General features: G+C 43.4%; 1 protein-coding gene and 1 non-coding gene across 2 annotated transcripts; both read right to left on the bottom strand.

Moving 5' to 3' along the window:
* Nucleotides 1-3,537: 3,537 nt before the first annotated feature.
* On the bottom strand, nt 3,538-3,610 carry TRNAR-CCG. Its single transcript has one exon. It is a non-coding gene; the product is annotated as a tRNA-Arg (tRNA).
* Nucleotides 3,611-63,958: 60,348 nt separating this feature from the next.
* GASK1B (golgi associated kinase 1B) lies at nt 63,959-138,604 on the bottom strand. Its single transcript, XM_030191607.1, has 5 exons — nt 138,394-138,604; nt 133,325-134,561; nt 78,043-78,257; nt 67,106-67,332; nt 63,959-64,597 (listed from the first exon to the last, which is right to left on the bottom strand). The coding sequence occupies exons 2-5, from the start codon at nt 134,238-134,240 to the stop codon at nt 64,390-64,392; spliced, it is 1,566 nt and encodes a 521-aa protein (XP_030047467.1). The 5' UTR covers nt 134,241-134,561; nt 138,394-138,604; the 3' UTR covers nt 63,959-64,389.
* Between the last annotated feature and the right edge of the window lie 5,575 nt (nt 138,605-144,179).

The raw sequence follows: 144,179 nt of genomic DNA, 5'->3' as shown, positions 1-144,179 counted from the left end.
AGTGGGAATGAGAGATAGGTGATGGTTAGGAATTGAAAGCAGGCATCTAGCCCTCCTGTCCTGTGAATTGCTGTGTTGGGGGTGGGGGTAGAAAGGGGTGGGTCAGGTGCAGCACTAAACAGCAGTCTCTGACAAAACAAGGGTCCAGGCTCTGCTGTGCTGTCTCTGTCTGAGCCCTCTCCGGGCAGAGGACAGAGGTTAGCTGAGCTCCCACAAGTTATTTCAGAGCCAGATTCAGTTGGAGCAGTGACTGTCCTCTGACAAACACAAGGAAGATATTTCTCTGCTTGGGAGGGGGGAAGGGGACAGGACAGAGAGCTGACAGCTTTGGAGCCAGACTGAGATGAGCAGCAGAGATTAGATACTCAGCAGAGCTTGATTGCTTGCAAAGTGACGCCCTTGAAGGCATGCGCCCCCCTGCAATGCTTACCGGGTTTGACCGGCCCTGTGTGCAGAGCAATCACACTTAACAAATGGCTCCCCTGCGCATGCACAGCTTAATGATTGTCTTGCTCCCTACTGAGCAGCTGGATCTTTTTGTGAGTAGCTCATTTGCATGAGATTTTTGTTGTGCATTTGTTGTGATTGAATATTTTAACACCCAACAGAAAGGACTTAACAAGGATCTGGGGTTCCTAGCCCATTATAAACCATAAAGCTGTATGTCTCTGTTGATCACCCTCCCCTCACCTATCCACACCCATCCTGTTAGAATATCAATGATATGCTTTGATGTCCCCATGCATACTTCCTACCCACCCCCCTCCTCCCACCCTGTCAGACTGTCAAAGTAATGCTTTGATGTTTCTCTTACTGTATATATACTATCTGCTACCACATTTGCTTATTTCCGATCTGACGAAGAAGGGCAACCTTCGAAAGCTAATCAAGAAATGTATTAAGTTATGTCCAATAAAAAAGGTATCATCTTATTTTCTTTTCCATGTTTTATTTTGTTTGATTTCTATTGATAACCTTAAGCGTGGACTAACACGGCTACCACACTCCTCTACTTAAAAAATATTTTAAAATTTTCTGATGTCTGTGATCACAATGGGACATTTTCTTTTAACTCTCTATAGCTCAAATTTAATCTTCATGTTTCACAATACTTCAAACATCTTCAGTTAAAGGCTACATTATCAAAATTTGTAAAATCACACCACTTAAATTCTAGTAAACCTGAATTGATTACTATCCTTCATGCACTCACAAAACCAAAAAAATATGGCCTCAAAAATTTATAGTTTACTGCTGCTCTTACAGAATAATAGAATTACCGCATTACAAAGTATTTGCAGCCACTGAACACTGAGCCGAAAAATTTAACATATTGTCCACCATAACAGCTAGATCTTTTTCCTGGGTGGTGAACCCTAATCTGGAATCTAGCATTATGTAACTGTATTTGGGGTTATTTCCACATTGAATGGTGAATCGATTTTTCACTCAAAAAGTACAAAGACTAGGAGACACTCATTGAAGTTACATGAAAATACTTTTGAAACAAATAGGAGGAAATATTTTAACTCTACAAACAGTGCAGCTCTAGAACTGATTGCCAGAAGATGTGATTACAGCAGTTAGCATATCTGGATTTAAAAAAGGTTTGGATAAGTTCCTGGAGGAAAAGTCCACAATCTGCTATTGAGATAGACATGGGGGCAACCACTGCTTGCCCTGGGATTTGTAGCATGGAATCCTGCTACTATTTGGGATTCTGCCAGGTACTTGTGACCTGGATTGGCACTGTTGGAAGCAGGATGCTGGGCTTGATGGTCTGACCCAATATGACTATTCTTATGCAACTTTGCTTCCAAGAAACTTCTTGTCAGCATGATCCCCCAGAGCCTGACTCACTGAATTCCATGATGAACTGTTTCCGGAGTTAGAGAAAAAGCTGCAAGATGCATTTAGTCCAGAGCCACATAGCTGAATATGCCTCTAAGACATTTAAATAAACAAGGCACTCCAGCTTGTTCTGGTTTCTGGCAGCAATTCACTAACTGTGCCCCAACAGTTGATGTCACAGCCCTCCCTGTTTTGTTTTTCTTTTTCATAAAAGGCTGTTCCACTCAATGTCTTCATTGACACTATTTGGTGCTTGTGAGAATATTTCACATATCCAAAATTGTACACATCTTGCTAATTGTAGATCACAGTTAATCTTCTGGGCAATGATGAACTGAGATACTGTAAATCTTGAAAAGTATAATTATTCTGATGACAGTGATCTGTAAATGTTGTAGTTAGCTCTTGTGGTCAGATCTAACCTTCATTGTTCATTTAGTATGACCAACATACAGTTTTTGGCAAGAGCAGTGAATGATGTAAATGCATATAATGAAGTACAAACGGTAGAAAAGCAAAACTATCTTTTGGTAGTTACTGGATTTGACAAATTGTCACACTCTACTGTTAAAGCACAATGAGTGCAGGCTTTACATGCACAATGAGCCACCCATAGCAACTTATGGAGGAGTGGCCTAGTGGTTAGGGTGGTGGACTTTGGTCCTGAGGAACTGAGTTCAATTCCCACTTTAGGCACAGGCAGCTCCTTGTGACTCTGGGCAAATCACTTAATCTTGCATTGAGCCTGCCATGAGTGGGAAAGTGCAGGGTACAAATGTAACAAAAAAAAAATCAATCTGCTCTTTAAATTAGCACCTCTTATATATAGTAAATGACAGCAGATAAAGATCTGAACTGTCCATCCAGTCTGCCCAACAAGAAAAACACATTTTACATGCATGTGATATTTTATATGTATACCCGAGTTTGATTTGTCCCTGCCTTTCTCAGGGCACAGACCGTAAAAGTCTGCCCAGCACTGTTCCTGTACTAAAAGTTCTGAAGTTAACGTCACCCGTTTCTCCTTTCCTCCAAGGTATACATGTTCAGGTTGGCAAGTCTCTCCTCGTACGGTTTGCAACGCAAATCCCATACCATTTTTGTAGTTTTTCTTTGCATTGCTTCCAGTCTTTTTACATCTTTAGCAAGATACGGCCTCCAAAACTGAACACAATACTCCAAGGGAGGCCTCACCAATTACTTGTAGAGGGGCATCAGCACCTCCTTACTTCTGCTGGTTATACCCCCTCTCTATACAGCCTAGCATCCTTCTGGCCACGGCCGTTGCCTTGTCACATTGTTTCTTCACCTTCAGATCCTCGGACACCAACACCCCAAGGTCTCTCTCCTGAGTCGAGCTTACTAATCTATCCCCTCCTATTCGGTATCTTTCTTTTGGATTTCTGCACCCCAAGTGCATCACTCTGCACTTCTTGGCATTACATTTTAACTGCCAGACCCTCAACCATTCTTCTAACGTTTGGAGATCCCTTCTCATCATTTCTACTCCCTCCAGAGTATCCACTCTATTGGCTATTTTTGTGTCATCTGCAAAAAGACACATCTTTCCTTCCAACCCTTCAGCAATATCTCTCACAAATATGTTGAGCAGAATAGGCCCAGCACTGACCCCTGAGGAGCTCCACTGCTCACCTTCCTTTCCTCTGAGTGGATTAACTTGGCTTACAACCCAGATGGGACTTGAACCCACAATCCCCAGCTCCGGAGGCTGATGCCTTATCCATTAGGCCACTGGGTCTCCTCTAAAGCGTTTAAAAGGTTTGCCAGAGGAGCATCTAGAACTTCCCTAAGTTCTTTCCGTACCCTCGAATGTATACCATCCAGCCCTATCACTTTGTCCACCTTTAGTTTAGCCAGCTCCTCACCAACAGAGTTCTCTGAAAATAGTTCAGGGACTTCCACCCCTCTGTTTCTATTTGTGTTTGTCTTCTGTGGTCCTGCTCCCAGCCCTCCAGCTGTGAACAGAGAACAGAAATACTTGATAAGCAGGTCTGCCTTATCTTTATCAGCTTCTCCATATTCCTTCCCTTCACCTTTGAGTCTATGCTGTATAAGGTCCAGATCTAAACATTGCATCAATAAGTAAAACATGCTGGTGCTTTTGTAAAATGTGGGCTATCTGAGGAACAAACTACACATACAGTTTGTCCATAGTTTCCTGAAATGTTTCTTGCATTGTAATAAGAGACCTCTGAGCAAAATGTGCTCTCAAAAATGCTTGATGGATCATGTTGCGTAAGTGTGCATAATGAAAAAAAAACAAAAAACAAAACTGTGGAACACAGACAATGGATCCTTAAAAATTGGCCAATTGGCAGTGCCCTATTTAAGGGACCAGAGCTGAGAGAGGGGAAAGGAAGGCTCCTGAAGCGCCGAGCAGCTGAGCTTGCACACTTTTCACTCCTGCCACTGCCTGTAACCCACGAGGTAACTTTTAAAATTCAGAGGGAGGGAGGCCTCGGAAGGTGGGGAGCCTTGGAGCTGGGAGGGGGGCCTTGGAGCTGGCAGGGAGGGAGGGAGGGAGGCCTTGGAGCTGGCAGGGAGGGAGGGAGGGAGGGAGGCCTTGGAGCTGGCAGGGAGGCCTTGGAGCTGGCAGGAAGGGAGGGAGGCCTTGGAGCTCGGAGGGGGGCCAGGCCCTAGAGCTCGGAGGGAGGGGGATGGTCCTGGAGCTCGGAGGGGATGGCAGGCCCTGGAGCTAGGGTGGGGGTGGAGCTAGGGTGGGGAGGGAACTTGGGTGGAGCTAGGGTGGGGGTGGAGCTGGGGTGGGGCCCCATCAAATTGGTCTGCACAGGGCCCCGCACTTGCTAAGACCGGCCCTGACCACAAAGGTAGAAAAAAGCAATTTATTTTGAATGTTTTAAATGGAATATGTTGGCTTTGGGAAATCTGCATAGCAAATGCATTTGTATTGTGTTCAGTAGAAAGGAAATGCATTTCTATTTTTATTGCACCAGAGTTGCAGTACATGCTAAGTTCAACTTTTTGGGGTTCCCAGTTCAATTTTTTTCTAAATATTTTTATTTCTGATTTCTGATCCCTTGTTCTGTATTTGGTGAGGGTCTGTCGGTGTGAAAGTAATGGCAGGTGGGGAAATTGGAGGGAAGGCAGGGAGGAGAGAGAATCGGGGATGGGGACCCTTGCATGTCTAACACCAGTTCTGACCCTTGATGTATAGCTGGTAGGGATCCCAAGCCTCCCCAGCTGAGGATCTCCTCCAAAGACGGCCAGAACTTCCTTATACCAAGCTCTACAGTTGGCGACAGCATCCTTGAGTCACCAACATCTAACTATGGATAGGGTGCTGGCATCAGTAGCTTAGGAACATTGCTGCTGCCTGCCAAGCTTGGTAAAAGGGAGTTCTGGCCACCTTCAGAGAAAGTCTTCAGCTGACAGAGCTTGAGGATCCTTATTAGCTAATGTATTTATATTTTGCAGTCGGCGTAGGGCAGGGCAGAGAAAATATTGTGCCCATCCACTTTGGGCTCAGGCCCATCCAAAATTGGCTGTCTGGCTACGCCACTGGGAAGTTTTGCCATTTTTCTGCTTTGTACAAGTTGATTGGGCTGGGTGGGGAGTGGACCTTTAAGCACCAGTACAGGGCTTTGGAGTAAAAGAAAAAATGGAAAGAAAGTAAAATATTCAGATTTGGAAGTCACAGGCAAAGGAAAGTAACTAAGAATGTTGAAATTGAGTAAAGTGTTTCAGGAAACTAATCTTTGAGCAAGGACATTGAGAGTGTGGGGTAAAGAGCCAACCTGAATTCTCCTGGGTTCAGGAAATGTATAATAGGGTATGAATACATGGTACCTGGAAGTATTTTCAGGATTCACAGAAGGTGCTCTCCATAGAGTGGGATAAGCAGCCTGGAACTACTACTACTACTACTACTATTCATTTCCATGTAACAGGACCCAGCAAATATCCAGAAGAAGTGAGAAGTCCTGCATTAGGATCAAGAGTGACAGAAGAAGAAAACCATCAGTATCATTATCTATTTATAATTATAGCTTTGGTTTTGCCTAATGCTTGAGAATAAGAGATGGTTTTACATTGTTTTATTAAATTGCCTTTTGACTGTGCTTGGAGAAAAAGTGTGATAAAAGGGATGGAACTCCTCACATATGAGAAATGCTAAAGAGGTTAAAGCTCTACAGCTTGGTAAAGAGATGGCTGAGGGGAGATATGATTGAGATCTACAAAATCATGAGTGGTATAGAATGGGTAGAAGTGAATTTATTTTTCACTCTCAAAAAATACAAAGACCAGGGGACACGCAATGAAATTACATAGAAATACTTTTTAAACAAATAGAAGGAAATATTTTTTCACTCAAAGAATAGTTAAGTTCTGGAACTCATTGGCGGAGGATGTGGTAACAGCAGTTAGCGTATCTGGGTTTTTAAAAGGTTTGGACAAATTCCTGGAGGAAAAGTCTATACTCTGTTGTTGAGATGGACATGGGAGAAACCACTGCTTGCCCTGGGATTGGTAGCATGGAATGTTGGTGTTATTTGGGTTTCTGCCAGGTACTTGTGACCTGGATTGGTCACTGTTGGAAGCAGGATATTGGGCTACATAGACCATTGGCCTGACCCAGTGTGGCTATTCTTACATTCTTATGTTCTTAAACATGGTGAGAATGGAATTGCGCTCAGCAAGTTAGGGCCCTGAAGAGAAATGTTCCCATCATCCTTCAGGAACCAACATCTGAATTAAAGATAAGGGCTCTTTTTCTCTCCTAAACATAATCCAATGATTATATATATATATATATATATATATATATATATATATATATATATATATATATAGTGATTTATCTCTGTTGTACACTATCCAGAGCTGTATAGAAGCAGTACTAATTTTGGGCAGTGGAAGTGATGAGGTCAGTGTAATATGGTAATTGACAAACCAATGTAAGCCGTAGACTGGTTGCTTTAGAGATGCTGGGAAAAGGCATATATTCTCGATGCAACCTTTTGACTGTTTTAGTATTTAGGGTGTGACCTATATTTACTGTTCCTTCTGTGGTGTATTGGTTAGAACAGTAAATCCCACATTAAGGAAAATATCCTGGGATATTAGATCAAATTCTTTCTAATTTCAGTTCTCTATAAACCTGGCCTAGTCCCTTTCTTTACTGGAACCCTCCTTAGTCAGCTGTGGTTGGGAGTTAACAGTATTACAGTAATGAGCAGAGCTTAGAGTTTCCCACGGATTTCTGTGTAAGACATTTTAAAATGGATAGACCTGGTGTTTTGACCTTAATGTTTTCCTTGGCAAAAAAAAGTACACAGTATGCTTAAAATAGGATCTTTCCTACAAACTTGGAAGTGCATTTGGATCCATTCTAATTAAATTTAAAAGGAAATGGCCTATGCCATCGCCTGTCCATTGCTTTCACCACAAAAATCATTTCAGACATATTCCTGCTGCCAAATCCCTTCTGGCATTTTTAGGCACTGTTCTGTCTCCCAAATTGTTGTGCATGCCACTGGTCTTATGTCTTTTCTTTTCATGTGTACGCATCAACCAAGCCTGATAATAATTTACCCTCTCTATATATTTATTTCTAAAACTATGCATTAGATTTATGAATAAAAAATAAATCAATAGCATCTTTTTCAAAGTTAAAAACATGCTGTAATTGATTCATTCCTTTGCAAAAAAATAGGTTTTATCTAATATCGAGGTTGGATCATATAGAGCAGTGTGGACCTTTTTGAGACAAATGGCAGCTGAATATTGGATATTTTTCTCATAACTATTAGGGCCCTGTTTCCTACGGTGCACTAGCTTTTATAGCACGTGCTGAATATTGGTGCACTATGTGCAGACACCCCTAGGAATATTATGGGCATCTACACGGTTAGCGTGCTGATGCTTAACACACACTAAAAATGCTAACGCACCTCTAGCATGGCTTAGTAAACAGGGTCCTTAGTATGAAACAGTGGCAAAAGCCAGGACAGAGGTTTTGATGGAGCTAGAGAGGTAAATATAAATATAAAACAACCCCTGCTTCTAGCTTCTCATACCTAAGCGCACAACTATGGAATGCACTTCCAAAAGCTGTGAAAACAATCCATGACCACCTAAACTTCAGGAAATCATTAAAAACCAACCTCTTCAAAAAGACTTACCCCGCTGATCCAACGTAAAATCCCCACACCTGGCAACACAACACAACCAATGACCGTACTGGACAATTTACAATCTTCCCTCCCTTCAACCTTCATGGGGCCTGAAACGCACCTACCTTATTCGACTACAACATAACCTTGTATTTGTTCTCAACCGGACTTAGTGTATGCCTTTACGGTACTGTGTAAGCTACATTGAGCCTGGAAATAGGTGGGAAAATGTGGGGTACAAATGTAACAAATAAATAAATATGTAGTGCGCATTGGGGGGAATTCTGTATAGGTCAACCAAAGTTATGCACCGGGATGATCCATGCTAAATTAGTATTCTTTAAAGGTTGTTCTGCATGGAATGACCATCTATTTGTCAAAGCCTTTTTGACTACATAAAAACTATTACAGGATTTTGTTCATTTTTTTCCCCCTCGCTTTGCCTTTTGTATGTTTGTTGTATGCTAGGACCAGGCTGATGATCTTGTCTTAGCTTAATTAACTTAAGATACCTAGTGACTGTTATACGTTCACGATTATGTACATGGATGCTGCTAATATACTTGTCGATTGTTATGTGCTCAAGACTATGTATGTGGATACTATGACCCGCCTTGGATAAAGGCGGGATATAAATGTAATAAATAAACAGAGTACTAGCTTAGTGCACATTTATGTGCCTGTGAGATAAGAACTTAAGAGTAGCCATACTGAGCCAGACCAATGGCTGCTTCTTCTTACAACAATACTCTATCATCTGCCTTAGACACTCTTGCACCTTTGATGACCCGCCCTGTAAGGCGTACAAAACCCCAACCTTGGCTGACTTCTAATATCCGCTACCTACGTTCCTGTACCCGCTCCGCCGAACGCCTCTGGCGGAAATCTCGGGCCCTTGCTGATTTCTTACACTTTAAGTTCATGCTGACCTCCTTCCAATCTGCTCTTTTACGTGCCAAACAGGATTATTATATCCAACTGACCAACTCTCTTGGCTCTAATCCTCGACTTCTCTTCACCACATTGAACTCTCTCCTCAAGGTGCCCCTCCCCCAACCCCCCCTTCATTATCTCCTCAGACCCTTGCTGAATTCTTTCACAACAAGATTGAAAAGATAAACCTTGCTTTCTCTACCTCACCACCTCTCCCTCCACTAGTCCGTTTCCCTCTCTCTCCTTCCTCTCATTCCCTTTCCTCCTTTCCTGAAGTTACTATTGAGGAAACTACACTTCTCCTTTCTTCCTCAAAATGTACCACCTGTTCCTCTGATCCCATTCCCACCCACCTTCTTAATGCCATCTCTCCTGCTCTTATTCCTTTTATCTGTCACATTCTCAACCTCTCACTTTCCACTGCGACTGTCCCTGCTGCCTTTAAACATGCTGTGGTCACACCTCTCCTTAAGAAGCCTTCACTCGACCCTACTTGTCCCTCTAATTACCGACCCATCTCCCTCCTTCCTTTTCTCTCCAAATTACTTGAGCGTGCTGTTCACCGCCGCTGCCTTGATTTTCTCTCCTCACATGCTATTCTTGACCCACTACAATCTGGTTTTCGCCCTCTCCACTCAACCGAAACTGCGCTTACTAAAGTCTCCAATGACCTATTACTGGCTAAATCCAGAGGTCAATATTCCATCCTCATTCTTCTTGATCTTTCCGCTGCTTTTGACACTGTCGATCACAGCATACTTCTCGATACCCTGTCCTCACTTGGATTCCAGGGCTCTGTCCTTTCCTGGTTCTCTTCCTACCTCTCCCTCCGCACCTTTAGTGTTCACTCTGGTAGATCCTCTTCTACTTCTATCCCTCTGCCTGTCGGCGTACCTCAGGGTTCTGTTCTTGGTCCCCTCCTCTTTTCTATCTACACTTCTTCCCTTGGTTCATTAATCTCATCCCATGGCTTTTCCTACCATCTCTATGCTGATGACTCCCAAATCAACCTTTCTACCCCTGATATCTCACCTTGCATCCAAACCACAGTTTCAGCGTGCTTGTCTGACATTGCTGTCTGGATGTCTCAACGCCACCTGAAATTAAATATGACCAAAACCGAGCTTCTCATTTCCCCCCCCCCCCCAAACCCACCTCCCCGCTCCCCCCGTTTTCTATTTCTGTTGATGGCTCTCTCATTCTCCCTGTCTCCTCAGCTCGAAACCTTGGGTCATCTTTGACTCTTCTCTCTCCTTCTCTGCTCATATCCAGCAGATTGCCAAGACCTGTCGTTTCTTTCTTTACAACATCCGTAAAATCCGCCCCTTTCTTTCCGAGCACTCTACCAAAACCCTCATCCACACCCTTGTCACCTCTCGTTTAGACTACTGCAATCTGCTTCTTGCTGGCCTCCCACTTAGTCACCTCTCCCCTCTCCAGTCGGTTCAAAACTCTGCTGCCCGTCTCGTCTTCCGCCAGGGTCGCTTTACTCATACTACCCCTCTCCTCAAGACCCTTCACTGGCTCCCTATCCGTTTTTGCATCCTGTTCAAACTTCTTCTACTAACCTATAAATGTACTCACTCTGCTGCTCCCCAGTATCTCTCCACACTCGTCCATCCCTACACCCCTTCCAGTGTACTCCGCTCCATGGATAAATCCTTCTTATCTGTTCCCTTCTCCACTACTGCCAACTCCAGACTTCGCGCCTTCTGTCTCGCTGCACCCTACGCCTGGAATAAACTTCCTGAGCCCCTATGTCTTGCCCCATCCTTGGCCACCTTTAAATCTAGACTGAAAGCCCACCTCTTTAACATTGCTTTTGACTCGTAACCACTTGTAACCACTCGCCTCCACCTACCCTCCTCTCTTCCTTTCCGTTCACATTAATTGTTTTCATTTGCTTACTTTATTTATTTTTTGTCTATTAGATTGTAAGCTCTTTGAGCAGGGACTATCTTTCTTCTATGTTTGTGCAGCGCTGCGTATGCCTTGTAGCGCTATAGAAATGCTAAATAGTAATAGTAGTAGTAGTAGTCCATCTAGCCCAGTATTCTGTTTTCCTGGCAGAAAACCAACTAATAGCAAAATTCCATGCCACCAATCCTGGGGCAAGCAGTTGCTTCCCCATGTCTGTCTGAATAGCAGGCTATGGACTTTTCCTCCAGGAATTTGTCTAAACCTTTTTTAAACCCAGATATGCTAATTGCTTTTACTACATCCTCCGGCAAAGAGTTCCAGAGCTTAACTATTCATTGAGTGAAAAAATATTTCCTCCTATTTGTTTTTAAAGTATTTCCATGTAACTTCTTCGAATGTCCCCTAGTCTTTGTACTTTTGGAATAAGTAAAAAATTAATTTACTTTTGCTCATTCTACAACACTCAGGAGTTTGTGGACCTCAATTATATCCCCCCCCCCCCCCCCAATCTCTTTTCCAAGCTAAAGAGCCCTAACCTCTTTAGCCTTTCCTCATACAAGAGGAGTTCCATCTCCTTTATCATTTTGGTTGATCTTCATGAACCTTTTTTAATTTTGCTAAATCTTTTTTGAGATATGGTGAGCAGAACTAAGTGCAATACTCAAGGTGTGGTTGTACCATAGAGCGATACAAAGACATTATATCATTTTCATTTATATTCACCATCCCTTTCCTAATTATTCCTAGCATCCTGTTTTTTGGCCACCGCCGCATACTGAGCAGATTTCAGCATATTATCTACAACGACACCTAGATCTTTTTCTTGAGTGCTGACCCCCAAGGTGGGTCCTAGCATCAGGTAACTTTGATGTGGCTGTCCCGTTCCGGGCCCTTACCTGCCGGTCCGCGGGCCGGGGCAGGAGGTTGGGGTTTCCGTGGGGTGCGGGGCGACGAGGGAAGGCTGCCGCCGGGAGGGCCGCGACCACAAGTTGCTCCGAGGCCGGCGATCCTGAAGAACTAACGCCGGCCTCGGAGAAGGAGACCCGCCGGCCAAGATGGCGGCGCCGGCGTCGGCGTCCTCCTCGCTGCAGCAGGACCAGCGAGGAGGCTCCGCCCACTTGCGCCGGATTGGCGCATCCACGAAGGAACTCTGCCCCTCAGACGGGAGAACCAATCCGGGGCCCACTGCCGGCTGGGACAGAGAGGATTGGTCTCAGCTGTTCTTCGGCCAGGACGAGCGGGGGATTTAAACGGAAGCACCGAAAGGATCCAGTGCTTCCGTTTTGTTGTTTGAAGCCATCCTGCTAGTCCCTGTCAGACTGTGCTGGTTCCTTGTTTCAGCTAGCCGTCCTGCTAGCTCCTTCCAAGCCTGTGTGTGTTCCTCGTAACAGCTAGCCGTCCTGCTAGCTTCTTCCAAGCCTGTGTGTGTTCCTCGTAACAGCTAGCCGTCCTGCTAGCTCCATCCAAGCCTGTGTTTGTTCCTCGTGACAGCTAGCCGTCCTGCTAGCTTCTTCCAAGCCTGTGTTTGTTCCTCGTAACAGCTAGCCGTCCTGCTAGCTCCTTCCAAGCCTGTGTGTGTTCCTCGTAACAGCTAGCCGTCCTGCTAGCTCCATCCAAGCCTGTGTTTGTTCCTCGTAACAGCTAGCCGTCCTGCTAGCTCCATCCAAGCCTGTGTTTGTTCCTCGTGACAGCTAGCCGTCCTGCTAGCTCCATCCAAGACTGTGTTTTGTTCCTCGTAACAGCTAGCCGTCCTGCTAGCTCCTTCCAAGCCTGTGTGTGTTCCTCGTAACAGCTAGCCGTCCTGCTAGCTCCATCCAAGACTGTGTTTTGTTCCTCGTGCCAGCTAGCCGTCCTGCTAGCTCCATCCAAGACTGTGTTTTGTTCCTCGTAACAGCTAGCCGTCCTGCTAGCTCCTTCCAAGCCTGTGTGTGTTCCTCGTAACAGCTAGCCGTCCTGCTAGCTCCATCCAAGACTGTGTTTTGTTCCTCGTGACAGCTAGCCGTCCTGCTAGCTCCTTCCAAGCCTGTGTTTGTTCCTCGTGACAGCTAGCCGTCCTGCTAGCTCCATCCAAGACTGTGTTTTGTTCCTCGTGCCAGCTAGCCGTCCTGCTAGTTCCTTCCAAGACTGTGTTTGCTCCTCGTGGCAGCTAGGCGCCCTGCTAGCTATTTCCAAGACTGTGTTTGTTACTGCTCAGCTAGCCGCCCGGCTAGGTACGCTCACCAAGGACTCTGTATCCACAGCCAGCCAGGTCATCCATCACCCCGTGGTTCCAGCAGTCCTGCTGGCCGCCCGCAGCTGGGGGCTCAACCCTCGGTGAACGGCGGTCGCCGCGGGTGAAGATTCGGGGTGCTCGGCTATTTCCTGGGCCTAGTGGAGCTCGGGAAAACTCGAGAGCTCACCAACACCAGAGTGACATCAGAGCCGCGACAGTGGCGCACAGCTTAAAGAATAAGGAAATAGGACAGATCTACACATAACTACTAATGACTGCCACTTAGCGCTTTCTATTGTGAATAATTGATTATCTAATTAACCAATTAGTTCATGCACAATCTGTGCACCCAAGTTTGGGCAACCTATACAGAATCAGGTGAATCATGTGGAAATAGGGAGTATTATTTCAGAAGTAGTGCAGCACCCTTTTCCAATAGTAGAACCACCACTCATGCAGATACCATTGTGCATGTGCAATGTCAAGACAAGAGGCACCCTCTTTTTGAAATAGTGTGCATTATTTCCAAAGAGTGTGCACTATTATCAGAATCTGAGAGCACAACAAAATGGTCAGAAAAATCCAAATAAAATGAAAATTCTTATAAATGACAAATTATCTGGCTGCCCATCCCTAATATTCAGCACCTATTCAATGTGTTTTGCACCTTACAGAAGATATAGAATTCTCAAGGTCCTAAATAAAGATATTCAGAACATGCAGTGCATTTTTCTAGCGAAAAAGGTGCCGGTACTCAAATGCCAGGTCACCCTTCAGGGGTGGGGTGATCACTGAGGGACCCACCCCACAACAGCCAGGCCCCCTACAGCCAGTCACAGAATCTATAACAAGGCAGAATTGGTGTGTAGAGCCTGAGCTCTTTCAATAAAACTTAAGGACCATGGGTCAATTTTAGCAGACAATGGAAAAGGTGCTGGTACTCAGTACCCCTAAGTACCCCCTCAAAAAAAGCACTGAGAACATGCAGTAGGAGGAACCCACATAAAATCTCTACTATAGGCCTTCTCTCTGCCTCCGACCCTACTCCCAATGTTTTTCACCCTCCTAAATTTTTACATTTCATATTTCAGCTTTATTTAATACTAGTAAAAAAGCCCCGTTTCTGATGCAAATGAAACGGGGACTAGCAATGTTTTCTTCTGTGTGCATGTGGGATTGTTTGTGTCCCTGCTCTCTGGCCTCTCTCCCCTCCCCCCTCTGAGTCCTTCACTGTTACAGAGCCAGCGATTTGATTTCGTGCTTTGCTGTCCCCTCCCCCCTCTGAATCCTTCACTGTTACAGAGCCAGTGATTTGATTTCGTGCTCTGCTGTTTTCCTTCACTGACTGTGTTACAGATAGGGCGGGGCAGACACTCATAGGGAAACCGGATATCTCACCCCCTTCACACTTCCGGCTGGAGGCTTCATAGAACGTTGGTGTTGCCTTTTATATAGAGAGATACCACAAATAAGTAAAAATATCTAAGTGTTTTTTTACAATAAATTTAAATAAGTAGGTTATGAAGAGAATACTGCATAAGGAACCTAGGTTACTATCCAATTTCAATTAAATAGTAGATACTCTGGGCAATGGATAAAATAACATCGTCACATGGGGTTTCATGTACTTTTTCTAAGGATCCTACCTCAAATACATTTACCCCAACTGACAGCAGGAGTAACACTGGCCAGCCTCACTTTGCTAAGAAAGGGCCCATCAATCCCTGTGGCTTGGCATTTGCTATAGAGGTTACTGGATGTTGGGTGAGGATCAGGAAGAGCGTTGCAATACTTTTTGAGCTGAGGAAGGGATATAGATGGGTGGGATCATTATTGTGGTTTTTTTTTTTAGTTAGTTATTTTGCATTAGGTGTTAGCTATCGGAAGGAAGGAGAGGGTTCAGAAGTAACTTGATTTTTTTATGATGGATTTTGGAGGGAGGATACTTGATTTTGTAAATCACATGAGGGAGAGAGGGAAAGAGGCCTAGGAAACACTTGAAGAAGGAATGACAGACTGGAGCAGGTTTTCAAAGGACTTAGGGGTCCTTTTACTAAGCTGTGGGAGAAAGGCCCCTGCGGTAGCATTGAGGACGTTTTTCCCCTTGCACCAGGGCCCTTTATACCGCAGTGGGGAAAAAGTCCCCCAAAAATGGCCATGCTGAAAGATAACAACCTTGCTAGGCAAAACAAATTTCCAGGAAGCGACGGAAATGGTGCACACTTAACCCGGAACTACCGCCGGTGGCCAAGTTACCTCAGTGGTAGCCCAGTTTTAGAATGTGGTAAGCCCATGTTGGGCTTACCGCTGCTTTATTAAAGAATCCCTTGGGCCCCTTAGCCAGTAAGCACTGATTTTCAATATTAAACACCTCCCCCCCACCACCACCACCCCAATATTCAGCACTATTTAACCAGCTAAGAATGGCTCCTGGCCGGTTAAATAGCACTTAACTGGCTAACCATGAATATTTAGCAGGAGATAGCCAGTTATCTCCGCTGAATATTCCCAGTCAGCGTATACCCCCGGATTCTATATAGTGCGCCTGGAGATGCACCAAAATCCAAGAATATTCCATAACAATGCACATAGTTTAATTGGCTTAACAAGCTAATCAGCATTGATAACAGCTCTTAACAAGCAATAATGAGCACTAATTGGCACTAATTAGAATTTACACACATAACTCGTTAAGCACATTCTGTAATGCAGTGTGCCTAACTTCTAATGTGCACAGGCATAAAGGGGCTTGATTATGGGCAGAATAATGGGCGTTACAAAATTTACAGTGCGCCTAAATCTACGCGTCGGGATTTCTGCCACCTTTTTGTTGGTGTAAATGGATGTGCATTGTTTTAGGCGCTAGGATGCCAACTAAGCGTATTCTATATACCGCGCCTAACTCTAGGCACCACTTATAGAGTACACTTAGTCAGCACTGATTTCTACGCCGATTTATTAGGCGCCATATATAGAATCTCCCCCTTGGCGGCTAACCGGTTATATCATCTTATATAACCGGCTATCCGTGAATATGCAGCACATCGCTAGCTAAGTTTGGCAGCCAAATTGGACTGTCCAAATAGCAGGCCTATCTTTGGCTGCTATAAACTTAACCAGCCAGTGCTGAATATTGGCTTGGCCGGTTAAGTTTAAACAGGCCAAAAATAAGCCAGATATTCAATGCTGGTCACTGGAAATGGCCCAGCACTGAATATCTGGCCTCACCGCCGACCACAGGAGTTAGTCAGGTTGTGTCCTGTGGTCTGAATATTGGCCGACTTAGTTTTAAGCAGGGAAGTAAACCACATAAAATTTAGCTGGTTACATTTTGACAAGCTGGATTTAGGCAAATTTTCTGCTGAAGACTTGGCTTTTTAGGTTCATCTGAAAATTCACCTAAAACATAATTTGATAAATTTCCATGGTAATCCCAATTGTTCAGTTACTGTCTGGCTCTCTACATTACACCCATATGAAAACTGTTTTCACTAAGAATTCAAGAAACTATTTACCAAAACTAGATGCATTATTGTGGTCTGAATATGGATTTAATTGCCCTTCTAAATCCAAGCATGTTTTATTCAGGTACAGTAGGTACAGAGAGAGAGCGCTGACAATCTAAAGTTCTTGCTTGCTAAGCTACATTATGATAATGTTGTCAGGGTATATATAGGAAGTTACTGGTCCTCCTTAATAACACTCCCTCATAGAGCAACATTAAATCCTGCAATACAGAGCAGAGAGGGTATAGCTCAGTAAGCATAAAGCAGGTAACATGTGGTCCAGGGAAGATAAAACTCGTGAGCATTGCTAATCCAGAGAGGCCCTGGGAAGACAAAAACAGCACCCAGCATAAGCCTTTAGCACATATGTGTAAACTGCAGAAACTTGATTCAGGTAGGCCAAGTTTTATCTTAGAACCTTGTAGAAACATTTATCTTAGAGGCCAGGCCAGAGCTACGCATTGTTTTGATTTATCTTAATGAGAAAGGCTAGTGCACACTGTGACCCTGTAAAAGACAGGCCATGGGGAGATTATCCTTGAATCCAAAAGACTGTTTTTGTTCTCATTTCATCATTCCTGTGAAATGAACAGGCTGGAACCTTCTTTTGAAAATTAATAAAGTGTTTTGCTTCACTTTCAACACTCTAAGTGGCTGTGTCTGTTAAGCCTCCATGTCCAACCCTCATTCACACTGCTACACATATTTTATTTGTCAATTAAAATGAGTTAATTGGCAGTAATGTGTGTTGCAAGGCAATAACTCAGCTTAACAAATGTTTTTACTGCAATACATATTAGATAATAATGGGCTATCAATCACGTAAATGCATGCAAAATGGCTTATTATTTTGCAGAATGAATAACACAGCTAGCAAACTGCTTTATTCATTGAAAGTTGATACCTCAAGAGGTAATGCACAGCTCTCCTCACTAACGCACAAGTTGATGCTTTCAGGAATGCTATCAAATGGGTAAAAAAAAAAAACACCCCTGATCTCCTGGTCCTTAAGAAGAGTTCAAAGTCTACACTTATCACTCAATTCTTAAGAAAAGTTCAAAATCCCACCCATGATCTCCCACCCTCCCCCTAGCATCTATATCGGCCTTCCTGGTGGATCACAGAGGGAGAGAGTGAACTCCAGTTGCACTTGCTCCCAAAGTTATTTCTTTACAAATGATGGCTCCTGACCTCTAGTAGTAGACTTATAGTCCTACCACTAGGGGGTCAACTGCCAAATAAGAATCAAGGGATCAAGGGGTAAGACTGTTCTTAAGAATCAGGAATCAGGTATAGAGATGATGATTAGGGGGTTGGGACTGTGAACTCTTAATATAAATTAGGAGTAGGAAGGTGGGTTTGTGAACTTTTTGTTAAAAGAGGAGAGGGTAGCTGAAAATTGGTAATTGTTTCTATCACAGCCTGCCTCTTTAAAAGTAGGCCTGACCTGCTGCCTGCTAACTCTATATTATTGTGGCTGGAAACATATGATTCCCAGCTGCAGCAACAGAAAAACACATTTTATCAATTTATAACTCGCCATATATCCATACTCCAAAGTGAGGTACAGTAAACATATACAAGATATTCATATATCCATAGGCATAGAAATAGACAAGTCACATATACTGACAAAACAGCTTTCTAATATCACAGCATACAATGGATTACCTATGTATGGTAACACAAATTTATCTTAATATCTCCCAAGGAGGAGACAATCTTACGTTTAATGAAGCAGTAAGCCCTACATACACCATGTTTCAAAATAATAGGGCTTCTTTTTATTTTTCTATATAAAAAATAAATGGTTGGGTAAGCAATTATAAAACATGGCTCCCAAAAAGGCATTTCATACAGATATAAAATTTGTTGCATGATATTTTTTTGATCATGCAACAAATAAATAGTGTGATAAATATTCTTTGCAAGTCATGATGTAATTATGACATCATTACTTACAGTTGAACAACGTTTGATTTTTTTTTTTTTCTGAGACTAACAAAACATTATGGAGCAAATATGTTTTTTAAAATGTTACCTGAAAAACAATGGTCACACTTTAGTAAGAGGGCCCCTCGGTGTGTGAGGTGAGAGATTCAAAAGCTGCAGCCAACGGGCAATTTTTAAACATTTCCCAGGAAATGTCATCAATATCAAGATAGGAGTTATGTGGTTTTGAGCTTTCTTAGTTAGTGTTTGCAAAATTATGAACATCTTGGACTAGAAAGAGCTTGAAGAAATCTACCTTGAGTGTCCTTAAGACTGATTGCTATAAAGGGACTTCAGTATTGGCCTATATAAAAGATTTATTTTTGCCGCAACAATTCCTGTTTAATTTATTTTTCTTTACGTGAGTGCTCTCCTCCCTGTATAGTGAGATTAGGGGCACAGCTGAGGATTGTTATGTTCATTTTTGTCTTACTTATCAATACTTATGGAACCCCTTGTCCTGGACTATGCTATCATAACAGTGTGCAGGGTTCAGCTTAGCAGGAGAAGAAAGAGAGTATGTCAAAACCACAAGGTATGAAAGGCTGAGATCTCTGACCTGTGATCTCACCATCCACAAAACAGCCCCAAATAGACAAGGTGCTGTGTGGTTTAATCACAACGCGATATGCTGCCTTCACACCTCTGTAACCATATCTCATAGTCACTTGACACATTCTGAATTTTTAATTGACTCCCAAAATATATAATTTGAGTTTATTCACCCTCATTGTGACCTAATATCGAGTTCAGTCAAATATCTCCTGTTATAAAAGAGTTCACTCTTGGGGCATTCAGCACTCTCCGAGGCTGACTAAAATGTTTTAGGAACTCTCAGAAAATAGAAATTTGGGACACTCTGGGGGTGGAGCTACCACAGACACTTCACTAATGTCCTCTGCTCTGCCCCTGACCTGACCTGATATATTTTACTTACATGGTACTTACCTTGGATCCCAATATGATAGGGATGTCAGAAATGTGTTTCTAAACAGTTTGGTTTTAGAGTCCTTTCTCACCAATTTTAACAAGGCAGTGCCATAATTACATCACAACACACTTTAAACTGCTTTGTCAATGCCTACAGACTGTGAAAGATCACACTCATTAAACACAAGCACCCGTTCTCCTATCATTCACTATCAGTTGACAACCAGAGAGATCTGGCCTACCCAGCTCACATAACCACAGTGGCACATTGTAGTCTGGCCTTGGCAGCAGTACAGCCTGAGCCCAACATCGACCCACTGAATGGTTCAGACCTAGATTCGATTGAGTCAGAGATTGCTGCTGTGACTGTTGAAGGCGAGCAGAGCCAACTTATTTTCTTTCTCTTGCTACTCTGTCTTATCTATCTATATGTTGCATCTTTGCTTATACCTAATGCTGTCTATTAAAATGTTTTATTGTGTATTGTGTTGGCATTATAATATAGCATACTATACCATACTTTGTATTGTTGTTTGAATATTTTTACTGCTGTAATTGTCTGTTGCTTATGTTTGACTTATCCTTGCTGTACAAGGCCTTGAGTGAATTCCTTCAAAAAGGCAGTAAATAAATCTTAATCCTAATATTGTTAAATGTTGCTTTTTTCATTCTTTTATTGACTATATTCCATAAAATATTTAATGGTTAAAAAATTCTCTACAGCCTTTTGTCTATTCTATTTATACTTGTTACAGGAGGTTATGGGGGAAAAAAATCATGTTTCAATAATTCAGGATACTTGAGTTTTCTTTGAAGGTCTTGCATAAAGAGCTTTATCAGCACTGACTCAACTGATAAGGCAAGTCATACAAGAGTAGGGTTGACATCTGCAAAGGTCAAGGTACAAAATGATTAGAAATCCCACTTCATTCAACTTTGTGTGCTGGTTTGTCCAAACTTAAACTTGAAATATGAGTTTGCAGCCAGATACAATGTGTAGATAGGGGCTTTTGTCAAGTTGTTGAAAATTGCGTTCTGAAGCAAGAGATCAGAGGGGCAAAGAACAACACATTAAAGCTTGTGCAAATTCAGCGCCAATGTGGGAAAGAATCCTTACCTTTCATCAGCTCCTTATCTGGCAGCTGATCTGACGGCTCAGATACATGTTGCATTATTATTGCTTTAGTAAAATAATTTGGCTTTCCCTAAACTCAGTGGTGTTGATTTAACTCTACTCACAAGGGGAAAAGTTGGAATGAAACTGAAGCCATTTTGGAACCAGTACTCGGAAACGCTGAGTAACATTTTGATAAATCTTTATAGGGAAAGTATCTGTATTATTTCTATATATAAAGGTTAAGATAACTTTTTATTGGACTAACAATGTATTTTTTGACTAGCTTTTGGGAAATTGTGAGAAATGAGGTTAGTCCAATAAAAAGGTCTCACCTTATATTAATTTTTGTTTGCTAACTGTTCTTTCTGTACATTCAAGTGTTCTAACACACTACTTAAATCTAAGAGTAACAGTAGGTAATTTTAACTTTAAAAGAATGGCTATGAATAGCAATCAGGTTAATATATTCTTTAAATATAGACCTCTTATTGTATAAGGGGAAGCCTTGCACAAACTTGAGGAAGAAGAATTCAAGTTTAACAAGGCACAATGGGGGTCTTTAACTTAGGTGTGCTGGCATTTTTAGCGCGCGCTAAAAATAGACACACGCTAAACGCTAAAGACGCCCATAAGAATACATTGGCATCTTTAGCATTTAGTGTGCACCTGTTTTTAGAATGCACTAAAAACGCCAACGTGCCTTCGTAAAAGACCGCCCCCATGAGAGTTTTTTTTCAGCTCACTTTGGAGCCCCTGGCAATACTGATTAGAATGTTTAACACAATTCAAGGGATTTCGGTAGGTGGGGAGATGCACAAGATATCATTATATGCTGATGACACTACAATATTTCTGAAAAATCCTGAACAGCTCACTACCTGCTCTATTGTCTGTTATTAAGAAATTTGGCTCAATTTCTGGATACTCAATTACTTTACAGAAATCCACTATTATGCCATGTAACCCTTGTTTCCGACTATCAGAAGTCTTATATAAGCTTTCTGGCTTACCTATTCTGAGTCTCTAACCACCTAGACTGTTTATATTCTCTTAATCGTATAAAACTGTTATACATACTTAGATCTGACGATCTGAAACTCTGTTCTCAAGGAAAAAGGATCCGAATTAAGAAAATAAGAAGCAACACAAACACTGTCAAGCCAGATGCAAAGCATTGATAAAGAAAACTAAAAGAGAATATGAAGAAAAACTTTCTCAGAGGTGAAAATTCATAGGGGCCAATATTCAGAGTAATTTAAGCGGGCTGGAGAGGCTCTGGCCCACTTAAATCACCTGTCCCCGTCTAAATGATGATATTCAGCTGCACTAAACCGGGCAGAGCTACTGAGTATCACCTCTAACTGGCCCACAAAAAGTGGGGAGGAGCCATGGCTTATGCAGATGCTGGCAATATTCAGCTGATGCCTACATAAGCTTAAGTGGGTGAATTTAGGACAGCTCAAAAGCTATCCTAAATTCACCCGCTTAAGCTTATACGGGCCCCGACTGAATATCAGACTGGGACCCGCATAAATAAGTAGTTTTTTTAAAATTGAAGTCCCCCCCCTGAGCCCCCAACACATCTCCCAACCCACAGCCACAAGCCACTGCCCCTTGCAAATGCCACCCGCCCCCCCCCCCACCCCTCTCCCAGAGTCCATGCAAGGCTCCCCCTCCAGGCCTACCCTAATCCCTAGTGGTCCAGTGATGGTCTTTGGGGGCAGGAGCAGAGCTCCCTCACTCCTGCCCCTTGCGGCACCTTTGCAAAATGGCGGCAGTGACCTCTCACGGCAGCTCGCGGTATAAAGCAGAAAGTAGGCAGAAATACGTCTCACCTCTGTCACACTTGGCATGGAAAGGAAGTAGCTATCACCAAGTCATTTCCAGTACAGGTCATTTCGGTACAGCCTACCATGTATTATCGAGTATCACGCATTATTATTATGATTTTGAGAGGCAGGTTATTACCACGAATAAATTGATCAGGCACTTTAATGGTGTGCATACTAATGGTGCTCCACTGTAGGTCTGTACCTATTGATCAACTTGTCCACCCATTAAAATCATTTGAAGAAAATTGTTTGCCTCTCTCTTAAAGGTCTGATATCCTGCCTTTTCAAAAGCATTTTCACACTCTCCCTAAGTCATTTAAGCTATATAACTAAATGGGATCAACTTTTGGGTGAACAATCACTAGATGTTTTTTGGCTAAAGTATGGGATTACAATTTTAATTTATTTATTTATGTGATTTCAATAATACAAACAAAGAACCATTTGTAAGGTAATACAGAGAAATTATATAAACAAAAAGATACATCTTAGGTTAATGAAACATTTGTATTTACTCTTCCTCAGACCACCATAAGTGGGGGGAGAGTGGTTTTATAAGTACAACTCAGGGAGTATGTAACACAGAAGCAAACTTTTATCTCTAAGGCTAATCCTGATCTTCATCCCTATACATCATCGCTGAGAATTATTGTATCGTTCAACTAGAAGGTCTTTTAGAGTCCAGAAACGTCTTTAATTGAAGTGGATCAAAAAAGATATATTTGATTCCAGATAGGCGAATTAAACATTTACAGGGATAGGCCAGCATAAAAGTTGCTCCCAATCCCTTAACATCATTCCTCAAAAGTAAAAACTGTTTCCTCCTTTGTTGTGTAATCTTTGCAACATCTGGAAACATCCAGACTCTCTGGCCACAAAATAATTTTGAGGAATATTTAAAATAAAGTTTCATCAACAAATTTATATCTTGTTCAAAGACTAAAGTTATAATTAAAGTTCCTCTTGTTGTAACATCTCCCATAGAGTCTTCCAAGATAGCAGTTAAGTTCTGAGTATCAATATCCAAAGTAACCTTCGCTGACTCTGAGACATCTCTCTCTTTTGAAACATTTGGCAGGTAATACACTCTATTGCAAGGGGGAATATCTGTTGAAGAAAAATTCAATATTTCTAGAAGATACTTCTTAAGGAAATCACGAGGTGTCATAGTTGGTAGCATTGGGAAATTCAGCAATCTCAAAGTTAGTCTTCGATTATAATTTTCTAACTGCTCTAACTTTCGAGCCGAAATTATTTTATCTTTAACCAGAGTGTCCATAACACTTTTGACGGAGTTAACATCCGTTTCTAATTGCCCAATCTGTTTAGTATGTTCTTGCTTTATATTATCTAAGGAATCTGACATAGCCGTCAGTTTACTCACAACTGTAGACATTTGCTTAGTAGAGTTTGCCACCTCAACCGTCAGCCTCTGGACTGCTTGCCAAATAACTTCCAATGACGCCTCCTTGAGCATTTCCTGCTCCTTGGTGTTTCCCACCGCTCCTCCAGAAAAAGAACCGCCAAGCAAGCTCAGACTCGACACGTCGGACGTTGTCTGCTCTGCTTCTTCAAGTCTGGAAGCGGCTGGGCAGGGAGGCGGTCTCAGCATAGGCGGCGATAGAGTAGTATCCAACCCCTGAGTCGATGCCGCTCCCTCGACATCGCTCAAAGCGGGGCACGCCGGTCCTTGTTCGGGAGGTAAGCACCTTACATACCGATCGAGCGTTAGCTGGGCAGGAGACGATGTTAAAGGAAGCGACGGTTGCCCCCTTGTTGTCCCCTTTCTCTTTGTATGCGGCATATCAGCTTGAGGATAAAAAAAGCAGAATCATGAAAACACCCGCTAACACAGGAAATGCTGTAGGTCTAGCTAGGACGCCATCTTGCCACGCCCCCCGGGATTACAATTTTAAATGCTCCTTTCTTTGTCTGATTAATACACAATCAAAGCATCTTTTTGGCACTTTTTTCACCCCTGAATGCATTAATAAATGGAAAACCCAAATCAGAGACAGTCTTAGGCAGGGATGGCTGCACAGGGCCTCATGCTCCCAGGGACCCATGGTGGTGGCACTGGTATGTCTCTCTCTCTCTCTCTTGAATCCAATGTTGGAGGGAGTTGGAGATGTGCTGGACCAGGGGGGCAGGGGGCAGAGGGAGAGGGAGGTGGAGATGTTCTGGACCTGCTGGGAAGGTGAGCACAACAGGGGAGACAGAAAGAGAGACCAGACTGGGAGACAGAACAGACAGAGACTGGATCGGGAGTGGGGAGGGGAACAGAGGAGGACAGATGCTGCACCCACAGACAGAGAGAAGGAGTTATGCCAGACCATGAATGTGCGGCAGGGGATGCAGGGGGAGAAATGCTGGACCTGGGGTGTGGGAGAAAGAAAAGAAGAGAGGGGAGGGTTCTCACACTTGCATTGGGAGTTTGGAGGGCAAGAAAGGCAGACCACGTTGGGCCAGGTTAAAGCCAGCCCAATTCAGGAAGCTGGGCCACTTTTAGGGGGTGCAGGTTCTGAGATTCCAAGAATCGATGGAGAAAGCTTTGATGGGCTTTCCTGAAGATTTTTGTCTTGGAAGCAGTGTGAGTCCAGGACTGCTGCATGTGTATGCTCACTTGAATAGGAACTGCCAGCTTGTGAGCAGAGCTGTGCAGCGGAAGGTGACAGTGTAGGGGAAAAAAATTGAAATTGTTGCAGCAGAAGACCCAACAAGGTAAGGAAAAGGGGGTAATGTGACCTCAATGTGGGTTTTGCCCACATTTGCCAGAACCTTCTGCTTGGGTTTTGTCAGGGAATGGTGTTTCTGGGCAGGATGTAGTGTGTAGAATGCATTGTGTTCCGTATGCTGACAGAATCCAGGAACAAAATTTTAAACTGCCATGTCTGGCAGTTGAGTGGGTAACATTGTGTGAAAAGGGGGTATGTCTGTGTGCTGTGCATGTGAGATAAGATTTTAATTAATTTGGAAGTAATTTTGATTCTGGAGGCGAGGCTAAAGCTTGCTTGTTGGCTTGATTTAGTTAATACTTTGAAGCCAGCGGGTGTTTTTGGCTTCAGGGAATAGTGTCTGTGCCGTGATATATGGTGACAAAGAAAAATTAAGAAGAAACATTTCACTGACACTTGCTCACCAAGAGAAAACATAATTTTAAACCTAAAAGTTGCTGCATTTACTGTGTGTTGATTCAAACCTGACATGGCTTGGTATCTGTTAACATTTACTGAAAGTGAATGGACGTTTGTGCAGTGATCTCTTTGCTAGACATAAATAAACTTTTGTCAGAGTTGGCAGTAAGTGTCAACTCCAAGTTGATAATTGATATACAGCATTTATTAAGTTCAGTCCCTCTGAATGTTGAAAGCTATATTATTTTCTGGGGTCACACAGTTTCTGTAAAATTCAAGAAGTTGTATTGGCAGTTACTGAAAAAGATTAAATTGATTTAACAAAAGAAGAGAAACGTCAGTCAGGTTGTAACATAAAGAAAGTAATGTAAGATTAGACAGTTATCATTAAAGCTGCTGAAAGGAAGAAACAAATAGAAATTCATATGAATGACTCTTCTCTCTCCTTCTCTGCTCATATCCAGCAGATTGCCAAGACCTGTCGTTTCTTTCTTTACAACATCTGTAAAATCCGCCCCTTTCTTTCCGAGCACTCTACCAAAACCCTCATCCACACCCTTGTCACCTCTCGTTTAGACTACTGCAATCTGCTTTTTGCTGGCCTCCCACTTAGTCACCTCTCCCCTCTCCAGTCGGTTCAAAACTCTGCTGCCCGTCTCATCTTCCGCCAGGGTCGCTTTACTCATACTACCCCTCTCCTCAAGACCCTTCACTGGCTCCCTATCCGTTTTCGCATCCTGTTCAAACTTCTTCTACTAACCTATAAATGTACTCACTCTGCTGCTCCCCAGTATCTCTCCACACTCGTCCTTCCCTACACCCCTTCCCGTGCACTCCGCTCCATGGATAAATCCTTCTTATCTGTTCCCTTCTCCACTACTGCCAACTCCAGACTTCGCGCCTTCTGTCTTGCTGCACCCTACGCCTGGAATAAACTTCCTGAGCCCCTACATCTTGCCCCATCCTTGGCCACCTTTAAATCTAAACTGAAAGCCCACCTCTTTAACATTGCTTTTGACTCGTAACCACTTGTAACCACTCGCCTCCACCTACCCTCCTCTCTTCCTTCCCGTCCACATTAATTGATTTGATTTGCTTACTTTATTTATTTTTTGTCTATTAGATTATAAGCTCTTTCTTCTATGTTTGTGCAGCGCTGCGTATGCCTTGTAGCGCTATAGAAATGCTAAATAGTAGTAGTAGTAGTAGTAATGGGGTAAAGTTTTCTTTATGGGAGGGTTTCTACAGGTTTTCTGAAAATAGCTATGAAGAACAATACCATAGGATAGTTTAGGGGTTTTCTTCTATTGATTTTGTAAAGTCAGAGAGTAGGCGTCTACAGTGAGAGAAGAACACGGAAGGCAAGATCTCCAACAATACAAGAATGGAGAAGGCACAAGAATAAAAAAAAAGGCTGATGAATCATGTTAAAAAGAAGAAAGACAGACAACATATAGATACAATAAAGAAAATTATAGAGTGAGTCAGTTACCTGAAGGTCTGCTTTTGCCAAAACTGTAGTTCCTGCAAAAATTTAAAAAAGAAAAAAAGAAAGAAACAGTTGTATACAAAATACTTTTTTTTGCTTCTCCAAGCTAATGTTATTAGTAAATTAAAATTCATTAATAATTATCTGAGCGAGGAGACATGATAAAAACATTTACATATCTCAAGGGCATTTATGTACAGGAAGAGAGCCTTTTTCAAATGAAGGAGAGCTCTGGAATGAGGGGTATACAACAAAGTTAAGAGGGAATAGGTTTAGGAGTAACCTAAGGAAGTATTATTTCACAGAGAGGGTGGTGGAGGCATGGAATGGCCTCCCGGTGGAGGTGGTGGAGTTGAGGACTGTTCCAGAATTTAAAAAGGCATGGGATAAGCATGTGGGATCACTTAGGAACAGGAAGAATTAGGGGTTACAAAGGATGTGCAGACTGGATGGGTCATATGGCCTTTATCTGCCATCATGTTTCTATGTTACTATGTTTGATCTCCTAAGTGGGATCTCTTCTTAATTTTGAATAAAAAGTGTTATCTTCAAGTTGTCTGAAAATTTCTTGTTTTTAGTCTGTAATGTTCACAACCACCACAGCTCAACCTTTATCAGCTTGTTTGATGACAATGGAATGATCTTGTGCAAGCCTCTGAAATTCTTAATTCTGTGATTTGGTGGTGTTGAAAAACATCTTCATTTTCTTGTTTTCTTACTAACTTTTGTATTAGCTTTTATCCATCATGACTTCTAACTCCTTGTATCATCCATTATCCTTTCCTTAATGTTTTTAGTCTTATGCATCAATCCAATGGTCTCTAATGTTTCTCAAACCTCACATTAACACTGTTTGCTTTTGTCTCACCTAGAACCCACTGAACCCTGGAAAGGGGATATTAGCGGCATACAAGAATTGATTTGAATTGAATTGAATAGGTCTAAATCAATCAACTCATCCTCCACACTGTCAGACTGAGCGGCCTATTTTAACATGCAGCACCACAGGATACCTATCTTATTTTGGAACAACAGAGCCAAATCAGACTACTAGCCAGAGAGTTAATCAATTAGAGGGGCCCTTTTACTAAGCTGCATGGTACATATAAGTAAATAAGTATTGACAGACTGGGACAGACCGAAAGTCCATCAAGCATAGCATCCTGTTTCCAACAGTGGCCAATCCAGGTCACAAGTACTTGGCAAGATCCCAAAAAAGTACAATACATTTTTATGCTGCTTATCCTAGAAATAAGCAGTGGATTTTCCCCAAGTCATTTTAATAATGGCTTATGGACTTTTCTTTTAGGAATCTATCCAAACCTTTTTAAAAACCCTGCTAAGCTAGCTGATTTTACTGCATTCTCTGGCAATGAATTCCATAGTTTAATTACAGGTAGAGTGAAGCAGCTAGGGCTCTTCAGCTTGGAGAAGAGACAGCTGAGGGGAGATATGATAGCGGTCTATAAAATAATGAATGGAATGGAACAGGTGGACGTGAATCACTTGTTTACTCTTTCCCAAAATACTAGGACTAGGAGCCCACACAATGAAACTACAAAGTAGTAAATTTAAAATGAATCAGCTTTGCGATCTCGACCGACGTATGCAAGGATTTTATAAAAAAATTATACCAGTTGCAATTGTCAGTCACGCAGTGTGAACGACTATACAGATTTTTATTAAGAACATATATGCTACCTAAGAGGGCTGCACGTGTGATGGACTCCTGTGATGGGACCTGCCCCAGATGTGGTGGTGGGGAGGCTAGTTTAGGTCACATGTTTTGGTTGTGCCCCTTAGTAATGGAGTTCTGGGGGGAGATCACTCAAGCATTACAGCAAATGTGGGGGTGCACCTTGGTCCGTGACCCCCTCATGTTGTTCCACAAGTACATATTCTCGGGATCACCACCTAAGGGGTTCAAGCGTTTTGTGTGTTTGGCGACATTATATGGGATCTCCACCATTTTAAAGTTCTGGCTGTCTGACTTGAAACCTCCATTAACCTATTGGAGAGCGCAGTTACTTCACCAAATGAAACTTGAAAGATGTAGCGTTCACTCTCTAGATAGTGTAGCGGGAGAGAAGTTTCGCATACAATGGGAGCCTCTGTGGCTGACCTTGCCTTCCAGAGGCCGCAGTTATATTTTGAACATCTGAACAGCTCATTGGTGGGGAGGGGGGATGGGGGGGTGGGATAGTTACTTGGGAATGTGTGTTATATTGAGTTATTGACATTTGGGTTGGGTCTGGATGTTATTGTGCCGAGATTGAGACTGGACAAGGTTATAGACCTTCAGAGAATTTGCATTATCTAAATGACAATGAGGATTTCACTCTGGAAGTGAACCACAAATTTAAATAATAAGGATATAAAAGGGATAAAAGGTTATGTTTGATGTGGTTGGTCTGTAGCATTTTGTTTGTAGGCGCTACTGCTTCTAGATCCTCTTAATTTTTTTTTGTATAAATTTTATGGTTAGATGTATTCCTCAATAAAGTTATCAATACAATGTTAAATTTTAGTTGGGGAAGGGGTGGGAGAGGGGAAGATGGGTAAAATTGTTAAACTGGATGACGCAAAGATATGTGCAGGCTTGCTAAGTGTACTGTTATTGGTATCTACATGGTACATGGTTGGAAGATTGTATTGTTTCTTGCTGGTGTGATGTCACCAATAAAAATCGTTGAATATAAAATGAATCAGCAGGCAGAATAAAAGGATAATGACCCTCTCCCTCTGCTCACAGAATTGACCAGGGACCACACCAGCTGGGGGTCCATGCCAGACTCATACAGACCAATTTTCAGTAAAGGCTAGAGCAGTATTTATTTGTGCTCATCATATCTTATTCTATCCTCCACGCTTACTTTCCCCCATCTCTACCCAGCACACCTTACCCCTCCCACCCAACATCCGCAGCACACACCCCATCCCTTCCCCTCAACACCCCACCCCTCCCCAACACACCCCCTCTCCCCAGCACATACCATCACAGCATGTTAAGTATTTGCTTCATTGCCCTACCTCATTCTCTCACTCCCATTTCCCATCCCCTCTGGGGTCCACTTCTTCCACTTCTCTCTATAACTGCTAGAGATGGTCCAGGCCTTACAGGAGCAAACACAGTGCTGCCACTGCCCTTAGAAGCATCAGGAAATGCAGCTGCTTCTGCTGCCCCATGGAAATTGGGCCACCTGGTTGGTCCTGTGGCTGAGTTACTGCTGGGCCCAGCACTCAGCAAGACAGTGTGTGCTGCCCCAGAAGGACCTAGCTGCAAGGTAGACCCACTGTCCAGGGGTCCTGTGAGTCCTAACCATACCCACTTGGATGCTGGTTGCTTGACCAGAGCTGAGGAGGTTGCTGTAAAGCTGGGTTAGGTGGTGTGGGCACTGGTACCACTTGCTGCTGGTGTGGAGGGTGCTGCTGCTGGAATGCTGGCCTCATCAGTTCCCCCTGAGAGGGTCAGGTGCCTGCTGGATGGGCAATGTGCTGGACAAGACCTCTGTGTAATCATGCAGATCTTGCCACATTCCTCGAAGCTGCAGCCATATATTGTGTCTAGCATCCCTGTTCTCCTACTGCATGGTATGCAGCACCTGCAAGCAGTCCTCTTGGACTTGGAGCCTTTGCTGGTGAACCTGAACCCCCTTATGCAGCAGCTGTAGGCTCTGGTGCTGGTAGTCAGCCAGCTGCATATTTTGGGCCATTATGTAATCCACATTGAGCCTCCTAATGGGTGGGAAAATGTGGGATATAAATTTTACAAATAAATAAATAAATAAACCTGTGGTGGGGTGGGCACCAGTCGGCCAGCTATGGCTCCTCAGCCTCTACAGGAGCATCTGGTATATCTGGGTGGGGGGTGGGGTGGTGTTCAACCAGTAATTGGTCCTCCTTTTTATCCCCTGCATACAGAAGTATTAAGTAAAGGCTTATCCTTTGTCCCCACCCCTGCCTACAACGCTTTCAATACATGAGTAGATTTATACAAATTCACTAGAAGATTGAAAATCATGGATTTTTTTTGCAAACAGCATTGCTAGTGGTATGGACAGATCGATTGTCAGGAAATCCAACAAGTGAACTCACCTGGGACTTACAAATCCACTCATACATACCTATGAGAAGTTAGTCCTGAAGGATATTGCATGATGATGGATGTCATGATGGATAAAAGCTAATACAAAAGTTAGTAAGAAAATTTGCTAAAAGTCATTATGAATTGAATCCAAGTCCAATTTCTTTCTTTGCAGATATTACAATGGTTGATGCTCAGAGCATTATGACTGGAATTTTTTCCTCATAATGTTGGCATAATCATATTAATACCTATAGAAAAAGTAACTTGAGGAGATGTAAGTTTTCCATCTAACTACTACTACTACTACTACTACTACTTAACATTTCTAGAGCGCTACTAGGGTTACGCAGCGCTGTACAATTTAACAAAGAGAGACAGTCCCTGCTCAAAGAGCTTACAATCTAATAGACAAGTGAACGGTCGGTCCGATAGGGGCAGTCAAATTGGGGCATTCTGGATTCACTGAACGGTAAGGGTTAGGTGCCGAACGCAGCATTGAAGAGGTGGGCTTTAAGCAAAGACTTGAAGACGGGCAGGGAGGGGGCTTGGCGTAAGGGTTCAGGAAGGTTGTTCCAAGCATAGGGTGAGGCGAGGCAGAATGAGCGGAGCCTGGAGTTGGCGATAGCCACTGACCCTGTTGTGACTAAATTATTGGAAAGTGTAATAGCATCTCAATTGCAATATTATTTAGATGCTCATGACTTATTATATCTGCTTCAGTTAGGCTTTTGAAGCCTGTATAATACTGACATTCTGTTGGCATTCCTTGTTTTTCAGAGTTGCCTGTTACTAGATAAGGGAAGACAGGCAAAATAAAGCAGATGGATTTATCAGCTGCTTTTTAAGTACTCCTTCAGCAGATGAATATGTATGTATTAAATTTCAGTAGTGAGTTTCTAACTAACAGATATGAAGCCCATTTTAGATAGGAGGTGAAGAGAGGAATTAAGATGCCTAGGTTAGGATATGGAAAATTCCCACTGTATTTTACAAGATTCTACTAAATGCAGACCCTCTTGTAAAATATATGTAAGGATGTTGACTTTTGCATGTCAATCTCTCTCTCCACATCCGGCAGGAGCAATTATTTTAAAAAGCTGCATTTGGGGAAAAAGCAAGCAGCTCCACCTCAGATTTGGCAGCAGATTTTTAAAGTCACTGCTCCTGATATATTGCATCTCACAATCTCTCCAAAATTAACTGAACCCCTGACCTCCTTGACATCAACTGAACCCCCAATCCTCCCTCTTATATCACCACTACCACCACTAGATGACACCCCCAAAAGGATTCCCCCATTATAGATCCCCCCTCTGAATTTCACAATCAACTTTATTAGATACCCTCTTCCTTATGGTGGTAGGTGCTGGTAATAAGAAATTGGGGGGCTCTTTCTCTGAGGAAATGGGTGCAGAAGATGGGACAACCTCTGAAGATATAGACTCTTTCTGACTACGCACTACTCTTTCCAGCAGCCCTCTTTTGATGCCATGGTAGTGATCCATCATACCTTCCTCTTAAATGCACAAAGGTTCATAATCGAGGCACTGACAAATTAAATCAGGGCCTGGACCCTGTATGCCACTGCCTAATGGCACCTCAGCTGTAGCCTTTTTGTAATTAAAAATCTTTTGAGTTTATTCCTTGTTCTCTTGAATTCTGATAACATTATCTTTCCACCATCTCCCCTGAAAGGCTGTTTCTTGTGTCTACTACCATTTCTATGAAGAAATATTTACTTATGTTGTTCCATATATCATGTTCTATAATATAATTTCCTATTTAAAATACTGATTTTTTTTTTTTTTTAATAATTTGAGGTCTCACATTTTACTCTTTCACAGATTGAAAATTCCACTTGATAAACGCCTTATGCCTTCTGCATTCTACCTCAAATCTCTTGCTCTAATAGCATAGAAATTAAGCAGTGCCTAATGGTTTCCTTTGAATTGCCACCTTCAATTCAAGACATTTTGGTGGTTGCAAGGAACTCTTCCACATTTATTTATTTATTTGTATTTATTAGGATTTATTTACCGCCTTTTTGAAAGAATTGACTCAAGGTGGTATACAGTAAGAATAAATCAAACATGAGCAATAGACAATTACAGCAGTAAAAATATTCAAATAATAATACAAAGTATGGTGTGGAGGAGCATAATCAAATGGGGCGCCCGAGTTGTCATGAGGACGTCCTCGCAGGACGGCCCCGTAAAGGGGCGAGGCAACCAGTATTATCGAAACAAGATGGGCGTCCATCTTTCGTTTCGATAATACGGTCGGGGACGCCCAAATCATGAAATTTATGTTGACCTTAGAGATGGTCGTCCATAGGTCGTTTTTAAGATGGTTATCCCCGGTTTTTGGCGATAATGGAAACCAAGGACAGCCATCTCAAAAACGACCAAATCCAAGCTATTTGGTCGTGGGAGGAGCCAGCATTCGTAGTGCACTGGTCCCCTTCACATGCCAGGACACCAACTGGACACCCTAGGGGGCAATGCAGTGGACTTCACAAATTGCTCCCAGCTGCATAGCTCCCTTACCTTCAGCCCTCCAACCCCACCCCCCCAAAACCCACTCCCAACAACTGTACACCACTACCATAGCCCTAAGGGATGAAGGGGGGCACCTACATGTGGGTACAATGGGTCTTGGGGGGGTTTGGAGGGCTCACCATTTACCACCACAAGTGTAACAGGTAGGGGGGATGGGCCTGGGTCCGCCTGCCTGAAGTGCACTGCACCCAATAAAAACTGCTCCAGGGACCTGCATACTGCTGTCATGGAGTTGGGTATGACATTTGAGGCTGGCATAGAGTCTGAAAAAAAATATTTTTAATTTTTTTGAGGGGGTGGGAGGGGTTTGGTGACCACTGAGGGAGTAAGGGGAGGTCATCCCCGATTCCCTTCAGTGGTCATCTGGTCAGTTCAGGCACCTTTTCGAGACTTGGTCATGAAAAAAAATGGACCAAGTAAAATCGGCCAAATGCTCATCAGGGACGCCGTTCTTCTTTCCATTATCGTCCGAGAACGCCCATCTCTAAATCACGCCCCTGTCCCTCCTTCGGTATAGTGCTGACACGCCCCCATGAATTTTGGTCGTCCCCGCAATGGAAAGCAGTTGAGGATGCCCAAAATCGGCTTTCGATTATGCCGATTTGGGTGACCCTGAGAGAAGGATGCCCATCTCCCGATTTGTGTCTAAAGATGGGCGTCCTTCTCTTTTGAAAATTCACCTGATAGTATACCACTTACAATGTCAATACGTAATAGAACATTTTAATTGACGGTGTAGGGTATAAGCAAAGATAAAACATACAGATAGGTAAGAGAATAAGAAGAGTTAGAAAGTACGGACTAATTTAAAGAAAGAGTGTAAGAGGAGTTAAAAAATAAGGTGACTAATAAAGAGAGGTGCACATAAGTTCAGAGAGATGGTTAAATATTATCTCAGCTAAGGTAGGAGTGGATAAACATGTCCTGTTGCAGTATGTGCAGTCCATGTCACTCCTTGTGTGTGTGAGTTATACTAACAAGTTTGTTACTTCTTCCATTAAAAGCCTGGTTGAAAAGCCAAGCTTTCACCTGCTTCCTGAAGTAGAGATAGTCTTGTGTTAAGCGAAGCCTTTCAGGGAGTGCATTCCAGAATGTGGGGGCTACTCCAGTGAAGGCTCGCTTGCGGGTATCACATCATGTAATGTCTTTTGGATAGGGTGTGGTTAGTGATAGTTCTTGAGAGAACATTAGTGTCCTTGGAGGTGTGTAGAGGATCATTCTATTCTTCAGGTACTCGGGGCCATTTCCTTTAAGGGCCTTGAAGATCAGACATAGATTTTTAAATTTAGCCCTATATTGTACTGGTAGCCAGTGAAGTTTTTGCAAAAATGGTGTGCTGTGGCCATGTAACTTGCAACCTTCTATGAATCTTGCTGCAGCATTCTGAATCAGTTGGAGCTGGTGCAGCCCCTTTGTAGTTAGACCATTGTAGAGTGCATTACAGTAATCCAGTCTTGATGTTATCATGGCATGCACAACTGAGATAAGATTTACCTTCTCGATGTAAGGAGAGAAGCAGCATAGCTGTCACAAATAGTAGAAACAGCTCTTGAAGGTTGCTTGGATTTGGGGAGTCAGAGTAAGTGTTGAATCTAACTGTATTCCAAAGTTCCTGACTTGTGATTTGAGGGGGAGTTCGTACTTCCCAAAAGAGATTTTGATGTCAGGAATATATCCATTTATGTTAGGGACCCAGAGAAGTTCAATTTTACTTGGGTTCACACAAAGTTTGTTGTGTTTAGCCCATTCTTGAATTGATGTTAGACCGGTAATCTTCAGGGCTGTAGGTAAGTCAAATTCATTGGGTATAAGTAGTTGTGCATCAGCTGCACAGATGTAAAACTGAGTGTCTATTGACTGAATCAGCTCAGCTAGTGGCTTGGGTAGATATTGAACATAATAGGTATCGATCCTTGTGGTACCCCACAGGTCAGTGCCCATAGTGGCAATGAGTTGCTGGCATACATTATAGATTGTTGCCTGTCTAATAGATAGGATCTGAACCAAGCAAGTACTGTTCCATTGATACCTGTTTCTATCAGTCATGCTAGCATAATATCATGATCCACAGTGCCAAAAGCTGCTGAAAAATCTAGCAGTACTAACATCGAAATGAATCCCCTGTCTCGGTGAAGATCATCTAGTAGGGATACGAGGACCATTTCTGTTCCATAACCAGGTCTGAATCCAGATTGACATGGATCTGGCCAGTTTCTATCTTCTAGCCAATCATTGAGTTGAACACAGACTGTTTGTTCTATAAGTTTCCCTAAAAATGGGATGTTGGATACTGGCCAGTAACTTTCAAGTTTGTCCTTGTCAAAGTTGGGTGAACCACTGCCCTTTTTAATGCTGTTGGTAGTTGCCCATTAGAAAGAGAGGAGTTCACAATTTTTGAGGCACCTTCTATGAGGCCCATACTTGCCTGCTGCACTATCTTTGATGGGCAGGGGTTGAGGGAGCAGGTAGTTGGTTGAAGGTCTCTTAAGATTTTGTCAAGGCTCTCCTCTGTCATGGATGTACATATGCTTTTAAGTGCATGAAGTTTTCAGCCTGGTGCTTTCCTAATAGGTATGACTTTTTTCAGTATCCTCCAAATATCATACTTCAGTACCTCTACCATTTTTTTATAGGCTTAGTCTACAGACCTTCACTATAAGAGTTCGCCTTAGTGCACTTTCTGCCTATCATGCCTTCATAGGGTATCAGCTTCCTACTGTCTCATTGGTTCAAGGTTTGCAAATGAGCTTATTTAAATGTTGGTAAGAAAGATTTTGAACCCTCAGGGGACAGAGAAATACCTACAATATCTGAATATAACGTACCATGAACTACTACTGAAAAGGAGTGAGCTAAATTCAACTCCCTTTCCCTTATCTCAGACCAGCAATACAGAAGCTTTCTGCTCTGTGGTACCTAAATGTTATTCTTACTTCTCTGATTAAGCCATCATTTGAGCCGATGGAATCTACTTTCAAGTATCTGACCTGGAAAGTATTCTTTCTGGTAGCTATTACATTGGCCAGAAGAATTAATGAACTGAGCTTCTTATCTCTCCCCCTAAACCAATCTCTCCTCTTACCCCATTCTCTATCTCTGTGGGTAACACACTCATCCTCCCTGTCTCATCAGATTGTAACCTTGGGGTCATCTTCGACTCCTCTCTCTCCTTCTCTGCATGTATTCAACAGACTGTTAAAACCTGTCGTTTCTTTCCCTATAATATCACCAAAATTTGTCCTTTCCTTTCTGAGCACACTACCAGAACCCTTATCTACACTCTTATCACCTCTTGCTTAGACTTGCAACTTCCTTCTCACAGGTCTCCCACTAAGCCATCTCTCTCCCCTTCAATCTGTTCAAAATTCTGCTGCACAACTTATATTCTGCCAGTGTCGCTATACTCATATTAGCCCTCTCCTCAAGTCACTTCATTGGCTCCCTATCCATTTCCACATACAGTTCAAACTTCTCTTATTGACTTACAAGTACATTCACTCTGCAGCTCCTCAGTACCTCTCCACTCTTATCTCTCCCTACACTCCTCCCTGGGAACTCCGTTCTCTGGGTAAATCTCTCTTATCTGCACCCTTCTCCTTCACTGCTAACTCCAGACTCCGTTCCTTTTATCTTGCTACACCATACACCTGGAATAGACTTCCTGAGCTGGTATGTCAAGCTGCATCTCTGGCCGTCTTCAAATCTAAGCTAAAAGCCCACCTTTTTGATGCTGTTTTTAACTCCTAACCCGTACTCACTTGCTCAGTACCCATGTTTTATAATTTACACCTTAATAATTCCCTTATCCCTTATTTGTCCTGTTTGTCTGTCCTAATTAGATTGTAAGCTCTGTTGAGCAGGGACTGTCACTTCATGTCCAGTGTACAGCACTGTGTACGTCTAGTAGTGCTATAGAAATGATAAGTAGTAGTAGTAGTACGTTTATTCCATCATAATAAGGTAGTCCTGCATAATCATCTCATTGAACAAATAGTACTTGGAACATTTGTCTGTCCTAATTAGATTGTAAGCTCTGTTGAGCAGGGACTGGTCTCTTCATGTCCAGTGTACAGCACTGCGTATGTCTAGTAGTGCTATAGAAATGATAAGTAGTAGTAGTATGTTTATTCAATCATAATAAGGTAGTCCTGCATAATCAACTCATTGAACAAATAGTACTTGGAACATTTTTATGAATCGCACAAGCATCAATGTGAGAAGTTTCTCCACACTCTAGACCAGTGATCTTCATTCATTTTTAAGCTGAGGCCACTTTGGATTCTAATGAGCTGAAGGAGGCCACCAAATATCTTCCCATGCAAGGCCATAACACTGCTGCCCACCTTCAAACTTCATTGAGGTTATACTAAAGGTTGAGAGCATCTCCAAATGAATTTTATTTTGTCTATTGAGAAATGCCTTATCCTTCAAGCATACAGCTCTTCCCACCATCCTCTTTCCCCTTTCTGTCCTAAGCCTGGGTAAAGAGACAGAGTAGCAGAAAAAAAACAAACCAGAAAGTCAATGGGAACTCCCCCAGAGATCTTTTACCACGGGCCTTGTGTAGCTCTAGACTGCAAACAGACTCTCATCACCTTAAGAGAACATAATCTGTCAAAAGGCTACTCAACTGTTCATTTTCTTCAGCCTCAATAGACTTGGCATACCAGTAGTAAACGAATGCTAGCTAACTGGTTAGGAAACTGGTATACCTTTATCTAGTAAGGTTAAGCTTAATCAAACGCAAGCCACTATTACTTTCATAGTTCTTGTAAATTCTGCTTCACTAGAAAGCATTTGCAAAGCAGCTACCTGATCCTGAAATACAGAAACATAGAAAGACCATACGGCCATTCCAGTTTATATATCCACATCAATTTCATGTCATACCTTCACTTAACACTACTGCCATTCACCCACATGCGTGTCTGATTCAGTCCTGAGAGTCCACAGAAAAATCAAGCACATAATCCTACCTCTGCAAGAACTGCATCTTTATCATAATCAATGGAAGAGTGGCCTAGTGGTTAAGGTGGTGGACTTTGGTCCTGGGGAACTGAGATTGATTCCCACTTCAGGCACAGGCAGCTTCTTGTGACTCTGGACAAGTCACTTAACCCTCCATTGCCTCATGGAAGCCGCATTGAGCCTGCCATGAGTGGGAAAGCGCGGGGTACAAATGTAACAAAAAAAACTGAAGAAACTGTTGCATACAGAAAGGGCATGTACGGTCAGAAATTTCTACTAGTTCTGAGCTCTGGTGGGAGGGATGTTTTGTCGCAATGATGTAACCCACTTATGTGCCTGATTAATCTGCTGCCTACAGAAAACACTTCTTACAGGTAAGCAGTTTTGCTTTTGGTAATTTACTATTGTTTTATATTGGTGGAAGACTGAGTGATATGGGTAATAGGGTCTGTAAGGACAGGATAGGTAGCGGGTATATTGATTGTTTTAAAGAGCATGGACTGTAAGAAATATTGCTGGGGAGTAAAAAGGCATGGATGTGGTCAGCCATATAGCATGCTTGGTTCTTGTTCAGAAGATGCAGTGTTTTTTTCGGAGTGGGGGGGGGGGGGGTGCTCCTGTTCAACATTAAGAGGAAGGAAAATGAAGATAACTGTCATCTTTTGATAAACATACAGATACAGAACAGAAGATGAAATATCCATAAATTCTTTGTATGGCACTTTCAACACAAACTCATTCTCCTCATTATTTTTGCATGTTGTATAGTGTATGAAAATCTGGAAGGAAAAGTTATTCTGCCCATTTTACATGTCATTAGATGCTAGAATGTGTCTATATGTTGCATAATTAAGTCTGTCAGGTAGAGTTTAAGTTGTCTACTGGGGAAAATATATTTTTCAAGGGAACATGAAGTTAGTCATTGCAGCAGATGATGTTCCATGAAGTTAACAAGTATTATCAGTTTTAATCTCCAAGGTATTTTATTGGCTTGAAGGCAAAGAATAGTCAGGAATGACATAAGAATCCTAATTGGCTGAATTTCACAAGCTGTTCATGAGATGTTGGCATGCATATTAAATGTACACTTGGGAGAACTTATAAATGAAAATCTAGTTTAAACTCTCAAATTTTACTTACACTGAAAAAAATGGACTCAAGCCATTTTTTCCATAAGTGCTGATTCTGTTTCAAAACTTCATCTCTCCAAATGAATCATCCCTTCAAAATGTTAGAAAATAGCCCACACTGATGTGTTCATAACAGAACATGAACTTCTGAAAAGGGCAGATAGTGAAGGGAAACGGTGATAGAAGTTGTGGTCGGACTTGATTTAGCAATGCTTTGGACCTAAAGATACCGTGCCAAGCTCTAGAATGCCAACTGTTGTCTTGAAGATTTAAGATTCAGAAATTGATTTCTTTTTCCATTTTTGTTTGCGTGAAAGAATGAGGCCCTTTGGGAGACAATAAAATAATTCTTATGAGCAGATGACATGGAAATCTCTTTAGGGAAAAACAGAAAAATCTATTTCTTAAAGAAGCATCCATCAAGGAATATTAAGTATCAAAAAGATAATGGGGCCCTTTTACTAAGGCGCTGTAGGCCTACCACAGGCCAACTACGTGGTAAAAGAGCACTACCATGGGAAATGCTGAGGTATCCTATGGTAGTGTTCTGCTTAGTGCATGCTAATCCCATGCTGGAAAATATTTTGTATTTTCCAGTCCGGGAGGCATGTCTCGGAGTGGAGAGTAGGTGTGCATACCTGATTAGCATGGGATTAGTGAGGGAGCTCTTACTGCCTCCTAAATAGATGGCAGTAAGGGCTTCTGGCAGTAAGGTCTTCCAGTGATAATAGCTACACACTAACGAGGAAATTAGTACGTGGTCATTACAAAAAAACACTGCCATTTTACTGCGAGAAACCCACTCACTGTCAGTAGCACCAAACACTTTTTAGCACAGCTTAGTAAAAGGACCCCAATGGCTTTTTTTATTCTGTATGAAAGAGAGAGTTTTAGAATTCAATTTATACAAGGTGAGTTATTTATTTATTTATTTTATTGCATTTGTATCCCACATTTTCCCACCTTTTTGCGGGTTCAGTGTGGCTTACAATAAGTTGTGAGTGATAGAAATACAATTTGTTATGTAGTTATGTAGATATACTGTTAGTTCTCTAAGGGATGCCTTTACTAAGGTGTGGTAGGCCTATTGTGGGCCTACCGTGTGGTAAACTAGCACTACCATGGGGCATGCTGAGGTGTCCCACGGTAGTGTTCTGCTTAGTGTGGGCTAATCCTGCACTGGAAAATGTTATTTTTCAGCACAGGAGGCATGACTGGGGGCGGACAGAAGGCGTGTCTGTGCTATTTGTAAAGTGCAGGCATATTACTGTGTACTGGAGTAGCGTGGGATCCCCTACTGCCACCTAAATAGGTGGCAGTAAGGGCTCCCAGTGGTAATTAATGGCCATGCGCTAATTTCCTCATTAGTGCATGGTCATTACAAAGAAACACCCAAACATAGCCATTTTACTACCACGCTAAAAGTGGCCACAATGCACAGGAAACCCATGAGCTGACAGCAGCACCAGCCACTTTTTAATGCAGCTTAGTAAAAGAACCCCTATATAAAAAAAAAAATTTTAATATATACTTCATGCTTCTAACAAAACCAAGAATATCATTTACTATTCCAATGAGCACAAATCCACTTACCTTGTAAATGCTACATCCTTCTCTTTCATCTGCACTCAGCTTTGGAACTCTTTGCCGAAAACCATAAAAACCATCCCCAACCATCTAACTTTCAGGAAATCTTTAAAGACCATGTTATTTGGAAATGCTTATACCACGGCCTCTGCATGCGTCTCCACTGTTGGGTGCGCATCGATCTAGAGATATTTTGGACACATTCCCCTTCCCTCTTCCCTCCTGGTTTTCCTACTCCTTCCATCCATTCCTACTCTTCCCCATTCTCTCTTGTAGGTTTTTCTGTTGTATTAGCTTCATTTCACTGCATTGGCATCTGCCTCTGTGGTGCGCCATAAGCCACATTGAGCCTGACACTGTTGGGAAACTGTGGGGTACAAATGAGATAATAAATAGATAAAATAAATAAATATTGTAAGATAAAGACAATATATAACATGTTCTTCATTACAAGGCCTGGGAGCCAGTCGCAGCCTCCATCAACCCTAAGGGCCCTGTTTACTAAAGTGCGCTAGCATTTTTACCACATGCTAACTGTGTAGATGCCCCTAGGAATATTATGGATATTCACAAACAATCCCACAATCTTTGGTAAAAAATCAAATATGTTGAACAAGAACCAAGACTACTACTGCTACACTAGAATAGCCACCGATAATTTAACCACACATTATAAAGTTATATGTGGAAGTATTTACTTCTGCATTGCTTTTTTACTTTCTATTTATTTATTCTTTTTCTTAAGAGTACCCTCAGCAAAAACCACTATTTTCAAGCAATTACATTTCTATTGCCGAGTGACATAGCACTTCTTTCATTGGGCTACTCTCTTTTTTTCATTTTGTGTACATGCTATTACATATCAAGTAGTGCTACAACTCAAAATATGAATAAATAAAGAAAATCAAAAAAACGTAAACTTATTTTTCAACGTTTTTCAGCATTCTCACTAAGTCCTTGCTTCACTCTTTCAAGGTACCACGACCACTGTTAAGTCTCCGACTGCCTTCCCCTGAAAACGCCCGACTCCGCGGGTTTCAGAAGTCTTTCCTCAGGGACTAGGGTTAAAGCCATCTTCCCTTGTCAAAACAATATGTGCGACATTCACCATGTTCACTATTGTAGCTCATAAAGGCGCCCATCTTGAGGCAGGAACCGGAAATCATTCATATGACGTCACTTCTCAGAGAACAAGTGAACTGAGCTTTGATTGTTGGTAGAATTGCTTTATCTACTTCCCCAGTCTAAGAGGTTCAGTGCGGGATATGTTGATTTATTCATAATTTGAGTTGTAGCACAATCTTTGGCGTGCTGGTCGCTGATCATTGATAGGTGACAAACAATGGCCTCTTTGTTTCACATATCATCATAGCATAGGTCCCACTTCTTTCTCTATCATACACTCACCCCCAGCCTTTACTCAGTCTGTCTCTCATTCCCCTCCCCCCACGAACCAGCCACCTATTCCCCTCACCTCGCTAACAGCAGAAGTAGCAGTATGTTTTCTGTTCCCTGCTGTGATTCAGCTTACTGGAAGCTTGAGCTGCACAGTGCAGCAAGTTTGGGCCGGTCATATGGTTTATATGGTTTGAAGTCTCATGAGAAGAATACTATCAGCTGTGCACATTGCAAGGCACACTAGGAACACCAGTTTACCATTGATATGGCGTCAGCTGTGTGACATCACCTACCGTGATGGGTGAAGTAAAATGGTTTCTTTGTGTCATATATCATCATGGCATGGGTCCCCACTTCTCTCTCTCTCTCTCTCTCTCTCTCTCTCTCATATACACCCCCCTCCCCCGCACCAGTGCCAACCACCTATTCCCCCTCTCCTTCCTAACAGCAGAAGTAGCAGTATGTTTTCTGTTCCCTGCTGTGATTCAGCTTACTGGAAGCTTGAGCTTGTGCAGTGCAGGAAGCCACTGATATGGCATACACAGTCGTGCCTATAGTTTGGCACTACAGCGGCTTTGCACTAGTATTCTATAATGGTATAGGTGTGCCCTGAAGCTGTTATAGAATTAGCACTCAGCACATAAGATTGGGACACCTAAATTGAGGCATCAAGCTACAGAATTGCTGCCATAGAGTCCACAAATTAATGATCCATTAAGCCAGTTATTTAGACAAAACAGTTGATTGGCACTCTCAAGAAGCAGAGGTGACATGTTTGTCAATAATAAATTCTGCTTTTGAGAATAAATGTTCGCATGGAACTGTGGTTGCCGGAGTACAAAGATAACATCTTGCCAATTTTGAGAGAGCTGGGTACTTGGTGCAGTGTCTTCTCCACAAGTCTAAAACGTGAACTTCTCCAGGTGAAGTGGGCTCGGCTTTTGAAAGTTCCAACTCGCCTACAGGCTGTTCCTCGTTTTCATCATTGGAACTAGGTGACAGATTGAAGTTTATTTTCTTCTGTGTTTCTTTCTTGGGAGATGGAAGTGAAGGACTAGGGCTTGATATTCCTGCAGCAAGCAATTGTTTAATGGAAAGCCAAGTATCTTCACATTCTGTATGAGTAAGAAATGTCAATTTCTTGAACTACTCATTCAAAGCGCATACTATGGACAAAAACATAGTGTTGAAACTTTGCTTATGGCTGCTAAGTTCTGCACAACAGTTCTATTTAAAGCAAATTATGTATGCAGGATTATCATCAGACATGGTAAACTCATGCATCAAATAGCAAATTGTAGGCAGAACAACTGAACAGTAGACATATTTCTATCCTCCAAGGTGTTCTGTGGCAAATTTTCATGGTTCAAGCACTTTACAAAGTTTTTCAATTTTCTCCCATTCTATGTTTGTTAAGAGTGCAGGTGAGCTTTTATTCTCTGCCAAAGTTGACATTACTGGCTTCTTGTGTTTCAGCAGCTGTTCCAAGGAATGTGCTCATATGGAAGAAATGAAGCTGCTTTAACCATATTTCTAGCATTGTCGGTGCCAAGAGTAGAAATTGTATCCCAAAGATGCCATTCCTGAAGTACACATTTGACATGGTCAGCTACATGTTTAGCTGTGTGTCTTTCTTTAAAATTAAAAATTCCAAGCGCCATCGACTGAAGACACTAGTTTTCATCGATTAAATGCACAGTTGCTCTAAGATACTTCTCATTGCCAACAGAAGTCCAGTAATCTGCAGTTGTTTATTTATTTATTTATTTCATTTATTTATTAGATTTGTATCCCGCGCTTTCCCACTTATCGCAGGCTCAATGCGGCTTACATAGTAACAAGGGAATACATCATATACCGGGATCAATATGAGGAAGTGATAGGGACAGAAAATTAATACAAAAAGAACAGAGATGGATATACAGACTAGGATCATTAACTCCAGACGGATTAAACATTCGAATAGAATGGAAGGCTTTCCTATAAATGTCAAAGTGATATGGAATGGACGGTAACCAAGAAGACAGGAGGAGGGTCCTTTAACTCCCTACTAACAGGTGATTGGTTGGTAGTGTAGGCGTCTTACGTGTTAAAATCAGCTGATAGGCGCCATTTTTAAAACCACCAAAGCAGAAAACGAGCGGAAACCGTGAGAGGTATAGCTGAAACCATAAAGACGCAGTGAGTACAAGAGAGAAACATACACAGAGTAAAAAATATATTTCTTTCTGGTTCTAGAGCATGAAAAATAGAGGTTCGGCTCCTTAGGAAGCGAAGGTGAAACACTCGCTGTAGAGCAAACCCATCTAAAGACGCCCAGTAAACAAGATAAGTGTAACGAAAAGCATAAAAGTATAACAACTGAATGTGAGTTAATAAATAGAGGATTTTTTTGACTGATGAGGATTCCCGCCTGTAAACGCACTGGAATGTTAAAGAACCAGCGGCAGAGCGGAGCGGTGCTGCTAATAATTGATTGAAGTAGCACTGGGGATCTGAAGTCATTTTACCTCTTTACAAAGAGACTGTGTGAGATAGCACTGTAGCACTGTTTGCCATTGAGTTATTAGACGTTTGAATTCATATAGCAAAGACAGGGTTGTTTAAACAGGCAGAATAAAAGCAAAAACAAAACAAACTCAAGTTATCAGGCTAAAGTTTAGCCATCAGTCTAATGAAAAGTGCACAGCTACATTATTATGGAGGGAAGGGGAGGGAGAGAGATACTGCATTTTTTAAATGTGAACTTGCCACAAATATACTAAAAAAAAATGTGACCTCTCTCCTTTCCCCTTCCTTCCCATTGAAACAGTCCCATTAGAATCAAAACTATATAGAGAAGAAAGTTCCCAGGTAACCTTCTTTCTGAGAAGTTCTGAGAGGAGGACATTTCTCTGGGTATGTGAACATTATTTTGCTCTGTTCTCTGGTGATTTAAAGATTGAGGGATAAAAGAGGAATTGTAGGTTTATTGATAAAGTAAGTTTGAATTTAAAAAAAGCAAACTTTATTAACTAGTTTCCATAGTGTAAAACCCTTTTCCCCGTAGTTTTAAACTTGAACTTTCTGCCACAGCCTAAGGCACTAACAGATAGCCTCTAGAAGGTACAGCAGGGCCTAGTTCAGATCTTTAGAGAGTACTGAGGAGGATCGACTGTCTTGGTACGTGTGGGTCCCAATGACATAGGAAAATATGAAGGGAGCTCCTGGAAGCCAAATTTAGGCTCTTAGAAAGCCGAAATCCAGATCCTCCAGGGTAGCATTTTCAGAAATGCTCCCTATTCCATGGGCAGGACCAAAGGCAGGCAGAGCTACAAAGTCACAATACGTGGTTGAAATGGCGGTGCAGGGATGAGGGATTTAGATTTGTTAGGAAATGGGCAATATTCTGGGAAACCAGGTTGCTAGCACTAACATTTAATAAGGAGACAAAATGAAATGGGGGGGGGGGGGGGGGAAGCCAACAGTCATCCAGGGGTACATGGTTTTGTGTGGAGTATCCTTGACAAATACTATTGAACAGGACATTTAGGGAATCCCAATAGAGAGGTTTCAACAATGATGAAAGAAAGCCAGGAGTGTTTAAGGGGAGAGCAGAATAAAGGATGCACATTATCCCAGTCAACTTCTAAGCAGCTTGTAGATGCAAGGAAAAAACACAATTTGAAGCGTCTATATACAAATGCTAGAAGCCTACAAAATAAGATGGGAGAGTTAGAGTATATAGTACTAAATGAAGAGTTAGATATAATAGGCATCGCAGACAACTGGTGGAAGGAGGACAATCAATGAGGTACTGCGTTCACCAGGGTATAAATTACATTGCAATTATTGAGTGGATCAAATGGGAGGAGGAGTTGCACTATATGTTGAAGAAGTAATTGAGTCAATGGATAGTAATGTGGAATCCTTATGGATAGGAATTCCATGTGTGAAGAAAAGGAGTATACTGGAAAGAGTATATTGGTAGGGCTGTACTACTGTCAGCCAGGACTGAATAGACAGATGAAGAAATTTATACAGAAATTAGGAAAGCTCGCAAATTGGGCAACAGTATAATGGGTGATTACCTCAATATTGACTGGATAAATGTTACATCAAGGAACCCTAGGGAAGTAAAATTCCTAGGCGTAATAAATGACTGCTTCTTGCAGCAACTGGTGCAGGAACCGACAAGAGGAGGAGCTTTTTTAGATCTAGTCCTTAGTGGAATGCAGGGCATAGTATGAGAGGTAACGGTGTTGGGTTCAGTGAGAACAGTGATCATAACATGATCAAATTTGAGCAAATATATGGAGTGAAGTCACAGAGGAAATCTACTGTAGCAGCATTTCATTTTCAAAAAGGTGACTATGATAAAATGAGGAAAATGGTTAAAAAGAAGCTAACAGGATCAGCTGCAAAGGTTAGGACTTTAAATCAGGCATGGACGTTGTTTAAAAATGCCATCTTGAAAGTCCAGACCAGATGCATTCCATGGCCCCAATATTCAGACCGCGGGAGATAGCCAGGCATCTGACGTCAGCCAGGAACTCCCACTGAGGTCAGTGTCTCCTACACAACCCCAGCCCTGCCCCAGTAATACTGTGGAGGTAGGAGGATGCGCCCGGCCTCAGCAGCCGTGGTTGCATTGTGCCTCCCTGGGCCGGAAGACACCATGGTGGACCAAGAAGTGAGGCACACAGCGCGCCCTGCAGACCCCCAGCAGGGCTGTCAATGCACTACAGTGGCAGGTATCACAAGTATAATTTCCAAAAAGAAAAAGTGAGTCTTGTGTAAGCGTATAGCCCCAGTAGATATCCAAGCTTTGTAAGATGCATTGCCAAAAGTTTACCTCCTCTTTGCAGTGCCAAAATTGATGGCCAAGAGTCACATTAGGCCAATGACACTTTAGACAGGCTGCATTATGCGTGATTGTAGCTTTAAATGCTTGAGATGAGGAAATATGTAGCTGCAAAGCAAATTTGTATAGCAACTCTTGCAAAGATTCAGCTTTATGTCGTTTATATAGCCCTTGGATAAAGGACTGTAAATGTTGTGCGGGAAAGGCACACTGGAGATCTTCCTCCCAGCGAGCTGCCAGCCTCGTGTAATCCAAATCAGGGGTTGAGATATTAGTGATGGAATGCTAGAGGAACTGCCAACTGCACATCTAATGTATAAGCCTCTGACAATGTTTCTTGGATATCTTTAGTCAAATCAGTCCATTCAAGAGAAGAGACGTGATAATGTCTAAGCTGTAGATAGGAAAAATAAGAGTGTGGAGGCAAATGATACTCTCGGCTCAATTCAGCGAAGGGCTTCAAACAGGCCTTGCAGCAAATATTGCAATCCTTTTTTCGCCAATTGCTGAAATATACCAGACCTGGTGGAAAAGCAGGGTTATTGCATATTAGGAGTGGAGGAGTAGCCTAGTGGTTAGTGCAGTGGACTTTGATCCTGGGGAACTGAGTTCAATTCCCACTGCAGCTCCTTGTGACTCTGGGCAAGTAACTTAACCCTCCATTACCCATGGTACAAAAATAAGTACCTGAATATATGTAAACCACTTTGAATGTAGTTGCAAAAACCTCAGAAAGGAGGTATATCAAGTTCCATTCTCTCTTTCCCTTTCCCTCCCTATTGATAAATATGGAGTCACAGATACAGAAAAATGGTGACAGTCTAGTTCTTGTATGCAGGATATGACTAAAATGAATACCAGTCATTTATACATCAATGACACACCTCATTATAACTTCCCCCAAGCCAGTGCTGGCGGGGGGGGGGGGGAATTCCCCCATGTCTGGCCTCTAAGGGGGGCCCGGTGCCAGGGTCTCTCTCTCTCTCTCTCTCTCCTGCTCCTGAAGGGACCCGGGTGATCACATGTCAACAGGAGCAGCAGAGGGAAAACTCCGGCGCCCGACCCCCTTGGAGGCTGGGGAGGAGCAGGCATGGGGCTTCAGGCCGGAGTCTCTGGTTTGGCTGGTGGGGGTTCCCAGGCCCCGCCAGCAGAAGAAGTCTTCCTGCAGTGCGTTCTCCACTCTGCCGCACTACCTGTCAAGCGGCTGCTTTTCCCCTCAATTTGTGCATGCTCAGTTTTGAAACCAAGTATGCTTGTCGTGAGAGAAAAAGCAGCGAACTGAACAACAGCATTAGAGGAAGACTTATTCTATTGGCAGGGCCTGGGGATCCTCTCCAGGAAAGATATTTGGAGTTGCAGGGGGGGGCGGTAGTGGTGGTGATCCTGGAGGGGAGTGGCAATGGCGGTGATCCTGGGGGGTAGCAGCGATCCTGGGGGGGTGGCGACCCTACCCCGGGCCTGGCAGCGGCCCTGCCCCAAGCCTGGCTCAGTCTCTCAGTGGCCCTGCCCCAAGCACACACTCCCACCTCTCATTCTATCTCCTTCCCGCCGCAAAACTGATCACCCCCATACCATGCTACTCTCATTCCTATGGCATACACTCAGTTTTCTCTACCAGCTCTCTTATCCCCATGGTGCACAGTCACCTTGCTCAGCCTCTCTCATCCCCATGACGCACAATCACCTTGCCTTGTGTAACCGCCCCCCCCCCCCCCCCCACACACACACACACACATACACACACAACCCCAGGGCCATGCCAACACGGTAAGCGGGGTAAGCACCTCAGGGGGGCACTGACCTCTGAAGGGCGCCGCCCAGGTCCGCTCACTTGCAAAATCTTTTACCTGAAGTTGTGATTCTCCTCTCTCCCCTGCCCTTCCCTCTCTGTGTCAGGAAGTGAAGGCAGCCCAGCAGTGCTAACTGAGGTAGACACGCTCTGCTAAAGTTGCTTCAAAGAGTACAACCAGTGCTATATATGTCTTTGGTGTGGGATGAACTCCTCGTTCAGGGTGATCTTGAACAACATTCAAAATAAAGAGAACAGGTTTGGAGGGAGGTGTGCAAGAGAGACTGGGGAGAAATAAAAAATAAATAGTGTAATTGTTTGTTAAAATCTGTAAGTGGTTCAAAGTTTTTGTTTTTTTTCTGAGCACGTACACTGAGAGGAGGGCATGACTGCAAAGGATGTGTGCATAATTAGCAGGTAACCTGGGATAGCTACAGCTAAAAGCCATTTCATTGGCTGATGGTTCAAACAGTAGGTTCAAATAGGAAGTTTAGCTGTGTTGAAGAGCTGGTAAGTGAAAATCTGATTGCTTTTTTTGTGTGTAATTACTAAATGTTTTGTGTATAATTACTAAATGTTTATTTCTTATATATCTCCACAATTCATGATGTATTGTAAGCCTCATTGAGCCTGCAAAGAGGTGGGAAAATGTGGGATACAAATGCAATAAATAAATAAAGATAAAACATTCTGCTTGGATAGGAAGAGTTTGTGATATGTAAAAATACATTTTGCTTTAATGAAATTGCTAAACTTTAGAGTCAGTGCTTTTTTTGTGTTTGTTTTTATATAAAACATTCTCCTTGGAAAGGAAGAGTCTGTGATATGTGAAAATACATTTTGCTTTAATGAAATTGCTAAACTTTAGAGTCAGAGACTTATCAATGAGGGATACATACAGTGCTTTTTTTGTACTGGCACCTTTTTCCTGAGGTCTGGCTCACTTGCCCGCTTCCTTCTGTTCCTGCTCTCGCGCTCCAAAATCTTTTACCCGACATTGCGATTCTCCTCTCTCCCCTGCCCTCCCCTCCATGTCCAGCAATTCTCTCTCCCCTCCCCTACCCTCCCCTCCATGTCCAGCATGTCGCCTCCCTCCCCTGCCCTCCCCTCTCCTCTCCATGCTGGACATGGAGGGGAGGGGAGAGGAGGGCAGGGAAGAGAGAATTGCTGGACATGGAGGGGAGGGGAGGTCAGCGAAGAGAGATTCGCTGGACATGAAGGGCAGGGGAGAGAGGAGAATCGCTGGACATGGATAAGAGGGGAGGGCAGGGGAGAGGAGAATCGCTGGACATGGATGAGAGGGGAGGGCAGGGGAGAGAGGAGAATCGCTGGACATGGATGAGAGGGGAGGGCAGGGAAGAGAGATTCTATGGACATGGATGGATGGAGGAGTTGGCGGGGAGAGGAGAAATGCTGGTCTTGGATGGAGGAGAGGGGAGAGAGAATTATTGCTTTATATGGATACAGGGGAGGGACAAGAGAGGAGAAATGCTGAACATGGATGGAGGTGAGGAAAGAAAAAAAGAAGAAGATGCACATGGATGGAGATGAGGGAAAGGGAAGAGAGGAGAAAAACTGCACATGGATGGAGAAAATAGGCAAAAGCTGGATCCACGTTATACCTCCTCCAGTCAATTCCACAGAGGAGGACACAGCTTTTACTTATGGATGTAGGGCAAGAAATGAAGAAGAAAGGAGGAAAGTAAAGAAATAAATGGAAAGGAAGCCCTGGAAACGGAGTTAAGAGAACAGATAGAGAGCAGCAGAATCAGAGACTCGGACCAATATGGATAGAAAAACAAAGTCACCAGACAACAAAGGTAGAAAATATAATTTTATTTTCATTTTAGTGTTTAGAATATGTCCACTTTGAAAATTTACATCTGCTATCTTATTTTGCAATGTATAGCAATTTGTTTTCTAAGAATATTGCTGACAATTCCTGTCAGTGTGGCAAGTGGTGAGCGATCATTTTCACAGTTAAAAATCATAAAAAATTATTTGCAATCAAGTATTTCGCAAGAAAGGCTTGTAAGCCTTGCCATCTTGTGCCACACGGGGGGGGGGGGGGGGACGCCAACTGATAGTCTGCAGGGGGGCACCAGAGACCCTAGGAATGGCCCTGCACAACCCCATGACACACAATCATTGTGCACAGCCCCCCTCCATCCCCATGGCACATAATCATCCTACTGCAAGAGGAGGAGAAAGTGAATAGCTGCATATCTGGCTGCTTCTTTCCACTGTGCCTGCCTAGAGCCAACTGCTCATATGAACCACAGGGCTGTACAATGGCCCCCCCACAATTCACATGAGCTGTCAGCTCCAGAAGGCAGACACAGGAGGAGGAAGCTGCCCCATTCACTCTCTCCTCCTCTTGCAGTACAATTTCAGAGAGGGAGAGAGAGTGAACAGTGCAGCTGCTTGTATCTGATCTGATGATTTTCCAACTCTTAACAGTGACTCTGAGAGGGCTCCCAAAGGTAATAGCTGCTTTCAGGGAGGTCCCAACACCAGCAGCTCTGATGTAGGGGAGGGGTCAGTGGCACCAGCATCTCTGAGGTGGGTGGGGGATCAGCTGCACCAGCAGCTCTAAGGGGGGGGGGGGGGTCAGTGATATCTACAGTTCTCAGAGGGGGTCGGGTCAGTGGCACCAGCAACTCTGGGCAGGGGGCAGCAGCACCAGCAGCTCTGAGGTGGGGGGAGGGGTCAGAGGCAATAGCAGCTCTGAAGAGGGAGGGCAGCAGCACGGGTGGCTCTGAGGGAGGATTGGCAGCTTTACCAGGGTTCTCTGGCTTTCTAAAGTCCAGGTCATATCAAGTCAAACAATCAGGTGCAATTTCTTCAACATGGTCTCCTGATTGTGAAGTACCTCAAGGTTCTTCTCCTCTGTCCACCATTCTGTTCAGTATCATGATAATCTCCCTAGGTAATCTACTAGAAATAAATGGTCTTTCGCCACTCATTTACACCAATGGTCATCATTTATATCCCATTCTCTGAAGAATTACATGAAATAACGAATTCGATCAAATTAGGCATCAAATTAATAGAATTTTGAGCATCTAATTTTAAATTAAAACGCAATACTGAAAAAACTAAGTTTCTAATGGTAACTAACTCTTACCATCCTTTAAATCTTAAAAATTTTACATTAGAAACATCACTTATCTCCTTGACTCATCAATAAAAATATTAGGAATCACGATTGATCAATTTTCTAAAGTAGTCTCAAGTGTCTTTAATTCACTTTGGAAACTAAAGAGATTAAGATCTTTTTTCTCTAAATCAGTCTTTCATACTTTGGTTCAATCCCTAATACTAACAAAATTCAACTACCGCAACTCAATTTATGCAGGAATTAAAGGCGGCCTTATCAAAAATTTACAAACTGCTCAAAATACTGCTGCACACCTCATACGTAGATCACTTTGCTTCACCAAAGCAACTGCTCTTCTATATAACCTATACCGGTTACCAATAAAAGATAGAATATCTTTCAAGTTCTGTTTTTATTCACCAAATTCTATATGGTTCTGCTCCATCATATATGAACAATCTCATTGAATTACCCCCTTGTAATGCTGTATCATCATCCAGAGAATATCTTATTCTGCATTTCCCTATTTGTAGGAATGTAATCTATAAAACAATTCACAATGCCAGTTTCTCATATCAAGGTACTAAAATTTGGAATTTTCTAAATGCACAGATGATTACCTGTCCTTCATAAACCTACTGAAAACTCATTTTTTTCAATTTAGCCTTCAGAAAACAAAGAATTCTATTTGAACATTATCTATTCATACAAATAAGTTTACTTCTTTTCTCCCTAATACCATCTAGCCCTAATTGTACCATATTTATTCATCATCACTTCTTTGTTTACAAACTTAATTATGATTTAATCTTCTCTATCCATCTACCCTTAAGAACTGTTGCATCCAGGTTAATTCACCACATATGTTATATTTGTTTTACAAAGCCAATATTATATCATTATTTATTGTACTTTATAATCTGTCATTTTTAATATGCATCATTCATTTAATTATTTGTTATGTAAGCTACATTGAACCTGAGTCACTGTAAAAATGTCATAAGTAAATAAATATATAAATAAAATACAGTTCTCAGTCTGATTTCACTGAAAGTGGAAGCATGGCCACGACTTGGGAAGGAGTTAAGATGAACCTCATCTCCCGGCGTTAATCACGTTAATTTTTAAAATGCTAGTTAAACAATTAATGTGTTAATCCCATTATTAACGCATTAAGGGACCTTTTTACTAAGGCGTGCCTAAAAATGGCCTGCACTGGTGTAGGTGCATGTTTTGGATGCACGCAGGTCATTTCTTTAGTGCACCTGAAAAAGGCATTTTTTTGTGGCCAAAAATCGATGTGCAGCAAAATTTAAATCAGCATGCATCCATTTTCGGCCTGAGACCTTACCGCCACCCATTGACTTAGCGGTAAGGTCTCACATGCTAACCGGGTGCTAAGTGGCCAGCGTGCATAAACTGACGATTACCACTGGTTAAGCACCACACAGTAGAAAATAGAAATATTTTCTACCATGTGTTTTGGACACACGTCAAAAATAGAATTACCGCCCGTGGCATGCAGTAGCCGGGCAACAGGGGCGTAGCTGCTATGGGGCCACGGGGGACGGGGCCCCCATAGATTTGGCCCTGGACCCCCCTGCTGGCGAACCTCTCAATCCCCCCTCCCGCCGCCAACCCGCCGCCTGCTACCTTTGCTGGCGGGGGACCCCAACCCCCGCCAGCCGAAGTCTTCTTCCTTCGTTTGGTTTCTGACTCTGACGTCCTGCACGTACAACATGCAGGACGTCAGACTCACAGAAATAGAACAAAGCCCTGCAGATCGCAAGGCTTTGTTCTGTTTCTGTGAGTCTGACGCCCTGCACTTTGTACGTGCAGGACGTCAGTCTCAGTCAGAAACCAAACGAAGGAAGAAGACTTTGGCTGGCGGGGGTTGGGGTCCCCCCGCCAGCAAAGGTGGGCGACTGTGACGGCGGGCGGGGGGTCGAGAGGGTCATCGGCAGGGGGGGTCAAAGTTGTTGGAGATGTCGGCAATGGTGGGTGGGTGGGGGGGTCGGTGTCGGCAATGGCTGGCTGGCTGGAGGGCGGGGGGGTTCGCAGCACCAGGGGGGCTAAAATGTGCCCCCTCACCTCGGCTCTTGACCCCCCTACCGTTGAAGTCTGGCTATGCCCCTGCCGGGCAGTAGTTCCAATTTGGCACGTGTTGGATGCACGTAGGCGCCTATGCACATTAGTAAAAGAGCCCCCAATTGTGCAGCCCAAATAAATAGGTTTTATTATTAACACCAGAGGCGTAGCTACATGGGGCCTGGGCCCCCGTGGGTTTGGCCCTGGACCCCCCTGCCGACTACCCTCTCGACCCCCCTCCCGCCGCCAACCCACCGTTGTCTGCCTTTGCTGGCAGGGGACCCCAACCCCTGCCAGCCGAGGTCCTCTTCTTCTTGCAAAAGGCTTCCTTCTGTTTCTGAAGTCCTGCAAAACAGAAGGAAGCCTTTTGCGAGAAGAAGAGGACCTCGGCTGATGGGGGTTGGGGTCCCCCACCAGCAAAGGCAGGTGACGGCGGGTTGATGGCAGGAGGGAGGTCGAGAGGGTCGTCGGCAGGGGGGGCAAAGTTGGAGGTGATGGCGGCGGCAATGGCGGGGGGCGGCGGCGCCGGGGGGGGGGGCTAAAATGTGCCCCCTCACCTCTGGCTCTGGACCCCCCCCTTCCGCTGAAGTCTGGCTACACCCCTGTCACTTCTGTGGCGGTTGTTTTCAAATGGTCCATATAGGCATGAAGTTTAGTAAAGTTCAGTAGTTTGTGTAAAGTCTCTTCTCCCATGCCCAGAGAGAGTGGATGTACAGCGTATGGAATAAAATCTGGAATCTCAAGAGAGCCATTGGTAACCAGAGGAGCAGAATATGTTGTCTCATTAATGGTGATGGACACCAGCGGTGTATGATTGCACCAAGTATTGTTCTGTAAATAGTTCGAGCTGTACAGCAAAGTGTTCTTAGGGAGGCGGATGTCATGTACTTGGGGAGCAATGGAAAAAGAGATATTTTGAGGAAAGAACAGATTAAAACAAAAGTGTCCAGCTCCAAGGTAGTACACCCTATGTGAGACAGTGGAGAATTTAATTTACTGTTGCTTCTCCTTTCATTTATTTATAACCAGGAAACCTCTGTTTCTCTCCTAATTCCTTGAATTCTGTCAGTTATTGTCTCCCTCAGAGGCCATTCCATACATCAGGAAAGGAAAGGTAGCATTAAGTTAATGGTGCAGATGATGTTATTGACAGACATTAATTTCTTTCTCCTGATAGTCCTATTTCATAAAGTGACCACTCGGCTTCTCTCCAGCAGCTGCAGGTGCTGCTCTGCATCTACTGCCAGTGTAGTTTCCCCTCACAATTTCTCTCTGTCTCTCTTTTGCTGGAACAAGCTAATTCCTATCCAGAGGCCAGCACAGAACTGCTCCCTTCCAGTCCTTGCATCACTTCTGGAGTTTCCTATCCAATTCTCAGGCACCAAGGACCTTTATTCCTTTTCTCAGGAAAATGACAGTTTCCAGCTGAATGCAAACAGCTGTTTCTGTGCCTTTCCTGAATACTGCCTGTGTTCCCTTGGCTGCCTTTCCTTATAGTAGTATATCACTTGAAAATGGCTCAAATCTTATAAATGTGCAGGGAATAATCACAATAGCAAAACAATTCCCAGCAACATGCAAGCTTAAATACTGTCACTCATATAATCATAGCGACCAGTCATTGAAACTTAATAGTTTTTTTTAAAAATATTTTTGTGGACCATCAGAGACTGCATTTCTCCAATTGCAGATCATAACTGCTAGTCAAACGCCTCAAATCATCATTGGCCCTTTTTAAAGTCCCACTTTTAATTTTTTCAAATTAAATTTTAATAATAGCACCTAGCTTAAACAGATGGACTTACTGGCGTTTTTTGTCTTGTTCTCTTACTGTAATTATTATTATTAATAACCTCATTCTTATCGGAAAGAAATATACTTCTGTCTCTGAAACGTTTTGTGTAAGCATTTCGTCATCTATGGGAATTAATGAATCATGCTGAATGAAAAGGTCTTGCTAACTGTGTGCATGCTAAGATAATCTATGCTCTCTTTTAGTAAGCCGCGTAAGCGTTTATGCGCACCCAACATGTGCCAAAATGGAGTTACCACATTTTTGGCGCATGTCCGATACATGCGTCTGAAAAATAATTTTTATTTTCAGACTCGTGTATCGGACACGCACCAAGTGGCACTTGATGTGTGTAGGTCATTACCGCAGGGTTACCGCGTGAGTCTTTACTGCTAGGTCAATGGCTGGCGGTAAGGTCTCAGACCCAAAATGGACGCATGAAAATTTTGATTGTGCCGCTGTAATGGAAGATTTTAAAGATTGTTTTTCAACTTTGCTCTAACCGACAGTCTGACGGAAACTAATTTTTTTCTTGCAAAACAAGATAAAGTCATGTCTCTGATTTTTTTTGGTGCAAAAGGGAAGTGGAGCATGTTTCAGGGTCAAGAGATAAGCCATCTGGCCAGTGGCTTGTTTACTTGAAACCAAGAGCATGCGACTACATTTTCTTGCACATCTTTGTAATTTTCCATGGCTCTGAAAAAACATAATAAAAAGGGGAGCTTTGAACAGTGAAGCCAGAAGCTCATCTATGGATAGATGTATCACATAGAAGGACCTTCTCCTGGTCACGAGACTCCAGTTTCGCTGAAAAAGGGGCTTCTCTCAGCTGATGTAAAAAGCCTGGATGTAGTAATTAATGACCTGTGATGTAATGATTGTTTCTTTTTAACTATAGATAGGTATTGTTTCTTTTGGGGTATATAGCTTAATCATTGTGTATATATCTTAATCATTGTGTATCTCAGACAATAATGACTTATACACTCTCTGTTTTGAAGTGGACCTCTGATAAAGAGTCTCATTTACCCAATACGAATCCAAAAGAATCTGCAGTATTCTCTGAGCAGTCTGTAGTGATAAAGTAAGCAGGCTGTACTTTTAGAGCAATACAGCCGCACGTCCATTTCTGGAAAAAATTTTAAAAAGCCCTTTTTTACAGGTGCGCTGAAAAATGGATCGGCATTCGCCCAAAACCCACACCTATACTACCGCAAGCCATTTTTCAGCTCACCTTAGTAAAAGGACCCCTTAACCATTTATTTTAGTTTCCAATGGATTCAAAAAGTCTGATGTCACATGTATTTATAGAATTGCCCAATAACCACCTGGACAGATAGTGGGAACATCCCCAACAGTTAACACACACGTTATATACTCCAGTTATATACAGTTCTAAAACAATTCCAAGCAATTACTCAAGATCATTAATTCAAACCATAGTACCCAAACTATCTTAGGTTTAACCAAAAATCATACCCAAAAAATCTTATCTAACATCCTTTCAAAGAGAACATGCGAGCTATTAAAAATCATAACTCAGAATACATATTATATATTGAGAATGTTTAAGTCTAGGGTCAGTGCCAGAGAGAAGTTTAGCGCTGCACAGACTGAGGCTGCTGATTCCACCTGGCTGTTATGACCATCAGGCTGCTGTATTTCTCATTTCAGTGCTAGTGCTTTGCTTTCCTCCTATACTGCTCTTCATTATGACTGATTCTCTGGTCCCAAAACAGCTTAAGCTCCACCCACCAGGGACATTTATATTTTCATGTCTGGAATTTTTTGTCTTTTTGAATGACTTATGTACTTTATGTGCTGTGTAACCCTAGTAGCGCTCTAGAAATGTTAAGTAGTAGTAGTAGTAGTAGTAGTATACATTGCACCCTGCCTAGAATTGTAAATGGTGTGGGCTATAAATTTTTAAATAAAAAATATCCAAAACTGTGAATGCTTTTTAATACAAAAATAAGTAAGAATATGAGCCATAAAACTACTAAATTAAAAAATGAAAAATCAACCCTCTTAGCATCAAGCCCTCTCCTGATGTACTCCCCTTCCTGATGCCCCCTCCTAATTAACCCCCTTCCCAATGCTCTTCCTCATCATGAATCCCCTCTCAAAGAGACCCCTTTCCCTAAAATTAGCTTTAGATAAGCACCTTGAATAGTGCGTTTAGTAGGCATTCTGTTGTAAAATTACCCTCATTAAGAGTATGTTTCGGATGCAGCAATGGTGGTGTACACGCCAGGGAGGACTTGTGAGGCCAACATGCGAGAGTCTGAGGATCAAGTTGATATATCAGGGAACTTTGCCATAGTGGGTTTCCAAAAGGAGCTGCTATTGTGTCTTCCATCCCGAAAGAAGAGACTTCAACCAGGAAAGAACTGTACAGGGTTTCTATTTCACATGAAGTGCCTGTGACAACACTGCCCTCATTTCTTCTTACAAAACTGGCTGATGTAACCTTGTATAATATTTGGAACTTGATTGCAGATTTAGGTATGATCTGTGTCTCCAAGTGCATGCCCTTGAGCAAAATGTTCTTCAGCTGGAACTGAGAACAGATAAGAATACCACTGATATTTCATCTTTGCCTAACCAGGGTGAGAGATTAGAGAGAGGTGTGACCATGACTTAGAACGTACAATCTACTATTATGAAGGACATTTTGAGTTTGAGGAGTAAGTGTGAGTCTTTTGAGAACTATTTTCAAAGTAATAACCTCCATTTCTTGAATTTTCCTCGGTTATTTGCTGTTACCTCCTAGAGATATGTTGAAGCGATATTTGAAAGATATTTTGAGGATTCCGGAGGAGAATTTACCACCTTCCTCACAGGTTTATTATTTACCAAAAAAAAAACCTCCTGAGTCACATCCAGATTTGAATCCAAATACATCCACCTTGGATTTGTTTGCTGTGCTGGAGTCTTTCTGAAGTTGCTAGTCCAACTACTTTGATAGCTAAGGTAGCTTTAACACCAGATAAGAATTGGTTGATGAGGTTGTACTTTTAAAACTAGAGAAAAACTATTTCTAGGATTTAAGATACAGATGTTTCCAGATATCTCTAGCGATACTCAGAGGCATTGTAGATGATTCCTGCTTTTGAAACTGAGAATCCTTCAGCTTGGAGCAACGTTTTTTTTTTTTTTAAAGATATCTCTGTAAGTGTGTTATTAGGTACCACTCCCTTAAATATATTTTCTTTGATCTGTTACATCTTACTGCATGTCTGGCAGCTAAACGTTATATCTGAAGAGCCTTCGGCTTCTTAATAATTTGCTCTCCATAATGTTTGTTTGAAGCTCATGGCGATTATATCAGTTTATGGTATTCCTTATTAAGATTTTTTTTTTCTCTTTTTCTTCAAAAATATCTCCTCTTATTTATTCTCGGATCCCCAATCTGTGGACTTGAGTGATCTATGTTTCTATATTAGTTCAATGTAAGTTATTTCTTAAATTTATTTACTTTTATGATCACATTTCTGTATAAGTGTATATTGCGTAGTTATGTATTGAAAACCTTTTAAAGGGGCCGATATTTAGACTGCCAGAGTCAGCACATCTAACTCCTGCGATCGGTGGTAAGTCCGGATATTGAACATCGGGCCATTTTCAGTGACCAGCACTGAATATCCAGTTTATTTTTGGCTACTATAAACTTAGCCAGCAAAGGCCTATGTTTACTAATGTTTGCGATAGGTGCGCTAGCGTTTAACGTGCCTTAACTTTAAAGGCGCATTAAAAACGCTAACATGCCTTAGTAAATATATCCCTAAGTCAGTATTCAGCAATGGCTGGCTAAGTACATAGCAGCCAAAGATAGGTATGCTATTTACGTGGTCCGATTTGGCCGCAAAATTTAGCCAGCCAGCATTTGAATATTTGCGGCTAGCTGACCATATAGCATGATATAGCCAGTTAGCTGCTAAGCATTTACAGTGAATATTCAGTGGAATATAGCCGGCTATCTACCACTGACTATTTATGGATAGCCAGTTAAGTGCTATTTAACTGACCAGCAGCCATTCTTGGCTGGTTAAATAGCGCTGAATATTGGGCAGAATTTTTTTTTAAAGAGTATGTTTGAGCTGGACAATAGTACACATGTACTTCATAAGAACATAAATGTAACAGACCGAAGTATCCTGTTTCCTACAGTGGCCAATCCAGGTGACAAGTACCTGGCAAGATCCCAAAAAAGAGTAAAACAGATTTTATGCTGCTTATCCTGGAAACAAGGAGTGGATTATGGACTTCTCTTTTAGGAAAGTATCCAAACTTTTTAAAAATCCTGCTAAGCTAACCCATTTTACCACATTCTCTGGCAACAAATTCCAGAGTTTAATTACACATTGAGTGAAGAAATATTTCTCTGATTTGTTTTAAATTTACTAATTAGTGGCTTCCTTGTGTGCCCCCTAGTCCCTGTATTTTTGGAAAGAGTAAACAAGCGATTCACGTCTACCTGTTCCACTCTACTCAGTATTTCGTAGACCTCTAACATATCTCCTCTCAGCTGTCTCTTCTCCAAGATGAAAAGCCCTAGCCTCTTTAGCCTTTCCTCATAGGGAACTCATCCCATCCCCTTTATGATTTTTTTTTGCCTTTCTCTGTAACATTTCTAATTCCACTATATATTTTTTGAGATGTGTTGACTAGAATTGCTTATGTGTAAGCTACCAGAACCTGGCTAAGGTAGGCTAAGCTTTAACTTTATCTTTACATGAATCCTGTCTATGGGATCTGGCTGGAGCTAGGCCTGTTTTGTGCAACCCTACAAGTAGCTGTATGTACTGTGAGTTTAAGGTCTGTCAGCTATAGGCTTGTGTGACGTTTTGCCTTTGAAACTAAAGAGACCTTATTCTTTGTTTACTGTACCTATGAGGTAGCAAGGTTCAGTATTTCTTTAATAAAGAGGTTTTGTTTCATTTTTCCTCTTGTTTGGCTGTATTTTATGAAGGCCTCCTGCTCCAACCCCACTCACACTACCACACTTTCTTAATAATTCCTAGCATTGTATTTGCCTCTTTAGCCGCCGCTGAACACTGAGCAGAAGGTTTCAACGTATCATCAATGACGACACCTAGATCTTTTCCCTGGGCAGTGACCCCTAGTGTAGAATCTTGCATCATGTAGCTATAGTTTGAGTCCTTCTTTCCTTACATAAGTACTTACGTATTGTCATACTGGGACAAACCAAAGGTCCATCAAGCCCAGCATCCTGTTTCCAACAGTGGACAATCCAGGTTACAAGTACCTGACAAGAACCCAGAACAGTTCAATACATGTTATGCTGCTTATCCTAGATATAAGCAGTGGATTTTCCCCAAATCCATTTTAATAATGGCTTATGGACTTTTCTTTTAGGAAGCTATCCAGACCTTTTTTAAACCCCACTAAGCTAACTGCTTTTACTACATTCTCTAGTAACGAATTCCAAAGTTTAATTACACATTGAGTGAAGAAATATTTTCTCCAATTTAAATGTACTACTTTGTAGCTTCATTGCATGTCCCCCAGTCCTAGTATTTTTGGAAGGATTAAACAACTGATTCACGTCTACCCGTTCCATTCCACTCATTATTTTATAGACCTCTGTCATATCTCCCCTCAGCCATCTTTTCTCCAAGCTGAAGAGCCTTTCCTCATAAGGAAGACATCCCATCCCCTTTATCATCGCCTTTCTTTGTACCTTTTTTAATTCCACTATCGCCTCTGTTTACTAAGGTGCGCTATATACAGGTGCATTAGCATTTAACTTGCCTTAAATGTAAAGGTGCGTTAGAAATGCTAATTCACCTTAGTAAACATACACCTATATCTTTTTTGAGATGCGGTGACTTTAAATGTCATCTGCCATTTGGATGCCCAGTCTTCCAGTCTCGTAATTTTTTCAATTTTTTCCGAATCCTCTTGCGATTTAACAACAACAACAAAATATCCTTTAAAAAAAATAAATGTAAGCATTTACATCTGTTTTGAGGCAGGTGTAAGTATCAGCTAATTGCTCATTTGAGTTTGGGATCTGCATGAATGTTTGAAGTAATTGTGCTATTTCTGTAATGGTTAAAACCACCTCACAAAAATTTTCAACTCAGTCTCTTAACTGGCTGTTCATAGACAGCCATTTTATTTAAATCAGCACCTAAGCATGTAAGTACTGGAACATACACATTCAAAACCTCTAGAGATACCGTTTATTTTTCAATTGTGTTTCTTACTAAAATGGATGTTTCCTCTGGACGTGCCAACACTTGCATATGCATTTCCCATCATAATTCCACATATTTTACAGAACTTTCCATTCAGAAAGCCTTTTGTAAAATACTCAAGGAATTATGCAATTCATGACCTGGGTGTCCCAATTCTTCAGGCTTTATGCCTGTTAGCTAATGTGAATAACCATTCATACACCGTACACAGCAAATCAACACTGTGTGTAACAGTGGCTACTTTATTTACGTTTGCTCTTTGGAATACAGATATAATTTATCAAACTGACAATATAGAATCCATTTGTAAGCTCTTGAATTAAAAAAAATTATGTGCATATCTATTGGAAAAAAAAGAAACTTCCTATAAATTCATCATTGCACTACAAAGTAGATTCCGGAATAATGAAATAGATCCTTTGTTAGGCAGAAACAAATTTCACAGTATCGCACTGAAAAGATCCAAAGACGAGTTTTATATAGGGTTCTTTTACAAAGGCACATTAAGTTTTAGTGCACGCTAAATGCTAGAGACACCCATATATTCCTATGGGTGTCTCTAGCGTTTAGTGCATGCTAATTTTTAGTGCACGCTAAAAACACTAGCACGCCTTCGTAAAAGAACCCCATGGAGGGGCATAATCGAACGGTGCCGGCCATCTATATGGCCGGCCATCTTCGGGGCCGGCTCTGCAAAGGGGCGGTGCCAACCGTATTATCGAAAAAGATGGCCGGCCATCTTTTCTTTCAATAATACGGTTAGGGCCAGCTAAATCTCAACATTTAGGTCAAATGTTGAGAGCACCGGGTTTACAGATGGCCGGCTTCAAAAAAAGTGGAAAAAAATTCAAATGCTGATGGCTTTTCCAGTAGTACCCGTGGGATTTGAACCGTGGTTAGAGCACCAGTCTTGTAATCCAGAGGTGGCCGGTTCAAATCCCACTGGTACTAATGAAAAAGCTGTGCAAAAATAGTTTTGATTTAGGACGTCCCTGACGAACACTTCGATTATTTTTTTTTTTGGGTGGCCACTGGGGGAGTAAGGGGAGGTCATCCCTGATTCCCTCCGGTGGTCATCTGGTCAGTTGGGACCCCTTTTTAAAGCTTGGGCGTAAAAAAAAGGGACCAGGTAAAACCGGCGAAATGCTCGTCAAGGCCGGCTTTCTTTTTTCCATTATCGGGCGAAGCCGGCCATCTCGTGAGCACGCCCCCATCCCGCCCCCGTCCCGCCTTCACTACCCTTCCCCCCTTGAAATTTCACTGGCTCCACGACGGAAAGCAGTTGAAGCCGGCCAAAATCGGTTTTGATTATACCGATTTGGCCGGTTTCAGGAGATTGCCAGCCATCTTCCAATTTGTGTCAGGAGATCGCCGGCGATCTCTTTCGAAAATGAGCTGTATAGTGACTTAAAAGCTTGTGGAATTCATCTTACCACTTGGCTTCTCCTATTAATGTTTTAATATGGGAATATCTACAAACAAAATGAATTCATGACATATTTGTGAAGAGAATGAAGGCTAAATGAGCAGCATATGGACCCAGTACTTACATATATGACCGCATTGTTTTCTGTGCTGCCTGTTTCAAAGGGTAGAGCTAATAATGATAAAAGCATTTAGGCATGATTTTAAGGGCTGAGCTTTGCTACTACGTGTATAATACTTCTGGAAGGTGACTCAGGAGAAGTCATATAAATAGGTTCAGAATCTCAACACAATCTGAATCTGTTAATTTTACATATCTGGAAGTTACTCTACTCATTCATTGGTAACACTTTCACTCCATGTGCATTAATATAGGTAAGAAGAATTTTGGCCCTTCTTTCTATCACATCAATCAGTTTTTCAATTCCTTGTCGACCACCTTGGCTGTCCCAATAAACTCTGTCGAGAAACAAAGACTGGAGCAGCTTCTCCCTTAAGCGCTGGCTTTTCAGAATGGATACAGCAGATTCGGGGAACCTGGAAGAAATCAAAGAGCAAGTCAGCATCTGCACTTTACATTCCGTTATTTCATGCACATAAGAGTTTAAATAATAACACCATGAGCAACATTAACAGCCAGCACTATCTTTCAAAATGACACAGGGTGGCCTCTGGGTTCCTGTTGCCCTGCATATATAGGGCAGTCAGGGCCGGTCAAACCCGGTAAGCGGGGTAAGCACCGCGGGGGGGGGGGGGCTGCCTTCAAGGGCGCTGCTCCGGTGCTGCGCCGCTATACCGCACTGCCCTTGGGGCTTTAAATCTTTAATTTACCTCCGTCCGTCCCAGCAGCCGTGTCATTTGAAAGCCCTGCCCTGTCTCTAGCCTTCCCTCCCTTTGTGAGTTCGTTCCGCAGAGTCCCGCCTTCTGATGTCATTTCCTCGAGGGCGGGACTCTGAGGAAATGAACGAACTCACGAAGGGAGGGAAGGCTAGAGATGGGCAGGGCAGGCAGATGGCCATAAATGGGAGGGGATTGGGGGCAAAGGAGAATCGCTGGACAGGGACAGGGTGGGAGAAGAGAGAAAGGAGATGCGGAGGGGGGGGCGTGCGCGCCAACTGATAGTCTGCAGGGGGGCGCCAGAGACCCTAGGACCGGCCCTGAGGGCAGTCATTACTATTTTGTAGTACCATGGTGACAGAGCAGAAGTGACTAGGGAGCACTAATTTTTTGTTCTCATTATACCCCATGCGAATAGAGTTTGTTGAGAGAGCCCAAAGGGTAGAAAATAATCCTTGGAGGTGTGAAATATATTGAATGGGATGGAATTTTCAGAAGCAGGGCTGGTTTCCAGGGCTGAGAATTTGACAAAGAAATATTTTTTAATATTGAGAGAGGGAGGTCCTGGGAACTTTACCTTGCCTCCACTGTCTACTAGAGCTTTTTGCACAGGAGGCATGCTACAGCACCTTTAAAATGGTGATCGAGAGAAGTGCTAGGCACCTGGTTATACAATCAATAGAATAAGAGTGGCACAGCATGCAAGGTTATTGCTATGGCAATAAGCTGCTGTGTACCACAAGTTGGTGAGTCTGGCAGTAAATATAAATTTGTATTGTTTCAGCAAGGAACATCGCACATTCTTGGCTGCAATAACATAGATAGTAGGCCCCAAGTTGAACTCACTATATCTTTAAAAGGGACCAGTGGTAAGCTAATTCCCATGCTGATCCTTGATCTCCCCAGCAAAGACTTCCCCTAAAAAGACACACTGCCCCCCCTAAAAAAACAAGACTCTCCCATACCTCAAAGAGACCCCTTAGATCTATCAGGGCTATCACTGATGTCTAGCAGTAGAGGGCAGGAGCAGTATTCTTGAGGTACTACTGCTAGAGGTCGAGCTTGGTGGGGGTACACGTAAAGCCTTTGAAGCAGCGAGGGCGGCTGACACCCAGGGCGGGTCGCCGCTGCGCACCCCCCCCCCCCGGTGCAGCACGGCGCCCCCCTCAGCACCCCCCCTCCCCCAGAGCGCATTCTTACTTAGTTTAGAAATGAGGGGCGGGCGGGAGGGCCGATCCGCCCCCGAGTCCACGTTGCTGGGAGCTGCGTCGGCTCCACTGGTTCCTTGCTCTCTCTGCCCCGGAACAGAAAGTAACCTGTTTCGGGGCAGAGGGAGCAAGGAACCAACGGAGACGACACCCCCACAGCGGTGTGCACCCGGGGCGGACCGCCCCACCGCCCCCCCCCCCCCCCCTTCCTACGCCACTGCTTTGAAGGTATATGTTTATTTGGCAGCTTGACTCCTAGAGGTAGTACCAAAAGACAACCACTAGAGGTCAGACATGCCATTTTGATGCCAGCATCTAAAGGAGAAAAAGTGATTGGGGATCACTCCTGCCTCTCATCACTAGACTGATGATTTAATTCTGGAAGGAACAGAGTATCTTGTTACTTTTTTTTTCTTTGATTTTTGTTTTTATATTTTACTGTATATTTTGTTTATATAGGGGTCCTGAAGGCAGCTTTACAGCTGCTGCTGCTGCCGCCTTTGGTTTCCTTGACTAGTCTTCCTGAGATTTCCACTGTGAGTTAAGTCAGGGAACAGGAAGTAGATATAAGTTGAACAGATTAATGGCTGTGGATGACACTTTCTGGTTTCTCCATTTCCAGTGCTCTAATCTTGAAATGGTTTCCAAAGAGTCATGACAACATCTGGAATGTCACAGCATAGAGAAACCATTCTTCGACAACTGAGGTATACAAATGGTAGGAATCTAATGTTATCACCATTATTCACAATGGTGTATTATATGTGATTGCCCAAAATATACATCATTTACTATAAACCCCATTATTTCCAGGGGGTCTATTCCCCAAACAGCATACAATTTCAGCATTAAAATGCTAAGATGTATATATTGATTGCATTCACTGACTTTGGGTTGTTTGAGAATGAACACAAGTAACAAAAATGATAAATCTTTGCAACTACAAGTTGAGTTTTTAGAAAAGACCTTATTAGGATGCTAGGGTATCACTGTTACTTACTCTTTTATTCCTTCCAATAATTTGAAATCCAGATTATCTTCACTCCTGTCAAAGAAGCCCTTATTATCTATGAATACCAAGTGCCTGGGGTCATGCCTCCTCTGGATAATATGTGTTAAATTAATTTGGTCTTGATTATCACATTTCAGTTTCAATCCTTGCTGCACACAGGAATCTTCCTTGCGAGGCTTGAACCCACAACAGTGTCTGTCCAGTCTATTGTAAACCTGAAATATAAACAGAAGAAACAAGAGATTGTGTATTAAACATCAGAAAACATTCATGATAATGTATTCAATTAGTTGCACAGATGTCTTTTCACTACTAGTGGAATCGTACAAAACACTGCATTCTATAGAATATATTCACAAACAAAAAAAAGCAACACTGGGCCTTCAAGGTTTTTTTTACAATTCGCTTTTGCTAAAGACAAGGATAACACAGGAGTTTTTTACTCCACATCGTGGCTGTCGACCTCGACAGGCAGGCTTGGCTTTATAGATCTTCTACGTCTATTTACGGCGACATTGGACACATACATTTTTCAAAACGAATCACATCCAGACCCTGACCCCTCAGGCAGGCGTTGTTTAACACCGAAACACGGCCCGTGTCGGGTCACTTGTCAATAAAATACTCCTGTTGTCTTAATCTTGAAGGCCCAGTGTTGCTTTTTATGTTTGTGTACTTTTTATGTATGCTGTTTACCCTCTCTTTTCGGTTTATAGAATATATTCAGAAAGATACAAAATGGGGGGGGGGGGGGGGTGGTACCCGGGGAGGGGACCCACAGCAAATTAAAGATGATTGTGATTATTTAAAAAGTTCTTAGAAAAATGTTTTATCTAACTAGATTTAGCTCACGCCTTTTATTTGGTACCCCAAGGAATGTTACAGTCAGGACAAAAAAAAGGGGGGACGTGACCACTGAGGTCCCAACCCTGGGTTATTTATTGAAAATTAAACACTTTGCAAATGCCCTAAGAATGACCTGACGCAGTCCTGTGTTTCGGCGCCAAAGGGACGAATTAATCTATCAACTTGTGTGGTTGTCGAAACAGCAAAACATTTAATGAAAAACACCATCAAAAAGAATAGTGTGATCAGGTAATCACAGTGGAAAACCAAAACTGTGAAAGCACCAGTGCAGTTAAAAAGCACCGTGATCCACTGAGCATGGTTCACAAGCAACATGGCTGATGTTACAGTCAGGTACATGAGGTATAAGTGCACAATATGATAGGTATGTACCTCTTTAAAGATGTTTCATATTAAGAAACGAAAAAAAAGGGAAGGTAAGAAATTATTGTACTATGAAAAAGACATTTCACCACAGGGGAACTTTAAAATATAGTTAAATAAATGGTAGAGAGAAACAAAAAACAACAACCGAGAAACCAACTGAAATACGTGGAGGGGCATTTTCGAAAGGGACGTCCAAGTTGCGATTTGGACATCCTTGCAAAACGTCCCAATCTAGGGGTGGGGAAACCTGTATTTTCAAAACAAGATGGACGTCCATGTTTCGTTTTGAAAATACCGTCAGGGACATCCAAATCCTTAATTTTCACCGTCCCTAGATTTGGGCGTCCCTAGACATGGACGTTTCTGATTTTTGGCGCTTTTCGAAACCAAGGACGTCCATCTCAGAAACGACCAAATGCAAGCCATTTGGTCGTGGGAGGAGCCAGCATTTGTAGTGCACTGGTCCCCCTGATATGCCAGGACACCAACCGGGCACCCTAGGGCGTACTGCAGTGGACTTCATGAATTGCTCCCAGGAACATAGCTCCCTTACCTTCTGTGCTGAGCCCCCAACCCCCCCCCCCCAAAACCCACTAACCCCAACTGTACACCACTACCATAGCCCTTACGGGTGAAGGGGGCACCTATATGTGGGTACAGTGGGTTTGTGGTGGGTTTTGGAGGGCTCGCTGTTTCCTCCACAAACGTAACAGGTGGGGGGAGATGGTGTTGGGTCCACCTATCTGAAGTGCACTCACCCACTAAAACTGCGCCAGGGACCTGCATACTGCTGTCATGGACCTGAGTATGACATCTGAGGCTGGCATGACATTTTTACAGATGTTTTTTGAGGGTGGGAGGGGCTTAGTGAGCAATGGAGGAGTAACAGGGGGTCATCCCCAATTCTCTCCTGTGGTCATCTGGTCATTTCGGGCACCTTTTTGTGCCTTAGTCGTAATAAAAACAGGTGCAGGTGAAAACGTCCAAGTGCTCATCAGGGACGTCCTTCTTTTTTTTTGATTATGGGTCAAGGAAGTCCAAGTGTTAGGCACACCCAAGCCCCGCCTTCACTACGCCTCCGACACGCCCCCTTGAACTTTGGCCATCCCTGCGACGGACTGCAGTTGGGGACGTCCAAAATTGGCTTGAGATGGATATGGGGGGAAGCCACTGCTTGCCCCCGGATTGGTGGCATGGAATGTTGCTACTATTTGGGCTTCTGCCAGGTACTTGTGACCTGGATTGGCCACTTCGGCAACAGGACACTGGGCTAGATGGGCCATTGGTCTGACTCTGTATGGCTATTCTTATGTTCTTAAGAAAAATCCTCCATATACAAGCCTTCTGTTGAAGGGAGAAAGCTGTGTGTAGTTTAAAGTTTATTTTACTTAAGGATGCACATGACCAAAATAGCTTGTGACTTGGCTTGGCCACTGTTTGGAAAACAGATTACTGGGCTAGATGGACCATTGGTGTGACCCAGTATGGCTACTCTTATGTTCTTATGTGAGTTACAATATAAAGCACAGACGCACTGTGGAGAAAGCAAAGACCAAAGACAGTAGGTGTCAGCAATCTTTTATTACACTTCTATATGACTCGACATAGGCCGTGATTCGGCTACAATGTCTGCATCAGGAGTCTGTAAGTGTAAGTGATGAAATGCCCACATGGAGTTAAATGCTCATGTAGATTTATATATATATATATATATATATATATATATATATATATATATATATATATATATATATGTGTGTGTGTGTGTGTGTGTGTGTGTGTGTGTGACCCAAAGGTCTACATTTAACTTTTGCGTAAACTACACCTGCAGTTCTCAGCCAATCTACAATAACCTTCTTCCTTTATATCAGCAGAATGCTTCCTTCCTGTGCTTTGTGCTATTTGTGGAGATTTTTCTTCTGTGTTTTAACTGAGTTACAAAATAAATCATTAAACATACAGAATTTCAACATTAAAAATACAGAACATCCCAATATTCAGCCACTGGCGTTAAACCCAGATATTCAATACTGGTTTCCAGTAACCGGCATTGAATATCAGTATTTTTTGGCTGCTAAACTTCACTGTTTAAGCCCGCATTCAGCAGCTGAGCAGATTATACAGGTTACAGATAAGACTGCTATTTATGTGGTCCGATTTAACTGCTAATCTTATCCGGTCTGGCAAGGAATATTTTATTTATTATTTTATTTAATTTATTGCATTTGTACCACACATTTTCCCACCTATTTGCAGGCTCAATGTGGCTTACATAGTACCGTCAAAGGCGTTTGCCCAGTCAGTGGATAACAAATACAAAGTTGTATAGTGATCGTATGAGGTATAAGTGGAGGGTTGGAATGGATGAAGATTGCGTGATGTCCTGTTCGATCATAGTCATGCTGTGTAGGTAGGTGAAGAGGGTTACGTGGGGTCGTTGGGGTAGGCCTTTTTGAAGAGGTTGGTTTTTAGTGATTTCCTGAAGTTCAAGTGGGCGTGGATTGTTTTCACAGCTTTTGGGAACCTTCTGCTCAGTGTGCTGCTGCGGCTAGGAAAGCGAATAGAATGTTGGGTGTTATTAGGAAGGGTATGGAGTCCAGGTGTGCGGATGTTATAATGCCGTTGTATCGCTCCATGGTGCGACCGCACCTGGAGTATTGTGTTCAGTACTGGTCTCCGTATCTCAAAAAAGATATAGTAGAATTGGAAAAGGTACAGCGAAGGGCGACGAAAATGATAGTGGGGATGGGACGACTTTCCTATGAAGAGAGGCTGAGAAGGCTAGGGCTTTTCAGCTTGGAGAAGAGACGGCTGAGGGGAGATATGATAGAAGTGTATAAAATAATGAGTGGAATGGATCGGGTGGATGTGAAGCGACTGTTCACGCTATCCAAAAATACTAGGACTAGAGGGCATGAGTTGAAGCTACAGTGTGGTAAATTTAAAACGAATCGGAGAAAATTTTTCTTCACCCAACGTGTAATTAGACTCTGGAATTCGTTGCCGGAGAACGTGGTACGGGCGGTTAGCTTGACGGAGTTTAAAAAGGGGTTAGATAGATTCCTAAAGGACAAGTCCATAGACCGCTATTAAATGGACTTGGAAAAATTCCGCATTTTTAGGTATAACTTGTCTGGAATGTTTTTACGTTTGGGGAGCGTGCCAGGTGCCCTTGACCTGGATTGGCCACTGTCGGTGACAGGATGCTGGGCTAGATGGACCTTTGGTCTTTCCCAGTATGGCACTACTTATGTACTTATGTACTTATGTACATTCCATAGTTGTGCGCTTATGTAAGAGAAGCCGGCTGCGTAAGTTGTTTTGTATTTCAGTCCTTTGCAATTTAGGTAGTGTAGGTTTAGGCAGGATCTTGATGATCTGACTTTGTTTCTTATTGGTATTCTGGGACTATGCCATATATGATTTTGTGGACTAAGGTGCAAATTTTGAAGATGGTCCATTCTTTGATTGGGAGCCAATGCAATCTCTGCACCTAAGCAGATAAGGTGCCCGACATAGCCAGTTTTAGCAGTTGGCACTAACCATAAATATTCAGCAGGAGATTATCTCCTGCTGAATATTTGCAGTTAGCCGCAAAATGCTATTCAACCGGTCAGCAACCGTTTCTGACCAGTTAATAACGCCAAATATCGGGAGGAGAGTATATAAAAAAAATTTTTAAATCACAATATCCAAAATCAAACTTCATCTAAAAAATAACAAGGAGAAATCCTTTTTTTCTTCCTTCCCTCCTTTTCTCCCCATTATATAAACTCAAACGCACCATCACATAACATTATGGCGTTTTCAAAGATATTATTACTCTTAAATGTTATGTCATGCTGCGTTTGAGTCCCTACTCCACTACACATATACCTTCTTGTATTCAAAGTGCAGACAGTACCATGCAACCATTACAGCATGGCTCATCTTTCTTTTTATAGTTTACTTGTCCCATTTTGGTACAATATTACGCTGAACTGCTGACGTGTGCCTGCTATGTTATTTCAGGATGTCACTCACAGTAAGACTGAACAGTGGGATGTCTTTCTTTGCACAAATTCTCTGGATACCAGCAAGTATATGTAGGATGGGGAGGGGGAGAGGAAGGGATGTGGCAGGAGGATTGAGCTCAGTCTTTACACTTCTATTTCAGGCAGGGCTCCTAACTAGATAACAGAAGACATCATCATATCGTCCTGAGCCACCTTAGTGGCTTTACCAGCATCAAAAGAGATGCAGGAATGCATCGGCACATCCAGCTGAAGAAATCTGTATTTAAAAAACATGACACAAGCCACTCTATTTCTATAGGGATGAATGGATAATATACTATGTTTGGGTCAGTTTAATCCTCACATGACTTTATACAGATTCCAGACCTTATTCACTCATGAAGGAAATAATCAGGAAGACATTTGACCAGTGGTGCAAGCTATTTTTAGCCAGGAAAATCCTGTTCTACACTTAAATGATATATAAATATAACCCAAAATGGGGAAGCACTTGTAGGCACATTTGGAGTGAGGGGGGGGTGGGGTGCGGTTTAAACAGGAACAAAACAATTATTTGACCAGGTTATACAGGGATAAAACATGTACACACTGCACAGGTTTCTAGACCAAGCCTACTTTAATTGCCTTTTGCATGTGTCTTTAAACCAAGTTTAAGGCTGAAACAGAACTGCAGCTCAATTGCGCCACAACACAGCACACTGCAGAGACAGCTGAAGCAACAGGTCTTCCTGCTTCTGACGTTTTTATTTCTACCTTGTTAATGAAAGGTACAAGAAGACTGGAACTCCAACTAATGCGCTCTTTGGGTTACACTAAAACATGGAGCATCAGGCTGCAGTATCTTCATCTCCCTTTCTGCCTCTCCTAAATCATCCAGCACCAAAACAGGATTAAGTCATAGGCAAACTAGGAACATGCCTATAGCCCAAATGTTTAAGTGAGGCCCACATAGATGTGGCTTTCAAGACAGACTTTTGCCATGATAAGGAAGAGAAGGGGGACCAGAATCATCAATGTCTACAGAGGTCTGTCTCTTCTCCCTATTTCCTGTATATTGTCCTTCACTAGAAAGAGGCAACCAGCGAGCAGTACTTCTTACCATGTGGGATCCTATGGGTGGGAGTTTAAAAATGTATTACAGTGAGCAGCCTAATGCATGTATTTGCTAAGGCCCAACAAAGGGCTTACTTAGTGCCATCTGTCTGCACAGTAATTGCAACCCAGTGTCGGGTGATTGGGTTCCAATCCCATCTGTTGATTATGGGTTCTTAAATAGTCACTGGTTGAACTGCTGGGATAGTGGATTGCATGGGATGAAATGCTATAGTGCAAAGGGCTGACTAGACCCCTTCTGTGCACAATGCCTCTCCTGATCTGTAATGCCATGATCTAACTACTTTCTATGTGGTTTGCTAAACATAAACCCTGGGGATATAAAATTTAGTCTCAAGGCAGGGGCTGGTTCTAAAAAAGTGTATTTATTTACAAGAGAAAGGAGAATTTTATACAGTCATTTTCACAGCTTAGTCCCATAAATAGCACAATACTGAACAGCTGCAAAACTCCTTTCCTGGTAAGTCTCTGTAGAAGTATAATGAGGTATACACACCAAAACACGGGAAAAGTGTGCAAGAATAAGAAAAAGGGCAGGAAAACTACAACTCCCAGAACCTCTAGTAGCTGCCACTCAAGGGGACCATACAGGCAGCCAGAAAAGAAGGAGGAGTAGATGTCTTAAACGTCACCTGATCAGAAAGGAAGAGAGAGGAAGAAGGAGACAGCTTGAAATTGCTCCTCTGAAGGAAGGTAAAACCAGCTCTCTTTGTAACTCTACTGTGTTTAATGGGAGATCCATGAGAAGCAAGTTACAGTAATCTAAGCACGAGGTGTTAAGAATGTGGATTAGGGTTTTGGTAGTGTACCCAAAAAGGAAGATACAAATTTTGGTGATATTATAGAGAAAGAAATAGTAGGTTTTAGCAGTCTGTTGGATTTGTGCAGAGAAAGAGAGAGATGTGTCAAAGATGTCCCCAAGGTTACAAGCTGATGAGACAGGTAGGATGAGAGTATTATCCACAGAGTTAGAGAATGGGATAAGAGGAGAGGTGGGTTTAGGGGAAAAGATAAGACGCTCAGTCTTGGCCACGTTCAGTTCCAGGTGGCAGTGAGACATCCAGGCAGCAATGTCAGACAGGCAGCTAAGGTTTGGGCCTGGATTTCTGTTGAAATTTCTGGTGTGGAAAGGTAGATCTAGGAGTCATAAGCATAAAGATGATACTAAAAACAATGGGAGGAGTATAGATAGTATAGATGGAGAAAACAAGAGGTCCCATGACAGAGCCTTGAGATACACCAACTGGGATAGCAGTGAGGAGGATACACCAGAGCATACACTAAAAAGTGTGACTGGAGAGATAAGAAGAAAACCAAGAAAGAACAGAGCCCTGAAATCCAAATGAGGATAGCATATCAAGGAGTAGGTTGTGATCAACAGTGTCAAAAGCAGACACTTTTATCCCTAGCAATAGTACCATGAGGCTATTGCTAAAAGTTGCATTCACCATTTTCATCCCAGAATTAGTATGAGCACAAGAGATTGGGGTTTACTCCTACCCACTACTACTACTACTACTACTACTATTTAGCATTTCTATAGCGCTACAAGGCATACGCAGCGCTGTACAAACATAGAAGAAAGACAGTCCCTGCTCAAAGAGCTTACAATCTAATAGACAAAAAATAAATAAAGTAAGCAAATCAAATCAATTAATGTGAACGGGAAGGAAGAGAGGAGGGTAGGTGGAGGCGAGTGGTTACAAGTGGTTACGAGTCAAAAGCAATGTTAAAGAGGTGGGTTTTCAGTCTAGATTTAAAGGTGGCCAAGGATGGGGCAAGACGTAGGGGCTCAGGAAGTTTATTCCAGGCGTAGGGTGCAGCGAGACAGAAGGCGCGAAGTCTGGAGTTGGCAGTAGTGGAGAAGGGAACAGATAAGAAGGATTTATCCATGGAGCGGAGTGCACGGGAAGGGGTGTAGGGAAGGACGAGTGTGGAGAGATACTGGGGAGCAGCAGAGTGAGTACATTTATAGGTTAGTAGAAGAAGTTTGAACAGGATGCGAAAACGGATAGGGAGCCAGTGAAGGGTCTTGAGGAGAGGGGTAGTATGAGTAAAGCGACCCTGGCGGAAGATGAGACGGGCAGCAGAGTTTTGAACTGACTGGAGAGGGGAGAGGTGACTAAGTGGGAGGCCAGCAAGAAGCAGATTGCAGTAGTCTAAACGAGAGGTGACAAGGGTGTGGATGAGGGTTTTGGTAGAGTGCTCGGAAAGAAAGGGGCGGATTTTACGGATGTTGTAAAGAAAGAAACGACAGGTCTTGGCGGTCTGCTGGATATGAGCAGAGAAGGAGAGAGAAGAGTCAAAGATGACCCCAAGGTTTCGAGCTGAGGAGACAGGGAGAATGAGAGAGCCATCAACAGAAATAGAAAACGGGGGGAGCGGGGAGGTGGGTTTGGGGGGGAAAATGAGAAGCTCGGTTTTGGTCATATTTAATTTCAGGTGGCGTTGAGACATCCAGGCAGCAATGTCAGACAAGCACGCTGAAACTTTGGTTTGGATGCAAGGTGAGATATCAGGGGTAGAAAGGTAGATTTGGGAGTCATCAGCATAGAGGTGGTAGGAAAAGCCATGGGATGAGATTAATGAACCAAGGGAAGAAGTGTAGATAGAAAAGAGGAGGGGACCAAGAACAGAACCCTGGGGTACGCCGACAGGCAGAGGGATAGAAGTAGAAGAGGATCCACCAGAGTGAACACTAAAGGTGCGGAGGGAGAGGTAGGAAGAGAACCAGGAAAGGACAGAGCCCTGGAATCCAAGTGAGGACAGGGTATCGAGAAGTATGCTGTGATCGACAGTGTCAAAAGCAGCGGAAAGATCAAGAAGAATGAGGATGGAATATTGACCTCTGGATTTAGCCAGTAATAGGTCATTGGAGACTTTAGTAAGCGCAGTTTCGGTTGAGTGGAGAGGGCGAAAACCAGATTGTAATGGGTCAAGAATAGCATGTGAGGCCTGGTGGCCTACATCCCTAGACCACCAGGGCTCTGGGGTACCTACAGGTAGGTAGGGGGGGGGGGGGTCTTCAGGATGGGGGCTGTTCTTGTGAAAGTCCAGCAAGTGTTTGCTCTTGGGGAGTTGAGGAGGGGGTAAGTGCTTTGAGGAAGCTAGGGAAGGGGGTATGCTGTATCACAAACGCTGATATTCAGCCTGCTGTCCAGTCAATGAGCTGAATATCACACCTCCAGCAGGATTCTGGGCACAGCCAGAAGTAATCCAGAGTCTGGATATTCATATCAGTACCCACGTAGATGCCAGCAGTGAATATTGGGGACTAATTCAGCTTAGGCAGTCAGTATTTTTTAAAAAATGTTGACCACTGCCAGCTAAATATTGACCAGTCAGTTTCTTTGTTGAGGTATACACAAGACTCTCATACAGTGAAAAATTCTCATGCTGAGGTAATACTCATATTCCTGCAATGGACTTTATTTGAAGCCTATAAGACTGAGTTGCTGGCAGCTCTCATGATGATATGAAGCATAGGGAGAGAATTGTTTCTCCACTGCTCCCTTCTGCACCTTTCTCTCATCTCTGAGGTATATGGCGTTCTATGTCCTCCTTTTGGGGTCTTACCATGAGGCTCATTTTCAAAGCACTTAGCCTCCCAAAGTTCCATAGAAACCTATGGAACTTAGCCTCCCAAAGTGCTTTGAAAATATGCCTCCATATGTACTTAGAGAATATTGTGAACACTGACATCATCAAGGCTTAGGCACATGAGACTATTGCATTTGAGGTCCCTAGCTACCTTTTCTTGTGGCAGGCCTAAGAAATGTTACAGATGATGTGGCCAACTATTGGGCAAGAGTAGTGATTATCTCAACAGCAATTATCCACTCCTAGCACAAGGCCAGCATTGATGAATTCAGGCTCAGAGTAGCTCCTCTTCCAGTCATTCAGCCAATGAGGGAACCTGAGTTGTCCTAAGGAAAGTACCTGGAAAACAGTTTCCGATGGGACTAAAGTATCAGAAAAGAACAAGAAGCATGGGGGAAAAATAAGATTAGCTGGACAATTAAGTTAGATTGGTGTGTTTCACTTAGATATAAGCAAAATGTTTCTGTTGCTTTAAAAGTTAAAATTATCCTAAAATAGCAATTCAACAACATGGTAGAATATCTTTAGTTTTGTTTTTCATGTAGTAGGGCCAGGCCAACATCACAACTGTGACATAGTTGGCAGAACGCATATCAGTGAGATTTTTCCAGAACTGGAGATCTTGAAAGTAAACACTCCCTGGATGCAGAAATACTTCCCTTTTCACACACCATAAAATTTAAACAAAGCGATTACAAGTTCACATTTTCCTGCTGAACCTGGTTCGATCAGTAAAGTGGACAAGTGTGCTATACATTAAACAAGCCAATAAGTCATGTAAACACCCCATTATACCTCTAAAATCAAAGTGAGCAACTTAATTTTATCCCACACTTTCACATCAACTTCAAATACCTTGTTATCTTCAAAAACACTTCAGAAAAGACCATTATATTCTTCCTGTAAAACATTCCAGAACCTGACACACTCTCCCACAGGAAATTACATGCATTATTCTCTTACCTGCAGTAGGAAATCAAACAGAGCCAGCTTGGACCACTCATAGTGATGAACATCTGTACAGTTCCATTCAGGTTTGGGCAATTTGCCATTCTGCCAACATTTCTGCCTCAATAAGTGCTGGTAAGATCCCCAGTTTAGCCTCACAGAGGACTGTGAGTCATCGTCTGTTGGATACAAAGAAGAGTCCCAGAGAATGGCAGGACATGGGTGCCCATCTAGGGAAAAAAGACAGAAGAATTGATAGCATACCTTGCTGCTAGCCATTAATTCAGAATTAAATTCTTCTAGAGAGATCATGTATCTACTGCATTCATTGAATCTAGAGGATGACTCAAGCAGTTTTACCTGGGTTACTAAATGGGTTTATTAGAAGGCTAAAACCATTGTTGGAAACTACCAATTTTGATCGGTGATACAAGCTATTTTAGACTATCGCAATGTTCTTTTTTGGGGCTGCTCACAAAATCAGTTTTGAGCCTTGCAATTGGCCCAGAATGCTGCTGCCTAGATATTCTCATTTTTCTCGATGTTGATTGACCTACGTTGGTTACCAGTTTTCTTTTGCATTAGATTTAAGACCTTTTTTTTTTTTCTGATACTTAAAGCAATGCATGGTTTGGCAATTCACTATCTGGTGGAGGTAATTAAGATTTATCACCCAGCCAGAGTTTTACACACTGAGGGCATGCGGTGTCTACAGATTCCTTCTGTGCACAATATTTGGTTGGTGGAGACCAGGAAGAGAGCTTTCTCTCTTGCCAGACTAGAATAGAACTGCATACTAACTGTGCTCAGAATGATCATCACTGAAGACTCATTTGTTTAGTCAGGTCTTTGGCATTGACTTAGTAGATATAATAGGTTCAGTGAGATGTCTATGTTTTGTTGAATCATAGTTATGATTATTTTTTATGAGAAATTGTTTATTGATTGTTCATTAATTATGAATACTGTTTGTACACTGCCTAGGTAGATAGGTGGTCTACAAATGTATTAAATAAATAAGCTGTAACCTAAGTAAGATGAGATGGGGGGGAGCAATTTAACATTCCTCTCTATAGGTAAAAGTACCATGTACAAAAAAAGTGTGGGTTTGGGTTTGAGAAAGGAAAGTCACATGACAATGTGTAGCGATTTCATTTTGGAACGACAAGTGTAAAGTGTACACAACATGCTATGCCCCTAAATGTTCACAGGGATGCTCTGTGATGAGTTTCCCTGTGAAAAGTGTCTACAGGTTCTACATAGGCATTCAAAATTCTCTTGACAGAACACAGTAAACAACTGGGGGAGGGGGAGTGCCAGGCAGGAATGGAACTCCTTTGCTTATGGCAGCACTGCCAGGCCCACGCTCAAGCTTAGGAAGTCATTTTAGCGGCAGGACATGGCAGCACTGGAGTATGGACCCATGCCACATTGATTTCTTCTGGCCTGATGGAGGTAAGGTTGTGGCAGTGCCAGACCTGTAGGGGGAGGGGGTTGGAAGGAGTGATGAGATGCTAGACAAAGGAGAAGCAAAGAAGAAGTAATGAGGTGCTGGACACTAGACAAGGGGGTGGGACAATTTAAATGTTGAGGGGGCACAGGAAACTCTTGCTCTGTTCCTACTATATAGGACAATTTTCAGATTAGTTTATCCAGCTAAACTGGCCTAGCTGAAAGTTGTCCTCCTTGGTATGCCTAAAAGGATGCACAGACTGCCATAGAATGGGTTTGTAAAGGTAAGAAGCAGCAAAAATGTGTATTCATTGCCATTTTCAATTGTATTTGCACTGTTTTGCCCTCCGTTGTCTACATGCACGTAGCATACGGAATAATGCAAGGCTGCCTTACTGGATCTAACCAAAGGTCCATCAAGCACAACATTCTATTTTCAAAAGTGGCCAATTCAGGTCACAAGTACCAGGCAGGATCCTTAAAAGCAGGTAGATACTATGCTGCTTACCCAGTGGTGTACCAATGGGGGGCGGGGGGTGGTCCGTCCCGGGTGCACACCACTGGGGTGGGTGCCGCGTGCCTGTTGGCCGAGTCCGCTCGTTCCCTCCCTGCTGCTCCCTCTGCGCGAAACAGGTTACTTCCTGTTCCGGGGCAGAGGGAGCAGCAGGGAGGGAATGAGCGGACTTGGCCAACAGGCGCGCGGCACCCCCCCCCCCCCCAGCAGGTAAAAATGCACCGGGGGGGTGTAATTTTGCCACGGGGGGGGCGCACTGCACCCGAGGGGGGGCGCATTAGCGATCTGCCCCGAGTGTCAGGCAGCCTAGGAATGCCACTGTGCTTACCTCCTGGGATAAGCAGTGGTTTCTCAAATCTACCTTATATAATAATGGTTGGCGAACTTTTCCTCCAGGAAGGAACTTGTCCAAACCTTGTTTAAACTTGATCTTCGAGTACTGCAAGGTCCTCCTGCATTTTCACACAATCCATTTGTGATTTAACAACTTTAAAAGTGCGTACAGTATCCCTCTCATTTTATAATAGTGCACTTACATAAGAACATAGAAACACAAGAATAGTCATACTGGGTCAGACCAATCCATCTAGCCCAGTATCAGCAGAATTTGGGCCAAGCAGACAACGATGCGTGTAAACTACAGAGTACTATAATCTTCATGCATTACAGTTCACATCTAGGTAAAGAAATTTACACCAGCTACATGTAAATGCTAAATGTAAGTGTGTTATCTGCCATTTGCACAAGTATACTATAATGAAAAACAATGCCGAGCAGTAGTTAACTCCAAAAAGTTTAGGTGCTCACTTTCAAAGCACAAAGACTTACAAAGTTTACAGAGAGGAGCATTTTCAATAAGACGTCTAAGTCCAACGTTGTTTTGCAAAAAACGTCCACACTGGCTAAGTACCATTTAACTGGCCGGGTGCCATTCCTGGCTGGTTAAATTGTTTTGAATATCAGGGGGAAAGTATTTAACATTAGTTAATTAGTAATTTGCTGAGAATTTATCAACTGTGTTTTTAAACATTAAACACATTTCTTCTTAAGTGCAATGGCTGTGGAATGTATTGTAAGGCAAATTAAAATGCCATTGAAATAGTTAACTAGTAGTTAACTACTTTTGCAGTAGTTGTCTTGTAGTTAAACTACTACAAGAAAAATATATTGAAAGTAACTATAGTTAAAGTTAAACTACTTGTTAAGTAGTTGATGCCCAGCACTGATGAAAAGTAGATGCCTACATTTCTTTCTAGAATAGGCTTAAGAGGATAAGCAGGCACTTAATTTATCTTCAATGCCCTATTACAGAATTACCCTGTTAATCCCCAAACCTAGAAGGCAGTGTGGAAAAAACAGAACTTTATCCCTGCATACGCAACAATACTTTTCACACTCCCTCTGGAGTAACTTCCCCTTTAGATCACAAAGCTATGAAAATGAACACCCAGCTACATTATTATTATTATTATTATTATTATTAGCATTTGTATAGCCCTACCAGACGCACGCACAGCTGAACACCAGATACAAAGAGACAGTCCCTGCTCAAAAGAGCTTACAATCTAAATAATACAGAGACAAGAGGGAAGTAATGGGTGAGAAGGGAGGAAGGGACAAGGGGAGGGCAATTGTGGCTAGGAGCCAAAAGCAGCAGTGAAAAGCTACATGCTGACCAAAGTTAAGGTGTTGCTCCTTTACATATCTTATGATGGAGAACTGCACCTCCACTTGCTAAGCATGAAAAGAAGCCTTTTGCAGGCATAAATGTTTCTCACCATCCCCCCCCCCCCCCCCCCAACAAGCATCTGAAGAAGATGCTAGTCTGTGAATTGTTCACATTCACTGCATACCTTTCCAGTCCTAATGTAAAACTCCTGCTTGCATAGCTTTCCTAATTTAAGGATTCAGAAGAAGCTTCCCTGAATGAAATGGGGCACAACATGGACTGATCCATTGCATGCAAGAGCTAGTGGAGCCAGTAGCTACATCACTGTGAGCTAATACTCTGTAAACATTACAGCAATTCACTGAAAGGGAGAAGGCTAGGATTTCATTAAATACCACTGACAATAACAAATAGTCACTTATTTCTCAGCATTCCATTAAGCAGATGCCAACAGATGCTTCACTGGCTCCCACTCAAGGAACGCATTGCGTTCAAGATCTGCACGATTGTACACAAAATCATTCATGCAGACGCCCCGATCTACATGCTAAACCTCATGGACTTGCCCCCCAGGAACGCCATAAGATCATCCCGCAAATTTCTCAACCTGCACTTCCCCAGCTGTAAAAGACTAAAATACGAGCTGATACACACCACCACCTTCTCTTACATGAGCACGCAGCTGTGGAATGCATTACCTACAGCCCTGAAAGCTACTGACGAAATAACCAACTTCTGCAAATCTTTGAAGACACATCTCTTCAACAAGGCCTACAAAGAGAACCCATAACCTCACAAACGACCTCACCAATTCTTCTAATTATTTAGTCCACCTTCCATACTATCCTGCCTAACACCTTCCTTTTCTCTTCTCTTATTTAATCTCTGTACAATACTAAGTGTATCTGATATCATGGAAGGACTATGTCATAACAAACTCTGTAAGCCATATCGAGCCTGCAAATAGGTGGGAAAATGTGGGATACAAATGCAATAAATAAATAAACAGCTGTACAACGCAATGGCCAGACTTGCAAGAAATTGGAGCCACAATCTTAATAGCTATGTATTCAGAGAAAAAGGCATCACCTGCAAAGAGGCTACAGGTGTAAAGCATCCTATATAAATCACTTTGGTTGTACCACAGAAAGGCAGTATATCAAATGTATTACTCACTGCCCATCCTGACCAAGGAGGGAAAGACATACAAGTAAACAATCCTCTGTGACAAGTAAGGCAGTGATGTTCTAAAGATTAGGGTAAAGTGCTATGCTGGGACCCTTCTTTTTAACATATTTATAAATGACCTGGAAACAGGACTAGCAAGTGAGGTGATCAAATTTGTTGATGATACAAAGTTATTCATGGTTGTAAAATCACAAGAGGTTTGTGGGAAATTGCAAGAGAACATTATGAGTCTGGGAACCTGGACATCCAAATGGCAGATGACATTTAATGTAAGTGCAAAGTATTGCATATAGGGAAGAACAACCCCAACTATAGCTGCAAAATACAAAGTTCCACACTAGGAGTCACTGGCCAGGAAGAGGATCTAAATGTCATCATTGATGATACCCTGAAATCCTCTGTTTAGTGTGCATCAGTGGCTAAGAAAGAAAACAGATGTTAGTAATTGTTCGGAAAGAAATGGAAAATAAAACAGACAATATTATATTAGCTTTGTATCGCTCCTTGGTGCAATCTCACCTTGAATACTGTATGCAATTCTGATCGCCACATCTAAAAAAAGATATAGAAGAACTAGAAAAGTCAGAGAAGGGCAACCAAATGATAAAGGGAATGAAGAAAGGCTAAACAGCCTAAGGCTTTTCAGCTTAGAGAAGAGATGGCTTGATGGAAGACATGATAGAGGTTATAAAATACCGAATGGAGTGGAATGGAATGGGAAGACGTAAATTGCTTGTTTATACTTCCCAAAGGATAAGGACTAGAGGGCATGCAATGAAGTTACTGAGTAGTAAATTTAAAACAACTTGAAGAAAATATTTCTTCACTCAATGTGTGATTAAGCTCTGGAATTCATTGCCAGAGAATGTGGTAAAAGTGGTTAGCCTAGCAGGGTTTCAAAGAGGTTTGGATAAGTTTCAAGTCTATTAACAATTTGATATACTGCCCTATGATGAGGCCCTCACTGTGGTTTACAAATTAAAAATAAATGATAGGCTATAAGAAAGGAAGGAGAAGATAGAAAACAGAAAAGAGGCAAGGGGGAGGGGAGGAACTTCATATAATCAAAAAGAAAAGAGAGTCCTGAGGGGAGGGAGGAGAGAGACATATACTGTCTATACAGAATGCTAACCCAAGCCGGCCCAGGGTCTGTGGTAATTAAAATTCCTAGGGGTGGTCTAGACAATTGAAAGGGACCTTGAAAAGGAATGTTTTAAGGGCTGTGTGAAAATCAGCATGATTAGACATGGAATGTAGAGGAACAGGCAGGGAATTCCATAATGTGGGGACAATTATAGTGAAGGATCTAGCCCGGATAGAATCAAAGCATCCAAAGGTGGACTTGTGGAAATCCACACTTATTTCTGAGAAAAGCAACATGAAATCTATTTTTACTCTTTTGGGATCACCAGATACTTCTGACCTGGATTGTCCACTGTTAAAAAAAGGATACTGGGCTTGATGGAGCTCTGAGTTGTCCCAGTCCAGCAATGCTTGTGTATTTATGGGTCATTTAAATGCAAATTCTTTTGAAAAGTTGCCTGCTTTCTTTTCTCCAATCCAGCTGGTCTCTGTCATCGGCTTAAAAAACCTCCAATCCAAATCCAAAAATGTTCTTTTAATTATTGCTTTTTATGTATTATATCATTTTCACTTTATAGTATAGATTCCCAATCAGTGTATAGAACATGCAGAGTATATACACTCCTTTAGCTCAATCATAAGTACTTGCGGGTAAGAAAGCAGTTAGTTATCTGTTCATAATCATCCCATCATCCTACTAGAGCAGCAAACAAGTGTAAGGAGTAGCCTAGTGGTCAGTGCAGTGGACTATGAACAATGGGGACCTAGGTGTAACTCCCACTTCAACTTTTTTGGGGGTCCTTTTACTAAGGTGCGCTGAAAAATGGCCTGCGCTGTTGTAGATGCGTGTATTGGACATGCAAGGGGGCCATTTTTTGGCGTGCCTGCAAAAAAGGCCTTTTTATTTTTTGGCCAAAAATGGACGTGTGGCAAAATGAAAATTGGCGCGCATCCATTTTGGGCCTGAGACCTTACTGCCATCAACTCAGTTAGCGGTAAGGTCTCAAGCGTTAACCGGGCGGTAATCATCAACGCACTTACAATGCAGATTAGTGCCCAGTTAGCGCAACGCGCCAGAAAATAAAGTATATTTTCCAGCGCATGTACTGGACGTGCATAAAAAATGAAATTACTGCCCAGGCCACGTGGTAGCCGGGCAGTAGTTCTGAATTGGTGCACATTGGGTGCACGTAGGTGCCTACGTGGGTTAGTAAAAGGGCCCCTTATTTCGGTACAAATATGTATATAAGAACATAAGCATTGCCATATTGAGACAGATCGAAGGTCCATCAAGATCAGTATCCTATTTCCAACAGTAGCCAATCCAGGTCACAAATACCTGGCAAGATCCCAAAACAGTAAAACAGATTTTATGCTGCTTATCCTGAAACATAGAAATATCTATTGTACCTGAATTTATAAGATAACTTTAGGAACAGTAGGTTTTTATCTGTTCCTGCAGGGCTCACAATAACATATAAAAAAAATTAAGGTGGGATTTGTTCCTGGGTCCCATTGTTTAAACTTCACTGCACTGACCATTAGGCTGCCTCTCTGCTCTGCAGGGACATCTGTGTGACCATGTTTGTACAAATGATGCCAGACAGGCATTTTTGTGCCTGTTTTTTTTGGCGTTCATATTTTGGACATCTCATTTTGGAAAATGGCTGTTCATTTTGGACATTTTCAGTGCTAGAACATCCTTCTCACATATTTTTGAACGGGTAATCCTGTTTTTCCTGTTCAAAAATGGTTGTGAAATGCATGGGTCTTTTGGACGTTATGAGCAGGTCATCCCAATTCTGACTTGGACGTTCTTTCAAAAATGCCCCTCCATGCCTCATATTATTTTGTTACAGAAATATCTTTAAAAAGTTTTGCCACTTCCTAATGCTGATTCAATTCTTGTTTCAACTCCTCTCAATGTTTCAGTAAGATTGGGTTTAACTAATTTTCTTGAATCTTCAGTGGATAATATATTATCTAGGGCAACATTAATGGCTACGCTTACTGCTGAGATGAAAAAAAATGCCATTTTAAGATCACATTTTTCTAAGAAATATACTTTTTTTCTAAGGACAAAAGATTAGTATATTCCCTAATGCTTCAAGAGTTACTCAAGCTTGGAGGAAGCTGTGTCTTGGCAGTGGAAGCAACCTTTTTCCTGCATTTTCCTTGCAAATGTTTAATGACTTACCAGGGAGTTAGATATGTGTACACAGATCCATTATGTTTATAAAATGAGTTGAGGGAAACATTTGGAATAGTTGAAAATGGTTCTGGTTCTGGCTAGGTTTCTGTTTCTTTATAGAATTTTTTTTCTTTTGGATTTGGGAATATTTGAGGATGGATTCTATGCCAATTAATGATTTGGATTTAGCTCTGACTTTAGAGTGGTGATCGGTGATCTTTTATATCTCTTAACATAAAAACACAAGAAGATAAGAATAGCTATACTATTCCATCTAGCCCAGTATCCTGCTTCAACAGTGGCCAATTCAGATCACAAGTACCCGAGAGAATCTCAGATAGTAGCAAGATTCATTCTAATGATCCCAGGGACAAGAAGGGGCGTCCCTCATGTCTATCTCATAGCAGACTATGGACATTTCCTCCTGGAACTTGTCCAACCATTTTTTAACCCCAGATACACTAACCACTGATACCATATCCTCTAGCAACGAGTTCTAGAGCTTTAACTATTCATTGAGTGAAAAAATATTTCCTCCTGTTCATTTTAAAAGTAGTATTACGTAACTTCCTGGAGTGTCCCTTAGTCCTCATACTTTTTGAAAAAGTAAAACAATTGATTTACATTTACCAGTTCTACACCACTCAGTATTTTCTAGACCTCTATCATATCCCCCCTCAGCCATCTCTTTTCCAAGCTGAAGAGTCCTCACCTCAAGCCTTTTCTCATATAAGAGGAGTTCCATCCCTTTAATCATTTTGGTTGCTCTTGTGTATTTCCGTCCCTTAGCCCCCCCAGGAAGGGAAAACACAGATAAGAAAGAGAACTTAGACTCAGGCACAGCCAGTAAATTACCTTTATTAGTATCTCACAGAGCCAAAAATACAAAAAAATAGTTCTCTCTCTTGGAGCAGGTTGTCAGTCAGCAATGCGCATCCTGAAAGACAAGGACTGCTCAGCTCACACCTCTCAGACATTACATATATACTGTTACAAGTTCTGCTTTCCCAGAAATCATGTGATTTTTCCCAAACTAGAATCAGAAAGTAGCTTCTTTCATATATGGGTATGTCAGTCATAAGTACATAAGTACATAAGTAGTGCCATACTGGGAAAGACCAAAGGTCCATCTAGCCCAGCATCCTGTCACCGACAGTGGCCAATCCAGGTCAAGGGCACCTGGCACGCTCCCCAAACGTAAAAACATTCCAGACAAGTTATACCTAAAAATGAGGAATTTTTCCAGTCCATTTAATAGCGGTCTATGGACTTGTCCTTTAGGAATCTATCTAACCCCTTTTTAAACTCCGTCAAGCTAACCGCCCGTACCACGTTCTCCGGCAATGAATTCCAGAGTCTAATTACACGTTGGGTGAAGAAAAATTTTCTCCGATTCGTTTTAAATTTACCACACTGTAGCTTCAACTCATGCCCTCTAGTCCTAGTATTTTTGGATAGCGTGAACAGTCGCTTCACATCCACCCGATCCATTCCACTCATTATTTTATACACTTCTATCATATCTCCCCTCAGCCGTCTCTTCTCCAAGCTGAAAAGCCCTAGCCTTCTCAGCCTCTCTTCATAGGAAAGTCGTCCCATCCCCACTATCATTTTCGTCGCCCTTCGCTGTACCTTTTCCAATTCTACTATATCTTTTTTGAGATACGGAGACCAGTACTGAACACAATACTCCAGGTGCGGTCGCACCATGGAGCGATACAACGGCATTATAACATCCGCACACCTGGACTCCATACCCTTCTTAATAACACCCAACATTCTATTCGCTTTCCTAGCCGCAGCAGCACACTGAGCAGAAGGTTTCAGCGTATCATCGACGACGACACCCAGATCCCTTTCTTGATCCGTAACTCCTAACGCGGAACCTTGCAAGACGTAGCTATAATTCGGGTTCCTCTTACCCACATGCATCACTTTGCACTTGTCAACATTGAACTTCATCTGCCACTTGCATGCCCATTCTCCCAGTCTCGCAAGGTCCTCCTGTAATCGTTCACATTCCTCCTGCGACTTGACGACCCTGAATAATTTTGTGTCATCGGCGAATTTAATTACCTCACTAGTTATTCCCATCTCTAGGTCATTTATAAATACATTAAAAAGCAACGGACCCAGCACAGACCCCTGCGGGACCCCACTAACTACCCTCCTCCACTGAGAATACTGGCCACGCAATCCTACTCTCTGCTTCCTATCTTTCAACCAGTTCTTAATCCATAATAATACCCTACCTCCGATTCCATGACTCTGCAATTTCTTCAGGAGTCTTTCGTGCGGCACTTTGTCAAACGCCTTCTGAAAATCCAGATATACAATATCAACCGGCTCCCCATTGTCCACATGTTTGCTTACCCCCTCAAAAAAATGCATTAGATTGGTGAGGCAAGACTTCCCTTCACTAAATCCGTGCTGACTTTGTCTCATCAGTCCATGTTTTTGTATATGCTCTGCAATTTTATTTTTAATAATAGCCTCCACCATCTTGCCCGGCACCGACGTCAGACTCACCGGTCTATAATTTCCCGGATCTCCTCTGGAACCTTTCTTAAAAATCGGAGTAACATTGGCTACCCTCCAGTCTTCCGGTATTACACTCGATTTTAGGGACAGATTGCATATTTCTAACAGTAGCTCCGCAAGTTCATTTTTTAGTTCTATTAATACTCTGGGATGAATACCATCAGGTCCCGGTGATTTACTACTCTTCAGCTTGCTGAACTGACCCATTACATCCTCCAAGGTTACAGAGAATTTGTTTAGTTTCTCCGACTCCCCCGCTTCAAATATTCTTTCCGGCACCGGTGTCCCCCCCAAATCCTCCTCGGTGAAGACCGAAGCAAAGAATTCATTTAATTTCTCCGCTACGGCTTTGTCCTCCTTGATCGCCCCTTTAACACCATTTTCGTCCAGCGGCCCAACCGACTCTTTGGCCGGTTTCCTGCTTTTAATGTATCTAAAAAAGTTTTTACTATGTATTTTTGCTTCCAACGCTAATTTCTTCTCAAAGTCCTTTTTTGCCCTCCTTATCTCCGCTTTGCATTTGGCTTGGCATTCCTTATGATCTATCCTGTTACTTTCAGTTGGTTCTCTTCTCCACTTTCTGAAGGATTGTTTTTTGGCTCTAATGATTTCCTTTATCTTACTGTTTAGCCACGCCGGCTGACGTTTAGTCTTTTTTCCCTTTTTTCTAATACGTGGAATATATTTGTCCTGAACCTCCAGGATGGTGTTTTTAAACAGCATCCACGCCTGATGCAAGTTTTTTACTCTGCGAGCTGCTCCTTTCAGTCTTTTTTTCACCATTTTTCTCATTTTGTCGTAATCACCTTTTCTATAGTTAAACGCTAGCGTACTTGATTTCCTAGTTTCACTTCCTTCAATGCCAATATCAAAACCGATCATATTATGATCACTGTTATCAAGCGGCCCTCGTATCGTTACCCCCTGCACTAGATCATGAGCACCACTAAGGACTAAGTCTAGTATTTTTCCTTCTCTTGTCGGCTCCTGAACTAGCTGTTCCATGAAGCTGTCCTTGATTTCATCAAGAAATCTTATGTCCCTTGCGTGTACAGATGTTACATTACCCCAGTCTATATGCGGGTAATTGAAATCCCCCATTATTATTGTGTTGCCCAGTTTGTTTGCGTCCCTGATTTCCTTTAACATTTCCGCATCCGTCTGTTCGTCCTGGCCAGGCGGACGGTAGTACACTCCTATCACTATCCTTTTCCCCTTTGCACATGGAATTTCAATCCACAGTGATTCCAAGGAGTGTTTTGCTTCCTGCAGAATTTTCAATCTATTTGATTCAAGGCTCTCGTTAATATACAATGCTACCCCTCCACCAATCCGATTCACCCTATCACTACGATATAATTTGTACCCCGGTATGACAGTGTCCCACTGGTTATCCTCCTTCCACCAGGTCTCAGAGATGCCTATTATATCTAATTTTTCATTTAGTGCAATATATTCTAACTCCCCCATCTTATTTCTTAGGCTCCTGGCATTCGCATATAGACATTTCAAACTATGTTTGTTGTTCCTAAGTACATCATGCTTAGTACTTGACAGTATTAATTGGCAATCTTTTGTCTGATTTTTATTGTTATTTAAAGATACCCGATCTACTACAATCTCTTTTGCAACCTCACTATCAGGATACTCTATCTTCCCTGTTATGGTGATATCTTTGAAAGATACCTTATCCCGAACCATGCTCTTTTGAGCGACTGTCGGCCTTCCCCCCATTTCTAGTTTAAAAGCTGCTCTATCTCCTTCTTAAACGCCGATGCCAGCAGCCTGGTCCCACTCTGGTTAAGATGGAGCCCATCCTTTCGGAATAGGCTCCCCCTTCCCCAGAATGTTGCCCAGTTCCTAACAAATCTAAAGCCCTCCTCCCTGCACCATCGTCTCATCCACGCATTGAGACTCTGGAGCTCTGCCTGTCTCTTGGGCCCTGCGCGTGGCACAGGTAGCATTTCAGAAAATGCTACCCTGGAGGATCTGGATTTCAGCTTTCTACCTAAGAGCCTAAATTTTGCTTCCAGAACCTCTCTCCCACATTTTCCTATGTCATTGGTACCCACATGTACCAAGACAGCGGACTCCTCCCCAGCACTATCTAGAATCCTATCTAGGTGACACGTGAGGTCCGCCACCTTCGCACCAGGCAGGCAAGTCACCAGGCGATCCTCACGTCCACCAGCCACCCAGCTATCTATATGCCTAATGATCGAATCACCAAGTACAACAGCTGTCCTAACCTTTCCCTCCCGGGCAACATTTGGAGATATATCCTCGGTGCGAAAGGATAATACATCCCCTGGTGGGCAGGTCCTGGCTACAGGAGTACTTCCTACTTCACCAGGGTGATGCTCTCCTTCTAGGAGACCTCCCTCCTCCAAGGTAGCACAGGGGCTACCTGACTGGAGGTGGGACTTCTCTACAACATCCCTGTAGGTCTCCTCTATGTACCTCTCTGTCTCCCTCAGCTCCATCAAGTCTGCTACTCTAGCCTCAAGGGAACGGACACGTTCTCTGAGAGCTAGGAGCTCTTTGCATCGGGCACACACATATGACACCTCACCAATTGGGAGATAATCATACATGTGACACTCAATGCAAAAGACTGGATAGCACCCCTCTCGCTGCTGGACTGCTGACTCCATCTTAGTGTTTTTTGAGTTTTTCTGTAATTTAAAACTTGCTAAAGTATTAAGGATATCAGCCTATCACTAACTTACAGTTCCTCCTTTAAACCCCAATCTTCAAGTTCCGAAAGCACAAGCAAAATTTGTTCACTTACCAGAGAAATATCCTCTTCTCCCAGAACTTATTAGAAGGAAAGCTTGAGCAGAGGCCCCGAGTGGATCGGAACGGACCTGGGAGTCACTCTGGCGAAGGCTCCGAGGATATGCAGATGAGCTGCAAGTCCTCCACGGCACCTGAGAAGGCAACCGGTGGGAGAGCTGGGCACCTCTCAACCAAGAAAAGGCTTACCAGGGGTTAGGCCGAAGCCAGCATTCCTCCCCCTGAGGGTCACCTGATCCTGGCTAAGAAGTACCTGGTAGCTCTGGGTAGGTGGAGCGAAAGCCCTGGGTAACTGTGGCGAAGGCCCTGGGAAGGTCGGGGTGGATTTGGGAGTCACCCCGGATGCAGCTGTGAGGATATGCAGAACGCTGCAAGTCCTCCACAGCACCTGGTAGGAGCACTGTGCACCTTGAGCAGAGGCCCCGACATTGTGGGCACATGCACCCTTAGTGGCCATTGGCTAATTACTTACGAGTTCTGCGTGAACAACCAGAACAATACCCTTGCGTCCTCTCTCTATCTCCCCAAATGAAACATTCTGGACATGTTCAGCTCACACTGTGTCCTCAGCCTGTCTCCTAGCAACTTACAAAGTTACATTCACCCTATATGAAAAACATACTCAGCTAAAAACAAATGTTATGAAGTGTCAGTTCTCAGCTCCTGAGAAAGCAATGATTGTTACACAAGATGCTGAGTTAGTAGGCTAACATGTGAGAACCAAGCTGACAGTACAGGCCTTAGGCCTAGCCCTTAGTAACAGACCAAGCATAGGAAGGCATATACACTCTTCTTTGAACCTTTTCTAATTCTGCTCTGACTTTAGAGTGGTGATCTTTTATATTTCTTAACATAAAAAACAAGCGATACAGAAGCAATATAATCAGTGGTGTGTTGGTAAATTTTTAACAACAGGCTCTCTCCCTGGTCCACCTCTGCGCCCCTCCCCTGCCCGTCCACCTCTGCGCCCCCCCCACCCCAAATTGCAGAGCTGATTATACCTGGGGAGAAAGCCTGGGGGGGCAACGTATTACTCTCTCTGGGGAAAAAAAACATTTTTTAAATGCTCCCAGGTTCCAATCTAATTCATGTTTAATGTGGGATAAAATGCCATCAATAAGTAAATAAATAGAAACTCTGAACATTGAGCACCTGATTCCCATAACATGATGTTTGCTTTTGAAGCCCTTTACCAGGAGAAAAAAAAAATCTCTGCACCAATAACAGGGTTAGGTGTCCCTATAACCAGCCCCTCCAAATGACACACTGATTACGATTTATAACAAATTACTACTCTACCTATGAAAAGTTATTCCCATATTATACTTCCTCTGTGTACATCCAAATGCACAAGCCGGCGGCATTTTTAAAAATTTAACTTTTTTTTTTTACAGTAACTTCCCCACCCCACCTCTCCCAACTATTACAGACCTCCTCCCTGCTCCCCCAAGCCGAAGGGTCCCACTCCCAGTGCATACCTGAAGGCAGCGTCCCTGGTAGTCAGTGGACGCTGTCGGTGCTGACCCTCCTCCTGCCGCATCTTCTTTAAAATGTCTGCCGAGACTTACAAGGGCAGCCTCGCAAGACATCTCCTTCCTGTTTCTTCCCTCCCCTCCATCCATATGCATCTCCTTCCTCTCTCTTCCCTCTCTTCCATCCATGTCCAGCTTTTTTCCTCTCCCCCCTCCATGATCCATGTTAAGCTTTTGTCCTTTCTCCTCCCCTAATTCCATGTTCATCTCACTTCTTCTCTCTTCCCTCCCCTCCATCTATGCCCAGCATTTCAACTCTCTCCCCTCCCCTCCATCTGTGTCCAGAATTTCTCCTCTCTCCCCTAAATCCATGTGCATCTCCTCCTCTGTCTTCCCTCCCCTCCATCCATGTCCAGCATTTCTCCTCTCCCTCTCCCCTCCATCCATGTTCATCTCACTTCCTCTCTCTTCCCTCCCCTTCATCCATGTCCAGCATTTCAACTCTCTCCCCTCCCCTCCATCCATGTGCATCTCCTTCCTCTGTCTGTCCTCCCCTCCATCCATGTCCAGAATTTCTCCTCTCTCCCCTAAATCCATGTGCTTCTCCTCCTCTGTCTTCCCTCCCCTCCATTCATGTCCAGCCTTTCTAATTCCTGTCTTCCCTCCCTCCCCTCCATCAATGTCCAGCATTTCTCCTCTCTCCCTTCCCCTCCATCCGTGTGCTTCTCCTTCCTCTCTTTCCTTCCCTTCAACATTTATCCTCTCTTCCCTTCCCTCTACTTCATCCATGTCCAGCATTTCACCTCTCTCCCCTCCCCTCCATCCATGTGCATCTCCTTCCTGTCTTCCTTCTCCTCCATCCATGTCCAGAATTTCTCCTGTCCCCCCTCCATCCATTCATGTCCAGCAACTCTCCTCTGCCCTCCCCTCCCATCCATGTCCAGCAATTCTCCTTTGCCCCTATCCTCTCCTCCCATCCATATCCAGCGATTCTCTTCTCTTCCCTGCCCTCTTCTCCCATCCATGTCCAGTGATTCTTCTCTGCCCTCCCCTAACCATCTATTTCCAGTGATTTCTCCTCTCTCCCCTACCCTCCCCTCCCATCCATGTCCAGCGATTCTCCTTTGCCCTCCCTTCCATGTCCAGTGATTCTCCTTTGCCCCCTATCCTCTCCTCCCATCCATATGCAATGACTCACCCCAGCCTCCACCTGTCCCCCTTTTCAGCCCCCATGTTCCAGTTCCAACCCCAGTGCCGGCTCACTTGCCTGCCCTCAGCTCCCCGATAGCCCTTCTTCCTGCTGCTGCCGCTGTCCTGCATTTAAATGTTTTATTTTACCTCAAGTTGCGGTGGCGGCACTGAAAGCAGCAGGCTCGGCTCGCCTCCAGCCTTCTGTTTCCTTCCCTCTCAGTATCCCGCCTTCTTCTGATATATTTCCTGCTTCCACAAGCGCAAGACACTGAAAGGGAAGGGAATGGAAGGCTGGAGGTGAGCTGAGCCTGATGCTTTCAGTGCCACCGCGACTTGAGGTAAAATAAAATATTTAAACGCAGGTTGGCGGCAGCAGGAAGAAAAAGAGGGCTATCAGGGAGCTGAGGGTGGGCAAGTGAGCCGGCGCTGGGAGTCTGTGACCCTGAAGCTCGGGGTGGGGAGGAGAGGCAAGCCAGCTCGCACTCCCAGAACAACCGGCTTCCAAGATGCCAAAAAATTTTACAACCGGCTCTTGCAAGCTGGTGCGAACCGGCTCCATCACACCATCGATTATAATATTCTTTGTTTTATTTACCATCCTTTTCCTAATAATTCCTAGCATTCTGTTTGCTTTTTTGGCCGCTGCCACACACTGGGCAGAAAATTTCAGCATATTGTCTACGATGACACCTAGATCTTTTTCTTAGGTGCTGCCTCCTAGGGTGGAACCTAGCATCATATAACTATGATTCGGATTATTCTTCCCAATGAGCATCACTATGCATTTGTCCACATTAAATCTCATCTGCCATTTGGATACAGAGTCTTCCAACTTCCTAAGGTCTTCCAGCAATTTTTCACAATCGGCCCTGCATTGTAACATCTTTGAATAGTTTTGTGTCATATGCAAATTTAGGGATCATTTTACTAAGCTGCAGTAAAAAGTGGCATGCAGTAGTCTGGTTATGTGGCTTTGTCGTGTACCCAGGCCACTTTTTACTGCGGCCATAAAAACCCTTTTTTTCAATGGAGGCAGGAAATGGCCATGCGCTAATTTTAAAAAATCTGTGTGCGACCATTTACTGCTGAGTCCTTACTGACTATTTAATAGGTGCTAACCCGGTAGTAATCGGTCAGCATGCGCTGCTGCCCAATTATCAATAGAAGTGCCTATACCGTGGGCCTGCAGTAGAAAACAGAAAAATATTTTCTGGCATGAGAATTATAGCTACGTCATGCAAGGTTCCACGTTAGGAGTCACAGACCAAGAAAGGGATCTAGGTGTCGTCATTGATGATACGTTGAAACCTTCTAAGTGGAGGAGTAGCCTAGTGGTTAATGCAGTGGACTTTGTTCCTGGGGAACTGACTTCAATTCCCACTGCAGCTCCTTGTGACTCTGGGCAAGTCACTTAACCCTCCATTGCCCCTGGTACAAAATAAGTACCTGAATATATATAAACCGCTTTGAATGTAGTTGCAAAAACCTAAGAAAGGCGGTATATCACAGTGTGCTGCTGCGGCTAAGAAAGCAAATAGAACGTTAGGTATTATTATTATTAGGAAAGGAATGGGAAACAAAAATGAGGATGTTATAATGCCTTTGTATTGCAGCATGGTGCGACCACACCTCGAATATTGTATTCAATTCTGGTCACCATATCTCAAAATATAGTGTAATTAGAAAAGGTCCAGAGAAGGGCGACGAAAATGATAAAGGGGTCGGGATGACTTCCCTATGAGGAAAGGCTAAAGCGGCTAGGGCCCTTCAGCTTGGAGAAAAGGCGGCTGAGGGGAGATATGATAGAGGTCTATAAAATAATGAGTGGAGTGGAACGGGTAGATGTGAAGCGTCTGTTTATGCTTTCCAAAAATACTAGGACTAGGGGGCATGCGATGAAGCTACAATGTAATAAATTTAAAACGAATCAGAGAAAATATTTCTTCACTCAATGTGTATTTAAACTCTGGAATTCGTTGCCAGAGAATGTGGTAAAGGCAGTTAGCTTAGCGGAGTTTAAAAAAGGTTTGGATGGCTTCCTAAAGAAAAAGTCCATAGACCATTATTAAATGGACTTGGGGAAAATCCACTATTTCTGGGATAAGCAGTATAAAATGTTTTGTACTTTTTTGGGGATCTTGCCAGGTATTTCTGACCTGGATTGGCCACTGTTGGAAACAGGATGCTGGGCTTGATGGACCTTTGGTCTTTCCCAGTATGGCAATACTTATGTTCTTATGTACACCTGGCAGTAATGCTGATTTCCCGCACGGTAGCCCTACCACTTTTTAATAAAAGGGCCCCTTAATCACCTTACTCATTGTTCTCATTTCCAGATCATTAATAAATATGTTAAATAGCACTGATCCCAGTACAAATCCCTGAGGCAATCCACTATTCATCTTTTGTCACTGAGAGAATGGGCCATTTAACTCTACCCTCTATCTTCTATCCATCAACCAATTTCTAATCCACAACAAAGCATTACCTCCTATCCCTTAGGTTTTTAATTTTCTTAGGATACTCTCATGAGGGACTTTGTCAAATGCTTTCTGAAAATTTAGATATGCTACATCAACTGGCTCACCTTTATCCACATGTTTATTCACTCCTTCAAAGAAATGAAGCAAATTGGTGAGGCAAGACTTTTCCCTTGGCTGAATCCATGTCGACTCTGTCCCATTAAATTATGTTTTTCTATGTGTTCAATGATTTTCTTCTTTATAAGAGTTTCCACTATTTTGCCCAGCACTGATATCATGGTTACCGGTCTATAATTTCCAAGACCACCCCTAGATCCCTTTTTAAAAATAGGCATTACATTGGCCACCCTCCAATCTTCAAGCACTACAGATGATTTTAACGAGAGGTTACAGATCACTAACAGCAGATCTGTAATTTCATATTTGAGTTCTTTCAGTACCCTGGGGTGTGTACCATCCAGCCCAGGTGATTTGCTACTCTTTAATTTGTCAGTTTGGCTCAGTACTTCTTCCAGGTTCACTGAGATTTCTTTCAGTTCCTCTGCATCATCACCCTTGAAAACCATCTCTGGTACAGGTAGAGTTGGATCGAAGTTTAGTGCCTGACATTAAGTGCTTGAAGCTAAATACTTTGGATTATTTTGTTTGTTTTAAATGCAATACTGAAAAATTCAAAAATTAAAAGATGCAAAATAATAGAAATATGGAGCTTTTCCTGACCTATGATTAAATAAGCTGCCCGGTGAATGCTAGAATTGTCTGTGCTTTTGCACTGGGCACCGAGGGCTTCTGAGGTCTTTTCCTCCTAGTTTTCAAAATTCATTGTAGAAGTACTACAAGAGTACAGGAACAGTTAACATAGTTCTGAGTTGGAAATATGCCCTAAAATGACAGCCAGTTCGAAAATTGCACAATTCAGTCTCTTCCAAGCAGCCAACTGTTAAAGGATCAAAAAGCTTGCACAGTGGAGTCAGGAATGTTTCCATTGCTCTTTGTCCTACAGGAAACAAGTTGATAATCTCAGTAACATATATCCTGTGCTTTCACATTTTCTCCACGCTAGGAAGCATATGGGACCTGCATCAGGCAGTATCTGCAAAAGGGCTCCTCTCTTTTTATGTGTTTATAGCAACAGTAACATCAAAATTTCTAGTCTGTGGTTAAAAAGCCAAACTGTTTAAGGATAAACACAAAAGCAAACATCTAATAAACATGCTAAACTTCATTCAAAGTTACAAATTTTGCAAAATACAGCAGCCAAACTTATCTTGAGACTCAAAACAAGATCAGACTTCTTCCCCTTCTGCTGCTCTTCTTTCCCTTCAATGGCTCTCATCTGATGCTCGTGGTCTGTTTAAACCGGCTTGTATATTATTTAAAATGTTTGATGGTTTTGTTCCGGCTCATAATCTTTTTTTTTTCCATTTCCTACAGCTAGAAGCTTTAATAGAACTAGAGATCCATTTTGCTTCTGCCTTCTTTTTCAGGAATTATATACAAGCGCTGTTTCAAGGAGTCTTTTATTTATCAAGCTCCTCATTGTTGGTTATCTCTTCCATCAGTTCTGCATTCTGCCGAAAACCTTCAAAAACCTATCTGTTGAAGATATTTTTAGGTTAATTCTGCTATACCATATCTTTGAATTGTTACCTGCTTTGGACCACTTTCTGTGGGAGTTAGCTGGATAAAAGAGTGATATTACATTACATTAAATGTGTGCAAGGGAGTTATTTTTATAGCTGGGTGCCTGAGCTAAACGTACAAATATGTGCCTACCCCCCCCCCCCCCCCCGATTCTATACATGGTGTCCAAAATTGGGCACTGATTCAAGATGTGCGCCCAATTAAGTTGGCTAAGGAATCAATTAATGCCAATAATTGGGTACTAATTGGCACTAATTTGGAATTGGGCGCACATCTTGATACGCACTATTCTATAACAATGTGTGCCCAAATCCCATAACGCAACCCCAAAGGGGGCGTGGCAACAGGAGGTGCATGAGCTGGTCGAGGGCATTCCTAAAATTTGTGTGCAGTGTTATAGCATGCCAGGGATGTGCGTCCACATTGAACGCTGGGAATTACACTTGGTTTCAGCAGGGGTAACTCCTGGCATCCAAATTTGGGTGCTGAAATTGGCACTCTGCGCTGTTCTATAATGGGGTTTTCATCTGAGTGCCATTTACTGAATCTAGACCCTATGGTTTACTTATTTTATGAAAGTAGGTGCTTTTATAAAATAGGTTCCGCCATTCATCCCCTATAATACACTGCGCAGGTGCAAATTTGTGACTGCATGTGTATGTTTATTACGTTTATTTGACTCTTGATAGGCCACCTTTGTATTAAACATCCAAAGTGGTTTTACATATTACATACAAGTAGTTTTTCCGTCCTGAGTGGGCTCACCATCTAAGAGACCCTTTTACTAAAATACGGTGTAGTCTGGGCTTAACACATTTCATCGCAGGACTTTCCCGTACGATAAGCTCAGATTTACTCCCCTGTTTAAGTAGAGGAGTGTGGTAGCCGTGCTAGTCCACTCTTAAGGTTATCAATAGAAATCAAACAAAATAAAACATGGAAAAGAAAATAAGATGATACCTTTTTTATTGGACATAACTTAATACATTTCTTGATTAGCTTTCGAAGGTTGCCCTTCTTCCTCAGATCGGAAATAAGCAAATGTGCTAGCTGACAGTGTATATAAGTGAAAACATTCAAGCATTACTATGACAGTCTGACAGGGTGGGAGGAGGGGGGTGGGTACTCCCCTGTTTACTAAGCCATGCTAGGGCTGGCAGTGTGCAGTGGTGATCCTAGGTCTGCCACCCGGGGTGGATCGCCGCTACGCCCCCCCCCCCCCCCCCGGTGCAGCGATGTCCATCCCCCCAGGGTGCAGCACGACACCCCCCCCCCCCCCGGCACATCAAGCCCCCCCCCCTCGGTGCAATGACACCCCCTCCCTGGCGCATCAAGCCCCCCTGTGCATTCTTGGCTGCTGGAGGGTGCAGAGTGCAGCCGCGCACCTGTCGGCTCCACTGGCTCCCTGTTCCCTCTGCCCCGGAACAGGAAGTAACCTGTTCCAGGGCAGAGGGAGCAGGGAACCAGCGGAGCTGACAGGCGCGCAGCTGCTCTCTGCACCCTCCAGCAGCGTGCACCTGGGGCGGACCGCCCCCACCGCCCCGCCCTTGCTATGTCACTGGCGATGTGCTACGAGCAGGGCTTTTTTTGAGGGGGTACTTGGGGGTACTGAGTACCAGCACCTTTTCCATTGTCTGCTAAATTTGACCCATGGACCCCAAGTTTTAATGAAAGAGCTCAGGCTGTACACACCAATTATGCCTTGTCATAGATTCTGTGACTGGTTGCAGGGGGCCTGGCTATTGTAGGGTGGGTCCCTCAGTGATCACCCCACCCCTGAAGAGTAGCCTGGCTTTTGAGTACCGATACCTTTTTTTTGCTAGAAAAAACACACTGGCTACAAGGCAGCTGCTAGCATGGTTTAGTAAACAGGGGAGTTAATGTGGCACTTTTTTTTTAGGTTTCTTTTTTAAATTTGCAGGTTGTGCACTAATGTTCCCATTAGCACATGAGACCTGTTAAAAAATTAGCATGGGAGCATTAGCCCCTTTTAATCGGCATGTGGATTTGCCATGGGTTGAGGCCCCTTTTGCCACAGCAGGTAAAAGTCAAAAGAAAGGAAATGGCTGTGTGATAAATGCACACACTTGCCATGCGGTCATTTCCAGGGGGAGTGGTGGGATGCAGTAAGGACTTCCATGCTAACCCGGCGGTAAAAATTATTTCCTGTTGCGCCGCAAATGGCACATGCTATGGGCGGCACTACCGGTAGCTCTACCATGGCACTGTAAAAGGGCCCCTTACTGCATTAGCTCTGCATTATCTAGTTAGCGTCTACTAATCATAACACGCTAGCTGGATAATACAGGAACACCCACTCACCACCTGTGACATGCCCCTCCCAAAAATATTTTTTATATATAAGTAACATGATATTTTAACACATTTTGCAACAGCTTGTTCTCATGTGAGCTTAGCGTCCTTTAGTAAAAGGGCCCCTAAGTTTTGTACTAGGGCAACAGAGCGTTAAGTGACTTGTCCAGGGTCACAAGGAGCCACAGTGAGAATCGAACCTGGTTATGTGCCACTGCTTGCACATATGTATGTATTTTATAAAATACACATGCAAGTGCCAATCCCATCCCAACATCAACTACACTCCAACCCTCGCTGGAATGACTACACATACATCACACAAAAGTATGCACTGTTATGCAAGTATACCATGAGGAATTTTATAAATACCTACTTAGGTATGTAGAAAGCACCACTACACTGCTAAGCCTCTAATAAAATGACCTCCACAATGACATAAATTGATATTTATTGACTGATTTAGCACATTAAAATTCAACCTATCATACTAGGCAAGTACATCAGTACATAGACTATAATCTAAAATGAAATAGTAAAATACAAACTTAATAACATAACAGTACTAAGAAAACACATTTGTAATACAAATTAAAGGGCCCTTTTACAAAGTGTTCTTAAGCTCAACATGGGCTTACCACATACTAACTCGGGACTACTGCCAGCCCAACGCAGCTGTCGATGGTAGTTCCGGTTCGAGCATGCATCATTTCTGGTGCGCCGGAAATTTTTTTTATAGCAGGCGGTAACCCAGTGGTAATCGGGCATCACCATGCACTGCCTGGTTACCACCAGGTTACCGCAGGAGCCCTTACTGTCATCTCAATGAGTGGTGGTAATTGCTCCCCGCCGCATGGCCACGCAGTAGGAGTTATCTTGCCGCATTTTTTAGGAGGGGCTTTTTACTCGCTGTGGTAAAAAGGGCCCTGGCATGCAGGAAAAACATGGTCACCACTACCACAGGGCACTTTTTCCTGCAACTTCATAAAAGGACTCGTAAAAGAATAACAAATAAACATAACAAGCAACCTCCTACAGCATGCCAAATAGAACAATTTAAGGTATCAACCTAAAAGCCAATGGCATTTTAAGCTGCATTTTAAATCCTGTTGTATCTATCAATAATCTAAGGGGACAAGGAAGTTTATTACACTCCTTAGGGCCGGCAATAGAGAAAGATCATGATTTGGCATCTGAGAAATTAATTTTCCTCAATGAAGGTACCGTCGAGCACTGTATGATCGTATGTGATGACTTTAAGATGGCCAAACAGGTAGAGAAGGTGAAGGCAAACGTCTGCTTGGGTGCATAGGGAGAGGAATGACCAGCAGGAAATAGGGGGCAATAATGTCTCTAGTGAGACCTAGAGTAGGGTGCACAATTCTGGAGACTGCACATTCAAAAAGATATAAACATGATGGAGTCGGTCCAGAGAGAAGCTACAACAATGGGCCATTGGCCTTCATCATAAACCCCTGGATTTTATATAGCGCGCCTAAAGATCCGAACTGAAATTGTGGTTATAGGTGGGGAAATGGGTGCTTCATGGCCGTTCCAAATTGTATGCACCTAGTTATACAATATGGCCCGGTGCGTGTAAATCTACGCGCTGGGATTTACATCACATTTTTGTTGGTGTAAATGGCTGCGCATAGATTTATGCGTTGAAATATCAACTAAGTATTTTCTATAATTGGTTCCTAAATCAAGCACTGATTATAGAATATACATAGTCAGCAATGATTTCAATGCTGATTTTTTAGGCGCCATATATAGAATCTCCCCCAAAGCATATGGAGACGGACTTAAAGATGTCAACATGTATACGTTGGACAAAATGTGGGAGAGGGGAGATGTGATAGAGACATTTCAATACCTACATGGCAAAAATGTACAGGAGGTGAGTCTCTTTATTTGAAAGGAAGCTCTGGAATGAGGAGACATAGGATGAAGCTGAAAGTGGAAAGATTTAGGAGTAACCTAAGGAAATACTTCTTTATGGAAAGGGTGATGAATGCTTGGAACAGCCTCCCGGTGGAAGTGATGGGCTAGTACAAGATGAAGACTGTATTTGAATTCAAGAAATTTTGGAACAAGTAGGATCTCTAAGGGAGAGTAGATGCTATGAATGACTATACTGGATAGGTCACATGGAGGGGAATAATTGAAGTCGCCGGCGAAATAGGTCACCGGTGATCTATTCTGGCGGTGGCGCAACAGCTGGCCGGAACCGTATTTTCAAAAAAGATGGCCGGCCATCTTTTTTTTCGATAATACGGTGTGACCCAGCAAAATTCCTTGGATTTCGCCGGGTTTTAGATCGCCAGTTTTGTTTTTCCGTGATAATGGAAAAAACTGCCGGCGATCTCAAACTCGGCGAAATCCAAGGCATTTGGCCATGGGAGGAGCCAGCATTTGTAGTGCAATGGTCCCCCTCACATGCCAGGACACCAACCGGGCACCCTAGGGGGCACTTCAAACATCTTTTATAAACAACCAATTTAGCTTCCAGGTGCAGAGCACCCTTCCCTTGTGTGTTGAGTCCCTCAAATCCCCCCCAAAACCCACTGCCCACAAGTGTGCACCATTACCCTAGCCCTAAGGGCTGAAGGGGGGCACCTACATGTGGGTACAGTGGATTTTGGGGGGGTTGGGAGGGCTCAACATTACCCACCACAAGTGGAACAGATGGGGGGGGGGGATGGGCCTGGCTCTGCCTTTCTGCATTCCACTGCAACCAACAACAACTGTTCCAGGGACCTGCATACTGCTGTCAGGGTGCTGGGTATGACATTTGAGGCTGGTATACAGGCTGGCAAAAAAGGTTTGTATTTTAATAATTTTAGTGTGGGAGGGGGTTGGCGACCACTGGGGGAGTAAGGGGAGGTCATCCCCCATTCCCTCCGGTGGTCATCTGGTCAGTTGGGGCACCTTTTTGAGGCTTGGTCGTGAAAATAAAAGGGCCAAGTAAACCCGGCGAAATACTGCTTATCGCCGGGTTTTATTTTTCCATTATCCGCAAAAGCCGGCCATCTGGTAGCCACGCCCAAGCCTGCCCATGTCCCGCCTTCGCTTCACCGCCAACACGCCCCTTTGAACTTTCGCCGGCGAGGCGAAGGGAAAGCGGCGAAGCTATCACAAATGTAGCTTTTGATTATATGCTTTTCGACGCTTTTGCGAAATCGCCGGCCATATCCCGATTTGTGTCGGGAAATAGCCGGCGATTACTTTCAATTATAAGCTGGATGGTCTTTTTCTGTGTTTCTATGATTGCCTCACCAGTAGTAGCTCAAGGTGAGTTACATTCAGGTACTCTAGAACTCAGGTACTCAATGTACAGCAGAAGAGGCCAAGAAGGCAAATGGAATGTTAGAAATTATTAGGAAAGGAATGGAGAACAAGAACGAGAATCTTATAATGACTTTGTATCACCACATCTGAAAATAAAACAATATAGCAGAATCAGGAAAGGTGCAGAGAAGGGTGAGGAAAATGATAAAGGGGATGGGAAGACTTCCATATGAGGAAAGGCTAAAGAAGCTAGGACTCTTCAGCTTGGAGAAGAGACAGCTGAGGGGAGATGATAGAGGTGTATAAACTATCAAATGGAGAGGAAGAGGTAGACATGAATCACTTGTTTACTCTTTCCAAAAATACAAGGACTAGGGGGCAAGCAATGAAGCTAGAAAGTAGTAAATTTAAAACAAATTGGAGAAAATATTTCTTCACTCAATGTGTAAAAATATTTTCTACCACAGGAAACAGCACACACCAACTTCAAAATTGCTACCAGGTGGCCTGTAGCCCTACCGACGCTTTGTAAAAGGGCACCTGAATTTGTTCAACTATTTTACATTCCCTTTTTAGAACTGTTATTCACACTGGACTCATGAGGCTAGTGTGGGATATAAGTATCTAATGTAATGTAATGTAATGTAGTTTGACATAAGAAGGCAAGAGTGGAGGAGTAGCCTAATGGTTAGTGCAGTGAGCTGAGATCCTGGGGAAGTTGGTTAGATTCCCACTGCAGCTTCTTGTAACTTTGGACAAATATGAGAAAATATTTCTTCACACAACATGTAATTAAACTCTGGAATTTGTTGCCAGAGAATGTAGTAAAAGCAGTTAGCTTAGCAGAGTTTTAAAAAGGTTTGGATGGCTTCCTAAAGGAAAAGTCCATAGACCATTATTAAAATGGACTTGGGGTAAAAATCCGCTGCTTATTTCTTTGTTTAAACCGTCGAATAAGTGCTCCGAGATACAGATATCAAAACACAATTCTAAGCAGATTGTTGTCTCGAGAATATATGTATTGCTCAGAAAAAGAAAAACAAAAAAACATAAAAAGAAAAAAAGAGCACGATTGAGGCAGGCTGGGGGTCAGTCTATGATTATAATCGTCACAATACAAGGGATAACTAGCATTGGTGAGAAACCTGAATACCTTGGTGACAGTATGAGACTTTCCCTGAATTAGAATTGTGCAACAGAAATTTTCACCTGTAAGTTTGTAGAACTTCAGCAATACATTCTACCACCAAGTGTTTTGTATTTCTAGGATAAGCAGCATAAAATGTATTGCACTGTTTTGGGATCCTACTTGGGCTCTTACTTCTGACCTGGATTAGCCACTGCTGAAAACAGGATGCTGGGCTTGATGGAACCTTCGGTCTGTCCCAGTATGGCAATACTTATGTAATTATGTAAGTCACTTAACCCCCCACCGCTCCAGGTACAACAAACACCTTAGATTGTGAGATCACTAAGAACAGAGAAAGTACCTGCATATAATTTGCACAGCACTGTGTACATTGAATAGCGCTATAGAAATGTTGAGCTTTAGTAGTAAGAGTACTAGATGTGAACTAGGTAAGATGTCCTGTATGCTCACCTGTGCAAGACAGAAAAGTACTAAAGAGGAAGACAGCAAAATCTGTCCTGGATAAGGAGTAATATCTTACACACTGTCATGTTTCTTTATTCTTGAAGTCTATAAAACAATGTAATGGACTTGTAAACATTATGAAGGTTTGCTGTACAGATCTGATAAGCTATTCTGCACTCCATTCGAAGATGTGGCCAGATCCACTTTGGATTTGTGCTAGATCCATGTATAAAAAGTATGATGAATTTCCTCAGTGGCTCTAGGGATAATCCAGAATTTCTTCCAACTAAAATCAGGCTGCTCCACCAGGCATCCTAGCACTGAGGATGTTTACCCATGGAAAAAATTCTTAATGATATGCCTTATGTTAATAAACCACCATTTTGCAAAGCATTAAAGAATGAAAACTATATTGTTCCCACGCTGAAAAGTTTGTTACTTCATGTTCAAAATGTGCCCAGCTATAATTAGCAAGATCTTACATAGCACAACCAACTGTAAATTATTCAGCATCTGTGATTATGTGACTAGTCAGTGACTTTTCAATTATACCTCAAAAATACTAAGTAATTCCAATAACAGTTATTAGGAACAGCATTAAGAGACACTATCTGAAAAGGAAAATATCTGCACAATAACATCAGGAAACTATTCATCAGAGAAAGGGTGAAAAATGAATGAAACACTCTTACAGGGGAGATGGTGAAGGCAGGGCTACTTTAACCACCCATGAAACCCTGAGAATGGTTTTGTGCATGCCCCCCTCCCAGTCCAGCAGCACAGCTTACCTTGCTTCCCAGGGATAAAATACCGCCTGCACCACTGTAGACTCTGTCGGTCCAGCCCATCAGAGTCAAGAACTGATATCAGAAGGGCGGGACTGACAGAGCCAGCAACTGCATGGACTGATGGTGGCTCTGTGCCATTATGCTGTTTTGTTTTTTTTCCCAGGGAACATAGGCGCCCCGTATAAGAGACTTGGGGAGGCTAAGCGTCCCCAGCCAAGCTGTGACCTTTCTTCGCCTTTTCCGCTACGGACCCCCCCCCCCCCCTCTGAGCCCGCCCTCAGCTCCCCAACCTTTCCATTCCTGCCGTGGCCGCCCGGTGTTTAAACCTTTTTAAGTTGCAGTGATGGCTCACCTCCGCTCCAGCCTTTCCCTTCTCGCTTCTCGCTCAGTGTCCCGCCTTCCTCTGATGAGGTATTTCCTGTTTCTGCGAGGGCGGGACTCTGAGCAAGAAGCGAGAAGGGAAAGGCTGGAGCAGAGGTGAGCCGTCGCTGCAACATAAAATGGTTTAAACGCCATAGTTCCAGACCAATTAACTTTTCTTTACTTCGTTTCCATATTATGTGTGACGTGCAAACTTGTTTTCTTAAGATCTTTCGGCGCCAAACAAATCAGCACCTACGAGGAAGGCAGGCAGTAAATTGACTGGAGGGGATGGCCGTCGAGAGGGAAGGGAGGGTTATCTTCAGTGGGATATGGGAGGATGATTCTCCTGCTGCTTTTCCATAACCTTAATCTGGAGGAGGACAGAACTGAGGAAGATAAGGAAAAAAGTTGCTGGCAATTTGATCCACTCCTTAGTGAAGAGAAAAACTCTGAAGAAAGCGAGCAGCTTTTGTGAGTAAAATGAGTGCTGGGGAGAGGGGCTCACCTTCAAACCGTAGAGAGTGCCTGTTTTCTAGCTTTAGTAAAAAGAGATAAAGATTAACAAAAATAATAAAATAATCTGTGAAAATATACCTTTTTATTCTTTCCAAACCAACACAATGTTGCATTATGGACAAAGGGTCCATAATGTTAGTCTGCAAAATAACCTCCACAAAGTCAAACAAATTTGGCGGGCGGGAAGGGATTCATAGAAAACGTGTCAAGTTTAAATATGGGTCAGGTAAGTAAGGTCCACAAAATGCATATTGAAAGTAGGTGTTTCAGCTTCCGCTTCTCCGCATCATCACAGAAACACTAATGGACTGAAATTACATGTTTTTACTTTTCATATTAAAGTTCTGGGATGCCCTGCATGTGTGTAATCTTTCCAAGAAGAATTTTTTACTTTCCTGACAGAATGTAAAAGAGCAAACTTCAGACACTTTCAAAATGGTGAACTTTGTTTTATCTTTCTTAAGAAAGTAAATCTTTGGTATACTCGACTCTTCTGCTCCAGCCACATTCCAGGAAGAGTAACTTTTATTAGTTTCCCTTGCTATCACCTAATCTGCCATCTTGAGGCAAAAATGGTAAAGAAAGAACGAAGCAATCTTGGATGTGAAGGAGGTTATGATGCTTCCCTTATACCTTTTCAGTTCTTATCTAATATTTCTAATACTTTGTGACTGCCCTACACACTGCCAAGGCTGTATATGTTTTGTCATTGCTTGGAACACTTTAGCTATTCAGCAGCTTGATGTCTGTCCTTGAAGCACCACTGGGACTAGCACTTTAAGCAGAAGAAAGAATAATAACAGGGAGAGGAGGGTTGCTGGACATGGATGGAGGGAAGGGAAGAGTGAGGAAGGAGATGAGATGAGGGAAAAGGAAGAGAGAAAAACTGCACATGGATGAAGAAAATAGGCAGAAGCTAGATCCACTGGACAGTCAAGTCTGTGGAGGATCCAGCTTTTACTTACGGATGTAGGGCAAGAAATGAAGAAGAAAGGAGGAAAGTAAAGAAATAAATGGAAAGGAAGCCCTGGAACCGGAGTTAAGAGGACAGATAGCAGCAGAATCGGATACTTGGCCAGCATGATCAGAAAAACAAAGTCACCAGACAACAAAGGTAGAAAAGATCATTTTATTTTCATTATAGTGTTTGGAATATGTCCACTTTGAGAATTAGGTGCTCAACATTAAAAGTTTATATTTATTTATTTATTTACTTATTTATGGCATTTTATCCTACATTAAACATGAATTAGGGTGTTTTGTGGCTCTACATGAGAATTGTGATATTATGATCCCTTGTTTCATATTGTTGACAGTCTGCATTTTCCATATGGGTGGTATATTGGTGTATTAGGTTCTGTCCAGTGTAATATTTATGGTACAGTAAGGTTCTGAGTGTGTTTTTGCACAAAGTTGTGCATAGTGTTTTGCAGTTGAGCGATTGTGGTTAGAATATGCTTTGAGCAACCACTTTATTCTTTGACATATGATACATATCTAATATCTAAATTTAATAAAAGGTATTAATTGTGACTTTTATTTTTATTTTTTTTTGTCATCATCAGACAATTATGGATTTAAGCTCCACCCCTGGCCCTGCCCCTAACCCCGCCCCCTATAGCCTCCTCAAACAGTTGGGCCACCGACCACCTATGCCAGGGAAGCTTATGTTCTTATGTAAGCTGCTGGCCATGGGAGGGGAACAGAGTGAAGGAAGATAATTAACCAGATTACACCCTGTGCTCAGGGCCACTTTTTCTTATGGACCCCTTATTAAGCTGGGCCTAGGGCAGCTGCCCCGTTTGCCTATTGGTAAAAGTGGCCCTGAATGGAAAAAAAGTGGCCCTGAATGGAGGCAGAACCAGTATCAGCATTCAATGAAGCCTGGGACAAGCAGAGGATGGAAGGAAAGTGAAAATGATGGCAAAGTCAAACCAGAGATCAAGCTGTCTCTATGGTATTGAAAGCATAAGATTTGATGACATTCAGAAAAGGAGTTACAACTTCCCTTTCTATGGTAGTTTTTCGGATATAAGTGCACTCAAGACTTCAAATAATTGATGGAGATCCGTGTATGTGTGAATGATGTTCCCATTGTAGTAATAGCTTGGTCATATGTATGTTGGTAATTTCTTTGTGTGCATACGGATTAGTGATGATCATGGTTTCATGGCATGAGTGTTGATGTTATCTATGTGATACTATAGCCTTATGAGAATTTTAAGATTAGAGGGGTGACATAATACTAAATGGGAAGGGATTTGAAATACGTTGCCTTTCTGTGTTCCAGTCAAAGCAGTTTACATAATATATACAGGTACTTTTTCTGTCCCTAGTGGGCTCACAATAAACAAGAAAATATTATAGCCTTATGTGAAGAAGGGGTTGATATTTATTTATTTAGATTTTGCTCACACCTTTTTTCAGTAGTAGCTCGAGGTGAGTTACATTCAGGTACACTGGATATTTCTCTGTCCCAGGAGGGCTCCCAATCTAAGGTTTGTACCTGAGGCAATGGAAGGTTAAGTGACTTGCCCAAGATCACAAGGAACAGCAGTGGGATTTGAACTGGCCACCTCTGGATTGCAAGACTGGTGCGCTAACCACTAGGCCACTCCTCGTATTAAATAAAATAAAGAAAATCAAGAACAGCTACCTTTTTACATAGAAATCTGGATCAGGATAATGCAGTTGATATGCTGCCACTCTGTGATACAGCAAATCTGTTTACATATTATATACAGATATTTTCTCTGTCCCTTATGGGCTCACAATCTAAGGGGACCTTATACTAAGCTGCACTAAAAGGGGCCATGCACTATAATTAGCTTGTGCGTTTCCCCGCGCGCTGAAGCCACTTTTAGCATGGCTGTAAAATGGCACATTTCCATTTTTCTCCAAATACTGCCCCCTGCAGTACTGTATTTTGGCACATGGGAAACACATGTTAGTGCTTACTGCCACTTAGTAAAAAGACCCCTAAGTTTGTTGTACCTGAACATGGAGGATTATGGGATTCTTTTGCCTGCCTGTAGCAAAAAGGGCCCTGTGGTAGCGACAATGGACATTTTTGCTGCGCACCAGAGCCGTTTGTACCCCAGTGGGTAAAAAAGGCTGAAAATCGACATGGTCATGTGATAAAATTGCATTTACTGTGTGGCCACGTGAGGGGGAACACTTACCGCCACCCCCTAAGGTGGGAGTAAGGGTTCCCTTGGTAACCGGGCAGCGCATGGTGCTTCCTATTTACTGCTGGATTAGCGCTGCACTATAAGTTACAAAAATATTTTCTGGTGAGCCGAAAATGTTGCACACTTGAGGCAGAACTACCGCCGGTGGCCGCGTTAGCTCCGGGTTCCCACGCGGCAACCCTTTTGTAAAAGGGTCACAAAGAGCCACAGTAGGAACTGAACCGAGTTCCTCTGGTTTTCAGCCCACTGCACTAGCCATTAGGCTACTCCCCCACCGTGTTTTTACCAGTTAATGGGAGAATTAACACATACTACTCATCAAGCTGCTGAGTTAAGTGTTTGTGTGGGCATGTGTTACCAGAACACACTAAAATGTGTTTACATGTATAAAGTCTTGAAAATAAAAATGTTAACCAAAAAAAAAACAGGAAGAGGAAATTTTAGTCATGAAAAATTCTTCCCCTGTAAACCCCTTGTACATGTTCCTGCACCTGGATATTACTAATGTATCTGAGCTATATCATATGACAAGTATTCAGTTAACAGATGCACTGTAGACAGAATACAAAGGATATTTGTTCCTTGTAGTGTTTTTGGCCAGAAAAATAAGCAAGAAGAGGCACATAGTCCACCAAACTGACACTTCAGCTGGAAATCCCAAATGGAGTCCAAACTGTACAAAGCCAAGTTTCTTGTTTTTCCTTCTTTTCAGGGGGCACGCAATAAAGCTACTAAGTAATAAATTTAAAACAAACTGGAAAAAATATTTCTTCACTTAACATGTAATTAAAATCTTTAATTCATTGCCAGAGAATGTGGTAAAAGCAGTTAGCTTAGCAGGGTTTAAAAAAGGTTTGGCTAACTTCCTAAAAGAAAAGTCCATAAGCCATTATTAAAATAAACTTGGGAGAATCCACCACTTATTTCTAGGATAAGCAGCATAAAACCTGTTTTACTGTTTTGGGATCTCGCCAGGTACTTGTGACCTGGACTGACCACTGTGGGAAACAGGATACTAGGCTTGATGGACCTTTGGTCTGTCCCAGTATGGCAATGCTTATGTTCAAAACTCCAGTTCCTGCCCTTCAAGATAAAAAGATCAAAAGAGCTAGAAAATCATAAACAAAACTGAGCTTTAATAACCACATAGCACTTTTCAAGCAGCCTATAGTTTTCTCTCTGCACATTAGTAATACTGTGATGGGAATGCCATTCTCCAAACTGCATTAATTCAGAATGACAACTCTGATAATACAATAAACCCTTGCTCCCTGCAAAATTCTATGCACAGGCTCCTTGTTTAATCTGCATCTGAGTGCTCGGCAGCTCTTAAATGTTATCCCTAGGGTTTAATTCATACTATTGTACAACTTTGTAAGACAAAGGTCTGCTTTTACTAAAGTATGTTAAGCAGTTAGGGCTAGATATTCTATACAGTGGTGGAAATAAGTATTTGATCCCTTGCTGATTTTGTAAGTTTGCCCACTGACAAAGACATGAGCAGCCCATAATTGAAGGGTAGGTTATTGGTAACAGTGAGAGATAGCACATCACAAATTAAATCCGGAAAATCACATTGTGGAAAGTATATGAATTTATTTGCATTCTGCAGAGGGAAATAAGTATTTAATCCCTCTGGCAAACAAGACCTAATACTTGGTGGCAAAACCCTTGTTGGCAAGCACAGCGGTCAGACGTCTTCTGTAGTTGATGATGAGGTTTGCACACATGTCAGGAGGAATTTTGGTCCACTCCTCTTTGCAGATCATCTCTAAATCATTAAGAGTTCTGGGCTGTCGCTTGGCAACTCGCAGCTTCAGCTCCCTCCATAAGTTTTCAATGGGATTAAGGTCTGGTGACTGGCTAGGCCACTCCATGACCCTAATGTGCTTCTTCCTGAGCCACTCCTTTGTTGCCTTGGCTGTATGTTTTGGGTCATTGTCGTGCTGGAAGACCCAGCCACGACCCATTTTTAAGGCCCTGGCGGAGGGAAGGAGGTTGTCACTCAGAATTGTACGGTACATGGCCCCATCCATTCTCCCATTGATGCGGTGAAGTAGTCCTGTGCCCTTAGCAGAGAAACACCCCCAAAACATAACATTTCCACCTCCATGCTTGACAGTGGGGACGGTGTTCTTTGGGTCATAGGCAGCATTTCTCTTCCTCCAAACACGGCGAGTTGAGTTCATGCCAAAGAGCTCAATTTTTGTCTCATCTGACCACAGCACCTTCTCCCAATCACTCTCGGCATCATCCAGGTGTTCACTGGCAAACTTCAGACGGGCCGTCACATGTGCCTTCCGGAGCAGGGGGACCTTGCGGGCACTGCAGGATTGCAATCCGTTATGTCGTAATGTGTTACCAATGGTTTTCGTGGTGACAGTGGTCCCAGCTGCCTTGAGATCATTGACAAGTTCCCCCCTTGTAGTTGTAGGCTGATTTCTAACCTTCCTCATGATCAAGGATACCCCACGAGGTGAGATTTTGCGTGGAGCCCCAGATCTTTGTCGATTGACAGTCATTTTGTACTTCTTCCATTTTCTTACTATGGCACCAACAGTTGTCTCCTTCTCGCCCAGCGTCTTACTGATGGTTTTGTAGCCCATTCCAGCCTTGTGCAGGTGTATGATCTTGTCCCTGACATCCTTAGACAGCTCCTTGTGATTTTACGGATTTAATTTGTGATGTGCTATCTCTCACTGTTACCAATAACCTACCCTTCAATTATGGGCTGCTCATGTCTTTGTCAGTGGGCAAACTTACAAAATCAGCAAGGGATCAAATACTTATTTCCACCACTGTATATGGCGCCAAAAATATCCACACAGAAAACATTTCCGACTAAGCGTTTTATAAGCGGTGCCTAGATTTAGGTACGGTATATCGAATATGTTTAGTCGATATCCCAGTGCCTAAAACTACGAGCTTCCATTTACACCAACAAAAATGTGGTATAAATCCCAGCACGTAGTTTTAGGCACAAAGGGCCATATTCTATAACTACACATGTAAATTTCAGAACATCCATGAAACGCCCATTTCCCTGCCTATAACCATGCCTCGTTTTGCCTGTGCATGTTAGAAGATAGGTGCACTATGTTACAGAATACGCTTACTGAGATGTGCGCATAAATTCTAGTTATTCACAATTAGAGTTCATTATTGCTTGTTAAGTGCTGTAATCAATGCTAATTATCTTAAGTCGATTACATTATGCACATTGTTATAGAATACGCCTGGATTTTGGCACAGATCTCTAGGTGCGTTATATAGAATCTGGGGGTTAATGCAAGAATTAGCTTGCACTTAACATAGCACCTTGATATGTAGTGCATGCTAATTACCCCATTAGCTGATAAACACAGAAGAATGGGTGGAGATATAAGAATAGCCATACTGGGTCAGACCAATGGTCCATCTAGCCCAGTATCCTGTTTCCAATAGTGGCCAATCCTGGTCACAAGTTCCTGTCAGAAACCCAATTAGTACCAACATTCCATGCCACCAATCCCAGGGCAAGCAGTGGCTATCTCAATATCAGACTATGGACTTTTCCTCCAGGAACTTGTCCAAATCTTTTTCAAACCCAGGTACACTAAATGCTGTTACCACGTCCTCCGGCAGTGAGTTCCAGAGTTTAACTTATTCATAGAGTGAAAAAATATTTCCTCCTATTTGTTTTAAAACTATTTCCATGTAATTTAGTTTGAGTCCTCTGGTCTTTGGACTTTTTTTTAAAATACATACAGTGGAATTTTAGAAAGAATGAACAAATCAGAATTGAGACATCCAGGTTGGGATGTCTCAAGCTTGGCTCTTATTTTAGAACCGGGTCTGTTGACTTAAAGCCCAAAAATGGACTCTTATGTGCCAGAAACCTCTAAAACATCAATGGTGTTGGTATAGCAACATAATACATACATGTTTTGAAATGCCAATGTACTTATGCCAGCTATTTTAGAAACATAAATGTTTGGGGGTTTTTTAAGCTGTCATAGAGTCCAATATCCCTTGCCAGTTTTGCATTGTGATACAAGGAGACATCAAACACTATGGAATTAAAGGTTGACCTCTCTCATCTCTCCAGTGGAGCACCGCTCGATACAAGTACTTTTCTAAAGCCTAGACATCCCAGGTAATGAATTAATTGATTGATTTGTTTCAGAAGGTTGTTATACCATCAATTGTCTCAAAAAGGCCAGCTAGGTGGTTTACAATATAAAATTGGATTTATAATCTGACAATAACTGCAAAGAATTGGAGGGGTAGCAAAGAGGAGAAGAAAAAAGGAAAGTGATAAAGACTATGGAGGGAAGGAATGAAAGGGAAGAGAAGGGAAGGAATAGAAATGCGGGGAACAGAAAAAACACTGCAAAGTAGTATTCAGAAAAGAGGAACTCTCCAAAAGGAAGGTGGAAAACCGTGTCTTAACTGGGATATGAGGGATCTAAAAACATAGTAACATAGTAGATGACGGCAGAAAAAGACCTACACAGTCCATCCAGTCTGCCCAACAAGATAAACTCATATGTGCTACTTTTTGTGTATACCTTACCTTGATTTGTACCTGTCCTTTTCAGGGCACAGACCGTATAAGTCTGCCCAGCACTATCCCCGCCTCCCAACCACCAGTCCCGCCTCCCACCACCGGCTCTGGCACAGACCGTATAAGTCTGCCCAGCACCATCCCCGCCTCCCGCCAACGCCTCTGCCACTAGTTATATATCTAAAGGTAAAGAGTTCCAAAGCTGTGTGTCCAAATAATGGAAGGCCAAATCTCTATTTATGTCAAGTCTGATGCATGAAGAGGTTTGCGAAACAAGAAGTGCAAATTGGGAGAAGTGAAGTACTCGAGCAGGGGCATAAGGAATCATAAGATGGGTCAAATAAAAAGGGGACTGTGGTCCAAGCCCCTTGAAAACAAGGGTAAGAATATTGAATTTGAGATTGGTCATTAATGATAGCCAATGTTCAGTCCAAAGTAAAGATGTAACATGATTTATGCATAATGAGTGGAGTGGAACGGGTAGACGTGAATCGTTTGTTTACTCTTTCCAAAAATTCTAGGAGTAGGGGTCATGCGATGAAGCTACAAAGTAGTAAATTTAATATGAATCGGAGAAACTTTTTCTTCACTCAACGTGCAATTAAACTCTGGAATTCGTTGCCAAGGCGGTTATCTTAGCAGGGTTTTAAAAAAAGGTTTGGACAGCTTCCTAAAGGAAAAGTCCATAGACCTTTATTAAAATGACTTAGGGAAATCCACTGCTTATTTCTGGGATAAGCAGCATAAAATGTATAGAACGTTTTTGGGATCTTGCCAGGTATTTGTGACCTGGATTGGCCACTGTTGGAAACAGGACCCTGGACTCGATGGACCTTTGGTCTGTCTCAGTGAGGCAATACTTATGTACTTACAACACTTTGACCACTACAGATTAAATTAATTGAAGCCATTTAAAGAAGGCAGGAGGGAGACCATCAATCATTTTGGACACAGACCTGCATTCCCCTTATGAAACAGAGAATACACATTTAGGTGTCCTTTTACCAAGCTGAGTAAAAGGACCCCTGCGGTGATGCGCAGGTGTGCTGCATGACAAGGCCCACTTTTACAGCAGCAGATAAAAGGAGTTTTTTGTTTTAAAGGAGGAAATGGCCATTGGTAAGTTAAGCACTTGCTGCATGGCCATTTCCTGGGGGAGCAGTTACCGGGTAGCCTCGGCACTACAAAAAAAAAAAAAAACAATTCTGAGTGCCAGAAATGGTGCGCGGCAGTGGCGTAGCCACAGGTGGGCCTGGGTGGGCCGGGGCCCACCCATTTAGTGCTCAGGCCCACCCAACAGTAGCACACATTCAGTGGTAGCTGATGTGGATCTCAAGCTCGGCCAGCTGAAGACTTCCCCCTGATGGTAACAAAAACGCTACTCTCCACGACACTGGCACTTGCACACGCTCAGTTTTCAGCACATGCCTGCTGCAGACTGCCAAGGTGGAAAGAAGCACTTTCCCGCCAGCTGAAATTTGGGGGAGAACACTTGGTGCCCACCCACTTCTTGCCTAGGCCCACCCAAAATGTGTTGTCTTGCTACGCCCCTGGTGCGCGGCACATGCTGGAACTACCGCCGGCCTTCGGTCTATCCCAGTATGGCAACACTTATGTTCTTATGTTTGTTTGTCTTGTAGCTACAAGTTATTCTGTTCTTTGCTACTTTTGTTTTTGGTAGTTTATGCAATTCTACTTTTTTATTACTGTTTTCTGTTCATGTTTCCACCTTGTATTTTACTTTCTTCCCTGTTCTCCTAAAAGCACAGATTATTCAGCAGCTTCTACAAAGAGGAAGTGCCTTTGCTACCAGGTGAAGAACCGCCTGAGTTTTACCCCACAATGAAAAAAGATGCCCTATTTGTAGGTATAGTTGCATTTGCTGTCTCCTTTAGATCTTATCATCTTGCATTTTATTTTGTCTGATTTAATGGTTGCTTTTCTTATGTCAGCCCAATTGTGATACTGTTTCTCCCCTTCTGGAAACAGGAAGGAGAAGTCCCAAACCCCACTGTTTTCTCTTGGTGAAAGTGTCTAGGGCCTGCCACGCTTTCCTACCAGTAAGTAAGCCAGAGAGAAAGGGTGAAGTAGCCTAGTGGTTAGTGCAGTGGGCTGCAAACCTGGGGAACTGGATTTGATCCCCCACTGCAGCTCCTTGTGAGTCTGGGCAAGTCATTTAACCCTCTATTCCCCAGGTACAATACTTAGATTGTGAGCCCACTAGGGAAAGAGAAATTACTGGCATATAATAAATGTGAACTGCTTTGATTGTACCACAGAGAAGTGGTATATTAAATCTCACTGGTTCCAAAGGAGTAGGGGATGACACGCAACATAAGTACATAACTATATAAGTATTGCCACACTGGGAAAGACCAAAGGTCCATCAAGCCCAGAATTCTGTTTCCAACAGTGGCCAATCCAGGTCACAAATACCTGGCAAGATCCCAAAAAGTTCAATACATTTTATGCTGCTTATCCCAGAAATAAGCAGTGGATTTTCCCCACGTCAATTTAATAATGGTCTATGGACTTTCCCTTTAGGAAGTCACCAAGACCTTTTTTAAATCCCGCTAAGCTAACTGCCTTTACAACATTCTCTGGCAACAAATTCCAGAGTTTAATTGCATGTTGAGTGAAGAAAAATTGTCTCTGATTCGTATTAAATTTACTGCTTTGTAGCTTCATCACATGCCCCCTAGTCCTAGTATTTTTTGAAAGAGTAAACAAACGATTCATGTCTACCCATTCCACTCCACTCATTATTTTATAGATCTCTATCATATTTCCTCTGAGCCGTCTTTTGTCCAAGCTGAAGCCGCTTCAGCCTTTCCTCATAGGGAAGTCGTCCCATTCCCTTTATCATTTTCGTCGCCCTTCTCTGTACCTTTTCTAATTCCACTATATCTTTTTACATGTGTAAGGAGAACAAAGATTCTTTATTCAAAGCACCAAGCTTGACTCGATTCGGGTCCATGTTGCGGCAGAGAGTACTGCCTGCGAATAGCGGCTAGGAGCTTTAATGGTTGTACTTGTCACGGTGAAGAAGTGATACTGTGATTTATTCACATTTGTCTGTTTTCCGGTAGCTTTATTCTCCATATCACCACATACAGGAGTTCTGTCATTCAGAGCAATTGTATTTGACCCCTGACGCAGGTGATACTTTCCGCTGAAACATGGACCCATATTGGGTCAAGCTTGGTGCTTTGAATAAAGAATCTTTGTTGTCCTTACACATGTGAAGTCATGTGTCATCCTCTACTCCTTTGAAACCTGTTCGGATCTATGTAGAGATATTTTCCTGTTTCTTCTTTGACACATATCAAATCCCATAAATTACCATAAATAAACAAATATTGTTGAGTTGGGTTAATTTCAGTGTTTGTTTTGGGGTTTTAAATTATTATTTATAGTATTTGCAACTTATTATAAGTACACAGTTGTGAAAGAAATACAGAGTAAATACAGTAACAATAAGAAATACATTTTCCAAGAAACATAATTTATTCTTCCTTAGACCACCAATAAATGAGAGGAGGGGGGGGGGGGCAGCCTAAATTATTAGAACAAAAGCTGTATGTGACAAATAAGAAAGGCAACAATGCATCAATAACTACTTATCATTACTCTTAGATGTTACACCAATGAAGATTTTCTTCATTTCTAGAAAAGCTCTCAAATGCTGTGGATCAAAAAACACATATTTTATACCCAGATATCGACTAGGTGTTATAAATAAGTTGCAGCTAAGGTGCGAATCACAGATCTCATAGCTAAAAATAATTTTCTTGTATCCTGCATTGTTTTAGTCATGTTAGGGTATAGCCAGACTTTATGAATTACTACTACTACTACTATAAATCATTTCTATAGCGCTACCGGTCGTATGCAGCGCTTCACAATTGAACATGAAGAAAAGACAGTCCCTGCTCAAAAGAGCTTACAATCTAAATCAGGACAGACAGACAGGACCAATAAGGATAAGGGTGAGACAGACAGAAGGACACATAGGGAAAGGGACTATTGAAGAGAGGAAGACAAGATAAAGGTTAGGAGCAAGTGACAATGACATGAATGACAATGAATGACAAAAGAACAGTCTCATAACCGCATTAAGGTCCTGTTCAAACACAAAAGATACTAAAAGTGTTGCAGGATCAATCACTTCAGAAAGAGAGTCTTCCAGAATAGCTGATAAATTCTGTAACTCATTGATATCCTGCTGAGGACATTGATCCCCAGCCTCTGGCAATTCGCCTGCATTTTAACCAAAGCAGGTAAATAATAAACCTTGTTCATTGGAGGTATAGAGGTAAAGGAATATTTTAAGACTTCAATCAGGTATTTTTTGAAGAAGTCCACAGGGGGCATACCAGGTGACTTAGGAAAATTCAATACTCAAAGTTTCAGCCTTCTATTGAAATTCTCAGTTTGTTCTACCTTTTGATACACCCTTATATTATCTTTAATAACAGAAGCAACTGTGGTTTGCAAGATTTTAATATCAGTCTTGGTTTGTTCTGAAGTATCCAAATACTCTTGTTTATTGGATTCCAACTTTGTAGTTAACATATCCATTTTACTTACGATGAAATTTCTTGGGCTGATTTAAGCACCGTTGTAGTCAGCATATGAACAGCTTTCCAAATATTATCCAAATCATTAAGCTCGGCCTGCATTCCATCGGGTCTGACACCACCATTGGGGCTCCCTTCTCTAGCGACTTCGAAGATGGCCCATCTTCGACCCGTTTCTCAGCCAGGCACAGTGGAGGAATGACAACCGGATGTGACAAAGAAATGTCAAGAGAGGCAGGCGTTCTTTTGCCTGCCCCTATAGCCGAATCCACCCCTCTGGTTCCCAACTATGGAGTTCTCAGGGCGAAACACTCTAGTGTTTGCTGTGCTGGGGAGGAGGTTTGAGCCAGGGAGGAGGTTTGAGCTGGGGGCGGCTGAGCCTTTACCGCCCCTTTGCGATTTGTATGAGGCATCAAGAAAAGCATAAAAAGAAAATCAACATTAAGGATAAAACACATTTACAAGCCAGCAACTGGAGCAGCCACACACCAAGGTACATTCAGTCCACCATCTTGCCACACCCCCCAGTGTTGTGTGTTTTATCAGTAGGCTTAATAATGTGCGAGTGTGAATAATGGGTTTAAGTGAAGGGGTGTAAATATACAGACAGAGTGTAGATACAAATAAGGTATCTGAAAGCAAATGGGAGACAGATCTTTGAATATTGGGGTAAAGCATGTGTGATCAGTGAACATGTTTAGGTACAACAGTAGTAGGTAGAGACAATCAAAGATACACTACAAAGATGGGTAAACAAAATGTGCCATTACAACACTGTCTCTCTACAAACACTGAGTACTTCGCTGACACAAGGCCTTTCCACATCTTTCCTGAAACTTTTCTCATATTCTGTTCCATTTGAATATAAAAGTATAAAAGAACCGAGGTCTTTCCGTGACTCACATGATTTTCCTTAGGAGGAAATAAAATAAATATGACAGCTTTCCTTCTAGAGGAAATAATGACAGCTACTCAGCTAAAAGATAGGTCCAACATGTTACTTGTCCCCTGAGATGGCAACTCTGGCTGTAAAAACTAAGGCCGGTGCTGGGCTGGCTTGTACGTTCTATGTCCTGCATAGAGCAATCCAGTTTAGGATGGGCTGGTGAGTGTTTCGATGCAGACTCCAATAATTTGGAACATGAGGACAGTGCTGAGCAGACTTTTATGGTCTGTGTCCCGGAAATGGCATGACAGATTTGGATAGGCTGGAGTTGGTTTTGAGACTTCAACAGTCTATTACCCAAAAACACCAAAGAAAGACCATGATCAAGTATCCTATATAATAAAACTCACCCTCAACGTTCTGAGTACACTGACGTCACTGTCAGGTCCTCCGGGTACTTCCTTCCGGTTCGAAGGGTTCGTAGTGGTGAAGCCACCGAAAACACTGTGTTGGGGCCCCGCCCTCGCATCAAACGTGATGACGTCGGGGGCGGAGAAATGGCGTCAGTGGCTTCACAACCAACGACTCAGCAGATTGAAGGTGGCGTGCCGAGGTCCGCAACAATGGCGGTCAGTGCCTTCAGAACGCCGAAGGGGTGAGTAGGGAGGGGGGGAGGTTCGGAAGGAAAACCGTGCTAGCACCCGTTCATTTGCGCAAGAAACGGACATGTTTTACTAGTATAATATAATAACACATTCATTGCTGATTTTAATCTTGAATTAATAGTGAATGTGACTGTTGGGCAGACTGGATGGACCGTTCAGGTCTTTATCTGCCGTCACTTACTATGTTACTATGAGTAGAAATAAGTACATATAGCTGGACAGCTCTGGGAAAAATAAAGTGATTCAATGGCACTGAGTCAGTGGCAGTATGGAGGACTTTGACAGAGTGTCAGTTTCATGACCACCTCCATCTTCCAAATGTCTTTTTTCCTTGCTGTTTTTTCATTAAGGGCCCCTTTTACTAAGCGGTGGTAGCCCGACGTAGGCTTACAGCTCACTAAACAGGAAATACCACCGGGCTACCGCAGCAGCCTGGCGGTACTTCCCCGCCCCCCTCCCAGCACACCGTCATATCGACACAACAAAAATATATTTATTTTTGTAGCACCTGAGTGTACCCAGCGGTAATCACTGCCCAGTTACCACCCACCCTCAGTGGGTGGCGGTGAGGTCTCCCCCCCCCCCCCAAAATGGCTGCACGGCAAGTGCTTTACTTGCCGCATGGCCATTTCCTGCAGGAAAGAGAGACTTCCCTTTTACCTGCTGCGGTAAAAGGGGGCCTCGGCGCACGTGAAAATCATGTACCGACGCCAGCGCAGGCCCCTTTTTGCCACAGCTTGGTAAAATGGGCCCTTAATAAATTAAGTACCTACCATGGGGCCCTTTTTACTAAGCTGTGATAAGCACTAACAGGGCACGCTGAGGCATCCCACAGTAGTCTTCTGGGACGATGTACAGTACCCACAGTACCCATACATGGTATATGAGTGAAAGGAGAGAGCGGTTGAAAGAGTGATAGAGGAAAAGAGGGATGTAGAAAACCCATTAGGAAATATATGTATAGAAATGGTTTATTATATGTTTGCAATAAAAGAAAAAAGTAAAAACACATAAATGTAGTTACTTATGGGTTGATATACATATCAAACATATAAATGGCAAGTGACGTACTCACTTGCAAACGCGCAGTACAGACTTCCCTCTCTGTCCTGCCCTCGCAACAAGACGTCATGACGTCAGAGGGCGGAACAGAGAGGGAAACGGAGTCAAATTGTCGGACGCCGCCGCTGCCGCTCGGAAAAAAACATCGTGCGAAACAACCTCCACCCTCCCCCCCATCCCCGCCACCGCTCCCGCCCCACTCCATGTCGGGCCCCCTGCACTGACCTGACAGCGCCTCTCAGCTCCGTGAGAGGCGCTGTCAGGTCAGTGCAGGGGGCCCGGCAGGGAGGGGGGAGGGAGCGGCGGCGATGAGGGTAGCTGGACATGGGGGGAGGGCAGGGGGGAGAGGCCATGGTTGCTAGACTTGGGGTGAGAACAGGGCACAGAGGAGGGTTGCTGGACATGGGGGGAAGGGGGGAGGCAAGGGAAAGTGGAGGGTCGCTGGATATGGGGGGGAGGGGGGGAGGCCAAGGGAAAGAGGAGGGTCACTGGATATGGGGGAGAGGATCGGTGGACGGGGTGAGGCTAGGGAAGAGAGGAGGGCTGCAATACTCGCCCGTTTTTACGGGCTTAACGGCTAGTTTATTGTAAATATCCTGAAATTCTAACTGGCTGTGGGGTTCTCATTACAGGCTTGGGAAGCCTTACATTAGCAAGCATGTGTTCAAATTAGTGTTTATAAGCATGTAAATAAAGGAGCACTGTATCCAAACCAGGCTTTACTAAGCCATAATAAATTGTACGTTCTGCTCTGCTCCAGCTGCTATTGCTTGTGGACTTCTTAGCAACAAAACTTTCAAGACTACTTCAGACAAGGTGTTTGATGTTTACCACACATGCAGTCACTTGAAATCCCCCAGTGAAATATCCCAAAACTGGAATTACCCCAGCACCTACACCCACTCCCCTTCAACATCATTCACCCCACTGCCACCGTATCATTATGAACCCTATTCAAACATATTATAACTCAGTACCATGATGTACCCCTCTCAGAATCAAGCCCCTCTTCACATTATTAAGTACCTCATTCCCCTCCCCACACACATACACACACCATGCCTAGAATCTCCTAAGGCTCCTCTGACCCTTTTGAAATTGATTCTCACTATTTTGATGGGTCAGTCATTTCTACCACTGCCTGCTGTCGCCAAATGATCCTTTATCGGTATCCTGTGCTGATGAAGAGGGAAGCCTTTCTGGAAGGGGAAAGATTCTGGAAAGGTAGCACATGTTGGAGAATCTGGCAACTGGGGGAGGAATCTAGATATTTGAGGGGTGTCTGGGTGCAACATTTTTGGGGTGGGGGAGGCCACTTAATCTTGTCATAGTGGTGCAAAATGGATTTACTATGCCAGGCAGGATCACAAGGATGCCAGGATGGATATAATTTTGATGTGTGTGTGTCTGAAGAGAGTGTTAATTGAAATAGAGGAAATTCTATTATAAATTGGAGGTGGGAGGAAAAGTCCATAAGTACATGAATATTACCATAATGGGACAGACCATAGGTCCATCAAGTCTAGTATCCTGTTTCCAACTGTGGACAATCCAGGACCCCAAAAGAAATAATTCCTGCAACATAACCCCTTTCATTTCAGGTCAGCTAGCACAGGTATTTTCATGGCAGCTAGTGTAGAAACAGGAAAGGCAATCATGGAAGGTTGCAGTTTTATGGGTATAAAGTGCCTCCAGATCTGCTATATCCAGGGCTGGTTTAACCATTAGGCAAGACTAGGCAGTGACCTAGGGATGCAGCTTCAAGGCAGGTAGCAAATGACAGTTGCAGTGAAAACAATAGTCCAGAGAGTCAAACAAACTCAAAAGATCAGCCTGTAGACAATTTTCATATAGCTTGTTTACCCAGGAAAATAGCTTTTAGAAATTGCCTCTATTATATATATATAAATAGGAGACAATGAGGGACATATTTAATATGACGGATGTCAAAGTCCAACTTTGGACGTTTTGCTCAAAATGTCCAAAATTCAAGTGGGGAATATAGCCATTTTGAAAACAGAAATATGTCTCTTTTTCAAAAATGGTTATTTTCTAGATGTTTTGGTCCATTTTCAGGCAAAAAAAAACATCCAAATGAAAAACCTAAAACATCAAGCCGTTGGGATATAGGAGGGGCCAGCATTTTTAGAAGACTGGTCCCCCAGTGGGCACTGCGGTGGACTTCATATAAATGCTCCCAGGAATAAATCTCACTGTTGCTCCCTTATCTTGCCTGCTGAGCCCTCCAAAACCCACCAAAAACCCACTGCTCCCAAATTGTACATTATCCACTACAATATCCCTTAGGGGTAGGGTTAGCATATGTCCGGATTTACCCGGACATGTCCTCTTTTTGAGGACATGTCCGGGCAACCGGGCGGGTTTTGCCCAGAACCGGGCGGGTTTTGTCCAGAAATCCAGGATGCATGTAGGGCAGTGCTCCGGGCAGGAAAGAGGGGGCTCTTTCCTGCCCTGAAGAGGTCACTAGACCACCAGGGTAGTAGTAAGGTAATGGGAGGGGGTGATGGGGTGTGTGACGGGGGGGGGGGGGAACGTGACAGGGAGCGGAGCGAGGGTGTGAAAGAGGGCGGGGCATGTGTCCTCCTTTTGGGGGGACAAAATATGGTAACCCTACTTAGGGGTGTAGGGGGTACCTATACGTGGGCACAGTAAGTTTCTTGTGAGTTTGCGTGTAACAGATAGGTGGACCCAGGCCCATAACTCCCCCTATCTACAATGCACTGCACCAACCAGTAGACTACTCCAGGGACCTGCATGCTGCTCTAATAGACCTGGCTATAACATCTGAGGCTGTCATACAGGCTGGAAAGTACTATTTTGATTCACATTTTTGGGGGGTGGGAAGTGACCACTCGGAGAGTAAGGGGGTTCATCCCTGATTCCCTCCAGTGGTCATCTGGTCATTTAGGGCACCTTTATGTGCCTTATTTGTTCTAAAAACAAGTTTAGACCAAAACATTGTAGTTTCAGCCCTAGAAGTTTCCATTTTGTTCCATTATTGCTGTAAAATGCCCTAATCCCGCCCATGACACACCCCTTTGTGATTTGGACAAACTGCTGACATATTGCATAGATAAATGTCTGCAAAACAGGTTTTAAAAATACTGATTTGGACATTCTTGTGAGAAAACTGTCCAAATACTGCTTTACGCCCCTTTTTAGACATTTTTCTCTTTCGAAAATGAGTCCCAATGTCCAATTATATACATTTATACAAGATGTTGTGGGAGAGGTGCTTTTCAGGTGATTGTGATTGTTGAGTTTAATTATCAAAGTCTCAGAAGGAGGGCCCGAAGTTCATTATTAGGAGTATGCAGCTCAAATATTTTAATCTTGTTTCTTGTCCCAAGTTGTTCACGTGCTTGTACTACTACTACTACTACTTAACATTTCTAAAGCGCTACTAGGGTTACGCAGCGCTGTACAGTTTAACAGAGAAGGACAGTCCCTGCTCAAGGAGCTTACAATCTAAAGGACAAATGTACAGTCAGTCAAATAGTGCAGTCTAGATTTCCTGAATAGAGGTATAAAGGTTAGGTGCCGAAGGCTACATTGAAGAGGTGGGCTTTGAGCAAGGATTTGAAGATGGGCAGGGAGGGTGCTTGGCGAATGGGTTCAGGAAGTTTATTCCAAGCAGAGGGTGAGGCGAGGCAGAAAGGGCAGAGCCTGGAGTTGGCGGTGGTGGAGAAGGGTACTGAGAGGAGGGATGTGTCCTGTGAGCGGAGGTTTCGGTGGGAACGTAAGGGGAGATGAGGGTAGAGAGGTAATGAGGGGCTGTGGACTGAGTGCATTTGTAGGTTAGGAGGAGAAGCTTGAACTGTATGCGGTACCTGATCGGACGCCAGTGAAGTGACTTGAGGAGAGGGGTGATATGAGCTTGTCTTGGTTTTTGTTTTGTTTTTCGTTGCAGGAAATACATCATTAACAGCGCACATTCTTTCAGAACAAGCAGTCACTCTGAGGAAAAGTGCATACTCCTGAAAGAGTGGGTACTACTTCCAGAGAGTGTGCGCTATTCGCAAAAAGCATGCACTACTAGTTAACAGCATGCACGCTTGCTGGAAGAATGTGCACTTTTTTTTCTGATAGTGCACACGTGTGAGTACTATTTATTTATACCCAATGGTGCAATGATGTGCGCACTATCAGAAAAAATGTGCAACCTTTCAAAAAGAGCATGTTCTGTTTGCAAATAGTGTGCACTCCTCCTAAATACTGTGCCTTCTTCATGAAAAGGTACATTTTTTGCTACTAGTTGGTGCTCTTTTAGAAGAGTATGCAGTATTATTGGCACATGCAAAAATGTCAGATTTGGGGGGGCATTTCCTGTTGTTTCATGTCCCATGCCATTTCAAATGAACGCACATCCATATTAATTATAGGGGAAGTGCAAAGCTGAAGGTTCACCTACTACCTTTGCACTAGTCCTGGCAGCCTCATCTCCTCACAGATGGGTCTGTTTATTAATGTATGATAGGTTTTTGCATGTACCACACTTAATGTGGAAAACATAAGGTGCAGGAAGTGCAAAGCCTGTGTGGTTAATGCAGAGAATGAACCTATAGCCTGCACAGGGCAGACACCTAGTGCTTGGTCCAGCATTCCATGCCTCAGCAGATAGTGGAGGTGCACTCGTGCTACCTGTTAGGCCTGGAACCTGGGCCCTGGTGTGAGTGGAGGAGTGGCCTAGTGGTTAGGGTGGTGGACTTTGGTCCTGAGGAACTGAGTTCCATTCCCACTTCAGGCACAGGCAGCTCCTTGTGACTCTGGGCAAGTCACTTAACCCTCCATTGCCCCATGTAAGCCGCATTGAGCCTGCCATGAGTGGGAAAGCGCAGGGTACAAATGTAACAAAAATAAAATAGATACTATTGGGGATCCTACATGGAATGTTGCTATTCCACTAGCAACATTCCATGTAGAAGGCTGCGCAGGCTTCTGTTTCTGTGAGTCTGATGTCCTGCACATACGTGCAGGACGTCAGACTCACAGAAGCACTGTGTGGCCACATTGGTGATCTGCAAGGGCCGACTTCTACATGGAATGTTGCTAGTGGAATAGCAACATCAACATTCCATGTAGAATCTCCAATAGTAGCAACAGTGGAGGAGTGGCCTAGTGGTTAGGGTGGTGGACTTTGGTCCTGAGAAACTGAGTTCAATTCCCACTTCAGGCACAGGCAGCTCCTTGTGACTCTGAGCAAGTCACTTAACCCTCCATTGCCCCATGTAAGCTGCATTGAGCCTGCCATGAGTGGGGAAAGTGTGGGGTACAAATGTAATAAAAGAAAGGGAAGAAGCCATGGTAGCACTGCCAGTGCTTCCCCCCACACCATGTACCCCTGATCAAGCTCCCCTATCTGACTCCCCCTCCTGACAATACCCCCAAGGATCACCCTCCCTGATGCAGTCTCCCAACGGGCTCCACTCCTCCTCCAGCCATTCCCCCTGACTACTACTACTAACATCTCCACTTTACCTATAATCAGAATTGTTTTTTCTTATATCTGCTTGTTTGACTTCTATTATGTCATCCATGTTCTCTATGTAACACGAATTGTTATCTTCCAATCTATTATCTACCAATAACGATACATCGTAAGCCACATTGAGCCTGCAAAGAGGTGGGAAAATGTGGGATACAAATGCAATAATAAATAAAATATGCAGGTACTCTCTCTGTTCCTAGAGGGCTCACAATCTAAGTTTTGGTACCTGGGGCAATAGAGGGTTAAGTGACTTGCCCAAGGTCACAAAGAGCTGCAGTGGGAATTGAACCCTGGTTGCCAGGATCAAGGCCTGCTGCACTAACCATTAGGCCACTCTTCCACTCCACAGTGACCCCCCCTTCCATAGTAATCCCTACTCCAGATGAGATCCCCCCCCCCCAAATGGTATCTCAGGGAACGGGCCCTCCTAAACAGAATCTCATCTTTATCACTATATACCAATTCCCCCCAGAGAATGACCCAGAGGTTGTCCTAGTAGTCTAGTGGGTCAGGATGGGAGTAGTTTTCTTATATGGCATGATTACCTCCTAGCAATAGTACTGCAAGACTACCAGCAGGGCAGTGGTTCCCAAACCTGGTCTTGGAGACACCCCAGCCAGTCAGGTTTTTAGGATATCCACAATGAATATTCACAAGACAGATTAGCATGCAGTGGAGGCAGTGCATGCAAATTTCTCATGAATATTCATTGTGGATATCCTGAAAGCCTGACTGCCTGGGATACCTCCGAGACCATGTTTGGGAACCACTGCACTAGGGTACTGGTGCCATTTTGAATCCGGAGCAGAGGGGGACTGCTCTCGTCCTTGAGAAGCAGCCATGTTACTGGCGGTCATGACAGTCAGTGCACAGCATCATCTTGAACACTAGATGCTTATACGGGCCACGTCTGGTCACCGTTGATGTCCTGCCATGTTCCTGCCCCTGTGCCCTATAGCTAGGCTGGGATTTTTACCATGTTGGCTGGTTTTAGTATGTAGTAGCCATTAGCAATGGTCCGGCATTTACACCTGCTCTCAGGCAGGCATGTCAACTAACTGTTCATTTGGACCTAGGGCTAATATGAATGAATGCATGTCTCAGTTCCCATCTAGATGCCTTGTGCAAATCGTGCTTTATAGGGAACAGTTTAAAACAGTTTGGACTAGAACAAAATCCATGGGTCTTTTTTACCCTCAGACTTTACAGCAATTTTCGAGCAAAAATAAGTGGGATTTTTAGCTTTGAAATTTGCCATAGCGCAAAGTACCTACAGTGTGCGCCTGCTTTTTGTGCAGGGAATATCATACAAGCAGATTAAAAATGCAACCTCTGTAGTATTTCCTCCCCAGATCTAAAGGGACCCAAGAATGCCTTATCTAACATAGTTAAAAGTATCTCCAGTGCTGAGCAACGTGCATCGTTTCAGCCTGAGGGAGAGCAATTTTCAGAAAGCCAATCTACATACCTTACTCTGTATTTAAATTTACCCACATGAATAACTTTGAAAACTGCATCATTGCAAATATTTTCTAAAATGACATATTCCTCAGCGAAAAACTGTCAACACTCACTTTGATTTACTGCAGAAAAAGAATATTCCAGCTCCTCATATGGCAGTCAGCACTCCCTGTGACTCACCATCTAATTGAAACGTTTAAATCCACAGAGGCTGTCAGTAGGCCCTGTGTCTTAGTTCAGCAATGGAACTTTCTAACTCTACACACAGCTGGTGGTATTCAAGAAGCTACATTTTGCAGAGGGCATCTGGGTCGGAAATGGAACATTCAAGTCGGGATGTTCACAGTTTCCAGCCTATTTCACAAAGGTCCATTGAACACAGAGCCTTTTGTAAAATACATATAGGGAAGAAGGGAAATGCACATATATTTTTCCTACATAAACAGTGGGAAAAGAGAACAGCATCATTCACCTACGGACGATCAGAAGCAAACACCGGTGCTAGAGGCTGTTAGTGCCATACTAGCGCCTGCATTTGCTACCACCCCATGATCAGAGTCCACGAGCGTGTGAAACAACGCGCTCGCAGCCTCTGAATGCAACTAGCATGCAAATGCATGCAAAACAGGGCTCTTAGCACAAATAGCATGCAAATGCATGCTAAACCTATTCATCTCCAATGATCAGTGACCAGCACACCAAAGATTGGCTCGCTGGCTGTGGCAAACCCTATGCCAGCTCCAAGCTGGCGTTAGGGTTTGCAGACCATTGGGGAGAAATTGTGAGCCCTGTCCAGCAGGCATTTGCATGCTAGCAGGCCCCCATTCCCTCCCAACGAAGCAACCCCACCAGGAACCGATGACCCCTCCCCCCCCCAGCGACAGGGGTCCAGTGGACCTCCAGTCCCCCAACCCCCCGACACAGGTTCTGTCCTGCTCTGGAAGTCCTCTCACAGCACCTCTTCTCTGCTCATCCATCAATAGAACTATCTAATTCTGTCATTGACTCAGTCCAGTCTGTAACTTACCCCTTCATTGGAACTACCTAACTCCATCCATGACTGCCAATACTGTTTGAGACTCAGGCAGGAATACTACTACTACTACTATTTAACATTTCTAAAGCACTACTAGGGTTACGCAGCGCTGTACAATTTAACATGGAAGAACAGTCCCTGCTCAAAGAGCGTACAATCTAAAAGACAGGTGTACAATCAAGAGATAATCTAAACAATCTAAAGATAAGTGTGCAGTCAACGGAAAAGTGTAGAGTCCGTCTGATAGGGCATACTATATATCACGAAAGGAATGGCTCTACCTGCATACACAGCTGTCAGCACTCCCTGTAACTCATTCAGCAATGTAATTTCCTAACTCCATTCAGGGCTTTCAGGACTCCCTGTGATTCAGTGGCGTAGCTACGGGTGGGCCTGAGTGGGCACAGGCCCACCCATTCTTGTCTCAGACCCACCCAAGACAATTCAGCAGTGGCTGCCTTGCTCCCCTCTCTCCCTCATCTGGATCTGGCATTTACCCCCACTCACTTTGCTCACCCACGGCCTGGCAGCTCCTCCCCCTCTTTCTAAACCTCTCCCGTCCTGGTATATCTCATCAACTTCACAGGCGGGGGAAGTTATGTGCATCTGCTGCCTGTGCATGCCCTGAGGCTTCCCTCTGCCACGTCCCGCCAGAGAAAAATAGGAAGCAACATCAGTGAGGGCAGAACACAGCAGAGGGAAGTCTGTGCACCAGTGGCGTAGCTGGGCCCACCCACTTTGAGCTCAGGCCCACCCTGCAACAGCTCACCTATGATGTGGCTGGCACGGATCCTCAAGCCCCACCAGCCGAAAACTCCCAACAACTGTCCCTCCTGCATACTTTGTAAATAGCAGATCTTCGCCTGCAGCGAGCAGCGACTGATGCATACTGTTCGCACCAACCCCACAACCTTCTCTCTGATGTATTCCCACCTATGCAGAAACAGGAAGTTCCTCAGAGGGAAGGCTGTGGGGCCAACATGACCAGTGTGTATTAGTTGCTGCTCACTGCCAGTGAAAATCTACTATTTAAAAGGTATGCAGGGGAGGGTGGATAGCATATGACATGCAGGCGAGAGAGAGAAAGACCAAATCACTTGTGGGACAGGGCAGAGTTCTTCTGTTCACCCATCTTGGGCCCAGGCCCATTCCAAAATTGGGTGTCTGGTTACGCCCCTGCTGGGCACTCGGCACAGGTAGTTGATGCATGTCGCTGCCACCACCCGTGAAGTAGCTGAGGTACATGGGGGATGGGCGGGTGGATGTGGTGGCAAATGCCACATCTGGAGGCAGAGGAGAGGGAGCAAGTTGTAGCAGTGGCTTAGCTACGTGGGGCTGGGGGGCTTGGGCCCCCGTAGATTTGGCCCTGGACCTCCCTGCCGACGACCCTCTCGACTCCCCCTCCCGCCGCCAACCCGCCGTTGCCGTCGCCTGCCTTTGCTGGCGGGGGACCCCAACCCCCACCAGCCGAGGTCCTCTTTGTCTCACAGGACATCAGAAACAGACGGAAGCCTTTTGCGAGACGAAGAGGACCTCGGCTGGTGGGGGTTGGGGTCCCCCGCCAGCAAAGGCAGGTGACGGCGGGTTTGTGGCGGGAGGGGGGTCGAGAGGGTCGTCGGCAGGGGGGCAAAGCTGGTGGTGGCAGGGTCAGCAATGGTGGGGGGTGGGTGTCAGCAATGGCGGTGGGGGGGGGGGGGTCGGCGGCGCCAGAGGGGGCTAAAATGTGTCCCCTCACCTTGGGCTCTGGATCCCTCTCCCGCCGAAGTCTGGCTACACCCCTGAGATGTAGGATAAAGGGGGAGGGGAGGTAGTTCAGAAAGGCCCATCCAAAATAACAGGTCTGCCTACGCTTCTGCTGTGATTCACCCAACAATGGAAATTCCCCAAGTATCAGCACTCCCTAGAACCTATTCAACAATGTGACTTGCTAAATGCACACACAACTGTCAGCACTCCCTGTGACTTAACCCAGGGTTGGAACTTTTGAGCTCAGTCATGAGACTCCCATCACTCATTCTGAGAGATTAAGATTCTGTGTTTTCCCACAAGAACACTGAATAAACTTAATCCTCACTCTGGAATGTCCTTTCTTCTTCCCATGCTTTGCCTTTTCTCTGGTGATTCTTTCTTAAATTGATTCTTAAACCGAATACTTCAGTCATGAAGAAATCAAACATGCTAGGGACTCTGTGCATGGCTGAAAACTCTCCATATCTAAGTAGGTGACAGCTTTTTAAATTTCTATTAGCATATTTCAGTGAAGCTAATAAGCATGTTCATCTCACCTACTATGAGGTAGTCAAAATAATGTGCAAAAAACCCAAACAAACCGGCATTTCAAGAAAGAACTGCTTGCAGAGCAAAACAAACAAATAAAGTGTGTGTGTGGGGGGGGGGGGGGGGGGGGGGGGGGGGGGACATTGCAGCAAAGACTACTGAAAACTGACCTGTTCAAGAAGGCATACCATAAATAACCATCCTAACTATTAAAATAATAAGAATGACCATAAACCAGACAGAACCGAACTCTTATCACTTGACTGGCCAACCTCATTACTATCAACGAACAAGCAATACCACTTTAATACTTATGCCGAAAATGATTTTTATATAATTGATGACCTAACAAAGGTTGCAAGCTAAACTATTACTGTGGAACAGTGGTGTGCCAAGGGGGGGGGCGGTGGGGGCGGTCCACCCTGGGTGCACGCCACTGGGGGGGGTGCTGCGCGCCAGTCAGCGTCGTTCGTTTCCATGCTCCCTCTGCCCCGGAACAGGAAGTAACCTGTTCCAGGGCAGAGGGAGCATGGAAACGAACAACGCTGACCGGCGCGTGGCACCCCCCCAGCGGCGTGCACCCGGGGGGGGGGTTCTTTCGCCGGGGTGGGGAGTGTCCCTTCGCCGGGGGGTTTGCGCTGCATGGGGGGGGCTGCACCTGGGGGGCAGGGCGTATCAGCGATCCGCCCCAGGTGTCAGCGCCCCTCGGAATGCCACTGCTCTGGAACCTATGTGAAATACCATAATGTATTATTCTTTATCATGTATGTATGCACCTTAATGCAATACCGAATGTAATTCTGTTACCAGAAATGGCAATCGCCACTACGGCAAATGTAAGCCACTTTGAGCCTGCAAATTGGTAGGGAAAATGTGGGATACAAATGCTACAAATAAATAAATTAGTAACACAGCCACCATTTCTGTTCCAGAATCAAATGTGGGTGTCACACTAATGCTTCCCGTTGAGATTAAAGTTTTGTCTGAGACCTTACCTTGGACAAACTGAAACGTTCTGCTTACAGCCGGAAGAGTCCTATTCAGCCCCAAGATACGATCCAAATGGAAAGCCAACACTTCGCTCATATCCAGAGGTCTCTTGATGCGCGCGCATTTCCCTTGGCAGGCGGATGCCCTGAGGACACCCTGAGCCAAGGACGAGTTTCCCAAGGGGTCATGGTCACTTTCAAACAGGATCAGACCTCCATGATGGAAAGGGGCTTGCTTGATCCTTGCTATCTTGCCATCGGCTAATAAGTGCATGGACTCGATGTCCTCTTTACTAAACCAGGGAGGGGTGCTTTCACTGTATATTCTGATACTGCTCTCACGGTTGGTGAATTTCCTCTGATCTTTCAGGTTTGCAGGCACAGGTTTGCCTCCTGTCTTCCAAGTTTTACTGTCTCTTGCACCCTGCTCTTTCGCCAAGCTTTTTGTCTCTTGCCTGTCAAAATGTTGCATGACATTTGGAAGGTTTCCATACTGAACAGAGGGCGCATGCTTTTTCCTGCGCTTAGGCTTCACCGTCCCTCTGATGTTGGCAGGCTTGATTCGTTTGGACCGGAGGGTGATGTACACCACGTTGGGTTTCAGGGTCGTTGTCACATTGCTGAGCAGTGCCTCCTCCCCCGGGATCTCGGTATCAGGAAGCACGGGATCATCCAAAGAGATGCCCGGGAGCTCCGTCTCAGCACCTCTCAGTCTCCTGTGACTTGCCTTCCGAGACCCCCTGCGCTCGGGCAAAACATGACCCACACGACTAACCAGAAAAAACACGTAAATCACACAGGCAGCCCCGATCAAGAAATTCCTTCTGGTCTTTGGGCGTCTCCTGCCCCATGTCCTCGGGATCCACGCGCAGAGAGAGCAAAGGAACCAGTTTATGACTGTCCCCGGCTGAGCCCCGGTCATTTCTCCTTTGAATCCACATGCTGAGCGGAGCTGAAAGTCTCCAGCCGGCTCTCGGGGAGACGCATGATTTTTTTTTTTTTTTTTGCAGGCTTCCCAAATCTGTTTCTTTAAAAGAAAATATTAGTCACATGGATTGGATGTGGCCAGGAATGTGGCTGCACCGTGCACAGATGACTCTGACACTCCACCTCGGAGCAGCGCTCTAATACGCTTATCAGCCAAACACGGGCTGAGCGATTTGTTTTTCAGAGAATGAATGGAGGCAACTGTGTAAACACAGCTAAAGCAGCCACTGTCCAGGATGTTGAACTCCACCCGGGACTGGAAATGAAAAGAGAATGTCAGCTTGTATTTAGCTATCCATTACCTAATAACCTAAAAACTTTTAAATGTATAGGCAGTGTATCTATCTGGCCTTAGATGATAAATCAACTTCAGTAATTCTTTACAGAATCTATTGTTTATAATAAATCTCACATCGTAAATAAAACAGAGCTTCTCAGTTTTCCGTCACTGTGGTTAGGTTAGGTCATGAGGGACTTGTCTCTCAGCTCTCGAATATAAAATTCAAGGCGAGTTACATTCAGTTTAAAATAAAGAAACTGACAACAAACGTCAGGAAAGTTACATCATAAAAAGCAAATATTACACCCCCCCCCCAGCTCTAACAAACAAATATGTTTTTAAGGCTTAGCAAAAATAGAAGATAACTCTCCAGCCTGTATAGTTCAAAAGGAAGATTATTCCACAGACAGATAAGACAAAAAAAATAGAGAAAAAGCAGCTATAAACTACATATTTTATTTATTGAAGGAAAAGCTGATTCCTAGAAGTTACATCTTCTAGAGATTGTCCTAGATTTTAACACAGTCGCCAACTGAAATCCTTCCAGTGTGAAAACTGGGTAGTGGTGGGTTTTTCTTTCGTTAATATCTTATTGGACAGAACACTCAGTGCAAGGCATTATTACGATTAGAGCTGGACTAGTGGTTCACTGGTAGGGCTACCATACAGAAGGTCCTAGTTTAACACTTGTCTGTCATGGAGTCAGTTGCAACTTTGCAGCCAGGGGAGTACCAGGGTGTTGTGGTCCTAGCTTACAGGTGACACCTGGGGGGGGGGGGGTCTTTTACTTAGGCACGCCGGCATTTTTAACGCGCACTAAAAATAGGTGTGCGCAAAACGCTAAAGACGCCCATTGGAATGCATAGGTGTCTCTAGCATTTAACAAGTGCCTATGTTTAGCGTGCGCTAAAAACACCAGCGCACCTTAGTAAAAGTACTACTCTACTACTACTACTACTACTCATCATTTCTATAGCGCTACTAGACGTCCGCAGCACTGTACACTTGAACATGAAGAGACAGTCCCTGCTCGACAGAGCTTACAATCTAATTAGGACAGACAAACAGGACAAATAAGAGATAAGGGAATATTAAAGTGAGGATGATAAAGTAAGGGTTCTGAACAAGTGAATAAGGGTTAGGAGTTAAAAGCAGCATCAAAAAGGTGGGCTTTTAAGCTTAGATTTGAAGACGGCCAGAGATGGAGCTTGACGTACCGGCTCAGGAAGTCTATTCCAGGCATATGGTGCAGCAAGATAAAAGGAACGGAGTCTGGAGTTAGCAGTGGAGGAGAAGGGTGCAGAAAAGAGAGATTTACCCAATGAATGGAGTTCCCGGGGAGGAATGTAGGGAGAGATGAGAGTGGAGAGGTACTGAGGAGCTGCAGAGTGAATGCCCCTCCCCCCCCCCCCCCCCCCCCCAGTGGCTGTATTCAGAGTCCATGATTGCAAGTTTCCAGAAGGGGCCCCAGGGCATGGCTCCCAGCCTCTGGCCCTTTTACTAAGCTGTGGTAGGGCACCAGTGCATGTCTACCGCATGCTACAAAGCACTGCCATGGGATGCACTGAGGCATCCCATGGTAGTGTGCCGATCACTGAGTGCTAATCCCACACTGAAAAATATTTTCTATTTTTTGAAGCAGGAGGAGTGTCTATGGGTGGAGATTAGGCATGCCCTGCGCTAATCGGGTAGCGTGGGTACATTGCCATGTGCTGCCTGATTAGCGTGGAAGCCCTTACTGCCTAAATATATGTGGCAGCAAGGGCTCCCGTGGTCATGGCCACACTCTAATTGACATAAAAGAAAAGAAGGGAAAAGCCTCCATGAAGGGAGCAAACCAAAAGTCAATGAAAAGAGTGGAGTCAATCAGTGACAATGGGAACCAGATGATTCTTTAATATACTCAGCGACTGAATACAAGGGAAAACCTGACCCAGCTATGTTTCGGCACCACATGTAACATAGTAAATGATGGCAGATAAAGACCTGTACGGTCCATCCAGTCTGCCCAACAAGATAAACTCATTTTACATGGTATGTGATACTTTATATGTATACCCGAGTTTGATTTGTCTTTGCCTTTCTCAGGGCACAGACCGTAGAAGTCTGCCCAGCACTGTTCTTGTACTAAGTTTATTTATTTTTTATTTAGTTTATATATTTATATTTATGTTTATATATTTATATATATTATATATATTTACATATATACATTATATTTGTATATTTATATATTAAGTTCTGAAGGTAACGTCAAAACCCCTTAAAATTTACACTGTAACCCATCCATATCTATGTGCCTGCTTCAGGGGTGTAAGCTCTTGTATGGAAATACCAGATGTTAAGAATTGAAATCAGTAACTGGTTCTGTATTCAATGATTCTCAATGTGCACCTTAAGTTCAGTGAGTGAAAAGGATAGGTATTATTAGGAAAGGAATGGAAAACAAAAATGAGGATAGTTTAATGCCTTTGTATCATTCCATGGTGTGTCCGCACCTTGAATACTATGTGCAATTCTGGTGGTCACATCTGAAAAAAGATATAGTGGAATTAGAAAAGGTACAGAGAAGGGTGACGAAAATGATAAAGGGGATGGGACGACTTCCCTATGAGGAAAGGCTGAAACAGTTAGGGCTCTTCACCTTGGAGAAAAGATGTCTGAGGGGAGATATGATAGAGGTACATAAAATACTGAGTGGAGTGGAACGGGTAGACATGAATTGCTTGTTTACTCTTCCCAAAAATACTAGGACTAAAGGGTATGCAATGAAGCTACAAAGTAGTAAATTTAAAATGAATCAGAGAAAATATTTTTTCACTCAACATGTAATTAAACTCTGGAATTTGTTGCCAGAGAATATGGTAAAAGAAGTTAGCTTAGCGGGGTTTAAAAATGGTTTGGCTAGATTCCTACAAGAAAAGTCCATAGACCATTATTAAAATGGACTTGGGGAAAAGCTACTGTTTATTTCTAGAATAAGCAGCATAAAACGTATTGTACTCTTTTGGGATCTTGCCAGGTACTTGTGACCTGGATTGGCCACTGTTGGAAACAGGATACTGGGCTGGATGGACCTTCGGTCTGTCCCAGTATGGCAACACATATACTTATTGGAGCCATAAAGCTAGTATGAAGCCATTACAGGAAAATATACAAATGCGGCCATTGTACTGCTACGGTAAAGCCACATGCAACAATCAGCGCTTGCCACTTTTGAGCATGGCTTAGTAAAAGGGCCCCAAATGTGCTGGGGAAGGGAGATATATAGCAAGGGGAAATTCTCCAACTACTTATGAATGAAGGCTCAGGAACCAGCTCCTGGTTCTGAACTGAACTGAAAGTATAAAGGAGCAGGAAGAAAGTGTCTGGAATTGAAAACAAATTACTATTACTTAACTGATCAAATTCTGGGTAAGTGTTGCCTTCAATATAGATCATCTGCCTGTCTTCCATTGTACATTAAAAACGACTTGATCCATTTTTACTTCCACATAGCTCCACAACAAAGAATGCAGAAGTGAATGACATTTAGAGAATCATTTATTTTACTTTCAAAGAGATAGCCTTGGCAAGCCAAAGAATTTGGAATACTTCCAGACTTTGAAATGTGGAATGGCTCAGCTGGTGAAGATTAAAATTTAACTTTGTTTTTAATACTAGGATATTATGATCTGAAGGATCAACTGCATAGTCTGGAATGTAACAATTGCTAACCACATCCTTGTGAATTAAATCATATTAACCAACTTTAAAATCCCTGAGCACTCCCTTTTCCCAAATTAGGGTATTTTGTGAATAATCTTACCTGGTCCAGTTCTTCGTGTTCTCCTCTGGAATAAGCATGTGTTGGCATGTCTTAAACTGATTAGGGAAGCCCTGGAAAAGTTAAAGTGCTTAGGGTCCATCCAGTCCTGCTTGCAAGCTCCGTGCAGTAGGGCATTCTTCCATATGATCTGGTATTTTATATAACCTCATTAACAGGGTAGGCTTTGACATCAGAGATGCTACAGTATACTGTACAGACAAACTCCTACGTTTTCAAATGTTCCAAAGCCAATTTTGTTTTGAAACGTGGAACGAACATACCCTATGCAACATGCACGGTACATCAATGTCAAGAATGTATGCCCTTGATTTCAAACTCCTGAGGGCCCTCTGGTGTTTATAATGCAAATATACTTTGAAAAACAATCATTCTGCATATTCAAAGGAGCAAATGCTATTAACCATAGAAAATATTTCATGATTTGAATTAATGCTTAGCCTCCTGACTTGGTTTAAAATAGTTAAAATTAGACCAAGGAGAATTTTTTTAACAAGAGCGTGTGCAGGCTGATCTACCAACATCCTTTCTCACCTCAGTCTTTCTTTCATCTGCCCTCTTCCCATAAAGACATTTGAAAGCAGGCTTAAGTGGCCACAGAGTTATTAAATTATAGGGATGTGCAAGGCAAAAAGGTAGTGTGGGTGCTCTGTAATTAAATTCTGGAATTTGTTGCCAGAAAATGCAGTAAAGGCGATTAGCTTAGCGGGATTTTAAAAAAGGTTTGGATGGCTTTCTAAAGGAAAAGTCCATAGACCATTATTAAAATGGACTTGGGGAAAAATCCACTGCTTATTTCTAGGATAAGCAGCATAAAATGTATTGTACCTTTTTGGGATCTTGCCAGCTACTTGTGACCTGGATTGGCCACTGTTGGAAACAAGATGCTGGGCTTGATGGGCCTTCAGTCTGTCCCAGTGTGGCAATACTTATGTACTATCTCCTATCTGAAAAGTCCATGTCCATTCTCCACACATATAACCTACCCCATAACAAGGCATGCTCTTACTACATGAATTAGTGACTGCTGACTGTCATGCCAGCATGGTAATATTCACTGTGGCTATGAGCTAAGAGTTATAGCACACTAATTCATGCATTACTGATATAGCAGACCTCAGAGTTTTGAATAATGCTGCCTACTGATTGTTACAAACTGACCACACATCCTGACAACTGAAATATATGAGAATGACTCTAACTAATTGGACATGACTTCCATGTAGGTTTTGCTAAGACATTTCTAATGAGCCAGTCAATGTTCAGCTGGTGGCAATCAGCATTTTTTTAACTAGTTAACCCTAACCGCAGCTGGCTAAATTAGCCCCAGATCTTCAATGCCAGGCCATATCCAGGCACCAGCTTTGAATATCCCCATGTATGATAGGACATGTCTTGGCCACCGGATCGTATGTGGGTCCCAGACAATATTCAGCCAGTGTGTGTGTGTGAGAGAGAGAGAGAGAGTGAAAGAGAGTGTGTCATATTGTCTTTATTGAAACTTGCAACAAGACAAAACAAGCATACAAACAAGCAATAAAACCTGCTAACTAATACATAAAGAAAACCTTACTGGCCAAAACCCATCCCCCCCAAAACCATCCCACTCAGGGAGGCTGAAACGAAAAACCCCTCCAATGCCTTGCCCACTGTAGTCCAGAACAATGCTCCCTCTCCCTCACTGCCAGCTGCTGGGCAAAATGTACCACATCCCCTGCCACCTCCTGTACAGACAGCCACTTTCGATGTAATGAAGCTTGGCAGCGTGCCTGCCACAGGAAGTAACAGAGGGCTGCAGCGATGATATACAGTGTCTCCCTGCACCAGCCCTTTCATCCTTTGGGAAACCCTCCAAAGGCCCATTCTGCATAGGATAGCTGGTGGAAGAAAGGGATCCCTAATTGCCAGGCTACTGTCTGACAGACTTGTTGTTTCAACGGGCACTTGAGGAGGAAGTGGTCCATTGTTTCATCCTCCGTCACGCACTACCCCCTCGGGCACTTACGATCATCCCTGTTCCTATTTTTCATGATAGCTCGAACATAAAGCCGGCTGTGGAAGGTCAGCCAGGCCACGTCCGCGATCTTCCGGGGCAGGCGTGACGAATTGAGGAAAGCCAGACCTTCCTCCTTTATTGGACCTGGGCAGTCCCTCAAGCCTAGACGTGTTGAAAAGTGTGTCTGAATAATGCGGCGTTGTAGCTGCCTCCTGTCCTCCTTCTGGATTTCCTGTAACCCATCTCTTCACCAATCTCAACAGAGGTGAGATGTAATGTGGCAAGTATCCTGCCTTCCCTCGCAGGGGCATTGCCTGACCTCCCCTCACCCAATCCCTCAAGTACCGCTGAAGCCAGGAGGCCATGCTGTCTGCCCACATCGGCCTCCCTTCCCGCAAGACCCCTCCCAGATTTTGTTGGAAAAAGAAACAACTAAAATGTACCACGAGGTTGACCATTCCCACCCCCCCTCCCTTTTGGGCAAATAGGCCACCTCCCTCTGGATAATATTCATCCTGTTCCCCCACAGCTGTTGGAAAAACAAGCTGTATACTCTGGCATGTAACAATATAGGCGGTAAACAGACCATGGATATGAACAGGAGAAGGGGTATCAGATAGGTCTTAATGACATGCAGTTTTTTCACGAACCGCAACTTATATGATTTCCACTGGGCCACCCTTTCCTCGACTCTCCCCAGCCCCTTCTCACAGTTGACCGTGTCATAGTCCTGTCTGCCTGCCCAGAGACCCAGGATCCGTACTTCATCCCTTGCTACTGGGTACTGACTGGGAAGTTTGAAAGTTGGTCTGCCCTGTCCTACCCAAATTACGGAGCTCTTATCCTGGTTTATCCGGGTCCCCGCAGCCTGTGTGTAATCTGTCATCCAGGTCTGAACTCACTCGGCTTCCTCCTTGCTACTGATCACTATTGTGACATCATCTGCATAGGCGACGCATTGCCATGTGTGTGAACCCAAAGAGATGCCTTCTAGTTGACCGCTAAACCCTCCGCTCAACCTTCTGAGGAATGGATCTAAGGAAAGGATGTACAGGAAGGGACTGAGGGGGCACCTCTGCCGTACCCCTGACCTCACTTTCAAAGCTCTTGCCCACCCAGCCATTTATCAGAGTGCTGCTCCTTGCATCGCGATACAAAGTTAAAAAGCTAATTATTGGCACTAATTGGCTTGTTATTCAATTAAATTGTGTGCACCCAAATTTGTGTGCACAATTTTAGGTGACTTTTGTAGAATTAGGGAGTAAATTTACATACTAAGTTCAGCGCTGGTGCCAGCATTTAACTTACCAGTATGGCAGCTGAAAATCAGCCCATTATTATTACCCCATAAATCAGTGCCTCTCAACATTTTTTATTTGTGAGTTTGTTGACTCCTCGCAACACACCAAACCAATTCTGTGTGATCATCAAGCCCGCAACCTCCTACTAGCAGGAGGAAAATAGCACTTTTACTGGTGTGTGCCTCATTCTTCTGGCTTCTGAACATATGAAGTCAGCAGCTCTTGTGATATTGCAGAGCCCCCACACGTTCAAACCAGGGGCGTATCTGCGTGGGGCCTCAGGGGCCTGGGCCCCCGCAGATTTTGCCCTGGACCCCCCTACCGCCATCAACCCTCCCCCGCTGCCGTTCTTACTTTTGCTGGCGGGGGACCCCAAACCCCCGCCAGCCGCCCCGCGGTGTTTGAAATTCATCTTCGGCCTCCGTGGCCGTGCTGCTGTGATAGGCGCTGTTGAAATCCACTTCGGAGTCTGACGTCGTTGTACGTTGTACGTGCTGCGACGTCAGACTCCGAAGTGGATTTCAACAGCGCCTATCACAGCAGCACGGCCACGGAGGCCGAAGATGAATTTTAAACACCGCGGGGCGGCTGGCGGGGGTTTGGGGTCCCCCGCCGGCTGAAGAAGAAGTTTTTACGGCAGCGGCAGGTGGAAGCAGACCTCGGCTGGCGGGGGGTTGGGGTCCCCCGCCAGCAAAAGTAAGAAAGGCAGCGGGGGAGGGTTGGCTGCGGGAGGGGGGTAGAGAGAGTCATTGGTGGCGGTGGGGGCTCGGCGGCGGTGGGGGCTCGGCGGCGGCGGGGGGGGGGGGGCTAAAATGTGCCCCCTCCCTCTGGCTCTGGCCCCCCTACCGCCGGAGTCCAGATACGCCCCTGGTTCAAACATCACCCTGAAGGCAGTAGAGAAGGCACACAGAAGTGGAAAAGAAGAAGGGAGGGTAAGGTTACTGTATTTCTGATGGGTAAATCTGGGATACTGGTTTTCTGCAGTGAGGTAATGGAGGGTTAAGCAACTCACACAAGCAGCGGTGGCATTTGAACCCTGGCTTCCCTGGTTCTCAGCCCACTGATCTAACATTGGGCTACTTCTCCACCACACGTATGCCTAGCAGCACCCCTATTTTCCCAAGGCATGCTGGCTGAGAGGTACTGCCATATAGGCAAAATACCAACACTGTCTCACAGATAGCTCTGAGAGGGAGGGGAGCAACACGAGAAGACCCCATTCTGTGGGCACTGGCTACCTGGAAATGCTACCACAGTATGTTATATAAAAATATCTGTGCCTGTTGCAGTTGGAATATTCTGCCCATTTTTAATGTCAATAAATGTGCAGAATTATGAAATTTCATTGAGGATTCTTTTTATGTGTGTCCTTTACCATCTCCTTATCTGGCTCTTCACTTAATTTCTTACCCACATATTTCACAGGATGTGATGCAGTGTAACACTGGTAGCCTCTTCTGGGACTCAGGTTTGAGAGGAGTGATTTCAATAGGTCAGCCTGTTCTCAGCATGTATTTAAAATACATGATCAAGAATATAATATAAACATTGTTAACACATCAATTTCAGAAATATAACACAATGCAAGAAATCTTAATTGAATCACTACAGAAAAACAATCCATATATCAAGCTAACACCCCCAAACTCATACAGTGTACAAGAATATATTACCTATTGGTGGAAAGACAGACTCTAATCCTTGGGGCAGGAAACACCATTGATTTTCAGGATAAGTAAAATATGCAAATTAACTTGGTTATTGAACCCTTCTTAAGGACCCTTCTTAAAAAAAAAACAGGACATCAGAACTGTACCAGAATTAGTTAACAATGAATTATTCTTATTTTGGTTACTTTCAGGCTTATTTTCGAAAGTGATCGCCGGCGATCTTCCGACATAAATTGGGAGATGGCTGGCGATCTCGCAAAAGCGGCGAAATCGGTATAATCAAAAGCTGCTTTTTTGACACCATTGCCGCTTTCCCGTCGCCAAGCCGGCGAAAGTTCAAGGGGCATGTCAGCGGCGAAGCAAAGGCGGGACATAGGCATGGCTACCAGATGGACGGCTTTTGCGAATAATGGAAAAAAAGCGGCGTTAATCAGTATTTCGCCGGTTTTACTTGGTCCTTTTATTTTCACCTCCAAGCCTCAAAAAGGTGCCCAAACTGACCAGATGACCACCAGAGGAAATGGGGGATGACCTCCTCGTACTCCCCCAGTGGTCAACAACCCCCTCCCACACTAAAACAATAAAACTAAAAACCTTTTTTGCCAGCCTGTATGCCAGCCTCAAATGTCATACACAGGGGTGTATCTGGACTCTGGCAGCAGGGGGGGGCCAGAGGGAGGGGGCACATTTTAGCCCCCCTGGCACCACCGACCCCCCCCCTGCCATTGCCAGAGCCCCCCTGCCACCATCGACTCCCCCCCGCCATGCCAGAGCCCCCCCACCACCAACGACTCTCTCCAC

This window comes from Microcaecilia unicolor, chromosome 2 (assembly GCF_901765095.1).
Source record: "Microcaecilia unicolor chromosome 2, aMicUni1.1, whole genome shotgun sequence".
Taxonomy (NCBI): Eukaryota; Metazoa; Chordata; class Amphibia; order Gymnophiona; family Siphonopidae; genus Microcaecilia; species Microcaecilia unicolor.
This window is presented reverse-complemented; position numbering and strand designations above follow the sequence as displayed.

Bases quoted from the DNA above. Each gene is read 5' to 3' on its own strand.
- GASK1B (XM_030191607.1), bottom strand. From the start codon at position 134,240: ATGACCGGGGCTCAGCCGGGGACAGTCATAAACTGGTTCCTTTGCTCT. The intron at 78,258-133,324 runs GTAAGGTCTCAG...TTTTTTCCCTAG, and splicing joins AACGTTTCAGTTTGTCCAAG to ATGGGCACCCATGTCCTGCC. The intron at 64,598-67,105 runs GTAAGTAACAGT...GATTTCTTCCAG, and splicing joins TTATTGGAAGGAATAAAAGA to GTTCCCCGAATCTGCTGTAT.